This window comes from Falco punctatus (genome assembly GCF_963210335.1).
Source record: "Falco punctatus genome assembly, contig: scaffold_62, whole genome shotgun sequence".
Taxonomy (NCBI): domain Eukaryota; kingdom Metazoa; phylum Chordata; class Aves; order Falconiformes; family Falconidae; genus Falco; species Falco punctatus.
In genome coordinates, this window is record NW_027660231.1 from 440,892 (window position 1) to 578,226 (window position 137,335).

Sequence of the window (137,335 nt, forward strand, 5' to 3'; positions counted from 1 at the left end):
ACATCTTCAAGTTAAATATTAAGGTTAAGTCTTAGGGCTATTTCTTAAGTTTAAGTCTGAGGGTTATATCTGAGCGTTAATTATTAAGTTGAAGTCTTAGAGTTCATTCTCAGGGTTAAGTCTTCAAGTTATTTCTTAAGGTTGAGGCTTAGGGTTAAGTTTTAAGGTTAAGTCCGAATGTTACATCTTAAAGTTAAGTCTTAGGGTTAAATCTCAGTGTTAAGTCTCAAGGTTAGGTCTCAGGGTAGAAGTCGTAAGGTTGTGTCTTAATGTTCAGTCTTATTGTTAAGTCTTAAAAGTTATATTTTAGGGTTCAGTCTTAGGGTTAAATTTTAAGGTTAAGTCTTCAGGTTAAGTCTTAAGGTGAAGTCTTATGGCTTGAGTCTTAGGGTTAAGTCTAAAGTTTAATTCATAAGTTTAAGTCTTAGACTTAAGTCTTGGGGCTAAGTCTTAAATCTTAGGTTTAAGTCTCAGTGTTGAGTCTTAGGGATAAGTCTTTGAATTAAGTCTTCAAGTTTTGTCTTACGGTTTAACCTTAAGTTTAAATCATAGGGTTAAGTCTTAGGGTTAAGTATTGAGTGTAAATCTTAAGGTTACGCTTTAAGGTTAAGTCTTAATGGTACATCTTAAAGTTAAGTCTTAGCATTAAGACTTAGGGTTAAATCCCAGGGTTAAATTTCAAGGTAAAGTCTCAAGGTTAAGTCTCAGGGTTACGTGGTAAGGTTGTGTCTTAGGATTCAGTCTTAGGGTTAAGTTTTGAAGTTAAACTTGAGGTTAAGTCTTAGGGTTAAGTCTCAGGCTTATGTCTTAGGGATAAGTCTTAAGTTTAAACCTTAAGCTTAAGTCTTAGGGTTAAGCCTTAAGGTTAAGTGTCAGGGTTAATTCCTAAAGGTTAAGTCTTAAGTTTACATCTCATAGATTGAGCCTTAGGGTTAATTAAGTCTTAAGTTTACATCTCATAGATTGAGTCTTAGGGTTAAGTCTTCATCTTAAGTCTTAGGGTTAAGTCTTAGAGTACAATCTTGAGGATAAGTCTTATGGTTAAGTCTTAATGTTAAGTCTTAAGGTTGAGCCTTAAGGTTAAGTCTTCGGGTTAAGCCTTAGAGTTATGTCTTGGGGATAAGTCTTAGGGCTAAGTCTCAGGATTAAGTATCAAGGTTAAAGCTCAAGGATAAGTCTCAGGGCTACGTTTTAGGGTTAAGTCTTCAGGTTAAATCTTAGGTTTAGGTCTCAGTTTTCAGTTTTAGGGATAAGTCTTATGGATAAATTTCACGACTAAGTCTCAGGGTTGAGTCTTAAGGTTAAAACTTAACCTGAAGTCTTAGGGTTAAGTCTTATGGTTAAATCTTAATGTTAAATCGTAATTTTAAGTCTTAGCGTTCAGTCTAAAGTTTAAATCACAAGTTGAAGTCTTAGGGTTAACTCTTTAGAGTTACGTCTTGGGGATAAGTCTTAGGGTTAAGTCTTAACGTTTCAGTCCTAAGGTTAACTCTTAGGGTTAAATCTGTAAGGTCAACACTTAAGGTGAACACTTAGGGTTAAGTTTAGGGTTAAGCCTTAAGGTTACATCTTCAAGTTAAATATTAAGGTTAAGTCTTAGGGCTATTTCTTAAGTTTAAGTCTGAGGGTTATATCTGAGCGTTAATTATTAAGTTGAAGTCTTAGAGTTCATTCTCAGGGTTAAGTCTTCAAGTTACTTCTTAAGGTTGAGGCTTAGGGTTAAGTTTTAAGGTTAAGTCCGAATGTTACATCTTAAAGTTAAGTCTTAGGGTTAAATCTCAGTGTTAAGTCTCAAGGTTAGGTCTCAGGGTAGAAGTCGTAAGGTTGTGTCTTAATGTTCAGTCTTATTGTTAAGTCTTAAAAGTTATATTTTAGGGTTCAGTCTTAGGGTTAAATTTTAAGGTTAAGTCTTCAGGTTAAGTCTTAAGGTGAAGTCTTATGGCTTGAGTCTTAGGGTTAAGTCTAAAGTTTAATTCATAAGTTTAAGTCTTAGACTTAAGTCTTGGGGCTAAGTCTTAAATCTTAGGTTTAAGTCTCAGTGTTGAGTCTTAGGGATAAGTCTTTGAATTAAGTCTTCAAGTTTTGTCTTACGGTTTAACCTTAAGTTTAAATCATAGGGTTAAGTCTTAGGGTTAAGTATTGAGTGTAAATCTTAAGGTTACGCTTTAAGGTTAAGTCTTAATGGTACATCTTAAAGTTAAGTCTTAGCATTAAGACTTAGGGTTAAATCCCAGGGTTAAATTTCAAGGTAAAGTCTCAAGGTTAAGTCTCAGGGTTACGTGGTAAGGTTGTGTCTTAGGATTCAGTCTTAGGGTTAAGTTTTGAAGTTAAACTTGAGGTTAAGTCTTAGGGTTAAGTCTCAGGCTTATGTCTTAGGGATAAGTCTTAAGTTTAAACCTTAAGCTTAAGTCTTAGGGTTAAGCCTTAAGGTTAAGTGTCAGGGTTAATTCCTAAAGGTTAAGTCTTAAGTTTACATCTCATAGATTGAGCCTTAGGGTTAATTAAGTCTTAAGTTTACATCTCATAGATTGAGTCTTAGGGTTAAGTCTTCATCTTAAGTCTTAGGGTTAAGTCTTAGAGTACAATCTTGAGGATAAGTCTTATGGTTAAGTCTTAATGTTAAGTCTTAAGGTTGAGCCTTAAGGTTAAGTCTTAGGGTTAAGCCTTAGAGTTATGTCTTGGGGATAAGTCTTAGGGCTAAGTCTCAGGATTAAGTATCAAGGTTAAAGCTCAAGGATAAGTCTCAGGGCTACGTTTTAGGGTTAAGTCTTCAGGTTAAATCTTAGGTTTAGGTCTCAGTTTTCAGTTTTAGGGATAAGTCTTATGGATAAATTTCACGACTAAGTCTCAGGGTTGAGTCTTAAGGTTAAAACTTAACCTGAAGTCTTAGGGTTAAGTCTTATGGTTAAATCTTAATGTTAAATCGTAATTTTAAGTCTTAGCGTTCAGTCTAAAGTTTAAATCACAAGTTGAAGTCTTAGGGTTAACTCTTTAGAGTTACGTCTTGGGGATAAGTCTTAGGGTTAAGTCTTAACGTTTCAGTCCTAAGGTTAACTCTTAGGGTTAAATCTGTAAGGTCAACACTTAAGGTGAACTCTTAGGGTTAAGTTTAGGGTTAAGCCTTAAGGTTACATCTTCAAGTTAAATATTAAGGTTAAGTCTTAGGGCTATTTCTTAAGTTTAAGTCTGAGGGTTATATCTGAGCGTTAATTATTAAGTTGAAGTCTTAGAGTTCATTCTCAGGGTTAAGTCTTCAAGTTATTTCTTAAGGTTGAGGCTTAGGGTTAAGTTTTAAGGTTAAGTCCGAATGTTACATCTTAAAGTTAAGTCTTAGGGTTAAATCTCAGTGTTAAGTCTCAAGGTTAGGTCTCAGGGTAGAAGTCGTAAGGTTGTGTCTTAATGTTCAGTCTTATTGTTAAGTCTTAAAAGTTATATTTTAGGGTTCAGTCTTAGGGTTAAATTTTAAGGTTAAGTCTTCAGGTTAAGTCTTAAGGTGAAGTCTTATGGCTTGAGTCTTAGGGTTAAGTCTAAAGTTTAATTCATAAGTTTAAGTCTTAGACTTAAGTCTTGGGGCTAAGTCTTAAATCTTAGGTTTAAGTCTCAGTGTTGAGTCTTAGGGATAAGTCTTTGAATTAAGTCTTCAAGTTTTGTCTTACGGTTTAACCTTAAGTTTAAATCATAGGGTTAAGTCTTAGGGTTAAGTATTGAGTGTAAATCTTAAGGTTACGCTTTAAGGTTAAGTCTTAATGGTACATCTTAAAGTTAAGTCTTAGCATTAAGACTTAGGGTTAAATCCCAGGGTTAAATTTCAAGGTAAAGTCTCAAGGTTAAGTCTCAGGGTTACGTGGTAAGGTTGTGTCTTAGGATTCAGTCTTAGGGTTAAGTTTTGAAGTTAAACTTGAGGTTAAGTCTTAGGGTTAAGTCTCAGGCTTATGTCTTAGGGATAAGTCTTAAGTTTAAACCTTAAGCTTAAGTCTTAGGGTTAAGCCTTAAGGTTAAGTGTCAGGGTTAATTCCTAAAGGTTAAGTCTTAAGTTTACATCTCATAGATTGAGCCTTAGGGTTAATTAAGTCTTAAGTTTACATCTCATAGATTGAGTCTTAGGGTTAAGTCTTCATCTTAAGTCTTAGGGTTAAGTCTTAGAGTACAATCTTGAGGATAAGTCTTATGGTTAAGTCTTAATGTTAAGTCTTAAGGTTGAGCCTTAAGGTTAAGTCTTCGGGTTAAGCCTTAGAGTTATGTCTTGGGGATAAGTCTTAGGGCTAAGTCTCAGGATTAAGTATCAAGGTTAAAGCTCAAGGATAAGTCTCAGGGCTACGTTTTAGGGTTAAGTCTTCAGGTTAAATCTTAGGTTTAGGTCTCAGTTTTCAGTTTTAGGGATAAGTCTTATGGATAAATTTCACGACTAAGTCTCAGGGTTGAGTCTTAAGGTTAAAACTTAACCTGAAGTCTTAGGGTTAAGTCTTATGGTTAAATCTTAATGTTAAATCGTAATTTTAAGTCTTAGCGTTCAGTCTAAAGTTTAAATCACAAGTTGAAGTCTTAGGGTTAACTCTTTAGAGTTACGTCTTGGGGATAAGTCTTAGGGTTAAGTCTTAACGTTTCAGTCCTAAGGTTAACTCTTAGGGTTAAATCTGTAAGGTCAACACTTAAGGTGAACACTTAGGGTTAAGTTTAGGGTTAAGCCTTAAGGTTACATCTTCAAGTTAAATATTAAGGTTAAGTCTTAGGGCTATTTCTTAAGTTTAAGTCTGAGGGTTATATCTGAGCGTTAATTATTAAGTTGAAGTCTTAGAGTTCATTCTCAGGGTTAAGTCTTCAAGTTACTTCTTAAGGTTGAGGCTTAGGGTTAAGTTTTAAGGTTAAGTCCGAATGTTACATCTTAAAGTTAAGTCTTAGGGTTAAATCTCAGTGTTAAGTCTCAAGGTTAGGTCTCAGGGTAGAAGTCGTAAGGTTGTGTCTTAATGTTCAGTCTTATTGTTAAGTCTTAAAAGTTATATTTTAGGGTTCAGTCTTAGGGTTAAATTTTAAGGTTAAGTCTTCAGGTTAAGTCTTAAGGTGAAGTCTTATGGCTTGAGTCTTAGGGTTAAGTCTAAAGTTTAATTCATAAGTTTAAGTCTTAGACTTAAGTCTTGGGGCTAAGTCTTAAATCTTAGGTTTAAGTCTCAGTGTTGAGTCTTAGGGATAAGTCTTTGAATTAAGTCTTCAAGTTTTGTCTTACGGTTTAACCTTAAGTTTAAATCATAGGGTTAAGTCTTAGGGTTAAGTATTGAGTGTAAATCTTAAGGTTACGCTTTAAGGTTAAGTCTTAATGGTACATCTTAAAGTTAAGTCTTAGCATTAAGACTTAGGGTTAAATCCCAGGGTTAAATTTCAAGGTAAAGTCTCAAGGTTAAGTCTCAGGGTTACGTGGTAAGGTTGTGTCTTAGGATTCAGTCTTAGGGTTAAGTTTTGAAGTTAAACTTGAGGTTAAGTCTTAGGGTTAAGTCTCAGGCTTATGTCTTAGGGATAAGTCTTAAGTTTAAACCTTAAGCTTAAGTCTTAGGGTTAAGCCTTAAGGTTAAGTGTCAGGGTTAATTCCTAAAGGTTAAGTCTTAAGTTTACATCTCATAGATTGAGCCTTAGGGTTAATTAAGTCTTAAGTTTACATCTCATAGATTGAGTCTTAGGGTTAAGTCTTCATCTTAAGTCTTAGGGTTAAGTCTTAGAGTACAATCTTGAGGATAAGTCTTATGGTTAAGTCTTAATGTTAAGTCTTAAGGTTGAGCCTTAAGGTTAAGTCTTCGGGTTAAGCCTTAGAGTTATGTCTTGGGGATAAGTCTTAGGGCTAAGTCTCAGGATTAAGTATCAAGGTTAAAGCTCAAGGATAAGTCTCAGGGCTACGTTTTAGGGTTAAGTCTTCAGGTTAAATCTTAGGTTTAGGTCTCAGTTTTCAGTTTTAGGGATAAGTCTTATGGATAAATTTCACGACTAAGTCTCAGGGTTGAGTCTTAAGGTTAAAACTTAACCTGAAGTCTTAGGGTTAAGTCTTATGGTTAAATCTTAATGTTAAATCGTAATTTTAAGTCTTAGCGTTCAGTCTAAAGTTTAAATCACAAGTTGAAGTCTTAGGGTTAACTCTTTAGAGTTACGTCTTGGGGATAAGTCTTAGGGTTAAGTCTTAACGTTTCAGTCCTAAGGTTAACTCTTAGGGTTAAATCTGTAAGGTCAACACTTAAGGTGAACTCTTAGGGTTAAGTTTAGGGTTAAGCCTTAAGGTTACATCTTCAAGTTAAATATTAAGGTTAAGTCTTAGGGCTATTTCTTAAGTTTAAGTCTGAGGGTTATATCTGAGCGTTAATTATTAAGTTGAAGTCTTAGAGTTCATTCTCAGGGTTAAGTCTTCAAGTTATTTCTTAAGGTTGAGGCTTAGGGTTAAGTTTTAAGGTTAAGTCCGAATGTTACATCTTAAAGTTAAGTCTTAGGGTTAAAACTCAGTGTTAAGTCTCAAGGTTAGGTCTCAGGGTAGAAGTCGTAAGGTTGTGTCTTAATGTTCAGTCTTATTGTTAAGTCTTAAAAGTTATATTTTAGGGTTCAGTCTTAGGGTTAAATTTTAAGGTTAAGTCTTCAGGTTAAGTCTTAAGGTGAAGTCTTATGGCTTGAGTCTTAGGGTTAAGTCTAAAGTTTAATTCATAAGTTTAAGTCTTAGACTTAAGTCTTGGGGCTAAGTCTTAAATCTTAGGTTTAAGTCTCAGTGTTGAGTCTTAGGGATAAGTCTTTGAATTAAGTCTTCAAGTTTTGTCTTACGGTTTAACCTTAAGTTTAAATCATAGGGTTAAGTCTTAGGGTTAAGTATTGAGTGTAAATCTTAAGGTTACGCTTTAAGGTTAAGTCTTAATGGTACATCTTAAAGTTAAGTCTTAGCATTAAGACTTAGGGTTAAATCCCAGGGTTAAATTTCAAGGTAAAGTCTCAAGGTTAAGTCTCAGGGTTACGTGGTAAGGTTGTGTCTTAGGATTCAGTCTTAGGGTTAAGTTTTGAAGTTAAACTTGAGGTTAAGTCTTAGGGTTAAGTCTCAGGCTTATGTCTTAGGGATAAGTCTTAAGTTTAAACCTTAAGCTTAAGTCTTAGGGTTAAGCCTTAAGGTTAAGTGTCAGGGTTAATTCCTAAAGGTTAAGTCTTAAGTTTACATCTCATAGATTGAGCCTTAGGGTTAATTAAGTCTTAAGTTTACATCTCATAGATTGAGTCTTAGGGTTAAGTCTTCATCTTAAGTCTTAGGGTTAAGTCTTAGAGTACAATCTTGAGGATAAGTCTTATGGTTAAGTCTCAGGGTTAAGTCTTAATGTTAAGTCTTAAGGTTGAGCCTTAAGGTTAAGTCTTCGGGTTAAGCCTTAGAGTTATGTCTTGGGGATAAGTCTTAGGGCTAAGTCTCAGGATTAAGTATCAAGGTTAAAGCTCAAGGATAAGTCTCAGGGCTACGTTTTAGGGTTAAGTCTTCAGGTTAAATCTTAGGTTTAGGTCTCAGTTTTCAGTTTTAGGGATAAGTCTTATGGATAAATTTCACGACTAAGTCTCAGGGTTGAGTCTTAAGGTTAAAACTTAACCTGAAGTCTTAGGGTTAAGTCTTATGGTTAAATCTTAATGTTAAATCGTAATTTTAAGTCTTAGCGTTCAGTCTAAAGTTTAAATCACAAGTTGAAGTCTTAGGGTTAACTCTTTAGAGTTACGTCTTGGGGATAAGTCTTAGGGTTAAGTCTTAACGTTTCAGTCCTAAGGTTAACTCTTAGGGTTAAATCTGTAAGGTCAACACTTAAGGTGAACTCTTAGGGTTAAGTTTAGGGTTAAGCCTTAAGGTTACATCTTCAAGTTAAATATTAAGGTTAAGTCTTAGGGCTATTTCTTAAGTTTAAGTCTGAGGGTTATATCTGAGCGTTAATTATTAAGTTGAAGTCTTAGAGTTCATTCTCAGGGTTAAGTCTTCAAGTTACTTCTTAAGGTTGAGGCTTAGGGTTAAGTTTTAAGGTTAAGTCCGAATGTTACATCTTCAAGTTAAGTCTTAGGGTTAAATCTCAGTGTTAAGTCTCAAGGTTAGGTCTCAGGGTAGAAGTCGTAAGGTTGTGTCTTAATGTTCAGTCTTATTGTTAAGTCTTAAAAGTTATATTTTAGGGTTCAGTCTTAGGGTTAAATTTTAAGGTTAAGTCTTCAGGTTAAGTCTTAAGGTGAAGTCTTATGGCTTGAGTCTTAGGGTTAAGTCTAAAGTTTAATTCATAAGTTTAAGTCTTAGACTTAAGTCTTGGGGCTAAGTCTTAAATCTTAGGTTTAAGTCTCAGTGTTGAGTCTTAGGGATAAGTCTTTGAATTAAGTCTTCAAGTTTTGTCTTACGGTTTAACCTTAAGTTTAAATCATAGGGTTAAGTCTTAGGGTTAAGTATTGAGTGTAAATCTTAAGGTTACGCTTTAAGGTTAAGTCTTAATGGTACATCTTAAAGTTAAGTCTTAGCATTAAGACTTAGGGTTAAATCCCAGGGTTAAATTTCAAGGTAAAGTCTCAAGGTTAAGTCTCAGGGTTACGTGGTAAGGTTGTGTCTTAGGATTCAGTCTTAGGGTTAAGTTTTGAAGTTAAACTTGAGGTTAAGTCTTAGGGTTAAGTCTCAGGCTTATGTCTTAGGGATAAGTCTTAAGTTTAAACCTTAAGCTTAAGTCTTAGGGTTAAGCCTTAAGGTTAAGTGTCAGGGTTAATTCCTAAAGGTTAAGTCTTAAGTTTACATCTCATAGATTGAGCCTTAGGGTTAATTAAGTCTTAAGTTTACATCTCATAGATTGAGTCTTAGGGTTAAGTCTTCATCTTAAGTCTTAGGGTTAAGTCTTAGAGTACAATCTTGAGGATAAGTCTTATGGTTAAGTCTCAGGGTTAAGTCTTAATGTTAAGTCTTAAGGTTGAGCCTTAAGGTTAAGTCTTAGGGTTAAGCCTTAGAGTTATGTCTTGGGGATAAGTCTTAGGGCTAAGTCTCAGGATTAAGTATCAAGGTTAAAGCTCAAGGATAAGTCTCAGGGCTACGTTTTAGGGTTAAGTCTTCAGGTTAAATCTTAGGTTTAGGTCTCAGTTTTCAGTTTTAGGGATAAGTCTTATGGATAAATTTCACGACTAAGTCTCAGGGTTGAGTCTTAAGGTTAAAACTTAACCTGAAGTCTTAGGGTTAAGTCTTATGGTTAAATCTTAATGTTAAATCGTAATTTTAAGTCTTAGCGTTCAGTCTAAAGTTTAAATCACAAGTTGAAGTCTTAGGGTTAACTCTTTAGAGTTACGTCTTGGGGATAAGTCTTAGGGTTAAGTCTTAACGTTTCAGTCCTAAGGTTAACTCTTAGGGTTAAATCTGTAAGGTCAACACTTAAGGTGAACTCTTAGGGTTAAGTTTAGGGTTAAGCCTTAAGGTTACATCTTCAAGTTAAATATTAAGGTTAAGTCTTAGGGCTATTTCTTAAGTTTAAGTCTGAGGGTTATATCTGAGCGTTAATTATTAAGTTGAAGTCTTAGAGTTCATTCTCAGGGTTAAGTCTTCAAGTTACTTCTTAAGGTTGAGGCTTAGGGTTAAGTTTTAAGGTTAAGTCCGAATGTTACATCTTAAAGTTAAGTCTTAGGGTTAAATCTCAGTGTTAAGTCTCAAGGTTAGGTCTCAGGGTAGAAGTCGTAAGGTTGTGTCTTAATGTTCAGTCTTATTGTTAAGTCTTAAAAGTTATATTTTAGGGTTCAGTCTTAGGGTTAAATTTTAAGGTTAAGTCTTCAGGTTAAGTCTTAAGGTGAAGTCTTATGGCTTGAGTCTTAGGGTTAAGTCTAAAGTTTAATTCATAAGTTTAAGTCTTAGACTTAAGTCTTGGGGCTAAGTCTTAAATCTTAGGTTTAAGTCTCAGTGTTGAGTCTTAGGGATAAGTCTTTGAATTAAGTCTTCAAGTTTTGACTTAAGTTTTAACCATAAGTTTACGTCATAGGGTTAAGTCTTAGGGTTAAGTATTGAGTGTAAATCTTAAGGTTACGCTTTAAGGTTAAGTCTTAATGGTACATCTTAAAGTTAAGTCTTAGCATTAAGACTTAGGGTTAAATCCCAGGGTTAAATTTCAAGGTAAAGTCTCAAGGTTAAGTCTCAGGGTTACGTGGTAAGGTTGTGTCTTAGGATTCAGTCTTAGGGTTAAGTTTTGAAGTTAAACTTGAGGTTAAGTCTTAGGGTTAAGTCTCAGGCTTATGTCTTAGGGATAAGTCTTAAGTTTAAACCTTAAGCTTAAGTCTTAGGGTTAAGCCTTAAGGTTAAGTGTCAGGGTTAATTCCTAAAGGTTAAGTCTTAAGTTTACATCTCATAGATTGAGCCTTAGGGTTAATTAAGTCTTAAGTTTACATCTCATAGATTGAGTCTTAGGGTTAAGTCTTCATCTTAAGTCTTAGGGTTAAGTCTTAGAGTACAATCTTGAGGATAAGTCTTATGGTTAAGTCTCAGGGTTAAGTCTTAATGTTAAGTCTTAAGGTTGAGCCTTAAGGTTAAGTCTTCGGGTTAAGCCTTAGAGTTATGTCTTGGGGATAAGTCTTAGGGCTAAGTCTCAGGATTAAGTATCAAGGTTAAAGCTCAAGGATAAGTCTCAGGGCTACGTTTTAGGGTTAAGTCTTCAGGTTAAATCTTAGGTTTAGGTCTCAGTTTTCAGTTTTAGGGATAAGTCTTATGGATAAATTTCACGACTAAGTCTCAGGGTTGAGTCTTAAGGTTAAAACTTAACCTGAAGTCTTAGGGTTAAGTCTTATGGTTAAATCTTAATGTTAAATCGTAATTTTAAGTCTTAGCGTTCAGTCTAAAGTTTAAATCACAAGTTGAAGTCTTAGGGTTAACTCTTTAGAGTTACGTCTTGGGGATAAGTCTTAGGGTTAAGTCTTAACGTTTCAGTCCTAAGGTTAACTCTTAGGGTTAAATCTGTAAGGTCAACACTTAAGGTGAACTCTTAGGGTTAAGTTTAGGGTTAAGCCTTAAGGTTACATCTTCAAGTTAAATATTAAGGTTAAGTCTTAGGGCTATTTCTTAAGTTTAAGTCTGAGGGTTATATCTGAGCGTTAATTATTAAGTTGAAGTCTTAGAGTTCATTCTCAGGGTTAAGTCTTCAAGTTACTTCTTAAGGTTTAGGCTTAGGGTTAAGTTTTAAGGTTAAGTCCGAATGTTACATCTTCAAGTTAAGTCTTAGGGTTAAATCTCAGTGTTAAGTCTCAAGGTTAGGTCTCAGGGTAGAAGTCGTAAGGTTGTGTCTTAATGTTCAGTCTTATTGTTAAGTCTTAAAAGTTATATTTTAGGGTTCAGTCTTAGGGTTAAATTTTAAGGTTAAGTCTTCAGGTTAAGTCTTAAGGTGAAGTCTTATGGCTTGAGTCTTAGGGTTAAGTCTAAAGTTTAATTCATAAGTTTAAGTCTTAGACTTAAGTCTTGGGGCTAAGTCTTAAATCTTAGGTTTAAGTCTCAGTGTTGAGTCTTAGGGATAAGTCTTTGAATTAAGTCTTCAAGTTTTGTCTTACGGTTTAACCTTAAGTTTAAATCATAGGGTTAAGTCTTAGGGTTAAGTATTGAGTGTAAATCTTAAGGTTACGCTTTAAGGTTAAGTCTTAATGGTACATCTTAAAGTTAAGTCTTAGCATTAAGACTTAGGGTTAAATCCCAGGGTTAAATTTCAAGGTAAAGTCTCAAGGTTAAGTCTCAGGGTTACGTGGTAAGGTTGTGTCTTAGGATTCAGTCTTAGGGTTAAGTTTTGAAGTTAAACTTGAGGTTAAGTCTTAGGGTTAAGTCTCAGGCTTATGTCTTAGGGATAAGTCTTAAGTTTAAACCTTAAGCTTAAGTCTTAGGGTTAAGCCTTAAGGTTAAGTGTCAGGGTTAATTCCTAAAGGTTAAGTCTTAAGTTTACATCTCATAGATTGAGCCTTAGGGTTAATTAAGTCTTAAGTTTACATCTCATAGATTGAGTCTTAGGGTTAAGTCTTCATCTTAAGTCTTAGGGTTAAGTCTTAGAGTACAATCTTGAGGATAAGTCTTATGGTTAAGTCTCAGGGTTAAGTCTTAATGTTAAGTCTTAAGGTTGAGCCTTAAGGTTAAGTCTTAGGGTTAAGCCTTAGAGTTATGTCTTGGGGATAAGTCTTAGGGCTAAGTCTCAGGATTAAGTATCAAGGTTAAAGCTCAAGGATAAGTCTCAGGGCTACGTTTTAGGGTTAAGTCTTCAGGTTAAATCTTAGGTTTAGGTCTCAGTTTTCAGTTTTAGGGATAAGTCTTATGGATAAATTTCACGACTAAGTCTCAGGGTTGAGTCTTAAGGTTAAAACTTAACCTGAAGTCTTAGGGTTAAGTCTTATGGTTAAATCTTAATGTTAAATCGTAATTTTAAGTCTTAGCGTTCAGTCTAAAGTTTAAATCACAAGTTGAAGTCTTAGGGTTAACTCTTTAGAGTTACGTCTTGGGGATAAGTCTTAGGGTTAAGTCTTAACGTTTCAGTCCTAAGGTTAACTCTTAGGGTTAAATCTGTAAGGTCAACACTTAAGGTGAACTCTTAGGGTTAAGTTTAGGGTTAAGCCTTAAGGTTACATCTTCAAGTTAAATATTAAGGTTAAGTCTTAGGGCTATTTCTTAAGTTTAAGTCTGAGGGTTATATCTGAGCGTTAATTATTAAGTTGAAGTCTTAGAGTTCATTCTCAGGGTTAAGTCTTCAAGTTACTTCTTAAGGTTGAGGCTTAGGGTTAAGTTTTAAGGTTAAGTCCGAATGTTACATCTTCAAGTTAAGTCTTAGGGTTAAATCTCAGTGTTAAGTCTCAAGGTTAGGTCTCAGGGTAGAAGTCGTAAGGTTGTGTCTTAATGTTCAGTCTTATTGTTAAGTCTTAAAAGTTATATTTTAGGGTTCAGTCTTAGGGTTAAATTTTAAGGTTAAGTCTTCAGGTTAAGTCTTAAGGTGAAGTCTTATGGCTTGAGTCTTAGGGTTAAGTCTAAAGTTTAATTCATAAGTTTAAGTCTTAGACTTAAGTCTTGGGGCTAAGTCTTAAATCTTAGGTTTAAGTCTCAGTGTTGAGTCTTAGGGATAAGTCTTTGAATTAAGTCTTCAAGTTTTGTCTTACGGTTTAACCTTAAGTTTAAATCATAGGGTTAAGTCTTAGGGTTAAGTATTGAGTGTAAATCTTAAGGTTACGCTTTAAGGTTAAGTCTTAATGGTACATCTTAAAGTTAAGTCTTAGCATTAAGACTTAGGGTTAAATCCCAGGGTTAAATTTCAAGGTAAAGTCTCAAGGTTAAGTCTCAGGGTTACGTGGTAAGGTTGTGTCTTAGGATTCAGTCTTAGGGTTAAGTTTTGAAGTTAAACTTGAGGTTAAGTCTTAGGGTTAAGTCTCAGGCTTATGTCTTAGGGATAAGTCTTAAGTTTAAACCTTAAGCTTAAGTCTTAGGGTTAAGCCTTAAGGTTAAGTGTCAGGGTTAATTCCTAAAGGTTAAGTCTTAAGTTTACATCTCATAGATTGAGCCTTAGGGTTAATTAAGTCTTAAGTTTACATCTCATAGATTGAGTCTTAGGGTTAAGTCTTCATCTTAAGTCTTAGGGTTAAGTCTTAGAGTACAATCTTGAGGATAAGTCTTATGGTTAAGTCTCAGGGTTAAGTCTTAATGTTAAGTCTTAAGGTTGAGCCTTAAGGTTAAGTCTTAGGGTTAAGCCTTAGAGTTATGTCTTGGGGATAAGTCTTAGGGCTAAGTCTCAGGATTAAGTATCAAGGTTAAAGCTCAAGGATAAGTCTCAGGGCTACGTTTTAGGGTTAAGTCTTCAGGTTAAATCTTAGGTTTAGGTCTCAGTTTTCAGTTTTAGGGATAAGTCTTATGGATAAATTTCACGACTAAGTCTCAGGGTTGAGTCTTAAGGTTAAAACTTAACCTGAAGTCTTAGGGTTAAGTCTTATGGTTAAATCTTAATGTTAAATCGTAATTTTAAGTCTTAGCGTTCAGTCTAAAGTTTAAATCACAAGTTGAAGTCTTAGGGTTAACTCTTTAGAGTTACGTCTTGGGGATAAGTCTTAGGGTTAAGTCTTAACGTTTCAGTCCTAAGGTTAACTCTTAGGGTTAAATCTGTAAGGTCAACACTTAAGGTGAACTCTTAGGGTTAAGTTTAGGGTTAAGCCTTAAGGTTACATCTTCAAGTTAAATATTAAGGTTAAGTCTTAGGGCTATTTCTTAAGTTTAAGTCTGAGGGTTATATCTGAGCGTTAATTATTAAGTTGAAGTCTTAGAGTTCATTCTCAGGGTTAAGTCTTCAAGTTACTTCTTAAGGTTGAGGCTTAGGGTTAAGTTTTAAGGTTAAGTCCGAATGTTACATCTTAAAGTTAAGTCTTAGGGTTAAATCTCAGTGTTAAGTCTCAAGGTTAGGTCTCAGGGTAGAAGTCGTAAGGTTGTGTCTTAATGTTCAGTCTTATTGTTAAGTCTTAAAAGTTATATTTTAGGGTTCAGTCTTAGGGTTAAATTTTAAGGTTAAGTCTTCAGGTTAAGTCTTAAGGTGAAGTCTTATGGCTTGAGTCTTAGGGTTAAGTCTAAAGTTTAATTCATAAGTTTAAGTCTTAGACTTAAGTCTTGGGGCTAAGTCTTAAATCTTAGGTTTAAGTCTCAGTGTTGAGTCTTAGGGATAAGTCTTTGAATTAAGTCTTCAAGTTTTGACTTAAGTTTTAACCATAAGTTTACGTCATAGGGTTAAGTCTTAGGGTTAAGTATTGAGTGTAAATCTTAAGGTTACGCTTTAAGGTTAAGTCTTAATGGTACATCTTAAAGTTAAGTCTTAGCATTAAGACTTAGGGTTAAATCCCAGGGTTAAATTTCAAGGTAAAGTCTCAAGGTTAAGTCTCAGGGTTACGTGGTAAGGTTGTGTCTTAGGATTCAGTCTTAGGGTTAAGTTTTGAAGTTAAACTTGAGGTTAAGTCTTAGGGTTAAGTCTCAGGCTTATGTCTTAGGGATAAGTCTTAAGTTTAAACCTTAAGCTTAAGTCTTAGGGTTAAGCCTTAAGGTTAAGTGTCAGGGTTAATTCCTAAAGGTTAAGTCTTAAGTTTACATCTCATAGATTGAGCCTTAGGGTTAATTAAGTCTTAAGTTTACATCTCATAGATTGAGTCTTAGGGTTAAGTCTTCATCTTAAGTCTTAGGGTTAAGTCTTAGAGTACAATCTTGAGGATAAGTCTTATGGTTAAGTCTCAGGGTTAAGTCTTAATGTTAAGTCTTAAGGTTGAGCCTTAAGGTTAAGTCTTCGGGTTAAGCCTTAGAGTTATGTCTTGGGGATAAGTCTTAGGGCTAAGTCTCAGGATTAAGTATCAAGGTTAAAGCTCAAGGATAAGTCTCAGGGCTACGTTTTAGGGTTAAGTCTTCAGGTTAAATCTTAGGTTTAGGTCTCAGTTTTCAGTTTTAGGGATAAGTCTTATGGATAAATTTCACGACTAAGTCTCAGGGTTGAGTCTTAAGGTTAAAACTTAACCTGAAGTCTTAGGGTTAAGTCTTATGGTTAAATCTTAATGTTAAATCGTAATTTTAAGTCTTAGCGTTCAGTCTAAAGTTTAAATCACAAGTTGAAGTCTTAGGGTTAACTCTTTAGAGTTACGTCTTGGGGATAAGTCTTAGGGTTAAGTCTTAACGTTTCAGTCCTAAGGTTAACTCTTAGGGTTAAATCTGTAAGGTCAACACTTAAGGTGAACTCTTAGGGTTAAGTTTAGGGTTAAGCCTTAAGGTTACATCTTCAAGTTAAATATTAAGGTTAAGTCTTAGGGCTATTTCTTAAGTTTAAGTCTGAGGGTTATATCTGAGCGTTAATTATTAAGTTGAAGTCTTAGAGTTCATTCTCAGGGTTAAGTCTTCAAGTTACTTCTTAAGGTTTAGGCTTAGGGTTAAGTTTTAAGGTTAAGTCCGAATGTTACATCTTCAAGTTAAGTCTTAGGGTTAAATCTCAGTGTTAAGTCTCAAGGTTAGGTCTCAGGGTAGAAGTCGTAAGGTTGTGTCTTAATGTTCAGTCTTATTGTTAAGTCTTAAAAGTTATATTTTAGGGTTCAGTCTTAGGGTTAAATTTTAAGGTTAAGTCTTCAGGTTAAGTCTTAAGGTGAAGTCTTATGGCTTGAGTCTTAGGGTTAAGTCTAAAGTTTAATTCATAAGTTTAAGTCTTAGACTTAAGTCTTGGGGCTAAGTCTTAAATCTTAGGTTTAAGTCTCAGTGTTGAGTCTTAGGGATAAGTCTTTGAATTAAGTCTTCAAGTTTTGTCTTACGGTTTAACCTTAAGTTTAAATCATAGGGTTAAGTCTTAGGGTTAAGTATTGAGTGTAAATCTTAAGGTTACGCTTTAAGGTTAAGTCTTAATGGTACATCTTAAAGTTAAGTCTTAGCATTAAGACTTAGGGTTAAATCCCAGGGTTAAATTTCAAGGTAAAGTCTCAAGGTTAAGTCTCAGGGTTACGTGGTAAGGTTGTGTCTTAGGATTCAGTCTTAGGGTTAAGTTTTGAAGTTAAACTTGAGGTTAAGTCTTAGGGTTAAGTCTCAGGCTTATGTCTTAGGGATAAGTCTTAAGTTTAAACCTTAAGCTTAAGTCTTAGGGTTAAGCCTTAAGGTTAAGTGTCAGGGTTAATTCCTAAAGGTTAAGTCTTAAGTTTACATCTCATAGATTGAGCCTTAGGGTTAATTAAGTCTTAAGTTTACATCTCATAGATTGAGTCTTAGGGTTAAGTCTTCATCTTAAGTCTTAGGGTTAAGTCTTAGAGTACAATCTTGAGGATAAGTCTTATGGTTAAGTCTCAGGGTTAAGTCTTAATGTTAAGTCTTAAGGTTGAGCCTTAAGGTTAAGTCTTAGGGTTAAGCCTTAGAGTTATGTCTTGGGGATAAGTCTTAGGGCTAAGTCTCAGGATTAAGTATCAAGGTTAAAGCTCAAGGATAAGTCTCAGGGCTACGTTTTAGGGTTAAGTCTTCAGGTTAAATCTTAGGTTTAGGTCTCAGTTTTCAGTTTTAGGGATAAGTCTTATGGATAAATTTCACGACTAAGTCTCAGGGTTGAGTCTTAAGGTTAAAACTTAACCTGAAGTCTTAGGGTTAAGTCTTATGGTTAAATCTTAATGTTAAATCGTAATTTTAAGTCTTAGCGTTCAGTCTAAAGTTTAAATCACAAGTTGAAGTCTTAGGGTTAACTCTTTAGAGTTACGTCTTGGGGATAAGTCTTAGGGTTAAGTCTTAACGTTTCAGTCCTAAGGTTAACTCTTAGGGTTAAATCTGTAAGGTCAACACTTAAGGTGAACTCTTAGGGTTAAGTTTAGGGTTAAGCCTTAAGGTTACATCTTCAAGTTAAATATTAAGGTTAAGTCTTAGGGCTATTTCTTAAGTTTAAGTCTGAGGGTTATATCTGAGCGTTAATTATTAAGTTGAAGTCTTAGAGTTCATTCTCAGGGTTAAGTCTTCAAGTTACTTCTTAAGGTTGAGGCTTAGGGTTAAGTTTTAAGGTTAAGTCCGAATGTTACATCTTCAAGTTAAGTCTTAGGGTTAAATCTCAGTGTTAAGTCTCAAGGTTAGGTCTCAGGGTAGAAGTCGTAAGGTTGTGTCTTAATGTTCAGTCTTATTGTTAAGTCTTAAAAGTTATATTTTAGGGTTCAGTCTTAGGGTTAAATTTTAAGGTTAAGTCTTCAGGTTAAGTCTTAAGGTGAAGTCTTATGGCTTGAGTCTTAGGGTTAAGTCTAAAGTTTAATTCATAAGTTTAAGTCTTAGACTTAAGTCTTGGGGCTAAGTCTTAAATCTTAGGTTTAAGTCTCAGTGTTGAGTCTTAGGGATAAGTCTTTGAATTAAGTCTTCAAGTTTTGTCTTAAGTTTTAACCATAAGTTTACGTCATAGGGTTAAGTCTTAGGGTTAAGTATTGAGTGTAAATCTTAAGGTTACGCTTTAAGGTTAAGTCTTAATGGTACATCTTAAAGTTAAGTCTTAGCATTAAGACTTAGGGTTAAATCCCAGGGTTAAATTTCAAGGTAAAGTCTCAAGGTTAAGTCTCAGGGTTACGTGGTAAGGTTGTGTCTTAGGATTCAGTCTTAGGGTTAAGTTTTGAAGTTAAACTTGAGGTTAAGTCTTAGGGTTAAGTCTCAGGCTTATGTCTTAGGGATAAGTCTTAAGTTTAAACCTTAAGCTTAAGTCTTAGGGTTAAGCCTTAAGGTTAAGTGTCAGGGTTAATTCCTAAAGGTTAAGTCTTAAGTTTACATCTCATAGATTGAGCCTTAGGGTTAATTAAGTCTTAAGTTTACATCTCATAGATTGAGTCTTAGGGTTAAGTCTTCATCTTAAGTCTTAGGGTTAAGTCTTAGAGTACAATCTTGAGGATAAGTCTTATGGTTAAGTCTCAGGGTTAAGTCTTAATGTTAAGTCTTAAGGTTGAGCCTTAAGGTTAAGTCTTCGGGTTAAGCCTTAGAGTTATGTCTTGGGGATAAGTCTTAGGGCTAAGTCTCAGGATTAAGTATCAAGGTTAAAGCTCAAGGATAAGTCTCAGGGCTACGTTTTAGGGTTAAGTCTTCAGGTTAAATCTTAGGTTTAGGTCTCAGTTTTCAGTTTTAGGGATAAGTCTTATGGATAAATTTCACGACTAAGTCTCAGGGTTGAGTCTTAAGGTTAAAACTTAACCTGAAGTCTTAGGGTTAAGTCTTATGGTTAAATCTTAATGTTAAATCGTAATTTTAAGTCTTAGCGTTCAGTCTAAAGTTTAAATCACAAGTTGAAGTCTTAGGGTTAACTCTTTAGAGTTACGTCTTGGGGATAAGTCTTAGGGTTAAGTCTTAACGTTTCAGTCCTAAGGTTAACTCTTAGGGTTAAATCTGTAAGGTCAACACTTAAGGTGAACTCTTAGGGTTAAGTTTAGGGTTAAGCCTTAAGGTTACATCTTCAAGTTAAATATTAAGGTTAAGTCTTAGGGCTATTTCTTAAGTTTAAGTCTGAGGGTTATATCTGAGCGTTAATTATTAAGTTGAAGTCTTAGAGTTCATTCTCAGGGTTAAGTCTTCAAGTTACTTCTTAAGGGTGAGGCTTAGGGTTAAGTTTTAAGGTTAAGTCCGAATGTTACATCTTCAAGTTAAGTCTTAGGGTTAAATCTCAGTGTTAAGTCTCAAGGTTAGGTCTCAGGGTAGAAGTCGTAAGGTTGTGTCTTAATGTTCAGTCTTATTGTTAAGTCTTAAAAGTTATATTTTAGGGTTCAGTCTTAGGGTTAAATTTTAAGGTTAAGTCTTCAGGTTAAGTCTTAAGGTGAAGTCTTATGGCTTGAGTCTTAGGGTTAAGTCTAAAGTTTAATTCATAAGTTTAAGTCTTAGACTTAAGTCTTGGGGCTAAGTCTTAAATCTTAGGTTTAAGTCTCAGTGTTGAGTCTTAGGGATAAGTCTTTGAATTAAGTCTTCAAGTTTTGTCTTAAGTTTTAACCATAAGTTTACGTCATAGGGTTAAGTCTTAGGGTTAAGTATTGAGTGTAAATCTTAAGGTTACGCTTTAAGGTTAAGTCTTAATGGTACATCTTAAAGTTAAGTCTTAGCATTAAGACTTAGGGTTAAATCCCAGGGTTAAATTTCAAGGTAAAGTCTCAAGGTTAAGTCTCAGGGTTACGTGGTAAGGTTGTGTCTTAGGATTCAGTCTTAGGGTTAAGTTTTGAAGTTAAACTTGAGGTTAAGTCTTAGGGTTAAGTCTCAGGCTTATGTCTTAGGGATAAGTCTTAAGTTTAAACCTTAAGCTTAAGTCTTAGGGTTAAGCCTTAAGGTTAAGTGTCAGGGTTAATTCCTAAAGGTTAAGTCTTAAGTTTACATCTCATAGATTGAGCCTTAGGGTTAATTAAGTCTTAAGTTTACATCTCATAGATTGAGTCTTAGGGTTAAGTCTTCATCTTAAGTCTTAGGGTTAAGTCTTAGAGTACAATCTTGAGGATAAGTCTTATGGTTAAGTCTCAGGGTTAAGTCTTAATGTTAAGTCTTAAGGTTGAGCCTTAAGGTTAAGTCTTCGGGTTAAGCCTTAGAGTTATGTCTTGGGGATAAGTCTTAGGGCTAAGTCTCAGGATTAAGTATCAAGGTTAAAGCTCAAGGATAAGTCTCAGGGCTACGTTTTAGGGTTAAGTCTTCAGGTTAAATCTTAGGTTTAGGTCTCAGTTTTCAGTTTTAGGGATAAGTCTTATGGATAAATTTCACGACTAAGTCTCAGGGTTGAGTCTTAAGGTTAAAACTTAACCTGAAGTCTTAGGGTTAAGTCTTATGGTTAAATCTTAATGTTAAATCGTAATTTTAAGTCTTAGCGTTCAGTCTAAAGTTTAAATCACAAGTTGAAGTCTTAGGGTTAACTCTTTAGAGTTACGTCTTGGGGATAAGTCTTAGGGTTAAGTCTTAACGTTTCAGTCCTAAGGTTAACTCTTAGGGTTAAATCTGTAAGGTCAACACTTAAGGTGAACTCTTAGGGTTAAGTTTAGGGTTAAGCCTTAAGGTTACATCTTCAAGTTAAATATTAAGGTTAAGTCTTAGGGCTATTTCTTAAGTTTAAGTCTGAGGGTTATATCTGAGCGTTAATTATTAAGTTGAAGTCTTAGAGTTCATTCTCAGGGTTAAGTCTTCAAGTTACTTCTTAAGGTTTAGGCTTAGGGTTAAGTTTTAAGGTTAAGTCCGAATGTTACATCTTCAAGTTAAGTCTTAGGGTTAAATCTCAGTGTTAAGTCTCAAGGTTAGGTCTCAGGGTAGAAGTCGTAAGGTTGTGTCTTAATGTTCAGTCTTATTGTTAAGTCTTAAAAGTTATATTTTAGGGTTCAGTCTTAGGGTTAAATTTTAAGGTTAAGTCTTCAGGTTAAGTCTTAAGGTGAAGTCTTATGGCTTGAGTCTTAGGGTTAAGTCTAAAGTTTAATTCATAAGTTTAAGTCTTAGACTTAAGTCTTGGGGCTAAGTCTTAAATCTTAGGTTTAAGTCTCAGTGTTGAGTCTTAGGGATAAGTCTTTGAATTAAGTCTTCAAGTTTTGTCTTACGGTTTAACCTTAAGTTTAAATCATAGGGTTAAGTCTTAGGGTTAAGTATTGAGTGTAAATCTTAAGGTTACGCTTTAAGGTTAAGTCTTAATGGTACATCTTAAAGTTAAGTCTTAGCATTAAGACTTAGGGTTAAATCCCAGGGTTAAATTTCAAGGTAAAGTCTCAAGGTTAAGTCTCAGGGTTACGTGGTAAGGTTGTGTCTTAGGATTCAGTCTTAGGGTTAAGTTTTGAAGTTAAACTTGAGGTTAAGTCTTAGGGTTAAGTCTCAGGCTTATGTCTTAGGGATAAGTCTTAAGTTTAAACCTTAAGCTTAAGTCTTAGGGTTAAGCCTTAAGGTTAAGTGTCAGGGTTAATTCCTAAAGGTTAAGTCTTAAGTTTACATCTCATAGATTGAGCCTTAGGGTTAATTAAGTCTTAAGTTTACATCTCATAGATTGAGTCTTAGGGTTAAGTCTTCATCTTAAGTCTTAGGGTTAAGTCTTAGAGTACAATCTTGAGGATAAGTCTTATGGTTAAGTCTCAGGGTTAAGTCTTAATGTTAAGTCTTAAGGTTGAGCCTTAAGGTTAAGTCTTAGGGTTAAGCCTTAGAGTTATGTCTTGGGGATAAGTCTTAGGGCTAAGTCTCAGGATTAAGTATCAAGGTTAAAGCTCAAGGATAAGTCTCAGGGCTACGTTTTAGGGTTAAGTCTTCAGGTTAAATCTTAGGTTTAGGTCTCAGTTTTCAGTTTTAGGGATAAGTCTTATGGATAAATTTCACGACTAAGTCTCAGGGTTGAGTCTTAAGGTTAAAACTTAACCTGAAGTCTTAGGGTTAAGTCTTATGGTTAAATCTTAATGTTAAATCGTAATTTTAAGTCTTAGCGTTCAGTCTAAAGTTTAAATCACAAGTTGAAGTCTTAGGGTTAACTCTTTAGAGTTACGTCTTGGGGATAAGTCTTAGGGTTAAGTCTTAACGTTTCAGTCCTAAGGTTAACTCTTAGGGTTAAATCTGTAAGGTCAACACTTAAGGTGAACTCTTAGGGTTAAGTTTAGGGTTAAGCCTTAAGGTTACATCTTCAAGTTAAATATTAAGGTTAAGTCTTAGGGCTATTTCTTAAGTTTAAGTCTGAGGGTTATATCTGAGCGTTAATTATTAAGTTGAAGTCTTAGAGTTCATTCTCAGGGTTAAGTCTTCAAGTTACTTCTTAAGGTTGAGGCTTAGGGTTAAGTTTTAAGGTTAAGTCCGAATGTTACATCTTCAAGTTAAGTCTTAGGGTTAAATCTCAGTGTTAAGTCTCAAGGTTAGGTCTCAGGGTAGAAGTCGTAAGGTTGTGTCTTAATGTTCAGTCTTATTGTTAAGTCTTAAAAGTTATATTTTAGGGTTCAGTCTTAGGGTTAAATTTTAAGGTTAAGTCTTCAGGTTAAGTCTTAAGGTGAAGTCTTATGGCTTGAGTCTTAGGGTTAAGTCTAAAGTTTAATTCATAAGTTTAAGTCTTAGACTTAAGTCTTGGGGCTAAGTCTTAAATCTTAGGTTTAAGTCTCAGTGTTGAGTCTTAGGGATAAGTCTTTGAATTAAGTCTTCAAGTTTTGTCTTACGGTTTAACCTTAAGTTTAAATCATAGGGTTAAGTCTTAGGGTTAAGTATTGAGTGTAAATCTTAAGGTTACGCTTTAAGGTTAAGTCTTAATGGTACATCTTAAAGTTAAGTCTTAGCATTAAGACTTAGGGTTAAATCCCAGGGTTAAATTTCAAGGTAAAGTCTCAAGGTTAAGTCTCAGGGTTACGTGGTAAGGTTGTGTCTTAGGATTCAGTCTTAGGGTTAAGTTTTGAAGTTAAACTTGAGGTTAAGTCTTAGGGTTAAGTCTCAGGCTTATGTCTTAGGGATAAGTCTTAAGTTTAAACCTTAAGCTTAAGTCTTAGGGTTAAGCCTTAAGGTTAAGTGTCAGGGTTAATTCCTAAAGGTTAAGTCTTAAGTTTACATCTCATAGATTGAGCCTTAGGGTTAATTAAGTCTTAAGTTTACATCTCATAGATTGAGTCTTAGGGTTAAGTCTTCATCTTAAGTCTTAGGGTTAAGTCTTAGAGTACAATCTTGAGGATAAGTCTTATGGTTAAGTCTCAGGGTTAAGTCTTAATGTTAAGTCTTAAGGTTGAGCCTTAAGGTTAAGTCTTAGGGTTAAGCCTTAGAGTTATGTCTTGGGGATAAGTCTTAGGGCTAAGTCTCAGGATTAAGTATCAAGGTTAAAGCTCAAGGATAAGTCTCAGGGCTACGTTTTAGGGTTAAGTCTTCAGGTTAAATCTTAGGTTTAGGTCTCAGTTTTCAGTTTTAGGGATAAGTCTTATGGATAAATTTCACGACTAAGTCTCAGGGTTGAGTCTTAAGGTTAAAACTTAACCTGAAGTCTTAGGGTTAAGTCTTATGGTTAAATCTTAATGTTAAATCGTAATTTTAAGTCTTAGCGTTCAGTCTAAAGTTTAAATCACAAGTTGAAGTCTTAGGGTTAACTCTTTAGAGTTACGTCTTGGGGATAAGTCTTAGGGTTAAGTCTTAACGTTTCAGTCCTAAGGTTAACTCTTAGGGTTAAATCTGTAAGGTCAACACTTAAGGTGAACTCTTAGGGTTAAGTTTAGGGTTAAGCCTTAAGGTTACATCTTCAAGTTAAATATTAAGGTTAAGTCTTAGGGCTATTTCTTAAGTTTAAGTCTGAGGGTTATATCTGAGCGTTAATTATTAAGTTGAAGTCTTAGAGTTCATTCTCAGGGTTAAGTCTTCAAGTTACTTCTTAAGGTTGAGGCTTAGGGTTAAGTTTTAAGGTTAAGTCCGAATGTTACATCTTAAAGTTAAGTCTTAGGGTTAAATCTCAGTGTTAAGTCTCAAGGTTAGGTCTCAGGGTAGAAGTCGTAAGGTTGTGTCTTAATGTTCAGTCTTATTGTTAAGTCTTAAAAGTTATATTTTAGGGTTCAGTCTTAGGGTTAAATTTTAAGGTTAAGTCTTCAGGTTAAGTCTTAAGGTGAAGTCTTATGGCTTGAGTCTTAGGGTTAAGTCTAAAGTTTAATTCATAAGTTTAAGTCTTAGACTTAAGTCTTGGGGCTAAGTCTTAAATCTTAGGTTTAAGTCTCAGTGTTGAGTCTTAGGGATAAGTCTTTGAATTAAGTCTTCAAGTTTTGACTTAAGTTTTAACCATAAGTTTACGTCATAGGGTTAAGTCTTAGGGTTAAGTATTGAGTGTAAATCTTAAGGTTACGCTTTAAGGTTAAGTCTTAATGGTACATCTTAAAGTTAAGTCTTAGCATTAAGACTTAGGGTTAAATCCCAGGGTTAAATTTCAAGGTAAAGTCTCAAGGTTAAGTCTCAGGGTTACGTGGTAAGGTTGTGTCTTAGGATTCAGTCTTAGGGTTAAGTTTTGAAGTTAAACTTGAGGTTAAGTCTTAGGGTTAAGTCTCAGGCTTATGTCTTAGGGATAAGTCTTAAGTTTAAACCTTAAGCTTAAGTCTTAGGGTTAAGCCTTAAGGTTAAGTGTCAGGGTTAATTCCTAAAGGTTAAGTCTTAAGTTTACATCTCATAGATTGAGCCTTAGGGTTAATTAAGTCTTAAGTTTACATCTCATAGATTGAGTCTTAGGGTTAAGTCTTCATCTTAAGTCTTAGGGTTAAGTCTTAGAGTACAATCTTGAGGATAAGTCTTATGGTTAAGTCTCAGGGTTAAGTCTTAATGTTAAGTCTTAAGGTTGAGCCTTAAGGTTAAGTCTTCGGGTTAAGCCTTAGAGTTATGTCTTGGGGATAAGTCTTAGGGCTAAGTCTCAGGATTAAGTATCAAGGTTAAAGCTCAAGGATAAGTCTCAGGGCTACGTTTTAGGGTTAAGTCTTCAGGTTAAATCTTAGGTTTAGGTCTCAGTTTTCAGTTTTAGGGATAAGTCTTATGGATAAATTTCACGACTAAGTCTCAGGGTTGAGTCTTAAGGTTAAAACTTAACCTGAAGTCTTAGGGTTAAGTCTTATGGTTAAATCTTAATGTTAAATCGTAATTTTAAGTCTTAGCGTTCAGTCTAAAGTTTAAATCACAAGTTGAAGTCTTAGGGTTAACTCTTTAGAGTTACGTCTTGGGGATAAGTCTTAGGGTTAAGTCTTAACGTTTCAGTCCTAAGGTTAACTCTTAGGGTTAAATCTGTAAGGTCAACACTTAAGGTGAACTCTTAGGGTTAAGTTTAGGGTTAAGCCTTAAGGTTACATCTTCAAGTTAAATATTAAGGTTAAGTCTTAGGGCTATTTCTTAAGTTTAAGTCTGAGGGTTATATCTGAGCGTTAATTATTAAGTTGAAGTCTTAGAGTTCATTCTCAGGGTTAAGTCTTCAAGTTACTTCTTAAGGTTTAGGCTTAGGGTTAAGTTTTAAGGTTAAGTCCGAATGTTACATCTTCAAGTTAAGTCTTAGGGTTAAATCTCAGTGTTAAGTCTCAAGGTTAGGTCTCAGGGTAGAAGTCGTAAGGTTGTGTCTTAATGTTCAGTCTTATTGTTAAGTCTTAAAAGTTATATTTTAGGGTTCAGTCTTAGGGTTAAATTTTAAGGTTAAGTCTTCAGGTTAAGTCTTAAGGTGAAGTCTTATGGCTTGAGTCTTAGGGTTAAGTCTAAAGTTTAATTCATAAGTTTAAGTCTTAGACTTAAGTCTTGGGGCTAAGTCTTAAATCTTAGGTTTAAGTCTCAGTGTTGAGTCTTAGGGATAAGTCTTTGAATTAAGTCTTCAAGTTTTGTCTTACGGTTTAACCTTAAGTTTAAATCATAGGGTTAAGTCTTAGGGTTAAGTATTGAGTGTAAATCTTAAGGTTACGCTTTAAGGTTAAGTCTTAATGGTACATCTTAAAGTTAAGTCTTAGCATTAAGACTTAGGGTTAAATCCCAGGGTTAAATTTCAAGGTAAAGTCTCAAGGTTAAGTCTCAGGGTTACGTGGTAAGGTTGTGTCTTAGGATTCAGTCTTAGGGTTAAGTTTTGAAGTTAAACTTGAGGTTAAGTCTTAGGGTTAAGTCTCAGGCTTATGTCTTAGGGATAAGTCTTAAGTTTAAACCTTAAGCTTAAGTCTTAGGGTTAAGCCTTAAGGTTAAGTGTCAGGGTTAATTCCTAAAGGTTAAGTCTTAAGTTTACATCTCATAGATTGAGCCTTAGGGTTAATTAAGTCTTAAGTTTACATCTCATAGATTGAGTCTTAGGGTTAAGTCTTCATCTTAAGTCTTAGGGTTAAGTCTTAGAGTACAATCTTGAGGATAAGTCTTATGGTTAAGTCTCAGGGTTAAGTCTTAATGTTAAGTCTTAAGGTTGAGCCTTAAGGTTAAGTCTTAGGGTTAAGCCTTAGAGTTATGTCTTGGGGATAAGTCTTAGGGCTAAGTCTCAGGATTAAGTATCAAGGTTAAAGCTCAAGGATAAGTCTCAGGGCTACGTTTTAGGGTTAAGTCTTCAGGTTAAATCTTAGGTTTAGGTCTCAGTTTTCAGTTTTAGGGATAAGTCTTATGGATAAATTTCACGACTAAGTCTCAGGGTTGAGTCTTAAGGTTAAAACTTAACCTGAAGTCTTAGGGTTAAGTCTTATGGTTAAATCTTAATGTTAAATCGTAATTTTAAGTCTTAGCGTTCAGTCTAAAGTTTAAATCACAAGTTGAAGTCTTAGGGTTAACTCTTTAGAGTTACGTCTTGGGGATAAGTCTTAGGGTTAAGTCTTAACGTTTCAGTCCTAAGGTTAACTCTTAGGGTTAAATCTGTAAGGTCAACACTTAAGGTGAACTCTTAGGGTTAAGTTTAGGGTTAAGCCTTAAGGTTACATCTTCAAGTTAAATATTAAGGTTAAGTCTTAGGGCTATTTCTTAAGTTTAAGTCTGAGGGTTATATCTGAGCGTTAATTATTAAGTTGAAGTCTTAGAGTTCATTCTCAGGGTTAAGTCTTCAAGTTACTTCTTAAGGTTGAGGCTTAGGGTTAAGTTTTAAGGTTAAGTCCGAATGTTACATCTTCAAGTTAAGTCTTAGGGTTAAATCTCAGTGTTAAGTCTCAAGGTTAGGTCTCAGGGTAGAAGTCGTAAGGTTGTGTCTTAATGTTCAGTCTTATTGTTAAGTCTTAAAAGTTATATTTTAGGGTTCAGTCTTAGGGTTAAATTTTAAGGTTAAGTCTTCAGGTTAAGTCTTAAGGTGAAGTCTTATGGCTTGAGTCTTAGGGTTAAGTCTAAAGTTTAATTCATAAGTTTAAGTCTTAGACTTAAGTCTTGGGGCTAAGTCTTAAATCTTAGGTTTAAGTCTCAGTGTTGAGTCTTAGGGATAAGTCTTTGAATTAAGTCTTCAAGTTTTGTCTTAAGTTTTAACCATAAGTTTACGTCATAGGGTTAAGTCTTAGGGTTAAGTATTGAGTGTAAATCTTAAGGTTACGCTTTAAGGTTAAGTCTTAATGGTACATCTTAAAGTTAAGTCTTAGCATTAAGACTTAGGGTTAAATCCCAGGGTTAAATTTCAAGGTAAAGTCTCAAGGTTAAGTCTCAGGGTTACGTGGTAAGGTTGTGTCTTAGGATTCAGTCTTAGGGTTAAGTTTTGAAGTTAAACTTGAGGTTAAGTCTTAGGGTTAAGTCTCAGGCTTATGTCTTAGGGATAAGTCTTAAGTTTAAACCTTAAGCTTAAGTCTTAGGGTTAAGCCTTAAGGTTAAGTGTCAGGGTTAATTCCTAAAGGTTAAGTCTTAAGTTTACATCTCATAGATTGAGCCTTAGGGTTAATTAAGTCTTAAGTTTACATCTCATAGATTGAGTCTTAGGGTTAAGTCTTCATCTTAAGTCTTAGGGTTAAGTCTTAGAGTACAATCTTGAGGATAAGTCTTATGGTTAAGTCTCAGGGTTAAGTCTTAATGTTAAGTCTTAAGGTTGAGCCTTAAGGTTAAGTCTTCGGGTTAAGCCTTAGAGTTATGTCTTGGGGATAAGTCTTAGGGCTAAGTCTCAGGATTAAGTATCAAGGTTAAAGCTCAAGGATAAGTCTCAGGGCTACGTTTTAGGGTTAAGTCTTCAGGTTAAATCTTAGGTTTAGGTCTCAGTTTTCAGTTTTAGGGATAAGTCTTATGGATAAATTTCACGACTAAGTCTCAGGGTTGAGTCTTAAGGTTAAAACTTAACCTGAAGTCTTAGGGTTAAGTCTTATGGTTAAATCTTAATGTTAAATCGTAATTTTAAGTCTTAGCGTTCAGTCTAAAGTTTAAATCACAAGTTGAAGTCTTAGGGTTAACTCTTTAGAGTTACGTCTTGGGGATAAGTCTTAGGGTTAAGTCTTAACGTTTCAGTCCTAAGGTTAACTCTTAGGGTTAAATCTGTAAGGTCAACACTTAAGGTGAACTCTTAGGGTTAAGTTTAGGGTTAAGCCTTAAGGTTACATCTTCAAGTTAAATATTAAGGTTAAGTCTTAGGGCTATTTCTTAAGTTTAAGTCTGAGGGTTATATCTGAGCGTTAATTATTAAGTTGAAGTCTTAGAGTTCATTCTCAGGGTTAAGTCTTCAAGTTACTTCTTAAGGGTGAGGCTTAGGGTTAAGTTTTAAGGTTAAGTCCGAATGTTACATCTTCAAGTTAAGTCTTAGGGTTAAATCTCAGTGTTAAGTCTCAAGGTTAGGTCTCAGGGTAGAAGTCGTAAGGTTGTGTCTTAATGTTCAGTCTTATTGTTAAGTCTTAAAAGTTATATTTTAGGGTTCAGTCTTAGGGTTAAATTTTAAGGTTAAGTCTTCAGGTTAAGTCTTAAGGTGAAGTCTTATGGCTTGAGTCTTAGGGTTAAGTCTAAAGTTTAATTCATAAGTTTAAGTCTTAGACTTAAGTCTTGGGGCTAAGTCTTAAATCTTAGGTTTAAGTCTCAGTGTTGAGTCTTAGGGATAAGTCTTTGAATTAAGTCTTCAAGTTTTGTCTTAAGTTTTAACCATAAGTTTACGTCATAGGGTTAAGTCTTAGGGTTAAGTATTGAGTGTAAATCTTAAGGTTACGCTTTAAGGTTAAGTCTTAATGGTACATCTTAAAGTTAAGTCTTAGCATTAAGACTTAGGGTTAAATCCCAGGGTTAAATTTCAAGGTAAAGTCTCAAGGTTAAGTCTCAGGGTTACGTGGTAAGGTTGTGTCTTAGGATTCAGTCTTAGGGTTAAGTTTTGAAGTTAAACTTGAGGTTAAGTCTTAGGGTTAAGTCTCAGGCTTATGTCTTAGGGATAAGTCTTAAGTTTAAACCTTAAGCTTAAGTCTTAGGGTTAAGCCTTAAGGTTAAGTGTCAGGGTTAATTCCTAAAGGTTAAGTCTTAAGTTTACATCTCATAGATTGAGCCTTAGGGTTAATTAAGTCTTAAGTTTACATCTCATAGATTGAGTCTTAGGGTTAAGTCTTCATCTTAAGTCTTAGGGTTAAGTCTTAGAGTACAATCTTGAGGATAAGTCTTATGGTTAAGTCTCAGGGTTAAGTCTTAATGTTAAGTCTTAAGGTTGAGCCTTAAGGTTAAGTCTTCGGGTTAAGCCTTAGAGTTATGTCTTGGGGATAAGTCTTAGGGCTAAGTCTCAGGATTAAGTATCAAGGTTAAAGCTCAAGGATAAGTCTCAGGGCTACGTTTTAGGGTTAAGTCTTCAGGTTAAATCTTAGGTTTAGGTCTCAGTTTTCAGTTTTAGGGATAAGTCTTATGGATAAATTTCACGACTAAGTCTCAGGGTTGAGTCTTAAGGTTAAAACTTAACCTGAAGTCTTAGGGTTAAGTCTTATGGTTAAATCTTAATGTTAAATCGTAATTTTAAGTCTTAGCGTTCAGTCTAAAGTTTAAATCACAAGTTGAAGTCTTAGGGTTAACTCTTTAGAGTTACGTCTTGGGGATAAGTCTTAGGGTTAAGTCTTAACGTTTCAGTCCTAAGGTTAACTCTTAGGGTTAAATCTGTAAGGTCAACACTTAAGGTGAACTCTTAGGGTTAAGTTTAGGGTTAAGCCTTAAGGTTACATCTTCAAGTTAAATATTAAGGTTAAGTCTTAGGGCTATTTCTTAAGTTTAAGTCTGAGGGTTATATCTGAGCATTAATTATTAAGTTGAAGTCTTAGAGTTCATTCTCAGGGTTAAGTCTTCAAGTTACTTCTTAAGGTTGAGGCTTAGGGTTAAGTTTTAAGGTTAAGTCCGAATGTTACATCTTAAAGTTAAGTCTTAGGGTTAAATCTCAGTGTTAAGTCTCAAGGTTAGGTCTCAGGGTAGAAGTCGTAAGGTTGTGTCTTAATGTTCAGTCTTATTGTTAAGTCTTAAAAGTTATATTTTAGGGTTCAGTCTTAGGGTTAAATTTTAAGGTTAAGTCTTCAGGTTAAGTCTTAAGGTGAAGTCTTATGGCTTGAGTCTTAGGGTTAAGTCTAAAGTTTAATTCATAAGTTTAAGTCTTAGACTTAAGTCTTGGGGCTAAGTCTTAAATCTTAGGTTTAAGTCTCAGTGTTGAGTCTTAGGGATAAGTCTTTGAATTAAGTCTTCAAGTTTTGTCTTAAGTTTTAACCATAAGTTTACGTCATAGGGTTAAGTCTTAGGGTTAAGTATTGAGTGTAAATCTTAAGGTTACGCTTTAAGGTTAAGTCTTAATGGTACATCTTAAAGTTAAGTCTTAGCATTAAGACTTAGGGTTAAATCCCAGGGTTAAATTTCAAGGTAAAGTCTCAAGGTTAAGTCTCAGGGTCACGTGGTCAAGTTGTGTCTTAGGATTCAGTCTTAGGGTTAAGTTTTGAAGTTAAACTTGAGGTTAAGTCTTACGGTTAAGTCTCAGGCTTATGTCTTAGGGATAAGTCTTAAGTTTAAACCTTAAGCTTAAGTCTTAGGGTTAAGCCTTAAGGTTAAGTGTCAGGGTTAATTCCTAAAGGTTAAGTCTTAAGTTTACATCTCATAGATTGAGCCTTAGGGTTAATTAAGTCTTAAGTTTACATCTCATAGATTGAGTCTTAGGGTTAAGTCTTCATCTTAAGTCTTAGGGTTAAGTCTTAGAGTACAATCTTGAGGATAAGTCTTATGGTTAAGTCTCAGGGTTAAGTCTTAATGTTAAGTCTTAAGGTTGAGCCTTAAGGTTAAGTCTTCGGGTTAAGCCTTAGAGTTATGTCTTGGGGATAAGTCTTAGGGCTAAGTCTCAGGATTAAGTATCAAGGTTAAAGCTCAAGGATAAGTCTCAGGGCTACGTTTTAGGGTTAAGTCTTCAGGTTAAATCTTAGGTTTAGGTCTCAGTTTTCAGTTTTAGGGATAAGTCTTATGGATAAATTTCACGACTAAGTCTCAGGGTTGAGTCTTAAGGTTAAAACTTAACCTGAAGTCTTAGGGTTAAGTCTTATGGTTAAATCTTAATGTTAAATCGTAATTTTAAGTCTTAGCGTTCAGTCTAAAGTTTAAATCACAAGTTGAAGTCTTAGGGTTAACTCTTTAGAGTTACGTCTTGGGGATAAGTCTTAGGGTTAAGTCTTAACGTTTCAGTCCTAAGGTTAACTCTTAGGGTTAAATCTGTAAGGTCAACACTTAAGGTGAACTCTTAGGGTTAAGTTTAGGGTTAAGCCTTAAGGTTACATCTTCAAGTTAAATATTAAGGTTAAGTCTTAGGGCTATTTCTTAAGTTTAAGTCTGAGGGTTATATCTGAGCGTTAATTATTAAGTTGAAGTCTTAGAGTTCATTCTCAGGGTTAAGTCTTCAAGTTACTTCTTAAGGTTGAGGCTTAGGGTTAAGTTTTAAGGTTAAGTCCGAATGTTACATCTTAAAGTTAAGTCTTAGGGTTAAATCTCAGTGTTAAGTCTCAAGGTTAGGTCTCAGGGTAGAAGTCGTAAGGTTGTGTCTTAATGTTCAGTCTTATTGTTAAGTCTTAAAAGTTATATTTTAGGGTTCAGTCTTAGGGTTAAATTTTAAGGTTAAGTCTTCAGGTTAAGTCTTAAGGTGAAGTCTTATGGCTTGAGTCTTAGGGTTAAGTCTAAAGTTTAATTCATAAGTTTAAGTCTTAGACTTAAGTCTTGGGGCTAAGTCTTAAATCTTAGGTTTAAGTCTCAGTGTTGAGTCTTAGGGATAAGTCTTTGAATTAAGTCTTCAAGTTTTGTCTTAAGTTTTAACCATAAGTTTACGTCATAGGGTTAAGTCTTAGGGTTAAGTATTGAGTGTAAATCTTAAGGTTACGCTTTAAGGTTAAGTCTTAATGGTACATCTTAAAGTTAAGTCTTAGCATTAAGACTTAGGGTTAAATCCCAGGGTTAAATTTCAAGGTAAAGTCTCAAGGTTAAGTCTCAGGGTCACGTGGTCAAGTTGTGTCTTAGGATTCAGTCTTAGGGTTAAGTTTTGAAGTTAAACTTGAGGTTAAGTCTTACGGTTAAGTCTCAGGCTTATGTCTTAGGGATAAGTCTTAAGTTTAAACCTTAAGCTTAAGTCTTAGGGTTAAGCCTTAAGGTTAAGTGTCAGGGTTAATTCCTAAAGGTTAAGTCTTAAGTTTACATCTCATAGATTGAGCCTTAGGGTTAATTAAGTCTTAAGTTTACATCTCATAGATTGAGTCTTAGGGTTAAGTCTTCATCTTAAGTCTTAGGGTTAAGTCTTAGAGTACAATCTTGAGGATAAGTCTTATGGTTAAGTCTCAGGGTTAAGTCTTAATGTTAAGTCTTAAGGTTGAGCCTTAAGGTTAAGTCTTCGGGTTAAGCCTTAGAGTTATGCCTTGGGGATAAGTCTTAGGGCTAAGTCTCAGGATTAAGTATCAAGGTTAAAGCTCAAGGATAAGTCTCAGGGCTACGTTTTAGGGTTAAGTCTTCAGGTTAAATCTTAGGTTTAGGTCTCAGTTTTCAGTTTTAGGGATAAGTCTTATGGATAAATTTCACGACTAAGTCTCAGGGTTGAGTCTTAAGGTTAAAACTTAACCTGAAGTCTTAGGGTTAAGTCTTATGGTTAAATCTTAATGTTAAATCGTAATTTTAAGTCTTAGCGTTCAGTCTAAAGTTTAAATCACAAGTTGAAGTCTTAGGGTTAACTCTTTAGAGTTACGTCTTGGGGATAAGTCTTAACGTTTCAGTCCTAAGGTTAACTCTTAGGGTTAAATCTGTAAGGTCAACACTTAAGGTGAACTCTTAGGGTTAAGTTTAGGGTTAAGCCTTAAGGTTACATCTTCAAGTTAAATATTAAGGTTAAGTCTTAGGGCTATTTCTTAAGTTTAAGTCTGAGGGTTATATCTGAGCGTTAATTATTAAGTTGAAGTCTTAGAGTTCATTCTCAGGGTTAAGTCTTCAAGTTACTTCTTAAGGTTGAGGCTTAGGGTTAAGTTTTAAGGTTAAGTCCGAATGTTACATCTTAAAGTTAAGTCTTAGGGTGAAATCTCAGTGTTAAGTCTCAAGGTTAGGTCTCAGGGTAGAAGTCGTAAGGTTGTGTCTTAATGTTCAGTCTTATTGTTAAGTCTTAAAAGTTATATTTTAGGGTTCAGTCTTAGGGTTAAATTTTAAGGTTAAGTCTTCAGGTTAAGTCTTAAGGTGAAGTCTTATGGCTTGAGTCTTAGGGTTAAGTCTAAAGTTTAATTCATAAGTTTAAGTCTTAGACTTAAGTCTTGGGGCTAAGTCTTAAATCTTAGGTTTAAGTCTCAGTGTTGAGTCTTAGGGATAAGTCTTTGAATTAAGTCTTCAAGTTTTGTCTTACGGTTTAACCTTAAGTTTAAATCATAGGGTTAAGTCTTAGGGTTAAGTATTGAGTGTAAATCTTAAGGTTACGCTTTAAGGTTAAGTCTTAATGGTACATCTTAAAGTTAAGTCTTAGCATTAAGACTTAGGGTTAAATCCCAGGGTTAAATTTCAAGGTAAAGTCTCAAGGTTAAGTCTCAGGGTTACGTGGTAAGGTTGTGTCTTAGGATTCAGTCTTAGGGTTAAGTTTTGAAGTTAAACTTGAGGTTAAGTCTTAGGGTTAAGTCTCAGGATTATGTCTTAGGGATAAGTCTTAAGTTTAAACCTTAAGCTTAAGTCTTAGGGTTAAGCCTTAAGGTTAAGTGTCAGGGTTAATTCCTAAAGGTTAAGTCTTAAGTTTACATCTCATAGATTGAGCCTTAGGGTTAATTAAGTCTTAAGTTTACATCTCATAGATTGAGTCTTAGGGTTAAGTCTTCATCTTAAGTCTTAGGGTTAAGTCTTAGAGTACAATCTTGAGGATAAGTCTTATGGTTAAGTCTCAGGGTTAAGTCTTAATGTTAAGTCTTAAGGTTGAGCCTTAAGGTTAAGTCTTCGGGTTAAGCCTTAGAGTTATGCCTTGGGGATAAGTCTTAGGGCTAAGTCTCAGGATTAAGTATCAAGGTTAAAGCTCAAGGATAAGTCTCAGGGCTACGTTTTAGGGTTAAGTCTTCAGGTTAAATCTTAGGTTTAGGTCTCAGTTTTCAGTTTTAGGGATAAGTCTTATGGATAAATTTCACGACTAAGTCTCAGGGTTGAGTCTTAAGGTTAAAACTTAACCTGAAGTCTTAGGGTTAAGTCTTATGGTTAAATCTTAATGTTAAATCGTAATTTTAAGTCTTAGCGTTCAGTCTAAAGTTTAAATCACAAGTTGAAGTCTTAGGGTTAACTCTTTAGAGTTACGTCTTGGGGATAAGTCTTAACGTTTCAGTCCTAAGGTTAACTCTTAGGGTTAAATCTGTAAGGTCAACACTTAAGGTGAACTCTTAGGGTTAAGTTTAGGGTTAAGCCTTAAGGTTACATCTTCAAGTTAAATATTAAGGTTAAGTCTTAGGGCTATTTCTTAAGTTTAAGTCTGAGGGTTATATCTGAGCGTTAATTATTAAGTTGAAGTCTTAGAGTTCATTCTCAGGGTTAAGTCTTCAAGTTACTTCTTAAGGTTGAGGCTTAGGGTTAAGTTTTAAGGTTAAGTCCGAATGTTACATCTTAAAGTTAAGTCTTAGGGTGAAATCTCAGTGTTAAGTCTCAAGGTTAGGTCTCAGGGTAGAAGTCGTAAGGTTGTGTCTTAATGTTCAGTCTTATTGTTAAGTCTTAAAAGTTATATTTTAGGGTTCAGTCTTAGGGTTAAATTTTAAGGTTAAGTCTTCAGGTTAAGTCTTAAGGTGAAGTCTTATGGCTTGAGTCTTAGGGTTAAGTCTAAAGTTTAATTCATAAGTTTAAGTCTTAGACTTAAGTCTTGGGGCTAAGTCTTAAATCTTAGGTTTAAGTCTCAGTGTTGAGTCTTAGGGATAAGTCTTTGAATTAAGTCTTCAAGTTTTGTCTTACGGTTTAACCTTAAGTTTAAATCATAGGGTTAAGTCTTAGGGTTAAGTATTGAGTGTAAATCTTAAGGTTACGCTTTAAGGTTAAGTCTTAATGGTACATCTTAAAGTTAAGTCTTAGCATTAAGACTTAGGGTTAAATCCCAGGGTTAAATTTCAAGGTAAAGTCTCAAGGTTAAGTCTCAGGGTTACGTGGTAAGGTTGTGTCTTAGGATTCAGTCTTAGGGTTAAGTTTTGAAGTTAAACTTGAGGTTAAGTCTTAGGGTTAAGTCTCAGGATTATGTCTTAGGGATAAGTCTTAAGTTTAAACCTTAAGCTTAAGTCTTAGGGTTAAGCCTTAAGGTTAAGTGTCAGGGTTAATTCCTAAAGGTTAAGTCTTAAGTTTACATCTCATAGATTGAGCCTTAGGGTTAATTAAGTCTTAAGTTTACATCTCATAGATTGAGTCTTAGGGTTAAGTCTTCATCTTAAGTCTTAGGGTTAAGTCTTAGAGTACAATCTTGAGGATAAGTCTTATGGTTAAGTCTCAGGGTTAAGTCTTAATGTTAAGTCTTAAGGTTGAGCCTTAAGGTTAAGTCTTCGGGTTAAGCCTTAGAGTTATGCCTTGGGGATAAGTCTTAGGGCTAAGTCTCAGGATTAAGTATCAAGGTTAAAGCTCAAGGATAAGTCTCAGGGCTACGTTTTAGGGTTAAGTCTTCAGGTTAAATCTTAGGTTTAGGTCTCAGTTTTCAGTTTTAGGGATAAGTCTTATGGATAAATTTCACGACTAAGTCTCAGGGTTGAGTCTTAAGGTTAAAACTTAACCTGAAGTCTTAGGGTTAAGTCTTATGGTTAAATCTTAATGTTAAATCGTAATTTTAAGTCTTAGCGTTCAGTCTAAAGTTTAAATCACAAGTTGAAGTCTTAGGGTTAACTCTTTAGAGTTACGTCTTGGGGATAAGTCTTAGGGTTAAGTCTTAACGTTTCAGTCCTAAGGTTAACTCTTAGGGTTAAATCTGTAAGGTCAACACTTAAGGTGAACTCTTAGGGTTAAGTTTAGGGTTAAGCCTTAAGGTTACATCTTCAAGTTAAATATTAAGGTTAAGTCTTAGGGCTATTTCTTAAGTTTAAGTCTGAGGGTTATATCTGAGCGTTAATTATTAAGTTGAAGTCTTAGAGTTCATTCTCAGGGTTAAGTCTTCAAGTTACTTCTTAAGGTTGAGACTTAGGGTTAAGTTTTAAGGTTAAGTCCGAATGTTACATCTTAAAGTTAAGTCTTAGGGTGAAATCTCAGTGTTAAGTCTCAAGGTTAGGTCTCAGGGTAGAAGTCGTAAGGTTGTGTCTTAATGTTCAGTCTTATTGTTAAGTCTTAAAAGTTATATTTTAGGGTTCAGTCTTAGGGTTAAATTTTAAGGTTAAGTCTTCAGGTTAAGTCTTAAGGTGAAGTCTTATGGCTTGAGTCTTAGGGTTAAGTCTAAAGTTTAATTCATAAGTTTAAGTCTTAGACTTAAGTCTTGGGGCTAAGTCTTAAATCTTAGGTTTAAGTCTCAGTGTTGAGTCTTAGGGATAAGTCTTTGAATTAAGTCTTCAAGTTTTGTCTTAAGGTTTAACCTTAAGTTTACGTCATAGGGTTAAGTATTGAGTGTAAATCTTAAGGTTACGCTTTAAGGTTAAGTCTTAATGGTACATCTTAAAGTTAAGTCTTAGCATTAAGACTTAGGGTTAAATCCCAGGGTTAAATTTCAAGGTAAAGTCTCAAGGTTAAGTCTCAGGGTTACGTGGTAAGGTTGTGTCTTAGGATTCAGTCTTAGGGTTAAGTTTTGAAGTTAAACTTGAGGTTAAGTCTTAGGGTTAAGTCTCAGGCTTATGTCTTAGGGATAAGTCTTAAGTTTAAACCTTAAGCTTAAGTCTTAGGGTTAAGCCTTAAGGTTAAGTGTCAGGGTTAATTCCTAAAGGTTAAGTCTTAAGTTTACATCTCATAGATTGAGCCTTAGGGTTAATTAAGTCTTAAGTTTACATCTCATAGATTGAGTCTTAGGGTTAAGTCTTCATCTTAAGTCTTAGGGTTAAGTCTTAGAGTACAATCTTGAGGATAAGTCTTATGGTTAAGTCTTAATGTTAAGTCTTAAGGTTGAGCCTTAAGGTTAAGTCTTCGGGTTAAGCCTTAGAGTTATGCCTTGGGGATAAGTCTTAGGGCTAAGTCTCAGGATTAAGTATCAAGGTTAAAGCTCAAGGATAAGTCTCAGGGCTACGTTTTAGGGTTAAGTCTTCAGGTTAAATCTTAGGTTTAGGTCTCAGTTTTCAGTTTTAGGGATAAGTCTTATGGATAAATTTCACGACTAAGTCTCAGGGTTGAGTCTTAAGGTTAAAACTTAACCTGAAGTCTTAGGGTTAAGTCTTATGGTTAAATCTTAATGTTAAATCGTAATTTTAAGTCTTAGCGTTCAGTCTAAAGTTTAAATCACAAGTTGAAGTCTTAGGGTTAACTCTTTAGAGTTACGTCTTGGGGATAAGTCTTAGGGTTAAGTCTTAACGTTTCAGTCCTAAGGTTAACTCTTAGGGTTAAATCTGTAAGGTCAACACTTAAGGTGAACTCTTAGGGTTAAGTTTAGGGTTAAGCCTTAAGGTTACATCTTCAAGTTAAATATTAAGGTTAAGTCTTAGGGCTATTTCTTAAGTTTAAGTCTGAGGGTTATATCTGAGCGTTAATTATTAAGTTGAAGTCTTAGAGTTCATTCTCAGGGTTAAGTCTTCAAGTTACTTCTTAAGGTTGAGACTTAGGGTTAAGTTTTAAGGTTAAGTCCGAATGTTACATCTTAAAGTTAAGTCTTAGGGTGAAATCTCAGTGTTAAGTCTCAAGGTTAGGTCTCAGGGTAGAAGTCGTAAGGTTGTGTCTTAATGTTCAGTCTTATTGTTAAGTCTTAAAAGTTATATTTTAGGGTTCAGTCTTAGGGTTAAATTTTAAGGTTAAGTCTTCAGGTTAAGTCTTAAGGTGAAGTCTTATGGCTTGAGTCTTAGGGTTAAGTCTAAAGTTTAATTCATAAGTTTAAGTCTTAGACTTAAGTCTTGGGGCTAAGTCTTAAATCTTAGGTTTAAGTCTCAGTGTTGAGTCTTAGGGATAAGTCTTTGAATTAAGTCTTCAAGTTTTGTCTTACGGTTTAACCTTAAGTTTAAATCATAGGGTTAAGTCTTAGGGTTAAGTATTGAGTGTAAATCTTAAGGTTACGCTTTAAGGTTAAGTCTTAATGGTACATCTTAAAGTTAAGTCTTAGCATTAAGACTTAGGGTTAAATCCCAGGGTTAAATTTCAAGGTAAAGTCTCAAGGTTAAGTCTCAGGGTTACGTGGTAAGGTTGTGTCTTAGGATTCAGTCTTAGGGTTAAGTTTTGAAGTTAAACTTGAGGTTAAGTCTTAGGGTTAAGTCTCAGGCTTATGTCTTAGGGATAAGTCTTAAGTTTAAACCTTAAGCTTAAGTCTTAGGGTTAAGCCTTAAGGTTAAGTGTCAGGGTTAATTCCTAAAGGTTAAGTCTTAAGTTTACATCTCATAGATTGAGCCTTAGGGTTAATTAAGTCTTAAGTTTACATCTCATAGATTGAGTCTTAGGGTTAAGTCTTCATCTTAAGTCTTAGGGTTAAGTCTTAGAGTACAATCTTGAGGATAAGTCTTATGGTTAAGTCTCAGGGTTAAGTCTTAATGTTAAGTCTTAAGGTTGAGCCTTAAGGTTAAGTCTTAGGGTTAAGCCTTAGAGTTATGTCTTGGGGATAAGTCTTAGGGCTAAGTCTCAGGATTAAGTATCAAGGTTAAAGCTCAAGGATAAGTCTCAGGGCTACGTTTTAGGGTTAAGTCTTCAGGTTAAATCTTAGGTTTAGGTCTCAGTTTTCAGTTTTAGGGATAAGTCTTATGGATAAATTTCACGACTAAGTCTCAGGGTTGAGTCTTAAGGTTAAAACTTAACCTGAAGTCTTAGGGTTAAGTCTTATGGTTAAATCTTAATGTTAAATCGTAATTTTAAGTCTTAGCGTTCAGTCTAAAGTTTAAATCACAAGTTGAAGTCTTAGGGTTAACTCTTTAGAGTTACGTCTTGGGGATAAGTCTTAGGGTTAAGTCTTAACGTTTCAGTCCTAAGGTTAACTCTTAGGGTTAAATCTGTAAGGTCAACACTTAAGGTGAACTCTTAGGGTTAAGTTTAGGGTTAAGCCTTAAGGTTACATCTTCAAGTTAAATATTAAGGTTAAGTCTTAGGGCTATTTCTTAAGTTTAAGTCTGAGGGTTATATCTGAGCGTTAATTATTAAGTTGAAGTCTTAGAGTTCATTCTCAGGGTTAAGTCTTCAAGTTACTTCTTAAGGTTGAGACTTAGGGTTAAGTTTTAAGGTTAAGTCCGAATGTTACATCTTAAAGTTAAGTCTTAGGGTGAAATCTCAGTGTTAAGTCTCAAGGTTAGGTCTCAGGGTAGAAGTCGTAAGGTTGTGTCTTAATGTTCAGTCTTATTGTTAAGTCTTAAAAGTTATATTTTAGGGTTCAGTCTTAGGGTTAAATTTTAAGGTTAAGTCTTCAGGTTAAGTCTTAAGGTGAAGTCTTATGGCTTGAGTCTTAGGGTTAAGTCTAAAGTTTAATTCATAAGTTTAAGTCTTAGACTTAAGTCTTGGGGCTAAGTCTTAAATCTTAGGTTTAAGTCTCAGTGTTGAGTCTTAGGGATAAGTCTTTGAATTAAGTCTTCAAGTTTTGTCTTAAGGTTTAACCTTAAGTTTAAATCATAGGGTTAAGTCTTAGGGTTAAGTATTGAGTGTAAATCTTAAGGTTACGCTTTAAGGTTAAGTCTTAATGGTACATCTTAAAGTTAAGTCTTAGCATTAAGACTTAGGGTTAAATCCCAGGGTTAAATTTCAAGGTAAAGTCTCAAGGTTAAGTCTCAGGGTTACGTGGTAAGGTTGTGTCTTAGGATTCAGTCTTAGGGTTAAGTTTTGAAGTTAAACTTGAGGTTAAGTCTTAGGGTTAAGTCTCAGGCTTATGTCTTAGGGATAAGTCTTAAGTTTAAACCTTAAGCTTAAGTCTTAGGGTTAAGCCTTAAGGTTAAGTGTCAGGGTTAATTCCTAAAGGTTAAGTCTTAAGTTTACATCTCATAGATTGAGCCTTAGGGTTAATTAAGTCTTAAGTTTACATCTCATAGATTGAGTCTTAGGGTTAAGTCTTCATCTTAAGTCTTAGGGTTAAGTCTTAGAGTACAATCTTGAGGATAAGTCTTATGGTTAAGTCTTAATGTTAAGTCTTAAGGTTGAGCCTTAAGGTTAAGTCTTCGGGTTAAGCCTTAGAGTTATGTCTTGGGGATAAGTCTTAGGGCTAAGTCTCAGGATTAAGTATCAAGGTTAAAGCTCAAGGATAAGTCTCAGGGCTACGTTTTAGGGTTAAGTCTTCAGGTTAAATCTTAGGTTTAGGTCTCAGTTTTCAGTTTTAGGGATAAGTCTTATGGATAAATTTCACGACTAAGTCTCAGGGTTGAGTCTTAAGGTTAAAACTTAACCTGAAGTCTTAGGGTTAAGTCTTATGGTTAAATCTTAATGTTAAATCGTAATTTTAAGTCTTAGCGTTCAGTCTAAAGTTTAAATCACAAGTTGAAGTCTTAGGGTTAACTCTTTAGAGTTACGTCTTGGGGATAAGTCTTAACGTTTCAGTCCTAAGGTTAACTCTTAGGGTTAAATCTGTAAGGTCAACACTTAAGGTGAACTCTTAGGGTTAAGTTTAGGGTTAAGCCTTAAGGTTACATCTTCAAGTTAAATATTAAGGTTAAGTCTTAGGGCTATTTCTTAAGTTTAAGTCTGAGGGTTATATCTGAGCGTTAATTATTAAGTTGAAGTCTTAGAGTTCATTCTCAGGGTTAAGTCTTCAAGTTACTTCTTAAGGTTGAGGCTTAGGGTTAAGTTTTAAGGTTAAGTCCGAATGTTACATCTTAAAGTTAAGTCTTAGGGTGAAATCTCAGTGTTAAGTCTCAAGGTTAGGTCTCAGGGTAGAAGTCGTAAGGTTGTGTCTTAATGTTCAGTCTTATTGTTAAGTCTTAAAAGTTATATTTTAGGGTTCAGTCTTAGGGTTAAATTTTAAGGTTAAGTCTTCAGGTTAAGTCTTAAGGTGAAGTCTTATGGCTTGAGTCTTAGGGTTAAGTCTAAAGTTTAATTCATAAGTTTAAGTCTTAGACTTAAGTCTTGGGGCTAAGTCTTAAATCTTAGGTTTAAGTCTCAGTGTTGAGTCTTAGGGATAAGTCTTTGAATTAAGTCTTCAAGTTTTGTCTTACGGTTTAACCTTAAGTTTAAATCATAGGGTTAAGTCTTAGGGTTAAGTATTGAGTGTAAATCTTAAGGTTACGCTTTAAGGTTAAGTCTTAATGGTACATCTTAAAGTTAAGTCTTAGCATTAAGACTTAGGGTTAAATCCCAGGGTTAAATTTCAAGGTAAAGTCTCAAGGTTAAGTCTCAGGGTTACGTGGTAAGGTTGTGTCTTAGGATTCAGTCTTAGGGTTAAGTTTTGAAGTTAAACTTGAGGTTAAGTCTTAGGGTTAAGTCTCAGGCTTATGTCTTAGGGATAAGTCTTAAGTTTAAACCTTAAGCTTAAGTCTTAGGGTTAAGCCTTAAGGTTAAGTGTCAGGGTTAATTCCTAAAGGTTAAGTCTTAAGTTTACATCTCATAGATTGAGCCTTAGGGTTAATTAAGTCTTAAGTTTACATCTCATAGATTGAGTCTTAGGGTTAAGTCTTCATCTTAAGTCTTAGGGTTAAGTCTTAGAGTACAATCTTGAGGATAAGTCTTATGGTTAAGTCTTAATGTTAAGTCTTAAGGTTGAGCCTTAAGGTTAAGTCTTCGGGTTAAGCCTTAGAGTTATGCCTTGGGGATAAGTCTTAGGGCTAAGTCTCAGGATTAAGTATCAAGGTTAAAGCTCAAGGATAAGTCTCAGGGCTACGTTTTAGGGTTAAGTCTTCAGGTTAAATCTTAGGTTTAGGTCTCAGTTTTCAGTTTTAGGGATAAGTCTTATGGATAAATTTCACGACTAAGTCTCAGGGTTGAGTCTTAAGGTTAAAACTTAACCTGAAGTCTTAGGGTTAAGTCTTATGGTTAAATCTTAATGTTAAATCGTAATTTTAAGTCTTAGCGTTCAGTCTAAAGTTTAAATCACAAGTTGAAGTCTTAGGGTTAACTCTTTAGAGTTACGTCTTGGGGATAAGTCTTAACGTTTCAGTCCTAAGGTTAACTCTTAGGGTTAAATCTGTAAGGTCAACACTTAAGGTGAACTCTTAGGGTTAAGTTTAGGGTTAAGCCTTAAGGTTACATCTTCAAGTTAAATATTAAGGTTAAGTCTTAGGGCTATTTCTTAAGTTTAAGTCTGAGGGTTATATCTGAGCGTTAATTATTAAGTTGAAGTCTTAGAGTTCATTCTCAGGGTTAAGTCTTCAAGTTACTTCTTAAGGTTGAGGCTTAGGGTTAAGTTTTAAGGTTAAGTCCGAATGTTACATCTTAAAGTTAAGTCTTAGGGTGAAATCTCAGTGTTAAGTCTCAAGGTTAGGTCTCAGGGTAGAAGTCGTAAGGTTGTGTCTTAATGTTCAGTCTTATTGTTAAGTCTTAAAAGTTATATTTTAGGGTTCAGTCTTAGGGTTAAATTTTAAGGTTAAGTCTTCAGGTTAAGTCTTAAGGTGAAGTCTTATGGCTTGAGTCTTAGGGTTAAGTCTAAAGTTTAATTCATAAGTTTAAGTCTTAGACTTAAGTCTTGGGGCTAAGTCTTAAATCTTAGGTTTAAGTCTCAGTGTTGAGTCTTAGGGATAAGTCTTTGAATTAAGTCTTCAAGTTTTGTCTTACGGTTTAACCTTAAGTTTAAATCATAGGGTTAAGTCTTAGGGTTAAGTATTGAGTGTAAATCTTAAGGTTACGCTTTAAGGTTAAGTCTTAATGGTACATCTTAAAGTTAAGTCTTAGCATTAAGACTTAGGGTTAAATCCCAGGGTTAAATTTCAAGGTAAAGTCTCAAGGTTAAGTCTCAGGGTTACGTGGTAAGGTTGTGTCTTAGGATTCAGTCTTAGGGTTAAGTTTTGAAGTTAAACTTGAGGTTAAGTCTTAGGGTTAAGTCTCAGGCTTATGTCTTAGGGATAAGTCTTAAGTTTAAACCTTAAGCTTAAGTCTTAGGGTTAAGCCTTAAGGTTAAGTGTCAGGGTTAATTCCTAAAGGTTAAGTCTTAAGTTTACATCTCATAGATTGAGCCTTAGGGTTAATTAAGTCTTAAGTTTACATCTCATAGATTGAGTCTTAGGGTTAAGTCTTCATCTTAAGTCTTAGGGTTAAGTCTTAGAGTACAATCTTGAGGATAAGTCTTATGGTTAAGTCTCAGGGTTAAGTCTTAATGTTAAGTCTTAAGGTTGAGCCTTAAGGTTAAGTCTTCGGGTTAAGCCTTAGAGTTATGTCTTGGGGATAAGTCTTAGGGCTAAGTCTCAGGATTAAGTATCAAGGTTAAAGCTCAAGGATAAGTCTCAGGGCTACGTTTTAGGGTTAAGTCTTCAGGTTAAATCTTAGGTTTAGGTCTCAGTTTTCAGTTTTAGGGATAAGTCTTATGGATAAATTTCACGACTAAGTCTCAGGGTTGAGTCTTAAGGTTAAAACTTAACCTGAAGTCTTAGGGTTAAGTCTTATGGTTAAATCTTAATGTTAAATCGTAATTTTAAGTCTTAGCGTTCAGTCTAAAGTTTAAATCACAAGTTGAAGTCTTAGGGTTAACTCTTTAGAGTTACGTCTTGGGGATAAGTCTTAGGGTTAAGTCTTAACGTTTCAGTCCTAAGGTTAACTCTTAGGGTTAAATCTGTAAGGTCAACACTTAAGGTGAACTCTTAGGGTTAAGTTTAGGGTTAAGCCTTAAGGTTACATCTTCAAGTTAAATATTAAGGTTAAGTCTTAGGGCTATTTCTTAAGTTTAAGTCTGAGGGTTATATCTGAGCGTTAATTATTAAGTTGAAGTCTTAGAGTTCATTCTCAGGGTTAAGTCTTCAAGTTACTTCTTAAGGTTGAGACTTAGGGTTAAGTTTTAAGGTTAAGTCCGAATGTTACATCTTAAAGTTAAGTCTTAGGGTGAAATCTCAGTGTTAAGTCTCAAGGTTAGGTCTCAGGGTAGAAGTCGTAAGGTTGTGTCTTAATGTTCAGTCTTATTGTTAAGTCTTAAAAGTTATATTTTAGGGTTCAGTCTTAGGGTTAAATTTTAAGGTTAAGTCTTCAGGTTAAGTCTTAAGGTGAAGTCTTATGGCTTGAGTCTTAGGGTTAAGTCTAAAGTTTAATTCATAAGTTTAAGTCTTAGACTTAAGTCTTGGGGCTAAGTCTTAAATCTTAGGTTTAAGTCTCAGTGTTGAGTCTTAGGGATAAGTCTTTGAATTAAGTCTTCAAGTTTTGTCTTAAGGTTTAACCTTAAGTTTACGTCATAGGGTTAAGTATTGAGTGTAAATCTTAAGGTTACGCTTTAAGGTTAAGTCTTAATGGTACATCTTAAAGTTAAGTCTTAGCATTAAGACTTAGGGTTAAATCCCAGGGTTAAATTTCAAGGTAAAGTCTCAAGGTTAAGTCTCAGGGTTACGTGGTAAGGTTGTGTCTTAGGATTCAGTCTTAGGGTTAAGTTTTGAAGTTAAACTTGAGGTTAAGTCTTAGGGTTAAGTCTCAGGCTTATGTCTTAGGGATAAGTCTTAAGTTTAAACCTTAAGCTTAAGTCTTAGGGTTAAGCCTTAAGGTTAAGTGTCAGGGTTAATTCCTAAAGGTTAAGTCTTAAGTTTACATCTCATAGATTGAGCCTTAGGGTTAATTAAGTCTTAAGTTTACATCTCATAGATTGAGTCTTAGGGTTAAGTCTTCATCTTAAGTCTTAGGGTTAAGTCTTAGAGTACAATCTTGAGGATAAGTCTTATGGTTAAGTCTTAATGTTAAGTCTTAAGGTTGAGCCTTAAGGTTAAGTCTTCGGGTTAAGCCTTAGAGTTATGTCTTGGGGATAAGTCTTAGGGCTAAGTCTCAGGATTAAGTATCAAGGTTAAAGCTCAAGGATAAGTCTCAGGGCTACGTTTTAGGGTTAAGTCTTCAGGTTAAATCTTAGGTTTAGGTCTCAGTTTTCAGTTTTAGGGATAAGTCTTATGGATAAATTTCACGACTAAGTCTCAGGGTTGAGTCTTAAGGTTAAAACTTAACCTGAAGTCTTAGGGTTAAGTCTTATGGTTAAATCTTAATGTTAAATCGTAATTTTAAGTCTTAGCGTTCAGTCTAAAGTTTAAATCACAAGTTGAAGTCTTAGGGTTAACTCTTTAGAGTTACGTCTTGGGGATAAGTCTTAACGTTTCAGTCCTAAGGTTAACTCTTAGGGTTAAATCTGTAAGGTCAACACTTAAGGTGAACTCTTAGGGTTAAGTTTAGGGTTAAGCCTTAAGGTTACATCTTCAAGTTAAATATTAAGGTTAAGTCTTAGGGCTATTTCTTAAGTTTAAGTCTGAGGGTTATATCTGAGCGTTAATTATTAAGTTGAAGTCTTAGAGTTCATTCTCAGGGTTAAGTCTTCAAGTTACTTCTTAAGGTTGAGGCTTAGGGTTAAGTTTTAAGGTTAAGTCCGAATGTTACATCTTAAAGTTAAGTCTTAGGGTGAAATCTCAGTGTTAAGTCTCAAGGTTAGGTCTCAGGGTAGAAGTCGTAAGGTTGTGTCTTAATGTTCAGTCTTATTGTTAAGTCTTAAAAGTTATATTTTAGGGTTCAGTCTTAGGGTTAAATTTTAAGGTTAAGTCTTCAGGTTAAGTCTTAAGGTGAAGTCTTATGGCTTGAGTCTTAGGGTTAAGTCTAAAGTTTAATTCATAAGTTTAAGTCTTAGACTTAAGTCTTGGGGCTAAGTCTTAAATCTTAGGTTTAAGTCTCAGTGTTGAGTCTTAGGGATAAGTCTTTGAATTAAGTCTTCAAGTTTTGTCTTACGGTTTAACCTTAAGTTTAAATCATAGGGTTAAGTCTTAGGGTTAAGTATTGAGTGTAAATCTTAAGGTTACGCTTTAAGGTTAAGTCTTAATGGTACATCTTAAAGTTAAGTCTTAGCATTAAGACTTAGGGTTAAATCCCAGGGTTAAATTTCAAGGTAAAGTCTCAAGGTTAAGTCTCAGGGTTACGTGGTAAGGTTGTGTCTTAGGATTCAGTCTTAGGGTTAAGTTTTGAAGTTAAACTTGAGGTTAAGTCTTAGGGTTAAGTCTCAGGCTTATGTCTTAGGGATAAGTCTTAAGTTTAAACCTTAAGCTTAAGTCTTAGGGTTAAGCCTTAAGGTTAAGTGTCAGGGTTAATTCCTAAAGGTTAAGTCTTAAGTTTACATCTCATAGATTGAGCCTTAGGGTTAATTAAGTCTTAAGTTTACATCTCATAGATTGAGTCTTAGGGTTAAGTCTTCATCTTAAGTCTTAGGGTTAAGTCTTAGAGTACAATCTTGAGGATAAGTCTTATGGTTAAGTCTCAGGGTTAAGTCTTAATGTTAAGTCTTAAGGTTGAGCCTTAAGGTTAAGTCTTCGGGTTAAGCCTTAGAGTTATGCCTTGGGGATAAGTCTTAGGGCTAAGTCTCAGGATTAAGTATCAAGGTTAAAGCTCAAGGATAAGTCTCAGGGCTACGTTTTAGGGTTAAGTCTTCAGGTTAAATCTTAGGTTTAGGTCTCAGTTTTCAGTTTTAGGGATAAGTCTTATGGATAAATTTCACGACTAAGTCTCAGGGTTGAGTCTTAAGGTTAAAACTTAACCTGAAGTCTTAGGGTTAAGTCTTATGGTTAAATCTTAATGTTAAATCGTAATTTTAAGTCTTAGCGTTCAGTCTAAAGTTTAAATCACAAGTTGAAGTCTTAGGGTTAACTCTTTAGAGTTACGTCTTGGGGATAAGTCTTAGGGTTAAGTCTTAACGTTTCAGTCCTAAGGTTAACTCTTAGGGTTAAATCTGTAAGGTCAACACTTAAGGTGAACTCTTAGGGTTAAGTTTAGGGTTAAGCCTTAAGGTTACATCTTCAAGTTAAATATTAAGGTTAAGTCTTAGGGCTATTTCTTAAGTTTAAGTCTGAGGGTTATATCTGAGCGTTAATTATTAAGTTGAAGTCTTAGAGTTCATTCTCAGGGTTAAGTCTTCAAGTTACTTCTTAAGGTTGAGACTTAGGGTTAAGTTTTAAGGTTAAGTCCGAATGTTACATCTTAAAGTTAAGTCTTAGGGTGAAATCTCAGTGTTAAGTCTCAAGGTTAGGTCTCAGGGTAGAAGTCGTAAGGTTGTGTCTTAATGTTCAGTCTTATTGTTAAGTCTTAAAAGTTATATTTTAGGGTTCAGTCTTAGGGTTAAATTTTAAGGTTAAGTCTTCCGGTTAAGTCTTAAGGTGAAGTCTTATGGCTTGAGTCTTAGGGTTAAGTCTAAAGTTTAATTCATAAGTTTAAGTCTTAGACTTAAGTCTTGGGGCTAAGTCTTAAATCTTAGGTTTAAGTCTCAGTGTTGAGTCTTAGGGATAAGTCTTTGAATTAAGTCTTCAAGTTTTGTCTTACGGTTTAACCTTAAGTTTAAATCATAGGGTTAAGTCTTAGGGTTAAGTATTGAGTGTAAATCTTAAGGTTACGCTTTAAGGTTAAGTCTTAATGGTACATCTTAAAGTTAAGTCTTAGCATTAAGACTTAGGGTTAAATCCCAGGGTTAAATTTCAAGGTAAAGTCTCAAGGTTAAGTCTCAGGGTTACGTGGTAAGGTTGTGTCTTAGGATTCAGTCTTAGGGTTAAGTTTTGAAGTTAAACTTGAGGTTAAGTCTTAGGGTTAAGTCTCAGGCTTATGTCTTAGGGATAAGTCTTAAGTTTAAACCTTAAGCTTAAGTCTTAGGGTTAAGCCTTAAGGTTAAGTGTCAGGGTTAATTCCTAAAGGTTAAGTCTTAAGTTTACATCTCATAGATTGAGCCTTAGGGTTAATTAAGTCTTAAGTTTACATCTCATAGATTGAGTCTTAGGGTTAAGTCTTCATCTTAAGTCTTAGGGTTAAGTCTTAGAGTACAATCTTGAGGATAAGTCTTATGGTTAAGTCTTAATGTTAAGTCTTAAGGTTGAGCCTTAAGGTTAAGTCTTCGGGTTAAGCCTTAGAGTTATGTCTTGGGGATAAGTCTTAGGGCTAAGTCTCAGGATTAAGTATCAAGGTTAAAGCTCAAGGATAAGTCTCAGGGCTACGTTTTAGGGTTAAGTCTTCAGGTTAAATCTTAGGTTTAGGTCTCAGTTTTCAGTTTTAGGGATAAGTCTTATGGATAAATTTCACGACTAAGTCTCAGGGTTGAGTCTTAAGGTTAAAACTTAACCTGAAGTCTTAGGGTTAAGTCTTATGGTTAAATCTTAATGTTAAATCGTAATTTTAAGTCTTAGCGTTCAGTCTAAAGTTTAAATCACAAGTTGAAGTCTTAGGGTTAACTCTTTAGAGTTACGTCTTGGGGATAAGTCTTAGGGTTAAGTCTTAACGTTTCAGTCCTAAGGTTAACTCTTAGGGTTAAATCTGTAAGGTCAACACTTAAGGTGAACTCTTAGGGTTAAGTTTAGGGTTAAGCCTTAAGGTTACATCTTCAAGTTAAATATTAAGGTTAAGTCTTAGGGTTATTTCTTAAGTTTAAGTCTGAGGGTTATATCTGAGCGTTAATTATTAAGTTGAAGTCTTAGAGTTCATTCTCAGGGTTAAGTCTTCAAGTTACTTCTTAAGGTTGAGGCTTAGGGTTAAGTTTTAAGGTTAAGTCCGAATGTTACATCTTCAAGTTAAGTCTTAGGGTTAAATCTCAGTGTTAAGTCTCAAGGTTAGGTCTCAGGGTAGAAGTCGTAAGGTTGTGTCTTAATGTTCAGTCTTATTGTTAAGTCTTAAAAGTTATATTTTAGGGTTCAGTCTTAGGGTTAAATTTTAAGGTTAAGTCTTCAGGTTAAGTCTTAAGGTGAAGTCTTATGGCTTGAGTCTTAGGGTTAAGTCTAAAGTTTAATTCATAAGTTTAGGTCTTAGACTTAAGTCTTGGGGCTAAGTCTTAGGGTTAAGTCTTAAATCTTAGGTTTACGTCTCAGTGTTGAGTCTTAGGGATAAGTCTTTGAATTAAGTCTTCAAGTTTTGTCTTACGGTTTAACCTTAAGTTTAAATCATAGGGTTAAGTCTTAGGGTTAAGTATTGAGTGTAAATCTTAATTTACGCTTTAAGGTTAAGTCTTAATGGTACATCTTAAAGTTAAGTCTTAGCATTAAGACTTAGGGTTAAATCCCAGGGTTAAATTTCAAGGTAAAGTCTCAAGGTTAAGTCTCAGGGTTACGTGGTAAGGTTGTGTCTTAGGATTCAGTCTTAGGGTTAAGTTTTGAAGTTAAACTTGAGGTTAAGTCTTAGGGTTAAGTCTCAGGCTTATGTCTTAGGGATAAGTCTTAAGTTTAAACCTTAAGCTTAAGTCTTAGGGTTAAGCCTTAAGGTTAAGTGTCAGGGTTAATTCCTAAAGGTTAAGTCTTAAGTTTACATCTCATAGATTGAGCCTTAGGGTTAATTAAGTCTTAAGTTTACATCTCATAGATTGAGTCTTAGGGTTAAGTCTTCATCTTAAGTCTTAGGGTTAAGTCTTAGAGTACAATCTTGAGGATAAGTCTTATGGTTAAGTCTCAGGGTTAAGTCTTAATGTTAAGTCTTAAGGTTGAGCCTTAAGGTTAAGTCTTCGGGTTAAGCCTTAGAGTTATGTCTTGGGGATAAGTCTTAGGGCTAAGTCTCAGGATTAAGTATCAAGGTTAAAGCTCAAGGATAAGTCTCAGGGCTACGTTTTAGGGTTAAGTCTTCAGGTTAAATCTTAGGTTTAGGTCTCAGTTTTCAGTTTTAGGGATAAGTCTTATGGATAAATTTCACGACTAAGTCTCAGGGTTGAGTCTTAAGGTTAAAACTTAACCTGAAGTCTTAGGGTTAAGTCTTATGGTTAAATCTTAATGTTAAATCGTAATTTTAAGTCTTAGCGTTCAGTCTAAAGTTTAAATCACAAGTTGAAGTCTTAGGGTTAACTCTTTAGAGTTACGTCTTGGGGATAAGTCTTAGGGTTAAGTCTTAACGTTTCAGTCCTAAGGTTAACTCTTAGGGTTAAATCTGTAAGGTCAACACTTAAGGTGAACTCTTAGGGTTAAGTTTAGGGTTAAGCCTTAAGGTTACATCTTCAAGTTAAATATTAAGGTTAAGTCTTAGGGCTATTTCTTAAGTTTAAGTCTGAGGGTTATATCTGAGCGTTAATTATTAAGTTGAAGTCTTAGAGTTCATTCTCAGGGTTAAGTCTTCAAGTTACTTCTTAAGGTTGAGGCTTAGGGTTAAGTTTTAAGGTTAAGTCCGAATGTTACATCTTAAAGTTAAGTCTTAGGGTTAAATCTCAGTGTTAAGTCTCAAGGTTAGGTCTCAGGGTAGAAGTCGTAAGGTTGTGTCTTAATGTTCAGTCTTATTGTTAAGTCTTAAAAGTTATATTTTAGGGTTCAGTCTTAGGGTTAAATTTTAAGGTTAAGTCTTAAGGTGAAGTCTTATGGCTTGAGTCTTAGGGTTAAGTCTAAAGTTTAATTCATAAGTTTAAGTCTTAGGCTTAAGTCTTAGGGTTAAGTCTTAAATCTTAGGTTTAAGTCTCAGTGTTGAGTCTTAGGGATAAGTCTTTGAATTAAGTCTTCAAGTTTTGTCTTACGGTTTAACCTTAAGTTTAAATCATAGGGTTAAGTCTTAGGGTTAAGTATTGAGTGTAAATCTTAAGGTTACGCTTTAAGGTTAAGTCTTAATGGTACATCTTAAAGTTAAGTCTTAGCATTAAGACTTAGGGTTAAATCCCAGGGTTAAATTTCAAGGTAAAGTCTCAAGGTTAAGTCTCAGGGTTACGTGGTAAGGTTGTGTCTTAGGATTCAGTCTTAGGGTTAAGTTTTGAAGTTAAACTTGAGGTTAAGTCTTACGGTTAAGTCTCAGGCTTATGTCTTAGGGATAAGTCTTAAGTTTAAACCTTAAGCTTAAGTCTTAGGGTTAAGCCTTAAGGTTAAGTGTCAGGGTTAATTCCTAAAGGTTAAGTCTTAAGTTTACATCTCATAGATTGAGCCTTAGGGTTAATTAAGTCTTAAGTTTACATCTCATAGATTGAGTCTTAGGGTTAAGTCTTCATCTTAAGTCTTAGGGTTAAGTCTTAGAGTACAATCTTGAGGATAAGTCTTATGGTTAAGTCTTAATGTTAAGTCTTAAGGTTGAGCCTTAAGGTTAAGTCTTCGGGTTAAGCCTTAGAGTTATGTCTTGGGGATAAGTCTTAGGGCTAAGTCTCAGGATTAAGTATCAAGGTTAAAGCTCAAGGATAAGTCTCAGGGCTACGTTTTAGGGTTAAGTCTTCAGGTTAAATCTTAGGTTTAGGTCTCAGTTTTCAGTTTTAGGGATAAGTCTTATGGATAAATTTCACGACTAAGTCTCAGGGTTGAGTCTTAAGGTTAAAACTTAACCTGAAGTCTTAGGGTTAAGTCTTATGGTTAAATCTTAATGTTAAATCGTAATTTTAAGTCTTAGCGTTCAGTCTAAAGTTTAAATCACAAGTTGAAGTCTTAGGGTTAACTCTTTAGAGTTACGTCTTGGGGATAAGTCTTAGGGTTAAGTCTTAACGTTTCAGTCCTAAGGTTAACTCTTAGGGTTAAATCTGTAAGGTCAACACTTAAGGTGAACTCTTAGGGTTAAGTTTAGGGTTAAGCCTTAAGGTTACATCTTCAAGTTAAATATTAAGGTTAAGTCTTAGGGCTATTTCTTAAGTTTAAGTCTGAGGGTTATATCTGAGCGTTAATTATTAAGTTGAAGTCTTAGAGTTCATTCTCAGGGTTAAGTCTTCAAGTTACTTCTTAAGGTTGAGGCTTAGGGTTAAGTTTTAAGGTTAAGTCCGAATGTTACATCTTAAAGTTAAGTCTTAGGGTGAAATCTCAGTGTTAAGTCTCAAGGTTAGGTCTCAGGGTAGAAGTCGTAAGGTTGTGTCTTAATGTTCAGTCTTATTGTTAAGTCTTAAAAGTTATATTTTAGGGTTCAGTCTTAGGGTTAAATTTTAAGGTTAAGTCTTCAGGTTAAGTCTTAAGGTGAAGTCTTATGGCTTGAGTCTTAGGGTTAAGTCTAAAGTTTAATTCATAAGTTTAAGTCTTAGGCTTAAGTCTTAGGGTTAAGTCTTAAATCTTAGGTTTAAGTCTCAGTGTTGAGTCTTAGGGATAAGTCTTTGAATTAAGTCTTCAAGTTTTGTCTTACGGTTTAACCTTAAGTTTAAATCATAGGGTTAAGTCTTAGGGTTAAGTATTGAGTGTAAATCTTAAGGTTACGCTTTAAGGTTAAGTCTTAATGGTACATCTTAAAGTTAAGTCTTAGCATTAAGACTTAGGGTTAAATCCCAGGGTTAAATTTCAAGGTAAAGTCTCAAGGTTAAGTCTCAGGGTTACGTGGTAAGGTTGTGTCTTAGGATTCAGTCTTAGGGTTAAGTTTTGAAGTTAAACTTGAGGTTAAGTCTTACGGTTAAGTCTCAGGCTTATGTCTTAGGGATAAGTCTTAAGTTTAAACCTTAAGCTTAAGTCTTAGGGTTAAGCCTTAAGGTTAAGTGTCAGGGTTAATTCCTAAAGGTTAAGTCTTAAGTTTACATCTCATAGATTGAGCCTTAGGGTTAATTAAGTCTTAAGTTTACATCTCATAGATTGAGTCTTAGGGTTAAGTCTTCATCTTAAGTCTTAGGGTTAAGTCTTAGAGTACAATCTTGAGGATAAGTCTTATGGTTAAGTCTTAATGTTAAGTCTTAAGGTTGAGCCTTAAGGTTAAGTCTTCGGGTTAAGCCTTAGAGTTATGTCTTGGGGATAAGTCTTAGGGCTAAGTCTCAGGATTAAGTATCAAGGTTAAAGCTCAAGGATAAGTCTCAGGGCTACGTTTTAGGGTTAAGTCTTCAGGTTAAATCTTAGGTTTAGGTCTCAGTTTTCAGTTTTAGGGATAAGTCTTATGGATAAATTTCACGACTAAGTCTCAGGGTTGAGTCTTAAGGTTAAAACTTAACCTGAAGTCTTAGGGTTAAGTCTTATGGTTAAATCTTAATGTTAAATCGTAATTTTAAGTCTTAGCGTTCAGTCTAAAGTTTAAATCACAAGTTGAAGTCTTAGGGTTAACTCTTTAGAGTTACGTCTTGGGGATAAGTCTTAGGGTTAAGTCTTAACGTTTCAGTCCTAAGGTTAACTCTTAGGGTTAAATCTGTAAGGTCAACACTTAAGGTGAACTCTTAGGGTTAAGTTTAGGGTTAAGCCTTAAGGTTACATCTTCAAGTTAAATATTAAGGTTAAGTCTTAGGGTTATTTCTTAAGTTTAAGTCTGAGGGTTATATCTGAGCGTTAATTATTAAGTTGAAGTCTTAGAGTTCATTCTCAGGGTTAAGTCTTCAAGTTACTTCTTAAGGTTGAGACTTAGGGTTAAGTTTTAAGGTTAAGTCCGAATGTTACATCTTAAAGTTAAGTCTTAGGGTGAAATCTCAGTGTTAAGTCTCAAGGTTAGGTCTCAGGGTAGAAGTCGTAAGGTTGTGTCTTAATGTTCAGTCTTATTGTTAAGTCTTAAAAGTTATATTTTAGGGTTCAGTCTTAGGGTTAAATTTTAAGGTTAAGTCTTCAGGTTAAGTCTTAAGGTGAAGTCTTATGGCTTGAGTCTTAGGGTTAAGTCTAAAGTTTAATTCATAAGTTTAAGTCTTAGACTTAAGTCTTGGGGCTAAGTCTTAAATCTTAGGTTTAAGTCTCAGTGTTGAGTCTTAGGGATAAGTCTTTGAATTAAGTCTTCAAGTTTTGTCTTACGGTTTAACCTTAAGTTTAAATCATAGGGTTAAGTCTTAGGGTTAAGTATTGAGTGTAAATCTTAAGGTTACGCTTTAAGGTTAAGTCTTAATGGTACATCTTAAAGTTAAGTCTTAGCATTAAGACTTAGGGTTAAATCCCAGGGTTAAATTTCAAGGTAAAGTCTCAAGGTTAAGTCTCAGGGTTACGTGGTAAGGTTGTGTCTTAGGATTCAGTCTTAGGGTTAAGTTTTGAAGTTAAACTTGAGGTTAAGTCTTAGGGTTAAGTCTCAGGCTTATGTCTTAGGGATAAGTCTTAAGTTTAAACCTTAAGCTTAAGTCTTAGGGTTAAGCCTTAAGGTTAAGTGTCAGGGTTAATTCCTAAAGGTTAAGTCTTAAGTTTACATCTCATAGATTGAGCCTTAGGGTTAATTAAGTCTTAAGTTTACATCTCATAGATTGAGTCTTAGGGTTAAGTCTTCATCTTAAGTCTTAGGGTTAAGTCTTAGAGTACAATCTTGAGGATAAGTCTTATGGTTAAGTCTTAATGTTAAGTCTTAAGGTTGAGCCTTAAGGTTAAGTCTTCGGGTTAAGCCTTAGAGTTATGTCTTGGGGATAAGTCTTAGGGCTAAGTCTCAGGATTAAGTATCAAGGTTAAAGCTCAAGGATAAGTCTCAGGGCTACGTTTTAGGGTTAAGTCTTCAGGTTAAATCTTAGGTTTAGGTCTCAGTTTTCAGTTTTAGGGATAAGTCTTATGGATAAATTTCACGACTAAGTCTCAGGGTTGAGTCTTAAGGTTAAAACTTAACCTGAAGTCTTAGGGTTAAGTCTTATGGTTAAATCTTAATGTTAAATCGTAATTTTAAGTCTTAGCGTTCAGTCTAAAGTTTAAATCACAAGTTGAAGTCTTAGGGTTAACTCTTTAGAGTTACGTCTTGGGGATAAGTCTTAACGTTTCAGTCCTAAGGTTAACTCTTAGGGTTAAATCTGTAAGGTCAACACTTAAGGTGAACTCTTAGGGTTAAGTTTAGGGTTAAGCCTTAAGGTTACATCTTCAAGTTAAATATTAAGGTTAAGTCTTAGGGCTATTTCTTAAGTTTAAGTCTGAGGGTTATATCTGAGCGTTAATTATTAAGTTGAAGTCTTAGAGTTCATTCTCAGGGTTAAGTCTTCAAGTTACTTCTTAAGGTTGAGGCTTAGGGTTAAGTTTTAAGGTTAAGTCCGAATGTTACATCTTAAAGTTAAGTCTTAGGGTGAAATCTCAGTGTTAAGTCTCAAGGTTAGGTCTCAGGGTAGAAGTCGTAAGGTTGTGTCTTAATGTTCAGTCTTATTGTTAAGTCTTAAAAGTTATATTTTAGGGTTCAGTCTTAGGGTTAAATTTTAAGGTTAAGTCTTCAGGTTAAGTCTTAAGGTGAAGTCTTATGGCTTGAGTCTTAGGGTTAAGTCTAAAGTTTAATTCATAAGTTTAAGTCTTAGACTTAAGTCTTGGGGCTAAGTCTTAAATCTTAGGTTTAAGTCTCAGTGTTGAGTCTTAGGGATAAGTCTTTGAATTAAGTCTTCAAGTTTTGTCTTAAGGTTTAACCTTAAGTTTAAATCATAGGGTTAAGTCTTAGGGTTAAGTATTGTAGTGTAAATCTTAAGGTTACGCTTTAAGGTTAAGTCTTAATGGTACATCTTAAAGTTAAGTCTTAGCATTAAGACTTAGGGTTAAATCCCAGGGTTAAATTTCAAGGTAAAGTCTCAAGGTTAAGTCTCAGGGTTACGTGGTAAGGTTGTGTCTTAGGATTCAGTCTTAGGGTTAAGTTTTGAAGTTAAACTTGAGGTTAAGTCTTAGGGTTAAGTCTCAGGCTTATGTCTTAGGGATAAGTCTTAAGTTTAAACCTTAAGCTTAAGTCTTAGGGTTAAGCCTTAAGGTTAAGTGTCAGGGTTAATTCCTAAAGGTTAAGTCTTAAGTTTACATCTCATAGATTGAGCCTTAGGGTTAATTAAGTCTTAAGTTTACATCTCATAGATTGAGTCTTAGGGTTAAGTCTTCATCTTAAGTCTTAGGGTTAAGTCTTAGAGTACAATCTTGAGGATAAGTCTTATGGTTAAGTCTCAGGGTTAAGTCTTAAGGTTGAGCCTTAAGGTTAAGTCTTCGGGTTAAGCCTTAGAGTTATGTCTTGGGGATAAGTCTTAGGGCTAAGTCTCAGGATTAAGTATCAAGGTTAAAGCTCAAGGATAAGTCTCAGGGCTACGTTTTAGGGTTAAGTCTTCAGGTTAAATCTTAGGTTTAGGTCTCAGTTTTCAGTTTTAGGGATAAGTCTTATGGATAAATTTCACGACTAAGTCTCAGGGTTGAGTCTTAAGGTTAAAACTTAACCTGAAGTCTTAGGGTTAAGTCTTATGGTTAAATCTTAATGTTAAATCGTAATTTTAAGTCTTAGCGTTCAGTCTAAAGTTTAAATCACAAGTTGAAGTCTTAGGGTTAACTCTTTAGAGTTACGTCTTGGGGATAAGTCTTAGGGTTAAGTCTTAACGTTTCAGTCCTAAGGTTAACTCTTAGGGTTAAATCTGTAAGGTCAACACTTAAGGTGAACTCTTAGGGTTAAGTTTAGGGTTAAGCCTTAAGGTTACATCTTCAAGTTAAATATTAAGGTTAAGTCTTAGGGTTATTTCTTAAGTTTAAGTCTGAGGGTTATATCTGAGCGTTAATTATTAAGTTGAAGTCTTAGAGTTCATTCTCAGGGTTAAGTCTTCAAGTTACTTCTTAAGGGTGAGGCTTAGGGTTAAGTTTTAAGGTTAAGTCCGAATGTTACATCTTAAAGTTAAGTCTTAGGGTTAAATCTCAGTGTTAAGTCTCAAGGTTAGGTCTCAGGGTAGAAGTCGTAAGGTTGTGTCTTAATGTTCAGTCTTATTGTTAAGTCTTAAAAGTTATATTTTAGGGTTCAGTCTTAGGGTTAAATTTTAAGGTTAAGTCTTCAGGTTAAGTCTTAAGGTGAAGTCTTATGGCTTGAGTCTTAGGGTTAAGTCTAAAGTTTAATTCATAAGTTTAAGTCTTAGACTTAAGTCTTGGGGCTAAGTCTTAAATCTTAGGTTTAAGTCTCAGTGTTGAGTCTTAGGGATAAGTCTTTGAATTAAGTCTTCAAGTTTTGTCTTACGGTTTAACCTTAAGTTTAAATCATAGGGTTAAGTCTTAGGGTTAAGTATTGAGTGTAAATCTTAAGGTTACGCTTTAAGGTTAAGTCTTAATGGTACATCTTAAAGTTAAGTCTTAGCATTAAGACTTAGGGTTAAATCCCAGGGTTAAATTTCAAGGTAAAGTCTCAAGGTTAAGTCTCAGGGTCACGTGGTCAAGTTGTGTCTTAGGATTCAGTCTTAGGGTTAAGTTTTGAAGTTAAACTTGAGGTTAAGTCTTAGGGTTAAGTCTCAGGCTTATGTCTTAGGGATAAGTCTTAAGTTTAAACCTTAAGCTTAAGTCTTAGGGTTAAGCCTTAAGGTTAAGTGTCAGGGTTAATTCCTAAAGGTTAAGTCTTAAGTTTACATCTCATAGATTGAGCCTTAGGGTTAATTAAGTCTTAAGTTTACATCTCATAGATTGAGTCTTAGGGTTAAGTCTTCATCTTAAGTCTTAGGGTTAAGTCTTAGAGTACAATCTTGAGGATAAGTCTTATGGTTAAGTCTCAGGGTTAAGTCTTAATGTTAAGTCTTAAGGTTGAGCCTTAAGGTTAAGTCTTAGGGTTAAGCCTTAGAGTTATGCCTTGGGGATAAGTCTTAGGGCTAAGTCTCAGGATTAAGTATCAAGGTTAAAGCTCAAGGATAAGTCTCAGGGCTACGTTTTAGGGTTAAGTCTTCAGGTTAAATCTTAGGTTTAGGTCTCAGTTTTCAGTTTTAGGGATAAGTCTTATGGATAAATTTCACGACTAAGTCTCAGGGTTGGGTCTTAAGGTTAAAACTTAACCTGAAGTCTTAGGGTTAAGTCTTATGGTTAAATCTTAATGTTAAATCGTAATTTTAAGTCTTAGCGTTCAGTCTAAAGTTTAAATCACAAGTTGAAGTCTTAGGGTTAACTCTTTAGAGTTACGTCTTGGGGATAAGTCTTAGGGTTAAGTCTTAACGTTTCAGTCCTAAGGTTAACTCTTAGGGTTAAATCTGTAAGGTCAACACTTAAGGTGAACTCTTAGGGTTAAGTTTAGGGTTAAGCCTTAAGGTTACATCTTCAAGTTAAATATTAAGGTTAAGTCTTAGGGTTATTTCTTAAGTTTAAGTCTGAGGGTTATATCTGAGCGTTAATTATTAAGTTGAAGTCTTAGAGTTCATTCTCAGGGTTAAGTCTTCAAGTTACTTCTTAAGGTTGAGGCTTAGGGTTAAGTTTTAAGGTTAAGTCCGAATGTTACATCTTAAAGTTAAGTCTTAGGGTGAAATCTCAGTGTTAAGTCTCAAGGTTAGGTCTCAGGGTAGAAGTCGTAAGGTTGTGTCTTAATGTTCAGTCTTATTGTTAAGTCTTAAAAGTTATATTTTAGGGTTCAGTCTTAGGGTTAAATTTTAAGGTTAAGTCTTCAGGTTAAGTCTTAAGGTGAAGTCTTATGGCTTGAGTCTTAGGGTTAAGTCTAAAGTTTAATTCATAAGTTTAAGTCTTAGACTTAAGTCTTGGGGCTAAGTCTTAAATCTTAGGTTTAAGTCTCAGTGTTGAGTCTTAGGGATAAGTCTTTGAATTAAGTCTTCAAGTTTTGTCTTAAGGTTTAACCTTAAGTTTAAATCATAGGGTTAAGTCTTAGGGTTAAGTATTGTAGTGTAAATCTTAAGGTTACGCTTTAAGGTTAAGTCTTAATGGTACATCTTAAAGTTAAGTCTTAGCATTAAGACTTAGGGTTAAATCCCAGGGTTAAATTTCAAGGTAAAGTCTCAAGGTTAAGTCTCAGGGTTACGTGGTAAGGTTGTGTCTTAGGATTCAGTCTTAGGGTTAAGTTTTGAAGTTAAACTTGAGGTTAAGTCTTAGGGTTAAGTCTCAGGCTTATGTCTTAGGGATAAGTCTTAAGTTTAAACCTTAAGCTTAAGTCTTAGGGTTAAGCCTTAAGGTTAAGTGTCAGGGTTAATTCCTAAAGGTTAAGTCTTAAGTTTACATCTCATAGATTGAGCCTTAGGGTTAATTAAGTCTTAAGTTTACATCTCATAGATTGAGTCTTAGGGTTAAGTCTTCATCTTAAGTCTTAGGGTTAAGTCTTAGAGTACAATCTTGAGGATAAGTCTTATGGTTAAGTCTCAGGGTTAAGTCTTAAGGTTGAGCCTTAAGGTTAAGTCTTCGGGTTAAGCCTTAGAGTTATGTCTTGGGGATAAGTCTTAGGGCTAAGTCTCAGGATTAAGTATCAAGGTTAAAGCTCAAGGATAAGTCTCAGGGCTACGTTTTAGGGTTAAGTCTTCAGGTTAAATCTTAGGTTTAGGTCTCAGTTTTCAGTTTTAGGGATAAGTCTTATGGATAAATTTCACGACTAAGTCTCAGGGTTGAGTCTTAAGGTTAAAACTTAACCTGAAGTCTTAGGGTTAAGTCTTATGGTTAAATCTTAATGTTAAATCGTAATTTTAAGTCTTAGCGTTCAGTCTAAAGTTTAAATCACAAGTTGAAGTCTTAGGGTTAACTCTTTAGAGTTACGTCTTGGGGATAAGTCTTAGGGTTAAGTCTTAACGTTTCAGTCCTAAGGTTAACTCTTAGGGTTAAATCTGTAAGGTCAACACTTAAGGTGAACTCTTAGGGTTAAGTTTAGGGTTAAGCCTTAAGGTTACATCTTCAAGTTAAATATTAAGGTTAAGTCTTAGGGCTATTTCTTAAGTTTAAGTCTGAGGGTTATATCTGAGCGTTAATTATTAAGTTGAAGTCTTAGAGTTCATTCTCAGGGTTAAGTCTTCAAGTTACTTCTTAAGGTTGAGGCTTAGGGTTAAGTTTTAAGGTTAAGTCCGAATGTTACATCTTAAAGTTAAGTCTTAGGGTGAAATCTCAGTGTTAAGTCTCAAGGTTAGGTCTCAGGGTAGAAGTCGTAAGGTTGTGTCTTAATGTTCAGTCTTATTGTTAAGTCTTAAAAGTTATATTTTAGGGTTCAGTCTTAGGGTTAAATTTTAAGGTTAAGTCTTCAGGTTAAGTCTTAAGGTGAAGTCTTATGGCTTGAGTCTTAGGGTTAAGTCTAAAGTTTAATTCATAAGTTTAAGTCTTAGGCTTAAGTCTTAGGGTTAAGTCTTAAATCTTAGGTTTAAGTCTCAGTGTTGAGTCTTAGGGATAAGTCTTTGAATTAAGTCTTCAAGTTTTGTCTTACGGTTTAACCTTAAGTTTAAATCATAGGGTTAAGTCTTAGGGTTAAGTATTGAGTGTAAATCTTAAGGTTACGCTTTAAGGTTAAGTCTTAATGGTACATCTTAAAGTTAAGTCTTAGCATTAAGACTTAGGGTTAAATCCCAGGGTTAAATTTCAAGGTAAAGTCTCAAGGTTAAGTCTCAGGGTTACGTGGTAAGGTTGTGTCTTAGGATTCAGTCTTAGGGTTAAGTTTTGAAGTTAAACTTGAGGTTAAGTCTTACGGTTAAGTCTCAGGCTTATGTCTTAGGGATAAGTCTTAAGTTTAAACCTTAAGCTTAAGTCTTAGGGTTAAGCCTTAAGGTTAAGTGTCAGGGTTAATTCCTAAAGGTTAAGTCTTAAGTTTACATCTCATAGATTGAGCCTTAGGGTTAATTAAGTCTTAAGTTTACATCTCATAGATTGAGTCTTAGGGTTAAGTCTTCATCTTAAGTCTTAGGGTTAAGTCTTAGAGTACAATCTTGAGGATAAGTCTTATGGTTAAGTCTTAATGTTAAGTCTTAAGGTTGAGCCTTAAGGTTAAGTCTTCGGGTTAAGCCTTAGAGTTATGTCTTGGGGATAAGTCTTAGGGCTAAGTCTCAGGATTAAGTATCAAGGTTAAAGCTCAAGGATAAGTCTCAGGGCTACGTTTTAGGGTTAAGTCTTCAGGTTAAATCTTAGGTTTAGGTCTCAGTTTTCAGTTTTAGGGATAAGTCTTATGGATAAATTTCACGACTAAGTCTCAGGGTTGAGTCTTAAGGTTAAAACTTAACCTGAAGTCTTAGGGTTAAGTCTTATGGTTAAATCTTAATGTTAAATCGTAATTTTAAGTCTTAGCGTTCAGTCTAAAGTTTAAATCACAAGTTGAAGTCTTAGGGTTAACTCTTTAGAGTTACGTCTTGGGGATAAGTCTTAGGGTTAAGTCTTAACGTTTCAGTCCTAAGGTTAACTCTTAGGGTTAAATCTGTAAGGTCAACACTTAAGGTGAACTCTTAGGGTTAAGTTTAGGGTTAAGCCTTAAGGTTACATCTTCAAGTTAAATATTAAGGTTAAGTCTTAGGGTTATTTCTTAAGTTTAAGTCTGAGGGTTATATCTGAGCGTTAATTATTAAGTTGAAGTCTTAGAGTTCATTCTCAGGGTTAAGTCTTCAAGTTACTTCTTAAGGTTGAGACTTAGGGTTAAGTTTTAAGGTTAAGTCCGAATGTTACATCTTAAAGTTAAGTCTTAGGGTGAAATCTCAGTGTTAAGTCTCAAGGTTAGGTCTCAGGGTAGAAGTCGTAAGGTTGTGTCTTAATGTTCAGTCTTATTGTTAAGTCTTAAAAGTTATATTTTAGGGTTCAGTCTTAGGGTTAAATTTTAAGGTTAAGTCTTCAGGTTAAGTCTTAAGGTGAAGTCTTATGGCTTGAGTCTTAGGGTTAAGTCTAAAGTTTAATTCATAAGTTTAAGTCTTAGACTTAAGTCTTGGGGCTAAGTCTTAAATCTTAGGTTTAAGTCTCAGTGTTGAGTCTTAGGGATAAGTCTTTGAATTAAGTCTTCAAGTTTTGTCTTACGGTTTAACCTTAAGTTTAAATCATAGGGTTAAGTCTTAGGGTTAAGTATTGAGTGTAAATCTTAAGGTTACGCTTTAAGGTTAAGTCTTAATGGTACATCTTAAAGTTAAGTCTTAGCATTAAGACTTAGGGTTAAATCCCAGGGTTAAATTTCAAGGTAAAGTCTCAAGGTTAAGTCTCAGGGTTACGTGGTAAGGTTGTGTCTTAGGATTCAGTCTTAGGGTTAAGTTTTGAAGTTAAACTTGAGGTTAAGTCTTAGGGTTAAGTCTCAGGCTTATGTCTTAGGGATAAGTCTTAAGTTTAAACCTTAAGCTTAAGTCTTAGGGTTAAGCCTTAAGGTTAAGTGTCAGGGTTAATTCCTAAAGGTTAAGTCTTAAGTTTACATCTCATAGATTGAGCCTTAGGGTTAATTAAGTCTTAAGTTTACATCTCATAGATTGAGTCTTAGGGTTAAGTCTTCATCTTAAGTCTTAGGGTTAAGTCTTAGAGTACAATCTTGAGGATAAGTCTTATGGTTAAGTCTTAATGTTAAGTCTTAAGGTTGAGCCTTAAGGTTAAGTCTTCGGGTTAAGCCTTAGAGTTATGTCTTGGGGATAAGTCTTAGGGCTAAGTCTCAGGATTAAGTATCAAGGTTAAAGCTCAAGGATAAGTCTCAGGGCTACGTTTTAGGGTTAAGTCTTCAGGTTAAATCTTAGGTTTAGGTCTCAGTTTTCAGTTTTAGGGATAAGTCTTATGGATAAATTTCACGACTAAGTCTCAGGGTTGAGTCTTAAGGTTAAAACTTAACCTGAAGTCTTAGGGTTAAGTCTTATGGTTAAATCTTAATGTTAAATCGTAATTTTAAGTCTTAGCGTTCAGTCTAAAGTTTAAATCACAAGTTGAAGTCTTAGGGTTAACTCTTTAGAGTTACGTCTTGGGGATAAGTCTTAACGTTTCAGTCCTAAGGTTAACTCTTAGGGTTAAATCTGTAAGGTCAACACTTAAGGTGAACTCTTAGGGTTAAGTTTAGGGTTAAGCCTTAAGGTTACATCTTCAAGTTAAATATTAAGGTTAAGTCTTAGGGCTATTTCTTAAGTTTAAGTCTGAGGGTTATATCTGAGCGTTAATTATTAAGTTGAAGTCTTAGAGTTCATTCTCAGGGTTAAGTCTTCAAGTTACTTCTTAAGGTTGAGGCTTAGGGTTAAGTTTTAAGGTTAAGTCCGAATGTTACATCTTAAAGTTAAGTCTTAGGGTGAAATCTCAGTGTTAAGTCTCAAGGTTAGGTCTCAGGGTAGAAGTCGTAAGGTTGTGTCTTAATGTTCAGTCTTATTGTTAAGTCTTAAAAGTTATATTTTAGGGTTCAGTCTTAGGGTTAAATTTTAAGGTTAAGTCTTCAGGTTAAGTCTTAAGGTGAAGTCTTATGGCTTGAGTCTTAGGGTTAAGTCTAAAGTTTAATTCATAAGTTTAAGTCTTAGACTTAAGTCTTGGGGCTAAGTCTTAAATCTTAGGTTTAAGTCTCAGTGTTGAGTCTTAGGGATAAGTCTTTGAATTAAGTCTTCAAGTTTTGTCTTAAGGTTTAACCTTAAGTTTACGTCATAGGGTTAAGTCTTAGGGTTAAGTATTGAGTGTAAATCTTAAGGTTACGCTTTAAGGTTAAGTCTTAATGGTACATCTTAAAGTTAAGTCTTAGCATTAAGACTTAGGGTTAAATCCCAGGGTTAAATTTCAAGGTAAAGTCTCAAGGTTAAGTCTCAGGGTTACGTGTTAAGGTTGTGTCTTAGGATTCAGTCTTAGGGTTAAGTTTTGAAGTTAAACTTGAGGTTAAGTCTTAGGGTTAAGTCTCAGGCTTATGTCTTAGGGATAAGTCTTAAGTTTAAACCTTAAGCTTAAGTCTTAGGGTTAAGCCTTAAGGTTAAGTGTCAGGGTTAATTCCTAAAGGTTAAGTCTTAAGTTTACATCTCATAGATTGAGCCTTAGGGTTAATTAAGTCTTAAGTTTACATCTCATAGATTGAGTCTTAGGGTTAAGTCTTCATCTTAAGTCTTAGGGTTAAGTCTTAGAGTACAATCTTGAGGATAAGTCTTATGGTTAAGTCTTAATGTTAAGTCTTAAGGTTGAGCCTTAAGGTTAAGTCTTCGGGTTAAGCCTTAGAGTTATGTCTTGGGGATAAGTCTTAGGGCTAAGTCTCAGGATTAAGTATCAAGGTTAAAGCTCAAGGATAAGTCTCAGGGCTACGTTTTAGGGTTAAGTCTTCAGGTTAAATCTTAGGTTTAGGTCTCAGTTTTCAGTTTTAGGGATAAGTCTTATGGATAAATTTCACGACTAAGTCTCAGGGTTGAGTCTTAAGGTTAAAACTTAACCTGAAGTCTTAGGGTTAAGTCTTATGGTTAAATCTTAATGTTAAATCGTAATTTTAAGTCTTAGCGTTCAGTCTAAAGTTTAAATCACAAGTTGAAGTCTTAGGGTTAACTCTTTAGAGTTACGTCTTGGGGATAAGTCTTAGGGTTAAGTCTTAACGTTTCAGTCCTAAGGTTAACTCTTAGGGTTAAATCTGTAAGGTCAACACTTAAGGTGAACTCTTAGGGTTAAGTTTAGGGTTAAGCCTTAAGGTTACATCTTCAAGTTAAATATTAAGGTTAAGTCTTAGGGTTATTTCTTAAGTTTAAGTCTGAGGGTTATATCTGAGCGTTAATTATTAAGTTGAAGTCTTAGAGTTCATTCTCAGGGTTAAGTCTTCAAGTTACTTCTTAAGGTTGAGACTTAGGGTTAAGTTTTAAGGTTAAGTCCGAATGTTACATCTTAAAGTTAAGTCTTAGGGTGAAATCTCAGTGTTAAGTCTCAAGGTTAGGTCTCAGGGTAGAAGTCGTAAGGTTGTGTCTTAATGTTCAGTCTTATTGTTAAGTCTTAAAAGTTATATTTTAGGGTTCAGTCTTAGGGTTAAATTTTAAGGTTAAGTCTACGGGTTAAGTCTTAAGGTGAAGTCTTATGGCTTGAGTCTTAGGGTTAAGTCTAAAGTTTAATTCATAACTTGAAGTCTTAGACTTAAGTCTTGGGGCTAAGTCTTAGGGTTAAGTCTTAAATCTTAGGTTTAAGTCTCAGTGTTGAGTCTTAGGGATAAGTCTTTGAATTAAGTCTTCAAGTTTTGTCTTAAGGTTTAACCTTAAGTTTACGTCATAGGGTTAAGTCTTAGGGTTAAGTATTGAGTGTAAATCTTAAGGTTACGCTTTAAGGTTAAGTCTTAATGGTACATCTTAAAGTTAAGTCTTAGCATTAAGACTTAGGGTTAAATCCCAGGGTTAAATTTCAAGGTAAAGTCTCAAGGTTAAGTCTCAGGGTTACGTGTTAAGGTTGTGTCTTAGGATTCAGTCTTAGGGTTAAGTTTTGAAGTTAAACTTGAGGTTAAGTCTTAGGGTTAAGTCTCAGGCTTATGTCTTAGGGATAAGTCTTAAGTTTAAACCTTAAGCTTAAGTCTTAGGGTTAAGCCTTAAGGTTAAGTGTCAGGGTTAATTCCTAAAGGTTAAGTCTTAAGTTTACATCTCATAGATTGAGCCTTAGGGTTAATTAAGTCTTAAGTTTACATCTCATAGATTGAGTCTTAGGGTTAAGTCTTCATCTTAAGTCTTAGGGTTAAGTCTTAGAGTACAATCTTGAGGATAAGTCTTATGGTTAAGTCTTAATGTTAAGTCTTAAGGTTGAGCCTTAAGGTTAAGTCTTCGGGTTAAGCCTTAGAGTTATGCCTTGGGGATAAGTCTTAGGGCTAAGTCTCAGGATTAAGTATCAAGGTTAAAGCTCAAGGATAAGTCTCAGGGCTACGTTTTAGGGTTAAGTCTTCAGGTTAAATCTTAGGTTTAGGTCTCAGTTTTCAGTTTTAGGGATAAGTCTTATGGATAAATTTCACGACTAAGTCTCAGGGTTGAGTCTTAAGGTTAAAACTTAACCTGAAGTCTTAGGGTTAAGTCTTATGGTTAAATCTTAATGTTAAATCGTAATTTTAAGTCTTAGCGTTCAGTCTAAAGTTTAAATCACAAGTTGAAGTCTTAGGGTTAACTCTTTAGAGTTACGTCTTGGGGATAAGTCTTAGGGTTAAGTCTTAACGTTTCAGTCCTAAGGTTAACTCTTAGGGTTAAATCTGTAAGGTCAACACTTAAGGTGAACTCTTAGGGTTAAGTTTAGGGTTAAGCCTTAAGGTTACATCTTCAAGTTAAATATTAAGGTTAAGTCTTAGGGTTATTTCTTAAGTTTAAGTCTGAGGGTTATATCTGAGCGTTAATTATTAAGTTGAAGTCTTAGAGTTCATTCTCAGGGTTAAGTCTTCAAGTTACTTCTTAAGGTTGAGGCTTAGGGTTAGGTTTTAAGGTTAAGTCCGAATGTTACATCTTAAAGTTAAGTCTTAGGGTTAAATCTCAGTGTTAAGTCTCAAGGTTAGGTCTCAGGGTAGAAGTCGTAAGGTTGTGTCTTAATGTTCAGTCTTATTGTTAAGTCTTAAAAGTTATATTTTAGGGTTCAGTCTTAGGGTTAAATTTTAAGGTTAAGTCTTCAGGTTAAGTCTTAAGGTGAAGTCTTATGGCTTGAGTCTTAGGGTTAAGTCTAAAGTTTAATTCATAAGTTTAAGTCTTAGACTTAAGTCTTGGGGCTAAGTCTTAGGGTTAAGTCTTAAATCTTAGGTTTACGTCTCAGTGTTGAGTCTTAGGGATAAGTCTTTGAATTAAGTCTTCAAGTTTTGTCTTACGGTTTAACCTTAAGTTTAAATCATAGGGTTAAGTCTTAGGGTTAAGTATTGAGTGTAAATCTTAAGGTTACGCTTTAAGGTTAAGTCTTAATGGTACATCTTAAAGTTAAGTCTTAGCATTAAGACTTAGGGTTAAATCCCAGGGTTAAATTTCAAGGTAAAGTCTCAAGGTTAAGTCTCAGGGTTACGTGGTAAGGTTGTGTCTTAGGATTCAGTCTTAGGGTTAAGTTTTGAAGTTAAACTTGAGGTTAAGTCTTAGGGTTAAGTCTCAGGCTTATGTCTTAGGGATAAGTCTTAAGTTTAAACCTTAAGCTTAAGTCTTAGGGTTAAGCCTTAAGGTTAAGTGTCAGGGTTAATTCCTAAAGGTTAAGTCTTAAGTTTACATCTCATAGATTGAGCCTTAGGGTTAATTAAGTCTTAAGTTTACATCTCATAGATTGAGTCTTAGGGTTAAGTCTTCATCTTAAGTCTTAGGGTTAAGTCTTAGAGTACAATCTTGAGGATAAGTCTTATGGTTAAGTCTCAGGGTTAAGTCTTAATGTTAAGTCTTAAGGTTGAGCCTTAAGGTTAAGTCTTCGGGTTAAGCCTTAGAGTTATGTCTTGGGGATAAGTCTTAGGGCTAAGTCTCAGGATTAAGTATCAAGGTTAAAGCTCAAGGATAAGTCTCAGGGCTACGTTTTAGGGTTAAGTCTTCAGGTTAAATCTTAGGTTTAGGTCTCAGTTTTCAGTTTTAGGGATAAGTCTTATGGATAAATTTCACGACTAAGTCTCAGGGTTGAGTCTTAAGGTTAAAACTTAACCTGAAGTCTTAGGGTTAAGTCTTATGGTTAAATCTTAATGTTAAATCGTAATTTTAAGTCTTAGCGTTCAGTCTAAAGTTTAAATCACAAGTTGAAGTCTTAGGGTTAACTCTTTAGAGTTACGTCTTGGGGATAAGTCTTAGGGTTAAGTCTTAACGTTTCAGTCCTAAGGTTAACTCTTAGGGTTAAATCTGTAAGGTCAACACTTAAGGTGAACTCTTAGGGTTAAGTTTAGGGTTAAGCCTTAAGGTTACATCTTCAAGTTAAATATTAAGGTTAAGTCTTAGGGCTATTTCTTAAGTTTAAGTCTGAGGGTTATATCTGAGCGTTAATTATTAAGTTGAAGTCTTAGAGTTCATTCTCAGGGTTAAGTCTTCAAGTTACTTCTTAAGGTTGAGACTTAGGGTTAAGTTTTAAGGTTAAGTCCGAATGTTACATCTTAAAGTTAAGTCTTAGGGTGAAATCTCAGTGTTAAGTCTCAAGGTTAGGTCTCAGGGTAGAAGTCGTAAGGTTGTGTCTTAATGTTCAGTCTTATTGTTAAGTCTTAAAAGTTATATTTTAGGGTTCAGTCTTAGGGTTAAATTTTAAGGTTAAGTCTTCAGGTTAAGTCTTAAGGTGAAGTCTTATGGCTTGAGTCTTAGGGTTAAGTCTAAAGTTTAATTCATAAGTTTAAGTCTTAGACTTAAGTCTTGGGGCTAAGTCTTAAATCTTAGGTTTAAGTCTCAGTGTTGAGTCTTAGGGATAAGTCTTTGAATTAAGTCTTCAAGTTTTGTCTTAAGGTTTAACCTTAAGTTTAAATCATAGGGTTAAGTCTTAGGGTTAAGTATTGTAGTGTAAATCTTAAGGTTACGCTTTAAGGTTAAGTCTTAATGGTACATCTTAAAGTTAAGTCTTAGCATTAAGACTTAGGGTTAAATCCCAGGGTTAAATTTCAAGGTAAAGTCTCAAGGTTAAGTCTCAGGGTTACGTGGTAAGGTTGTGTCTTAGGATTCAGTCTTAGGGTTAAGTTTTGAAGTTAAACTTGAGGTTAAGTCTTAGGGTTAAGTCTCAGGCTTATGTCTTAGGGATAAGTCTTAAGTTTAAACCTTAAGCTTAAGTCTTAGGGTTAAGCCTTAAGGTTAAGTGTCAGGGTTAATTCCTAAAGGTTAAGTCTTAAGTTTACATCTCATAGATTGAGCCTTAGGGTTAATTAAGTCTTAAGTTTACATCTCATAGATTGAGTCTTAGGGTTAAGTCTTCATCTTAAGTCTTAGGGTTAAGTCTTAGAGTACAATCTTGAGGATAAGTCTTATGGTTAAGTCTTAATGTTAAGTCTTAAGGTTGAGCCTTAAGGTTAAGTCTTAGGGTTAAGCCTTAGAGTTATGTCTTGGGGATAAGTCTTAGGGCTAAGTCTCAGGATTAAGTATCAAGGTTAAAGCTCAAGGATAAGTCTCAGGGCTACGTTTTAGGGTTAAGTCTTCAGGTTAAATCTTAGGTTTAGGTCTCAGTTTTCAGTTTTAGGGATAAGTCTTATGGATAAATTTCACGACTAAGTCTCAGGGTTGAGTCTTAAGGTTAAAACTTAACCTGAAGTCTTAGGGTTAAGTCTTATGGTTAAATCTTAATGTTAAATCGTAATTTTAAGTCTTAGCGTTCAGTCTAAAGTTTAAATCACAAGTTGAAGTCTTAGGGTTAACTCTTTAGAGTTACGTCTTGGGGATAAGTCTTAACGTTTCAGTCCTAAGGTTAACTCTTAGGGTTAAATCTGTAAGGTCAACACTTAAGGTGAACTCTTAGGGTTAAGTTTAGGGTTAAGCCTTAAGGTTACATCTTCAAGTTAAATATTAAGGTTAAGTCTTAGGGTTATTTCTTAAGTTTAAGTCTGAGGGTTATATCTGAGCGTTAATTATTAAGTTGAAGTCTTAGAGTTCATTCTCAGGGTTAAGTCTTCAAGTTACTTCTTAAGGTTGAGGCTTAGGGTTAAGTTTTAAGGTTAAGTCCGAATGTTACATCTTAAAGTTAAGTCTTAGGGTGAAATCTCAGTGTTAAGTCTCAAGGTTAGGTCTCAGGGTAGAAGTCGTAAGGTTGTGTCTTAATGTTCAGTCTTATTGTTAAGTCTTAAAAGTTATATTTTAGGGTTCAGTCTTAGGGTTAAATTTTAAGGTTAAGTCTTCAGGTTAAGTCTTAAGGTGAAGTCTTATGGCTTGAGTCTTAGGGTTAAGTCTAAAGTTTAATTCATAAGTTTAAGTCTTAGACTTAAGTCTTGGGGCTAAGTCTTAAATCTTAGGTTTAAGTCTCAGTGTTGAGTCTTAGGGATAAGTCTTTGAATTAAGTCTTCAAGTTTTGTCTTACGGTTTAACCTTAAGTTTAAATCATAGGGTTAAGTCTTAGGGTTAAGTATTGAGTGTAAATCTTAAGGTTACGCTTTAAGGTTAAGTCTTAATGGTACATCTTAAAGTTAAGTCTTAGCATTAAGACTTAGGGTTAAATCCCAGGGTTAAATTTCAAGGTAAAGTCTCAAGGTTAAGTCTCAGGGTCACGTGGTCAAGTTGTGTCTTAGGATTCAGTCTTAGGGTTAAGTTTTGAAGTTAAACTTGAGGTTAAGTCTTAGGGTTAAGTCTCAGGCTTATGTCTTAGGGATAAGTCTTAAGTTTAAACCTTAAGCTTAAGTCTTAGGGTTAAGCCTTAAGGTTAAGTGTCAGGGTTAATTCCTAAAGGTTAAGTCTTAAGTTTACATCTCATAGATTGAGCCTTAGGGTTAATTAAGTCTTAAGTTTACATCTCATAGATTGAGTCTTAGGGTTAAGTCTTCATCTTAAGTCTTAGGGTTAAGTCTTAGAGTACAATCTTGAGGATAAGTCTTATGGTTAAGTCTCAGGGTTAAGTCTTAATGTTAAGTCTTAAGGTTGAGCCTTAAGGTTAAGTCTTAGGGTTAAGCCTTAGAGTTATGCCTTGGGGATAAGTCTTAGGGCTAAGTCTCAGGATTAAGTATCAAGGTTAAAGCTCAAGGATAAGTCTCAGGGCTACGTTTTAGGGTTAAGTCTTCAGGTTAAATCTTAGGTTTAGGTCTCAGTTTTCAGTTTTAGGGATAAGTCTTATGGATAAATTTCACGACTAAGTCTCAGGGTTGGGTCTTAAGGTTAAAACTTAACCTGAAGTCTTAGGGTTAAGTCTTATGGTTAAATCTTAATGTTAAATCGTAATTTTAAGTCTTAGCGTTCAGTCTAAAGTTTAAATCACAAGTTGAAGTCTTAGGGTTAACTCTTTAGAGTTACGTCTTGGGGATAAGTCTTAGGGTTAAGTCTTAACGTTTCAGTCCTAAGGTTAACTCTTAGGGTTAAATCTGTAAGGTCAACACTTAAGGTGAACTCTTAGGGTTAAGTTTAGGGTTAAGCCTTAAGGTTACATCTTCAAGTTAAATATTAAGGTTAAGTCTTAGGGTTATTTCTTAAGTTTAAGTCTGAGGGTTATATCTGAGCGTTAATTATTAAGTTGAAGTCTTAGAGTTCATTCTCAGGGTTAAGTCTTCAAGTTACTTCTTAAGGTTGAGGCTTAGGGTTAAGTTTTAAGGTTAAGTCCGAATGTTACATCTTAAAGTTAAGTCTTAGGGTGAAATCTCAGTGTTAAGTCTCAAGGTTAGGTCTCAGGGTAGAAGTCGTAAGGTTGTGTCTTAATGTTCAGTCTTATTGTTAAGTCTTAAAAGTTATATTTTAGGGTTCAGTCTTAGGGTTAAATTTTAAGGTTAAGTCTTCAGGTTAAGTCTTAAGGTGAAGTCTTATGGCTTGAGTCTTAGGGTTAAGTCTAAAGTTTAATTCATAAGTTTAAGTCTTAGACTTAAGTCTTGGGGCTAAGTCTTAAATCTTAGGTTTAAGTCTCAGTGTTGAGTCTTAGGGATAAGTCTTTGAATTAAGTCTTCAAGTTTTGTCTTAAGGTTTAACCTTAAGTTTAAATCATAGGGTTAAGTCTTAGGGTTAAGTATTGTAGTGTAAATCTTAAGGTTACGCTTTAAGGTTAAGTCTTAATGGTACATCTTAAAGTTAAGTCTTAGCATTAAGACTTAGGGTTAAATCCCAGGGTTAAATTTCAAGGTAAAGTCTCAAGGTTAAGTCTCAGGGTTACGTGGTAAGGTTGTGTCTTAGGATTCAGTCTTAGGGTTAAGTTTTGAAGTTAAACTTGAGGTTAAGTCTTAGGGTTAAGTCTCAGGCTTATGTCTTAGGGATAAGTCTTAAGTTTAAACCTTAAGCTTAAGTCTTAGGGTTAAGCCTTAAGGTTAAGTGTCAGGGTTAATTCCTAAAGGTTAAGTCTTAAGTTTACATCTCATAGATTGAGCCTTAGGGTTAATTAAGTCTTAAGTTTACATCTCATAGATTGAGTCTTAGGGTTAAGTCTTCATCTTAAGTCTTAGGGTTAAGTCTTAGAGTACAATCTTGAGGATAAGTCTTATGGTTAAGTCTCAGGGTTAAGTCTTAAGGTTGAGCCTTAAGGTTAAGTCTTCGGGTTAAGCCTTAGAGTTATGTCTTGGGGATAAGTCTTAGGGCTAAGTCTCAGGATTAAGTATCAAGGTTAAAGCTCAAGGATAAGTCTCAGGGCTACGTTTTAGGGTTAAGTCTTCAGGTTAAATCTTAGGTTTAGGTCTCAGTTTTCAGTTTTAGGGATAAGTCTTATGGATAAATTTCACGACTAAGTCTCAGGGTTGAGTCTTAAGGTTAAAACTTAACCTGAAGTCTTAGGGTTAAGTCTTATGGTTAAATCTTAATGTTAAATCGTAATTTTAAGTCTTAGCGTTCAGTCTAAAGTTTAAATCACAAGTTGAAGTCTTAGGGTTAACTCTTTAGAGTTACGTCTTGGGGATAAGTCTTAGGGTTAAGTCTTAACGTTTCAGTCCTAAGGTTAACTCTTAGGGTTAAATCTGTAAGGTCAACACTTAAGGTGAACTCTTAGGGTTAAGTTTAGGGTTAAGCCTTAAGGTTACATCTTCAAGTTAAATATTAAGGTTAAGTCTTAGGGTTATTTCTTAAGTTTAAGTCTGAGGGTTATATCTGAGCGTTAATTATTAAGTTGAAGTCTTAGAGTTCATTCTCAGGGTTAAGTCTTCAAGTTACTTCTTAAGGGTGAGGCTTAGGGTTAAGTTTTAAGGTTAAGTCCGAATGTTACATCTTAAAGTTAAGTCTTAGGGTGAAATCTCAGTGTTAAGTCTCAAGGTTAGGTCTCAGGGTAGAAGTCGTAAGGTTGTGTCTTAATGTTCAGTCTTATTGTTAAGTCTTAAAAGTTATATTTTAGGGTTCAGTCTTAGGGTTAAATTTTAAGGTTAAGTCTTCAGGTTAAGTCTTAAGGTGAAGTCTTATGGCTTGAGTCTTAGGGTTAAGTCTAAAGTTTAATTCATAAGTTTAAGTCTTAGACTTAAGTCTTGGGGCTAAGTCTTAAATCTTAGGTTTAAGTCTCAGTGTTGAGTCTTAGGGATAAGTCTTTGAATTAAGTCTTCAAGTTTTGTCTTACGGTTTAACCTTAAGTTTAAATCATAGGGTTAAGTCTTAGGGTTAAGTATTGAGTGTAAATCTTAAGGTTACGCTTTAAGGTTAAGTCTTAATGGTACATCTTAAAGTTAAGTCTTAGCATTAAGACTTAGGGTTAAATCCCAGGGTTAAATTTCAAGGTAAAGTCTCAAGGTTAAGTCTCAGGGTCACGTGGTCAAGTTGTGTCTTAGGATTCAGTCTTAGGGTTAAGTTTTGAAGTTAAACTTGAGGTTAAGTCTTAGGGTTAAGTCTCAGGCTTATGTCTTAGGGATAAGTCTTAAGTTTAAACCTTAAGCTTAAGTCTTAGGGTTAAGCCTTAAGGTTAAGTGTCAGGGTTAATTCCTAAAGGTTAAGTCTTAAGTTTACATCTCATAGATTGAGCCTTAGGGTTAATTAAGTCTTAAGTTTACATCTCATAGATTGAGTCTTAGGGTTAAGTCTTCATCTTAAGTCTTAGGGTTAAGTCTTAGAGTACAATCTTGAGGATAAGTCTTATGGTTAAGTCTCAGGGTTAAGTCTTAATGTTAAGTCTTAAGGTTGAGCCTTAAGGTTAAGTCTTCGGGTTAAGCCTTAGAGTTATGTCTTGGGGATAAGTCTTAGGGCTAAGTCTCAGGATTAAGTATCAAGGTTAAAGCTCAAGGATAAGTCTCAGGGCTACGTTTTAGGGTTAAGTCTTCAGGTTAAATCTTAGGTTTAGGTCTCAGTTTTCAGTTTTAGGGATAAGTCTTATGGATAAATTTCACGACTAAGTCTCAGGGTTGGGTCTTAAGGTTAAAACTTAACCTGAAGTCTTAGGGTTAAGTCTTATGGTTAAATCTTAATGTTAAATCGTAATTTTAAGTCTTAGCGTTCAGTCTAAAGTTTAAATCACAAGTTGAAGTCTTAGGGTTAACTCTTTAGAGTTACGTCTTGGGGATAAGTCTTAGGGTTAAGTCTTAACGTTTCAGTCCTAAGGTTAACTCTTAGGGTTAAATCTGTAAGGTCAACACTTAAGGTGAACTCTTAGGGTTAAGTTTAGGGTTAAGCCTTAAGGTTACATCTTCAAGTTAAATATTAAGGTTAAGTCTTAGGGCTATTTCTTAAGTTTAAGTCTGAGGGTTATATCTGAGCGTTAATTATTAAGTTGAAGTCTTAGAGTTCATTCTCAGGGTTAAGTCTTCAAGTTACTTCTTAAGGTTGAGACTTAGGGTTAAGTTTTAAGGTTAAGTCCGAATGTTACATCTTAAAGTTAAGTCTTAGGGTGAAATCTCAGTGTTAAGTCTCAAGGTTAGGTCTCAGGGTAGAAGTCGTAAGGTTGTGTCTTAATGTTCAGTCTTATTGTTAAGTCTTAAAAGTTATATTTTAGGGTTCAGTCTTAGGGTTAAATTTTAAGGTTAAGTCTTCAGGTTAAGTCTTAAGGTGAAGTCTTATGGCTTGAGTCTTAGGGTTAAGTCTAAAGTTTAATTCATAAGTTTAAGTCTTAGACTTAAGTCTTGGGGCTAAGTCTTAAATCTTAGGTTTAAGTCTCAGTGTTGAGTCTTAGGGATAAGTCTTTGAATTAAGTCTTCAAGTTTTGTCTTAAGGTTTAACCTTAAGTTTAAATCATAGGGTTAAGTCTTAGGGTTAAGTATTGTAGTGTAAATCTTAAGGTTACGCTTTAAGGTTAAGTCTTAATGGTACATCTTAAAGTTAAGTCTTAGCATTAAGACTTAGGGTTAAATCCCAGGGTTAAATTTCAAGGTAAAGTCTCAAGGTTAAGTCTCAGGGTTACGTGGTAAGGTTGTGTCTTAGGATTCAGTCTTAGGGTTAAGTTTTGAAGTTAAACTTGAGGTTAAGTCTTAGGGTTAAGTCTCAGGCTTATGTCTTAGGGATAAGTCTTAAGTTTAAACCTTAAGCTTAAGTCTTAGGGTTAAGCCTTAAGGTTAAGTGTCAGGGTTAATTCCTAAAGGTTAAGTCTTAAGTTTACATCTCATAGATTGAGCCTTAGGGTTAATTAAGTCTTAAGTTTACATCTCATAGATTGAGTCTTAGGGTTAAGTCTTCATCTTAAGTCTTAGGGTTAAGTCTTAGAGTACAATCTTGAGGATAAGTCTTATGGTTAAGTCTCAGGGTTAAGTCTTAAGGTTGAGCCTTAAGGTTAAGTCTTCGGGTTAAGCCTTAGAGTTATGTCTTGGGGATAAGTCTTAGGGCTAAGTCTCAGGATTAAGTATCAAGGTTAAAGCTCAAGGATAAGTCTCAGGGCTACGTTTTAGGGTTAAGTCTTCAGGTTAAATCTTAGGTTTAGGTCTCAGTTTTCAGTTTTAGGGATAAGTCTTATGGATAAATTTCACGACTAAGTCTCAGGGTTGAGTCTTAAGGTTAAAACTTAACCTGAAGTCTTAGGGTTAAGTCTTATGGTTAAATCTTAATGTTAAATCGTAATTTTAAGTCTTAGCGTTCAGTCTAAAGTTTAAATCACAAGTTGAAGTCTTAGGGTTAACTCTTTAGAGTTACGTCTTGGGGATAAGTCTTAGGGTTAAGTCTTAACGTTTCAGTCCTAAGGTTAACTCTTAGGGTTAAATCTGTAAGGTCAACACTTAAGGTGAACTCTTAGGGTTAAGTTTAGGGTTAAGCCTTAAGGTTACATCTTCAAGTTAAATATTAAGGTTAAGTCTTAGGGTTATTTCTTAAGTTTAAGTCTGAGGGTTATATCTGAGCGTTAATTATTAAGTTGAAGTCTTAGAGTTCATTCTCAGGGTTAAGTCTTCAAGTTACTTCTTAAGGGTGAGGCTTAGGGTTAAGTTTTAAGGTTAAGTCCGAATGTTACATCTTAAAGTTAAGTCTTAGGGTGAAATCTCAGTGTTAAGTCTCAAGGTTAGGTCTCAGGGTAGAAGTCGTAAGGTTGTGTCTTAATGTTCAGTCTTATTGTTAAGTCTTAAAAGTTATATTTTAGGGTTCAGTCTTAGGGTTAAATTTTAAGGTTAAGTCTTCAGGTTAAGTCTTAAGGTGAAGTCTTATGGCTTGAGTCTTAGGGTTAAGTCTAAAGTTTAATTCATAAGTTTAAGTCTTAGACTTAAGTCTTGGGGCTAAGTCTTAAATCTTAGGTTTAAGTCTCAGTGTTGAGTCTTAGGGATAAGTCTTTGAATTAAGTCTTCAAGTTTTGTCTTACGGTTTAACCTTAAGTTTAAATCATAGGGTTAAGTCTTAGGGTTAAGTATTGAGTGTAAATCTTAAGGTTACGCTTTAAGGTTAAGTCTTAATGGTACATCTTAAAGTTAAGTCTTAGCATTAAGACTTAGGGTTAAATCCCAGGGTTAAATTTCAAGGTAAAGTCTCAAGGTTAAGTCTCAGGGTCACGTGGTCAAGTTGTGTCTTAGGATTCAGTCTTAGGGTTAAGTTTTGAAGTTAAACTTGAGGTTAAGTCTTAGGGTTAAGTCTCAGGCTTATGTCTTAGGGATAAGTCTTAAGTTTAAACCTTAAGCTTAAGTCTTAGGGTTAAGCCTTAAGGTTAAGTGTCAGGGTTAATTCCTAAAGGTTAAGTCTTAAGTTTACATCTCATAGATTGAGCCTTAGGGTTAATTAAGTCTTAAGTTTACATCTCATAGATTGAGTCTTAGGGTTAAGTCTTCATCTTAAGTCTTAGGGTTAAGTCTTAGAGTACAATCTTGAGGATAAGTCTTATGGTTAAGTCTCAGGGTTAAGTCTTAATGTTAAGTCTTAAGGTTGAGCCTTAAGGTTAAGTCTTAGGGTTAAGCCTTAGAGTTATGCCTTGGGGATAAGTCTTAGGGCTAAGTCTCAGGATTAAGTATCAAGGTTAAAGCTCAAGGATAAGTCTCAGGGCTACGTTTTAGGGTTAAGTCTTCAGGTTAAATCTTAGGTTTAGGTCTCAGTTTTCAGTTTTAGGGATAAGTCTTATGGATAAATTTCACGACTAAGTCTCAGGGTTGGGTCTTAAGGTTAAAACTTAACCTGAAGTCTTAGGGTTAAGTCTTATGGTTAAATCTTAATGTTAAATCGTAATTTTAAGTCTTAGCGTTCAGTCTAAAGTTTAAATCACAAGTTGAAGTCTTAGGGTTAACTCTTTAGAGTTACGTCTTGGGGATAAGTCTTAGGGTTAAGTCTTAACGTTTCAGTCCTAAGGTTAACTCTTAGGGTTAAATCTGTAAGGTCAACACTTAAGGTGAACTCTTAGGGTTAAGTTTAGGGTTAAGCCTTAAGGTTACATCTTCAAGTTAAATATTAAGGTTAAGTCTTAGGGTTATTTCTTAAGTTTAAGTCTGAGGGTTATATCTGAGCGTTAATTATTAAGTTGAAGTCTTAGAGTTCATTCTCAGGGTTAAGTCTTCAAGTTACTTCTTAAGGTTGAGGCTTAGGGTTAAGTTTTAAGGTTAAGTCCGAATGTTACATCTTAAAGTTAAGTCTTAGGGTGAAATCTCAGTGTTAAGTCTCAAGGTTAGGTCTCAGGGTAGAAGTCGTAAGGTTGTGTCTTAATGTTCAGTCTTATTGTTAAGTCTTAAAAGTTATATTTTAGGGTTCAGTCTTAGGGTTAAATTTTAAGGTTAAGTCTTCAGGTTAAGTCTTAAGGTGAAGTCTTATGGCTTGAGTCTTAGGGTTAAGTCTAAAGTTTAATTCATAAGTTTAAGTCTTAGACTTAAGTCTTGGGGCTAAGTCTTAAATCTTAGGTTTAAGTCTCAGTGTTGAGTCTTAGGGATAAGTCTTTGAATTAAGTCTTCAAGTTTTGTCTTAAGGTTTAACCTTAAGTTTAAATCATAGGGTTAAGTCTTAGGGTTAAGTATTGTAGTGTAAATCTTAAGGTTACGCTTTAAGGTTAAGTCTTAATGGTACATCTTAAAGTTAAGTCTTAGCATTAAGACTTAGGGTTAAATCCCAGGGTTAAATTTCAAGGTAAAGTCTCAAGGTTAAGTCTCAGGGTTACGTGGTAAGGTTGTGTCTTAGGATTCAGTCTTAGGGTTAAGTTTTGAAGTTAAACTTGAGGTTAAGTCTTAGGGTTAAGTCTCAGGCTTATGTCTTAGGGATAAGTCTTAAGTTTAAACCTTAAGCTTAAGTCTTAGGGTTAAGCCTTAAGGTTAAGTGTCAGGGTTAATTCCTAAAGGTTAAGTCTTAAGTTTACATCTCATAGATTGAGCCTTAGGGTTAATTAAGTCTTAAGTTTACATCTCATAGATTGAGTCTTAGGGTTAAGTCTTCATCTTAAGTCTTAGGGTTAAGTCTTAGAGTACAATCTTGAGGATAAGTCTTATGGTTAAGTCTCAGGGTTAAGTCTTAAGGTTGAGCCTTAAGGTTAAGTCTTCGGGTTAAGCCTTAGAGTTATGTCTTGGGGATAAGTCTTAGGGCTAAGTCTCAGGATTAAGTATCAAGGTTAAAGCTCAAGGATAAGTCTCAGGGCTACGTTTTAGGGTTAAGTCTTCAGGTTAAATCTTAGGTTTAGGTCTCAGTTTTCAGTTTTAGGGATAAGTCTTATGGATAAATTTCACGACTAAGTCTCAGGGTTGAGTCTTAAGGTTAAAACTTAACCTGAAGTCTTAGGGTTAAGTCTTATGGTTAAATCTTAATGTTAAATCGTAATTTTAAGTCTTAGCGTTCAGTCTAAAGTTTAAATCACAAGTTGAAGTCTTAGGGTTAACTCTTTAGAGTTACGTCTTGGGGATAAGTCTTAGGGTTAAGTCTTAACGTTTCAGTCCTAAGGTTAACTCTTAGGGTTAAATCTGTAAGGTCAACACTTAAGGTGAACTCTTAGGGTTAAGTTTAGGGTTAAGCCTTAAGGTTACATCTTCAAGTTAAATATTAAGGTTAAGTCTTAGGGTTATTTCTTAAGTTTAAGTCTGAGGGTTATATCTGAGCGTTAATTATTAAGTTGAAGTCTTAGAGTTCATTCTCAGGGTTAAGTCTTCAAGTTACTTCTTAAGGGTGAGGCTTAGGGTTAAGTTTTAAGGTTAAGTCCGAATGTTACATCTTAAAGTTAAGTCTTAGGGTGAAATCTCAGTGTTAAGTCTCAAGGTTAGGTCTCAGGGTAGAAGTCGTAAGGTTGTGTCTTAATGTTCAGTCTTATTGTTAAGTCTTAAAAGTTATATTTTAGGGTTCAGTCTTAGGGTTAAATTTTAAGGTTAAGTCTTCAGGTTAAGTCTTAAGGTGAAGTCTTATGGCTTGAGTCTTAGGGTTAAGTCTAAAGTTTAATTCATAAGTTTAAGTCTTAGACTTAAGTCTTGGGGCTAAGTCTTAAATCTTAGGTTTAAGTCTCAGTGTTGAGTCTTAGGGATAAGTCTTTGAATTAAGTCTTCAAGTTTTGTCTTACGGTTTAACCTTAAGTTTAAATCATAGGGTTAAGTCTTAGGGTTAAGTATTGAGTGTAAATCTTAAGGTTACGCTTTAAGGTTAAGTCTTAATGGTACATCTTAAAGTTAAGTCTTAGCATTAAGACTTAGGGTTAAATCCCAGGGTTAAATTTCAAGGTAAAGTCTCAAGGTTAAGTCTCAGGGTCACGTGGTCAAGTTGTGTCTTAGGATTCAGTCTTAGGGTTAAGTTTTGAAGTTAAACTTGAGGTTAAGTCTTAGGGTTAAGTCTCAGGCTTATGTCTTAGGGATAAGTCTTAAGTTTAAACCTTAAGCTTAAGTCTTAGGGTTAAGCCTTAAGGTTAAGTGTCAGGGTTAATTCCTAAAGGTTAAGTCTTAAGTTTACATCTCATAGATTGAGCCTTAGGGTTAATTAAGTCTTAAGTTTACATCTCATAGATTGAGTCTTAGGGTTAAGTCTTCATCTTAAGTCTTAGGGTTAAGTCTTAGAGTACAATCTTGAGGATAAGTCTTATGGTTAAGTCTCAGGGTTAAGTCTTAATGTTAAGTCTTAAGGTTGAGCCTTAAGGTTAAGTCTTCGGGTTAAGCCTTAGAGTTATGTCTTGGGGATAAGTCTTAGGGCTAAGTCTCAGGATTAAGTATCAAGGTTAAAGCTCAAGGATAAGTCTCAGGGCTACGTTTTAGGGTTAAGTCTTCAGGTTAAATCTTAGGTTTAGGTCTCAGTTTTCAGTTTTAGGGATAAGTCTTATGGATAAATTTCACGACTAAGTCTCAGGGTTGGGTCTTAAGGTTAAAACTTAACCTGAAGTCTTAGGGTTAAGTCTTATGGTTAAATCTTAATGTTAAATCGTAATTTTAAGTCTTAGCGTTCAGTCTAAAGTTTAAATCACAAGTTGAAGTCTTAGGGTTAACTCTTTAGAGTTACGTCTTGGGGATAAGTCTTAGGGTTAAGTCTTAACGTTTCAGTCCTAAGGTTAACTCTTAGGGTTAAATCTGTAAGGTCAACACTTAAGGTGAACTCTTAGGGTTAAGTTTAGGGTTAAGCCTTAAGGTTACATCTTCAAGTTAAATATTAAGGTTAAGTCTTAGGGCTATTTCTTAAGTTTAAGTCTGAGGGTTATATCTGAGCGTTAATTATTAAGTTGAAGTCTTAGAGTTCATTCTCAGGGTTAAGTCTTCAAGTTACTTCTTAAGGTTGAGACTTAGGGTTAAGTTTTAAGGTTAAGTCCGAATGTTACATCTTAAAGTTAAGTCTTAGGGTGAAATCTCAGTGTTAAGTCTCAAGGTTAGGTCTCAGGGTAGAAGTCGTAAGGTTGTGTCTTAATGTTCAGTCTTATTGTTAAGTCTTAAAAGTTATATTTTAGGGTTCAGTCTTAGGGTTAAATTTTAAGGTTAAGTCTTCAGGTTAAGTCTTAAGGTGAAGTCTTATGGCTTGAGTCTTAGGGTTAAGTCTAAAGTTTAATTCATAAGTTTAAGTCTTAGACTTAAGTCTTGGGGCTAAGTCTTAAATCTTAGGTTTAAGTCTCAGTGTTGAGTCTTAGGGATAAGTCTTTGAATTAAGTCTTCAAGTTTTGTCTTACGGTTTAACCTTAAGTTTAAATCATAGGGTTAAGTCTTAGGGTTAAGTATTGAGTGTAAATCTTAAGGTTACGCTTTAAGGTTAAGTCTTAATGGTACATCTTAAAGTTAAGTCTTAGCATTAAGACTTAGGGTTAAATCCCAGGGTTAAATTTCAAGGTAAAGTCTCAAGGTTAAGTCTCAGGGTCACGTGGTCAAGTTGTGTCTTAGGATTCAGTCTTAGGGTTAAGTTTTGAAGTTAAACTTGAGGTTAAGTCTTAGGGTTAAGTCTCAGGCTTATGTCTTAGGGATAAGTCTTAAGTTTAAACCTTAAGCTTAAGTCTTAGGGTTAAGCCTTAAGGTTAAGTGTCAGGGTTAATTCCTAAAGGTTAAGTCTTAAGTTTACATCTCATAGATTGAGCCTTAGGGTTAATTAAGTCTTAAGTTTACATCTCATAGATTGAGTCTTAGGGTTAAGTCTTCATCTTAAGTCTTAGGGTTAAGTCTTAGAGTACAATCTTGAGGATAAGTCTTATGGTTAAGTCTCAGGGTTAAGTCTTAATGTTAAGTCTTAAGGTTGAGCCTTAAGGTTAAGTCTTCGGGTTAAGCCTTAGAGTTATGTCTTGGGGATAAGTCTTAGGGCTAAGTCTCAGGATTAAGTATCAAGGTTAAAGCTCAAGGATAAGTCTCAGGGCTACGTTTTAGGGTTAAGTCTTCAGGTTAAATCTTAGGTTTAGGTCTCAGTTTTCAGTTTTAGGGATAAGTCTTATGGATAAATTTCACGACTAAGTCTCAGGGTTGGGTCTTAAGGTTAAAACTTAACCTGAAGTCTTAGGGTTAAGTCTTATGGTTAAATCTTAATGTTAAATCGTAATTTTAAGTCTTAGCGTTCAGTCTAAAGTTTAAATCACAAGTTGAAGTCTTAGGGTTAACTCTTTAGAGTTACGTCTTGGGGATAAGTCTTAGGGTTAAGTCTTAACGTTTCAGTCCTAAGGTTAACTCTTAGGGTTAAATCTGTAAGGTCAACACTTAAGGTGAACTCTTAGGGTTAAGTTTAGGGTTAAGCCTTAAGGTTACATCTTCAAGTTAAATATTAAGGTTAAGTCTTAGGGCTATTTCTTAAGTTTAAGTCTGAGGGTTATATCTGAGCGTTAATTATTAAGTTGAAGTCTTAGAGTTCATTCTCAGGGTTAAGTCTTCAAGTTACTTCTTAAGGTTGAGACTTAGGGTTAAGTTTTAAGGTTAAGTCCGAATGTTACATCTTAAAGTTAAGTCTTAGGGTGAAATCTCAGTGTTAAGTCTCAAGGTTAGGTCTCAGGGTAGAAGTCGTAAGGTTGTGTCTTAATGTTCAGTCTTATTGTTAAGTCTTAAAAGTTATATTTTAGGGTTCAGTCTTAGGGTTAAATTTTAAGGTTAAGTCTTCAGGTTAAGTCTTAAGGTGAAGTCTTATGGCTTGAGTCTTAGGGTTAAGTCTAAAGTTTAATTCATAAGTTTAAGTCTTAGACTTAAGTCTTGGGGCTAAGTCTTAAATCTTAGGTTTAAGTCTCAGTGTTGAGTCTTAGGGATAAGTCTTTGAATTAAGTCTTCAAGTTTTGTCTTAAGGTTTAACCTTAAGTTTAAATCATAGGGTTAAGTCTTAGGGTTAAGTATTGTAGTGTAAATCTTAAGGTTACGCTTTAAGGTTAAGTCTTAATGGTACATCTTAAAGTTAAGTCTTAGCATTAAGACTTAGGGTTAAATCCCAGGGTTAAATTTCAAGGTAAAGTCTCAAGGTTAAGTCTCAGGGTTACGTGGTAAGGTTGTGTCTTAGGATTCAGTCTTAGGGTTAAGTTTTGAAGTTAAACTTGAGGTTAAGTCTTAGGGTTAAGTCTCAGGCTTATGTCTTAGGGATAAGTCTTAAGTTTAAACCTTAAGCTTAAGTCTTAGGGTTAAGCCTTAAGGTTAAGTGTCAGGGTTAATTCCTAAAGGTTAAGTCTTAAGTTTACATCTCATAGATTGAGCCTTAGGGTTAATTAAGTCTTAAGTTTACATCTCATAGATTGAGTCTTAGGGTTAAGTCTTCATCTTAAGTCTTAGGGTTAAGTCTTAGAGTACAATCTTGAGGATAAGTCTTATGGTTAAGTCTCAGGGTTAAGTCTTAAGGTTGAGCCTTAAGGTTAAGTCTTCGGGTTAAGCCTTAGAGTTATGTCTTGGGGATAAGTCTTAGGGCTAAGTCTCAGGATTAAGTATCAAGGTTAAAGCTCAAGGATAAGTCTCAGGGCTACGTTTTAGGGTTAAGTCTTCAGGTTAAATCTTAGGTTTAGGTCTCAGTTTTCAGTTTTAGGGATAAGTCTTATGGATAAATTTCACGACTAAGTCTCAGGGTTGAGTCTTAAGGTTAAAACTTAACCTGAAGTCTTAGGGTTAAGTCTTATGGTTAAATCTTAATGTTAAATCGTAATTTTAAGTCTTAGCGTTCAGTCTAAAGTTTAAATCACAAGTTGAAGTCTTAGGGTTAACTCTTTAGAGTTACGTCTTGGGGATAAGTCTTAGGGTTAAGTCTTAACGTTTCAGTCCTAAGGTTAACTCTTAGGGTTAAATCTGTAAGGTCAACACTTAAGGTGAACTCTTAGGGTTAAGTTTAGGGTTAAGCCTTAAGGTTACATCTTCAAGTTAAATATTAAGGTTAAGTCTTAGGGTTATTTCTTAAGTTTAAGTCTGAGGGTTATATCTGAGCGTTAATTATTAAGTTGAAGTCTTAGAGTTCATTCTCAGGGTTAAGTCTTCAAGTTACTTCTTAAGGGTGAGGCTTAGGGTTAAGTTTTAAGGTTAAGTCCGAATGTTACATCTTAAAGTTAAGTCTTAGGGTTAAATCTCAGTGTTAAGTCTCAAGGTTAGGTCTCAGGGTAGAAGTCGTAAGGTTGTGTCTTAATGTTCAGTCTTATTGTTAAGTCTTAAAAGTTATATTTTAGGGTTCAGTCTTAGGGTTAAATTTTAAGGTTAAGTCTTCAGGTTAAGTCTTAAGGTGAAGTCTTATGGCTTGAGTCTTAGGGTTAAGTCTAAAGTTTAATTCATAAGTTTAAGTCTTAGACTTAAGTCTTGGGGCTAAGTCTTAAATCTTAGGTTTAAGTCTCAGTGTTGAGTCTTAGGGATAAGTCTTTGAATTAAGTCTTCAAGTTTTGTCTTACGGTTTAACCTTAAGTTTAAATCATAGGGTTAAGTCTTAGGGTTAAGTATTGAGTGTAAATCTTAAGGTTACGCTTTAAGGTTAAGTCTTAATGGTACATCTTAAAGTTAAGTCTTAGCATTAAGACTTAGGGTTAAATCCCAGGGTTAAATTTCAAGGTAAAGTCTCAAGGTTAAGTCTCAGGGTCACGTGGTCAAGTTGTGTCTTAGGATTCAGTCTTAGGGTTAAGTTTTGAAGTTAAACTTGAGGTTAAGTCTTAGGGTTAAGTCTCAGGCTTATGTCTTAGGGATAAGTCTTAAGTTTAAACCTTAAGCTTAAGTCTTAGGGTTAAGCCTTAAGGTTAAGTGTCAGGGTTAATTCCTAAAGGTTAAGTCTTAAGTTTACATCTCATAGATTGAGCCTTAGGGTTAATTAAGTCTTAAGTTTACATCTCATAGATTGAGTCTTAGGGTTAAGTCTTCATCTTAAGTCTTAGGGTTAAGTCTTAGAGTACAATCTTGAGGATAAGTCTTATGGTTAAGTCTCAGGGTTAAGTCTTAATGTTAAGTCTTAAGGTTGAGCCTTAAGGTTAAGTCTTAGGGTTAAGCCTTAGAGTTATGCCTTGGGGATAAGTCTTAGGGCTAAGTCTCAGGATTAAGTATCAAGGTTAAAGCTCAAGGATAAGTCTCAGGGCTACGTTTTAGGGTTAAGTCTTCAGGTTAAATCTTAGGTTTAGGTCTCAGTTTTCAGTTTTAGGGATAAGTCTTATGGATAAATTTCACGACTAAGTCTCAGGGTTGGGTCTTAAGGTTAAAACTTAACCTGAAGTCTTAGGGTTAAGTCTTATGGTTAAATCTTAATGTTAAATCGTAATTTTAAGTCTTAGCGTTCAGTCTAAAGTTTAAATCACAAGTTGAAGTCTTAGGGTTAACTCTTTAGAGTTACGTCTTGGGGATAAGTCTTAGGGTTAAGTCTTAACGTTTCAGTCCTAAGGTTAACTCTTAGGGTTAAATCTGTAAGGTCAACACTTAAGGTGAACTCTTAGGGTTAAGTTTAGGGTTAAGCCTTAAGGTTACATCTTCAAGTTAAATATTAAGGTTAAGTCTTAGGGTTATTTCTTAAGTTTAAGTCTGAGGGTTATATCTGAGCGTTAATTATTAAGTTGAAGTCTTAGAGTTCATTCTCAGGGTTAAGTCTTCAAGTTACTTCTTAAGGTTGAGGCTTAGGGTTAAGTTTTAAGGTTAAGTCCGAATGTTACATCTTAAAGTTAAGTCTTAGGGTGAAATCTCAGTGTTAAGTCTCAAGGTTAGGTCTCAGGGTAGAAGTCGTAAGGTTGTGTCTTAATGTTCAGTCTTATTGTTAAGTCTTAAAAGTTATATTTTAGGGTTCAGTCTTAGGGTTAAATTTTAAGGTTAAGTCTTCAGGTTAAGTCTTAAGGTGAAGTCTTATGGCTTGAGTCTTAGGGTTAAGTCTAAAGTTTAATTCATAAGTTTAAGTCTTAGACTTAAGTCTTGGGGCTAAGTCTTAAATCTTAGGTTTAAGTCTCAGTGTTGAGTCTTAGGGATAAGTCTTTGAATTAAGTCTTCAAGTTTTGTCTTAAGGTTTAACCTTAAGTTTAAATCATAGGGTTAAGTCTTAGGGTTAAGTATTGTAGTGTAAATCTTAAGGTTACGCTTTAAGGTTAAGTCTTAATGGTACATCTTAAAGTTAAGTCTTAGCATTAAGACTTAGGGTTAAATCCCAGGGTTAAATTTCAAGGTAAAGTCTCAAGGTTAAGTCTCAGGGTTACGTGGTAAGGTTGTGTCTTAGGATTCAGTCTTAGGGTTAAGTTTTGAAGTTAAACTTGAGGTTAAGTCTTAGGGTTAAGTCTCAGGCTTATGTCTTAGGGATAAGTCTTAAGTTTAAACCTTAAGCTTAAGTCTTAGGGTTAAGCCTTAAGGTTAAGTGTCAGGGTTAATTCCTAAAGGTTAAGTCTTAAGTTTACATCTCATAGATTGAGCCTTAGGGTTAATTAAGTCTTAAGTTTACATCTCATAGATTGAGTCTTAGGGTTAAGTCTTCATCTTAAGTCTTAGGGTTAAGTCTTAGAGTACAATCTTGAGGATAAGTCTTATGGTTAAGTCTCAGGGTTAAGTCTTAAGGTTGAGCCTTAAGGTTAAGTCTTCGGGTTAAGCCTTAGAGTTATGTCTTGGGGATAAGTCTTAGGGCTAAGTCTCAGGATTAAGTATCAAGGTTAAAGCTCAAGGATAAGTCTCAGGGCTACGTTTTAGGGTTAAGTCTTCAGGTTAAATCTTAGGTTTAGGTCTCAGTTTTCAGTTTTAGGGATAAGTCTTATGGATAAATTTCACGACTAAGTCTCAGGGTTGAGTCTTAAGGTTAAAACTTAACCTGAAGTCTTAGGGTTAAGTCTTATGGTTAAATCTTAATGTTAAATCGTAATTTTAAGTCTTAGCGTTCAGTCTAAAGTTTAAATCACAAGTTGAAGTCTTAGGGTTAACTCTTTAGAGTTACGTCTTGGGGATAAGTCTTAGGGTTAAGTCTTAACGTTTCAGTCCTAAGGTTAACTCTTAGGGTTAAATCTGTAAGGTCAACACTTAAGGTGAACTCTTAGGGTTAAGTTTAGGGTTAAGCCTTAAGGTTACATCTTCAAGTTAAATATTAAGGTTAAGTCTTAGGGTTATTTCTTAAGTTTAAGTCTGAGGGTTATATCTGAGCGTTAATTATTAAGTTGAAGTCTTAGAGTTCATTCTCAGGGTTAAGTCTTCAAGTTACTTCTTAAGGGTGAGGCTTAGGGTTAAGTTTTAAGGTTAAGTCCGAATGTTACATCTTAAAGTTAAGTCTTAGGGTGAAATCTCAGTGTTAAGTCTCAAGGTTAGGTCTCAGGGTAGAAGTCGTAAGGTTGTGTCTTAATGTTCAGTCTTATTGTTAAGTCTTAAAAGTTATATTTTAGGGTTCAGTCTTAGGGTTAAATTTTAAGGTTAAGTCTTCAGGTTAAGTCTTAAGGTGAAGTCTTATGGCTTGAGTCTTAGGGTTAAGTCTAAAGTTTAATTCATAAGTTTAAGTCTTAGACTTAAGTCTTGGGGCTAAGTCTTAAATCTTAGGTTTAAGTCTCAGTGTTGAGTCTTAGGGATAAGTCTTTGAATTAAGTCTTCAAGTTTTGTCTTACGGTTTAACCTTAAGTTTAAATCATAGGGTTAAGTCTTAGGGTTAAGTATTGAGTGTAAATCTTAAGGTTACGCTTTAAGGTTAAGTCTTAATGGTACATCTTAAAGTTAAGTCTTAGCATTAAGACTTAGGGTTAAATCCCAGGGTTAAATTTCAAGGTAAAGTCTCAAGGTTAAGTCTCAGGGTCACGTGGTCAAGTTGTGTCTTAGGATTCAGTCTTAGGGTTAAGTTTTGAAGTTAAACTTGAGGTTAAGTCTTAGGGTTAAGTCTCAGGCTTATGTCTTAGGGATAAGTCTTAAGTTTAAACCTTAAGCTTAAGTCTTAGGGTTAAGCCTTAAGGTTAAGTGTCAGGGTTAATTCCTAAAGGTTAAGTCTTAAGTTTACATCTCATAGATTGAGCCTTAGGGTTAATTAAGTCTTAAGTTTACATCTCATAGATTGAGTCTTAGGGTTAAGTCTTCATCTTAAGTCTTAGGGTTAAGTCTTAGAGTACAATCTTGAGGATAAGTCTTATGGTTAAGTCTCAGGGTTAAGTCTTAATGTTAAGTCTTAAGGTTGAGCCTTAAGGTTAAGTCTTCGGGTTAAGCCTTAGAGTTATGTCTTGGGGATAAGTCTTAGGGCTAAGTCTCAGGATTAAGTATCAAGGTTAAAGCTCAAGGATAAGTCTCAGGGCTACGTTTTAGGGTTAAGTCTTCAGGTTAAATCTTAGGTTTAGGTCTCAGTTTTCAGTTTTAGGGATAAGTCTTATGGATAAATTTCACGACTAAGTCTCAGGGTTGGGTCTTAAGGTTAAAACTTAACCTGAAGTCTTAGGGTTAAGTCTTATGGTTAAATCTTAATGTTAAATCGTAATTTTAAGTCTTAGCGTTCAGTCTAAAGTTTAAATCACAAGTTGAAGTCTTAGGGTTAACTCTTTAGAGTTACGTCTTGGGGATAAGTCTTAGGGTTAAGTCTTAACGTTTCAGTCCTAAGGTTAACTCTTAGGGTTAAATCTGTAAGGTCAACACTTAAGGTGAACTCTTAGGGTTAAGTTTAGGGTTAAGCCTTAAGGTTACATCTTCAAGTTAAATATTAAGGTTAAGTCTTAGGGCTATTTCTTAAGTTTAAGTCTGAGGGTTATATCTGAGCGTTAATTATTAAGTTGAAGTCTTAGAGTTCATTCTCAGGGTTAAGTCTTCAAGTTACTTCTTAAGGTTGAGACTTAGGGTTAAGTTTTAAGGTTAAGTCCGAATGTTACATCTTAAAGTTAAGTCTTAGGGTGAAATCTCAGTGTTAAGTCTCAAGGTTAGGTCTCAGGGTAGAAGTCGTAAGGTTGTGTCTTAATGTTCAGTCTTATTGTTAAGTCTTAAAAGTTATATTTTAGGGTTCAGTCTTAGGGTTAAATTTTAAGGTTAAGTCTTCAGGTTAAGTCTTAAGGTGAAGTCTTATGGCTTGAGTCTTAGGGTTAAGTCTAAAGTTTAATTCATAAGTTTAAGTCTTAGACTTAAGTCTTGGGGCTAAGTCTTAAATCTTAGGTTTAAGTCTCAGTGTTGAGTCTTAGGGATAAGTCTTTGAATTAAGTCTTCAAGTTTTGTCTTAAGGTTTAACCTTAAGTTTAAATCATAGGGTTAAGTCTTAGGGTTAAGTATTGTAGTGTAAATCTTAAGGTTACGCTTTAAGGTTAAGTCTTAATGGTACATCTTAAAGTTAAGTCTTAGCATTAAGACTTAGGGTTAAATCCCAGGGTTAAATTTCAAGGTAAAGTCTCAAGGTTAAGTCTCAGGGTTACGTGGTAAGGTTGTGTCTTAGGATTCAGTCTTAGGGTTAAGTTTTGAAGTTAAACTTGAGGTTAAGTCTTAGGGTTAAGTCTCAGGCTTATGTCTTAGGGATAAGTCTTAAGTTTAAACCTTAAGCTTAAGTCTTAGGGTTAAGCCTTAAGGTTAAGTGTCAGGGTTAATTCCTAAAGGTTAAGTCTTAAGTTTACATCTCATAGATTGAGCCTTAGGGTTAATTAAGTCTTAAGTTTACATCTCATAGATTGAGTCTTAGGGTTAAGTCTTCATCTTAAGTCTTAGGGTTAAGTCTTAGAGTACAATCTTGAGGATAAGTCTTATGGTTAAGTCTCAGGGTTAAGTCTTAAGGTTGAGCCTTAAGGTTAAGTCTTCGGGTTAAGCCTTAGAGTTATGTCTTGGGGATAAGTCTTAGGGCTAAGTCTCAGGATTAAGTATCAAGGTTAAAGCTCAAGGATAAGTCTCAGGGCTACGTTTTAGGGTTAAGTCTTCAGGTTAAATCTTAGGTTTAGGTCTCAGTTTTCAGTTTTAGGGATAAGTCTTATGGATAAATTTCACGACTAAGTCTCAGGGTTGGGTCTTAAGGTTAAAACTTAACCTGAAGTCTTAGGGTTAAGTCTTATGGTTAAATCTTAATGTTAAATCGTAATTTTAAGTCTTAGCGTTCAGTCTAAAGTTTAAATCACAAGTTGAAGTCTTAGGGTTAACTCTTTAGAGTTACGTCTTGGGGATAAGTCTTAGGGTTAAGTCTTAACGTTTCAGTCCTAAGGTTAACTCTTAGGGTTAAATCTGTAAGGTCAACACTTAAGGTGAACTCTTAGGGTTAAGTTTAGGGTTAAGCCTTAAGGTTACATCTTCAAGTTAAATATTAAGGTTAAGTCTTAGGGCTATTTCTTAAGTTTAAGTCTGAGGGTTATATCTGAGCGTTAATTATTAAGTTGAAGTCTTAGAGTTCATTCTCAGGGTTAAGTCTTCAAGTTACTTCTTAAGGTTGAGACTTAGGGTTAAGTTTTAAGGTTAAGTCCGAATGTTACATCTTAAAGTTAAGTCTTAGGGTGAAATCTCAGTGTTAAGTCTCAAGGTTAGGTCTCAGGGTAGAAGTCGTAAGGTTGTGTCTTAATGTTCAGTCTTATTGTTAAGTCTTAAAAGTTATATTTTAGGGTTCAGTCTTAGGGTTAAATTTTAAGGTTAAGTCTTCAGGTTAAGTCTTAAGGTGAAGTCTTATGGCTTGAGTCTTAGGGTTAAGTCTAAAGTTTAATTCATAAGTTTAAGTCTTAGACTTAAGTCTTGGGGCTAAGTCTTAAATCTTAGGTTTAAGTCTCAGTGTTGAGTCTTAGGGATAAGTCTTTGAATTAAGTCTTCAAGTTTTGTCTTAAGGTTTAACCTTAAGTTTAAATCATAGGGTTAAGTCTTAGGGTTAAGTATTGTAGTGTAAATCTTAAGGTTACGCTTTAAGGTTAAGTCTTAATGGTACATCTTAAAGTTAAGTCTTAGCATTAAGACTTAGGGTTAAATCCCAGGGTTAAATTTCAAGGTAAAGTCTCAAGGTTAAGTCTCAGGGTTACGTGGTAAGGTTGTGTCTTAGGATTCAGTCTTAGGGTTAAGTTTTGAAGTTAAACTTGAGGTTAAGTCTTAGGGTTAAGTCTCAGGCTTATGTCTTAGGGATAAGTCTTAAGTTTAAACCTTAAGCTTAAGTCTTAGGGTTAAGCCTTAAGGTTAAGTGTCAGGGTTAATTCCTAAAGGTTAAGTCTTAAGTTTACATCTCATAGATTGAGCCTTAGGGTTAATTAAGTCTTAAGTTTACATCTCATAGATTGAGTCTTAGGGTTAAGTCTTCATCTTAAGTCTTAGGGTTAAGTCTTAGAGTACAATCTTGAGGATAAGTCTTATGGTTAAGTCTTAATGTTAAGTCTTAAGGTTGAGCCTTAAGGTTAAGTCTTCGGGTTAAGCCTTAGAGTTATGCCTTGGGGATAAGTCTTAGGGCTAAGTCTCAGGATTAAGTATCAAGGTTAAAGCTCAAGGATAAGTCTCAGGGCTACGTTTTAGGGTTAAGTCTTCAGGTTAAATCTTAGGTTTAGGTCTCAGTTTTCAGTTTTAGGGATAAGTCTTATGGATAAATTTCACGACTAAGTCTCAGGGTTGAGTCTTAAGGTTAAAACTTAACCTGAAGTCTTAGGGTTAAGTCTTATGGTTAAATCTTAATGTTAAATCGTAATTTTAAGTCTTAGCGTTCAGTCTAAAGTTTAAATCACAAGTTGAAGTCTTAGGGTTAACTCTTTAGAGTTACGTCTTGGGGATAAGTCTTAGGGTTAAGTCTTAACGTTTCAGTCCTAAGGTTAACTCTTAGGGTTAAATCTGTAAGGTCAACACTTAAGGTGAACTCTTAGGGTTAAGTTTAGGGTTAAGCCTTAAGGTTACATCTTCAAGTTAAATATTAAGGTTAAGTCTTAGGGTTATTTCTTAAGTTTAAGTCTGAGGGTTATATCTGAGCGTTAATTATTAAGTTGAAGTCTTAGAGTTCATTCTCAGGGTTAAGTCTTCAAGTTACTTCTTAAGGTTGAGGCTTAGGGTTAGGTTTTAAGGTTAAGTCCGAATGTTACATCTTAAAGTTAAGTCTTAGGGTTAAATCTCAGTGTTAAGTCTCAAGGTTAGGTCTCAGGGTAGAAGTCGTAAGGTTGTGTCTTAATGTTCAGTCTTATTGTTAAGTCTTAAAAGTTATATTTTAGGGTTCAGTCTTAGGGTTAAATTTTAAGGTTAAGTCTTCAGGTTAAGTCTTAAGGTGAAGTCTTATGGCTTGAGTCTTAGGGTTAAGTCTAAAGTTTAATTCATAAGTTTAAGTCTTAGACTTAAGTCTTGGGGCTAAGTCTTAGGGTTAAGTCTTAAATCTTAGGTTTACGTCTCAGTGTTGAGTCTTAGGGATAAGTCTTTGAATTAAGTCTTCAAGTTTTGTCTTACGGTTTAACCTTAAGTTTAAATCATAGGGTTAAGTCTTAGGGTTAAGTATTGAGTGTAAATCTTAAGGTTACGCTTTAAGGTTAAGTCTTAATGGTACATCTTAAAGTTAAGTCTTAGCATTAAGACTTAGGGTTAAATCCCAGGGTTAAATTTCAAGGTAAAGTCTCAAGGTTAAGTCTCAGGGTTACGTGGTAAGGTTGTGTCTTAGGATTCAGTCTTAGGGTTAAGTTTTGAAGTTAAACTTGAGGTTAAGTCTTAGGGTTAAGTCTCAGGCTTATGTCTTAGGGATAAGTCTTAAGTTTAAACCTTAAGCTTAAGTCTTAGGGTTAAGCCTTAAGGTTAAGTGTCAGGGTTAATTCCTAAAGGTTAAGTCTTAAGTTTACATCTCATAGATTGAGCCTTAGGGTTAATTAAGTCTTAAGTTTACATCTCATAGATTGAGTCTTAGGGTTAAGTCTTCATCTTAAGTCTTAGGGTTAAGTCTTAGAGTACAATCTTGAGGATAAGTCTTATGGTTAAGTCTCAGGGTTAAGTCTTAATGTTAAGTCTTAAGGTTGAGCCTTAAGGTTAAGTCTTCGGGTTAAGCCTTAGAGTTATGTCTTGGGGATAAGTCTTAGGGCTAAGTCTCAGGATTAAGTATCAAGGTTAAAGCTCAAGGATAAGTCTCAGGGCTACGTTTTAGGGTTAAGTCTTCAGGTTAAATCTTAGGTTTAGGTCTCAGTTTTCAGTTTTAGGGATAAGTCTTATGGATAAATTTCACGACTAAGTCTCAGGGTTGAGTCTTAAGGTTAAAACTTAACCTGAAGTCTTAGGGTTAAGTCTTATGGTTAAATCTTAATGTTAAATCGTAATTTTAAGTCTTAGCGTTCAGTCTAAAGTTTAAATCACAAGTTGAAGTCTTAGGGTTAACTCTTTAGAGTTACGTCTTGGGGATAAGTCTTAGGGTTAAGTCTTAACGTTTCAGTCCTAAGGTTAACTCTTAGGGTTAAATCTGTAAGGTCAACACTTAAGGTGAACTCTTAGGGTTAAGTTTAGGGTTAAGCCTTAAGGTTACATCTTCAAGTTAAATATTAAGGTTAAGTCTTAGGGCTATTTCTTAAGTTTAAGTCTGAGGGTTATATCTGAGCGTTAATTATTAAGTTGAAGTCTTAGAGTTCATTCTCAGGGTTAAGTCTTCAAGTTACTTCTTAAGGTTGAGGCTTAGGGTTAAGTTTTAAGGTTAAGTCCGAATGTTACATCTTAAAGTTAAGTCTTAGGGTTAAATCTCAGTGTTAAGTCTCAAGGTTAGGTCTCAGGGTAGAAGTCGTAAGGTTGTGTCTTAATGTTCAGTCTTATTGTTAAGTCTTAAAAGTTATATTTTAGGGTTCAGTCTTAGGGTTAAATTTTAAGGTTAAGTCTTCAGGTTAAGTCTTAAGGTGAAGTCTTATGGCTTGAGTCTTAGGGTTAAGTCTAAAGTTTAATTCATAAGTTTAAGTCTTAGACTTAAGTCTTGGGGCTAAGTCTTAAATCTTAGGTTTAAGTCTCAGTGTTGAGTCTTAGGGATAAGTCTTTGAATTAAGTCTTCAAGTTTTGTCTTAAGGTTTAACCTTAAGTTTAAATCATAGGGTTAAGTCTTAGGGTTAAGTATTGTAGTGTAAATCTTAAGGTTACGCTTTAAGGTTAAGTCTTAATGGTACATCTTAAAGTTAAGTCTTAGCATTAAGACTTAGGGTTAAATCCCAGGGTTAAATTTCAAGGTAAAGTCTCAAGGTTAAGTCTCAGGGTTACGTGGTAAGGTTGTGTCTTAGGATTCAGTCTTAGGGTTAAGTTTTGAAGTTAAACTTGAGGTTAAGTGTTAGGGTTAAGTCTCAGGCTTATGTCTTAGGGATAAGTCTTAAGTTTAAACCTTAAGCTTAAGTCTTAGGGTTAAGCCTTAAGGTTAAGTGTCAGGGTTAATTCCTAAAGGTTAAGTCTTAAGTTTACATCTCATAGATTGAGCCTTAGGGTTAATTAAGTCTTAAGTTTACATCTCATAGATTGAGTCTTAGGGTTAAGTCTTCATCTTAAGTCTTAGGGTTAAGTCTTAGAGTACAATCTTGAGGATAAGTCTTATGGTTAAGTCTCAGGGTTAAGTCTTAATGTTAAGTCTTAAGGTTGAGCCTTAAGGTTAAGTCTTAGGGTTAAGCCTTAGAGTTATGTCTTGGGGATAAGTCTTAGGGCTAAGTCTCAGGATTAAGTATCAAGGTTAAAGCTCAAGGATAAGTCTCAGGGCTACGTTTTAGGGTTAAGTCTTCAGGTTAAATCTTAGGTTTAGGTCTCAGTTTTCAGTTTTAGGGATAAGTCTTATGGATAAATTTCACGACTAAGTCTCAGGGTTGAGTCTTAAGGTTAAAACTTAACCTGAAGTCTTAGGGTTAAGTCTTATGGTTAAATCTTAATGTTAAATCGTAATTTTAAGTCTTAGCGTTCAGTCTAAAGTTTAAATCACAAGTTGAAGTCTTAGGGTTAACTCTTTAGAGTTACGTCTTGGGGATAAGTCTTAACGTTTCAGTCCTAAGGTTAACTCTTAGGGTTAAATCTGTAAGGTCAACACTTAAGGTTAACTCTATAGGGTTAAGTTTAGGGTTAAGCCTTAAGGTTACATCTTCAAGTTAAATATTAAGGTTAAGTCTTAGGGTTATTTCTTAAGTTTAAGTCTGAGGGTTATATCTGAGCGTTAATTATTAAGTTGAAGTCTTAGAGTTCATTCTCAGGGTTAAGTCTTCAAGTTACTTCTTAAGGTTGAGGCTTAGGGTTAAGTTTTAAGGTTAAGTCCGAATGTTACATCTTAAAGTTAAGTCTTAGGGTTAAATCTCAGTGTTAAGTCTCAAGGTTAGGTCTCAGGGTAGAAGTCGTAAGGTTGTGTCTTAATGTTCAGTCTTATTGTTAAGTCTTAAAAGTTATATTTTAGGGTTCAGTCTTAGGGTTAAATTTTAAGGTTAAGTCTTCGGGTTAAGTCTTAAGGTGAAGTCTTATGGCTTGAGTCTTAGGGTTAAGTCTAAAGTTTAATTCATAAGTTTAAGTCTTAGACTTAAGTCTTGGGGCTAAGTCTTAAATCTTAGGTTTAAGTCTCAGTGTTGAGTCTTAGGGATAAGTCTTTGAATTAAGTCTTCAAGTTTTGTCTTACGGTTTAACCTTAAGTTTAAATCATAGGGTTAAGTCTTAGGGTTAAGTATTGAGTGTAAATCTTAAGGTTACGCTTTAAGGTTAAGTCTTAATGGTACATCTTAAAGTTAAGTCTTAGCATTAAGACTTAGGGTTAAATCCCAGGGTTAAATTTCAAGGTAAAGTCTCAAGGTTAAGTCTCAGGGTTACGTGGTAAGGTTGTGTCTTAGGATTCAGTCTTAGGGTTAAGTTTTGAAGTTAAACTTGAGGTTAAGTCTTAGGGTTAAGTCTCAGGATTATGTCTTAGGGATAAGTCTTAAGTTTAAACCTTAAGCTTAAGTCTTAGGGTTAAGCCTTAAGGTTAAGTGTCAGGGTTAATTCCTAAAGGTTAAGTCTTAAGTTTACATCTCATAGATTGAGCCTTAGGGTTAATTAAGTCTTAAGTTTACATCTCATAGATTGAGTCTTAGGGTTAAGTCTTCATCTTAAGTCTTAGGGTTAAGTCTTAGAGTACAATCTTGAGGATAAGTCTTATGGTTAAGTCTCAGGGTTAAGTCTTAATGTTAAGTCTTAAGGTTGAGCCTTAAGGTTAAGTCTTAGGGTTAAGCCTTAGAGTTATGTCTTGGGGATAAGTCTTAGGGCTAAGTCTCAGGATTAAGTATCAAGGTTAAAGCTCAAGGATAAGTCTCAGGGCTACGTTTTAGGGTTAAGTCTTCAGGTTAAATCTTAGGTTTAGGTCTCAGTTTTCAGTTTTAGGGATAAGTCTTATGGATAAATTTCACGACTAAGTCTCAGGGTTGAGTCTTAAGGTTAAAACTTAACCTGAAGTCTTAGGGTTAAGTCTTATGGTTAAATCTTAATGTTAAATCGTAATTTTAAGTCTTAGCGTTCAGTCTAAAGTTTAAATCACAAGTTGAAGTCTTAGGGTTAACTCTTTAGAGTTACGTCTTGGGGATAAGTCTTAGGGTTAAGTCTTAACGTTTCAGTCCTAAGGTTAACTCTTAGGGTTAAATCTGTAAGGTCAACACTTAAGGTGAACTCTTAGGGTTAAGTTTAGGGTTAAGCCTTAAGGTTACATCTTCAAGTTAAATATTAAGGTTAAGTCTTAGGGTTATTTCTTAAGTTTAAGTCTGAGGGTTATATCTGAGCGTTAATTATTAAGTTGAAGTCTTAGAGTTCATTCTCAGGGTTAAGTCTTCAAGTTACTTCTTAAGGTTGAGGCTTAGGGTTAAGTTTTAAGGTTAAGTCCGAATGTTACATCTTAAAGTTAAGTCTTAGGGTGAAATCTCAGTGTTAAGTCTCAAGGTTAGGTCTCAGGGTAGAAGTCGTAAGGTTGTGTCTTAATGTTCAGTCTTATTGTTAAGTCTTAAAAGTTATATTTTAGGGTTCAGTCTTAGGGTTAAATTTTAAGGTTAAGTCTTCAGGTTAAGTCTTAAGGTGAAGTCTTATGGCTTGAGTCTTAGGGTTAAGTCTAAAGTTTAATTCATAAGTTTAAGTCTTAGACTTAAGTCTTGGGGCTAAGTCTTAAATCTTAGGTTTAAGTCTCAGTGTTGAGTCTTAGGGATAAGTCTTTGAATTAAGTCTTCAAGTTTTGTCTTAAGGTTTAACCTTAAGTTTAAATCATAGGGTTAAGTCTTAGGGTTAAGTATTGAGTGTAAATCTTAAGGTTACGCTTTAAGGTTAAGTCTTAATGGTACATCTTAAAGTTAAGTCTTAGCATTAAGACTTAGGGTTAAATCCCAGGGTTAAATTTCAAGGTAAAGTCTCAAGGTTAAGTCTCAGGGTTACGTGGTAAGGTTGTGTCTTAGGATTCAGTCTTAGGGTTAAGTTTTGAAGTTAAACTTGAGGTTAAGTCTTAGGGTTAAGTCTCAGGATTATGTCTTAGGGATAAGTCTTAAGTTTAAACCTTAAGCTTAAGTCTTAGGGTTAAGCCTTAAGGTTAAGTGTCAGGGTTAATTCCTAAAGGTTAAGTCTTAAGTTTACATCTCATAGATTGAGCCTTAGGGTTAATTAAGTCTTAAGTTTACATCTCATAGATTGAGTCTTAGGGTTAAGTCTTCATCTTAAGTCTTAGGGTTAAGTCTTAGAGTACAATCTTGAGGATAAGTCTTATGGTTAAGTCTCAGGGTTAAGTCTTAATGTTAAGTCTTAAGGTTGAGCCTTAAGGTTAAGTCTTAGGGTTAAGCCTTAGAGTTATGTCTTGGGGATAAGTCTTAGGGCTAAGTCTCAGGATTAAGTATCAAGGTTAAAGCTCAAGGATAAGTCTCAGGGCTACGTTTTAGGGTTAAGTCTTCAGGTTAAATCTTAGGTTTAGGTCTCAGTTTTCAGTTTTAGGGATAAGTCTTATGGATAAATTTCACGACTAAGTCTCAGGGTTGAGTCTTAAGGTTAAAACTTAACCTGAAGTCTTAGGGTTAAGTCTTATGGTTAAATCTTAATGTTAAATCGTAATTTTAAGTCTTAGCGTTCAGTCTAAAGTTTAAATCACAAGTTGAAGTCTTAGGGTTAACTCTTTAGAGTTACGTCTTGGGGATAAGTCTTAGGGTTAAGTCTTAACGTTTCAGTCCTAAGGTTAACTCTTAGGGTTAAATCTGTAAGGTCAACACTTAAGGTGAACTCTTAGGGTTAAGTTTAGGGTTAAGCCTTAAGGTTACATCTTCAAGTTAAATATTAAGGTTAAGTCTTAGGGTTATTTCTTAAGTTTAAGTCTGAGGGTTATATCTGAGCGTTAATTATTAAGTTGAAGTCTTAGAGTTCATTCTCAGGGTTAAGTCTTCAAGTTACTTCTTAAGGGTGAGGCTTAGGGTTAAGTTTTAAGGTTAAGTCCGAATGTTACATCTTAAAGTTAAGTCTTAGGGTTAAATCTCAGTGTTAAGTCTCAAGGTTAGGTCTCAGGGTAGAAGTCGTAAGGTTGTGTCTTAATGTTCAGTCTTATTGTTAAGTCTTAAAAGTTATATTTTAGGGTTCAGTCTTAGGGTTAAATTTTAAGGTTAAGTCTTCAGGTTAAGTCTTAAGGTGAAGTCTTATGGCTTGAGTCTTAGGGTTAAGTCTAAAGTTTAATTCATAAGTTTAAGTCTTAGACTTAAGTCTTGGGGCTAAGTCTTAGGGTTAAGTCTTAAATCTTAGGTTTACGTCTCAGTGTTGAGTCTTAGGGATAAGTCTTTGAATTAAGTCTTCAAGTTTTGTCTTACGGTTTAACCTTAAGTTTAAATCATAGGGTTAAGTCTTAGGGTTAAGTATTGAGTGTAAATCTTAAGGTTACGCTTTAAGGTTAAGTCTTAATGGTACATCTTAAAGTTAAGTCTTAGCATTAAGACTTAGGGTTAAATCCCAGGGTTAAATTTCAAGGTAAAGTCTCAAGGTTAAGTCTCAGGGTTACGTGGTAAGGTTGTGTCTTAGGATTCAGTCTTAGGGTTAAGTTTTGAAGTTAAACTTGAGGTTAAGTCTTAGGGTTAAGTCTCAGGATTATGTCTTAGGGATAAGTCTTAAGTTTAAACCTTAAGCTTAAGTCTTAGGGTTAAGCCTTAAGGTTAAGTGTCAGGGTTAATTCCTAAAGGTTAAGTCTTAAGTTTACATCTCATAGATTGAGCCTTAGGGTTAATTAAGTCTTAAGTTTACATCTCATAGATTGAGTCTTAGGGTTAAGTCTTCATCTTAAGTCTTAGGGTTAAGTCTTAGAGTACAATCTTGAGGATAAGTCTTATGGTTAAGTCTCAGGGTTAAGTCTTAATGTTAAGTCTTAAGGTTGAGCCTTAAGGTTAAGTCTTCGGGTTAAGCCTTAGAGTTATGTCTTGGGGATAAGTCTTAGGGCTAAGTCTCAGGATTAAGTATCAAGGTTAAAGCTCAAGGATAAGTCTCAGGGCTACGTTTTAGGGTTAAGTCTTCAGGTTAAATCTTAGGTTTAGGTCTCAGTTTTCAGTTTTAGGGATAAGTCTTATGGATAAATTTCACGACTAAGTCTCAGGGTTGAGTCTTAAGGTTAAAACTTAACCTGAAGTCTTAGGGTTAAGTCTTATGGTTAAATCTTAATGTTAAATCGTAATTTTAAGTCTTAGCGTTCAGTCTAAAGTTTAAATCACAAGTTGAAGTCTTAGGGTTAACTCTTTAGAGTTACGTCTTGGGGATAAGTCTTAGGGTTAAGTCTTAACGTTTCAGTCCTAAGGTTAACTCTTAGGGTTAAATCTGTAAGGTCAACACTTAAGGTGAACTCTTAGGGTTAAGTTTAGGGTTAAGCCTTAAGGTTACATCTTCAAGTTAAATATTAAGGTTAAGTCTTAGGGTTATTTCTTAAGTTTAAGTCTGAGGGTTATATCTGAGCGTTAATTATTAAGTTGAAGTCTTAGAGTTCATTCTCAGGGTTAAGTCTTCAAGTTACTTCTTAAGGTTGAGGCTTAGGGTTAAGTTTTAAGGTTAAGTCCGAATGTTACATCTTAAAGTTAAGTCTTAGGGTTAAATCTCAGTGTTAAGTCTCAAGGTTAGGTCTCAGGGTAGAAGTCGTAAGGTTGTGTCTTAATGTTCAGTCTTATTGTTAAGTCTTAAAAGTTATATTTTAGGGTTCAGTCTTAGGGTTAAATTTTAAGGTTAAGTCTTCAGGTTAAGTCTTAAGGTGAAGTCTTATGGCTTGAGTCTTAGGGTTAAGTCTAAAGTTTAATTCATAAGTTTAAGTCTTAGACTTAAGTCTTGGGGCTAAGTCTTAAATCTTAGGTTTAAGTCTCAGTGTTGAGTCTTAGGGATAAGTCTTTGAATTAAGTCTTCAAGTTTTGTCTTACGGTTTAACCTTAAGTTTAAATCATAGGGTTAAGTCTTAGGGTTAAGTATTGAGTGTAAATCTTAAGGTTACGCTTTAAGGTTAAGTCTTAATGGTACATCTTAAAGTTAAGTCTTAGCATTAAGACTTAGGGTTAAATCCCAGGGTTAAATTTCAAGGTAAAGTCTCAAGGTTAAGTCTCAGGGTCACGTGGTCAAGTTGTGTCTTAGGATTCAGTCTTAGGGTTAAGTTTTGAAGTTAAACTTGAGGTTAAGTCTTAGGGTTAAGTCTCAGGCTTATGTCTTAGGGATAAGTCTTAAGTTTAAACCTTAAGCTTAAGTCTTAGGGTTAAGCCTTAAGGTTAAGTGTCAGGGTTAATTCCTAAAGGTTAAGTCTTAAGTTTACATCTCATAGATTGAGCCTTAGGGTTAATTAAGTCTTAAGTTTACATCTCATAGATTGAGTCTTAGGGTTAAGTCTTCATCTTAAGTCTTAGGGTTAAGTCTTAGAGTACAATCTTGAGGATAAGTCTTATGGTTAAGTCTCAGGGTTAAGTCTTAATGTTAAGTCTTAAGGTTGAGCCTTAAGGTTAAGTCTTAGGGTTAAGCCTTAGAGTTATGTCTTGGGGATAAGTCTTAGGGCTAAGTCTCAGGATTAAGTATCAAGGTTAAAGCTCAAGGATAAGTCTCAGGGCTACGTTTTAGGGTTAAGTCTTCAGGTTAAATCTTAGGTTTAGGTCTCAGTTTTCAGTTTTAGGGATAAGTCTTATGGATAAATTTCACGACTAAGTCTCAGGGTTGAGTCTTAAGGTTAAAACTTAACCTGAAGTCTTAGGGTTAAGTCTTATGGTTAAATCTTAATGTTAAATCGTAATTTTAAGTCTTAGCGTTCAGTCTAAAGTTTAAATCACAAGTTGAAGTCTTAGGGTTAACTCTTTAGAGTTACGTCTTGGGGATAAGTCTTAGGGTTAAGTCTTAACGTTTCAGTCCTAAGGTTAACTCTTAGGGTTAAATCTGTAAGGTCAACACTTAAGGTGAACTCTTAGGGTTAAGTTTAGGGTTAAGCCTTAAGGTTACATCTTCAAGTTAAATATTAAGGTTAAGTCTTAGGGCTATTTCTTAAGTTTAAGTCTGAGGGTTATATCTGAGCGTTAATTATTAAGTTGAAGTCTTAGAGTTCATTCTCAGGGTTAAGTCTTCAAGTTACTTCTTAAGGTTGAGGCTTAGGGTTAAGTTTTAAGGTTAAGTCCGAATGTTACATCTTAAAGTTAAGTCTTAGGGTTAAATCTCAGTGTTAAGTCTCAAGGTTAGGTCTCAGGGTAGAAGTCGTAAGGTTGTGTCTTAATGTTCAGTCTTATTGTTAAGTCTTAAAAGTTATATTTTAGGGTTCAGTCTTAGGGTTAAATTTTAAGGTTAAGTCTTCAGGTTAAGTCTTAAGGTGAAGTCTTATGGCTTGAGTCTTAGGGTTAAGTCTAAAGTTTAATTCATAAGTTTAAGTCTTAGACTTAAGTCTTGGGGCTAAGTCTTAAATCTTAGGTTTAAGTCTCAGTGTTGAGTCTTAGGGATAAGTCTTTGAATTAAGTCTTCAAGTTTTGTCTTAAAGTTTAACCTTAAGTTTAAATCATAGGGTTAAGTCTTAGGGTTAAGTATTGAGTGTAAATCTTAAGGTTACGCTTTAAGGTTAAGTCTTAATGGTACATCTTAAAGTTAAGTCTTAGCATTAAGACTTAGGGTTAAATCCCAGGGTTAAATTTCAAGGTAAAGTCTCAAGGTTAAGTCTCAGGGTTACGTGGTAAGGTTGTGTCTTAGGATTCAGTCTTAGGGTTAAGTTTTGAAGTTAAACTTGAGGTTAAGTCTTAGGGTTAAGTCTCAGGATTATGTCTTAGGGATAAGTCTTAAGTTTAAACCTTAAGCTTAAGTCTTAGGGTTAAGCCTTAAGGTTAAGTGTCAGGGTTAATTCCTAAAGGTTAAGTCTTAAGTTTACATCTCATAGATTGAGCCTTAGGGTTAATTAAGTCTTAAGTTTACATCTCATAGATTGAGTCTTAGGGTTAAGTCTTCATCTTAAGTCTTAGGGTTAAGTCTTAGAGTACAATCTTGAGGATAAGTCTTATGGTTAAGTCTCAGGGTTAAGTCTTAATGTTAAGTCTTAAGGTTGAGCCTTAAGGTTAAGTCTTAGGGTTAAGCCTTAGAGTTATGTCTTGGGGATAAGTCTTAGGGCTAAGTCTCAGGATTAAGTATCAAGGTTAAAGCTCAAGGATAAGTCTCAGGGCTACGTTTTAGGGTTAAGTCTTCAGGTTAAATCTTAGGTTTAGGTCTCAGTTTTCAGTTTTAGGGATAAGTCTTATGGATAAATTTCACGACTAAGTCTCAGGGTTGAGTCTTAAGGTTAAAACTTAACCTGAAGTCTTAGGGTTAAGTCTTATGGTTAAATCTTAATGTTAAATCGTAATTTTAAGTCTTAGCGTTCAGTCTAAAGTTTAAATCACAAGTTGAAGTCTTAGGGTTAACTCTTTAGAGTTACGTCTTGGGGATAAGTCTTAGGGTTAAGTCTTAACGTTTCAGTCCTAAGGTTAACTCTTAGGGTTAAATCTGTAAGGTCAACACTTAAGGTTAACTCTTAGGGTTAAGTTTAGGGTTAAGCCTTAAGGTTACATCTTCAAGTTAAATATTAAGGTTAAGTCTTAGGGTTATTTCTTAAGTTTAAGTCTGAGGGTTATATCTGAGCGTTAATTATTAAGTTGAAGTCTTAGAGTTCATTCTCAGGGTTAAGTCTTCAAGTTACTTCTTAAGGTTGAGGCTTAGGGTTAAGTTTTAAGGTTAAGTCCGAATGTTACATCTTAAAGTTAAGTCTTAGGGTTAAATCTCAGTGTTAAGTCTCAAGGTTAGGTCTCAGGGTAGAAGTCGTAAGGTTGTGTCTTAATGTTCAGTCTTATTGTTAAGTCTTAAAAGTTATATTTTAGGGTTCAGTCTTAGGGTTAAATTTTAAGGTTAAGTCTTCAGGTTAAGTCTTAAGGTGAAGTCTTATGGCTTGAGTCTTAGGGTTAAGTCTAAAGTTTAATTCATAAGTTTAAGTCTTAGACTTAAGTCTTGGGGCTAAGTCTTAGGGTTAAGTCTTAAATCTTAGGTTTACGTCTCAGTGTTGAGTCTTAGGGATAAGTCTTTGAATTAAGTCTTCAAGTTTTGTCTTACGGTTTAACCTTAAGTTTAAATCATAGGGTTAAGTCTTAGGGTTAAGTATTGAGTGTAAATCTTAAGGTTACGCTTTAAGGTTAAGTCTTAATGGTACATCTTAAAGTTAAGTCTTAGCATTAAGACTTAGGGTTAAATCCCAGGGTTAAATTTCAAGGTAAAGTCTCAAGATTAAGTCTCAGGGTTACGTGGTAAGGTTGTGTCTTAGGATTCAGTCTTAGGGTTAAGTTTTGAAGTTAAACTTGAGGTTAAGTCTTAGGGTTAAGTCTCAGGCTTATGTCTTAGGGATAAGTCTTAAGTTTAAACCTTAAGCTTAAGTCTTAGGGTTAAGCCTTAAGGTTAAGTGTCAGGGTTAATTCCTAAAGGTTAAGTCTTAAGTTTACATCTCATAGATTGAGCCTTAGGGTTAATTAAGTCTTAAGTTTACATCTCATAGATTGAGTCTTAGGGTTAAGTCTTCATCTTAAGTCTTAGGGTTAAGTCTTAGAGTACAATCTTGAGGATAAGTCTTATGGTTAAGTCTCAGGGTTAAGTCTTAATGTTAAGTCTTAAGGTTGAGCCTTAAGGTTAAGTCTTCGGGTTAAGCCTTAGAGTTATGTCTTGGGGATAAGTCTTAGGGCTAAGTCTCAGGATTAAGTATCAAGGTTAAAGCTCAAGGATAAGTCTCAGGGCTACGTTTTAGGGTTAAGTCTTCAGGTTAAATCTTAGGTTTAGGTCTCAGTTTTCAGTTTTAGGGATAAGTCTTATGGATAAATTTCACGACTAAGTCTCAGGGTTGAGTCTTAAGGTTAAAACTTAACCTGAAGTCTTAGGGTTAAGTCTTATGGTTAAATCTTAATGTTAAATCGTAATTTTAAGTCTTAGCGTTCAGTCTAAAGTTTAAATCACAAGTTGAAGTCTTAGGGTTAACTCTTTAGAGTTACGTCTTGGGGATAAGTCTTAGGGTTAAGTCTTAACGTTTCAGTCCTAAGGTTAACTCTTAGGGTTAAATCTGTAAGGTCAACACTTAAGGTGAACTCTTAGGGTTAAGTTTAGGGTTAAGCCTTAAGGTTACATCTTCAAGTTAAATATTAAGGTTAAGTCTTAGGGTTATTTCTTAAGTTTAAGTCTGAGGGTTATATCTGAGCGTTAATTATTAAGTTGAAGTCTTAGAGTTCATTCTCAGGGTTAAGTCTTCAAGTTACTTCTTAAGGGTGAGGCTTAGGGTTAAGTTTTAAGGTTAAGTCCGAATGTTACATCTTAAAGTTAAGTCTTAGGGTTAAATCTCAGTGTTAAGTCTCAAGGTTAGGTCTCAGGGTAGAAGTCGTAAGGTTGTGTCTTAATGTTCAGTCTTATTGTTAAGTCTTAAAAGTTATATTTTAGGGTTCAGTCTTAGGGTTAAATTTTAAGGTTAAGTCTTCAGGTTAAGTCTTAAGGTGAAGTCTTATGGCTTGAGTCTTAGGGTTAAGTCTAAAGTTTAATTCATAAGTTTAAGTCTTAGACTTAAGTCTTGGGGCTAAGTCTTAGGGTTAAGTCTTAAATCTTAGGTTTACGTCTCAGTGTTGAGTCTTAGGGATAAGTCTTTGAATTAAGTCTTCAAGTTTTGTCTTACGGTTTAACCTTAAGTTTAAATCATAGGGTTAAGTCTTAGGGTTAAGTATTGAGTGTAAATCTTAAGGTTACGCTTTAAGGTTAAGTCTTAATGGTACATCTTAAAGTTAAGTCTTAGCATTAAGACTTAGGGTTAAATCCCAGGGTTAAATTTCAAGGTAAAGTCTCAAGGTTAAGTCTCAGGGTTACGTGGTAAGGTTGTGTCTTAGGATTCAGTCTTAGGGTTAAGTTTTGAAGTTAAACTTGAGGTTAAGTCTTAGGGTTAAGTCTCAGGATTATGTCTTAGGGATAAGTCTTAAGTTTAAACCTTAAGCTTAAGTCTTAGGGTTAAGCCTTAAGGTTAAGTGTCAGGGTTAATTCCTAAAGGTTAAGTCTTAAGTTTACATCTCATAGATTGAGCCTTAGGGTTAATTAAGTCTTAAGTTTACATCTCATAGATTGAGTCTTAGGGTTAAGTCTTCATCTTAAGTCTTAGGGTTAAGTCTTAGAGTACAATCTTGAGGATAAGTCTTATGGTTAAGTCTCAGGGTTAAGTCTTAATGTTAAGTCTTAAGGTTGAGCCTTAAGGTTAAGTCTTCGGGTTAAGCCTTAGAGTTATGTCTTGGGGATAAGTCTTAGGGCTAAGTCTCAGGATTAAGTATCAAGGTTAAAGCTCAAGGATAAGTCTCAGGGCTACGTTTTAGGGTTAAGTCTTCAGGTTAAATCTTAGGTTTAGGTCTCAGTTTTCAGTTTTAGGGATAAGTCTTATGGATAAATTTCACGACTAAGTCTCAGGGTTGAGTCTTAAGGTTAAAACTTAACCTGAAGTCTTAGGGTTAAGTCTTATGGTTAAATCTTAATGTTAAATCGTAATTTTAAGTCTTAGCGTTCAGTCTAAAGTTTAAATCACAAGTTGAAGTCTTAGGGTTAACTCTTTAGAGTTACGTCTTGGGGATAAGTCTTAGGGTTAAGTCTTAACGTTTCAGTCCTAAGGTTAACTCTTAGGGTTAAATCTGTAAGGTCAACACTTAAGGTTAACTCTTAGGGTTAAGTTTAGGGTTAAGCCTTAAGGTTACATCTTCAAGTTAAATATTAAGGTTAAGTCTTAGGGTTATTTCTTAAGTTTAAGTCTGAGGGTTATATCTGAGCGTTAATTATTAAGTTGAAGTCTTAGAGTTCATTCTCAGGGTTAAGTCTTCAAGTTACTTCTTAAGGTTGAGGCTTAGGGTTAAGTTTTAAGGTTAAGTCCGAATGTTACATCTTAAAGTTAAGTCTTAGGGTTAAATCTCAGTGTTAAGTCTCAAGGTTAGGTCTCAGGGTAGAAGTCGTAAGGTTGTGTCTTAATGTTCAGTCTTATTGTTAAGTCTTAAAAGTTATATTTTAGGGTTCAGTCTTAGGGTTAAATTTTAAGGTTAAGTCTTCAGGTTAAGTCTTAAGGTGAAGTCTTATGGCTTGAGTCTTAGGGTTAAGTCTAAAGTTTAATTCATAAGTTTAAGTCTTAGACTTAAGTCTTGGGGCTAAGTCTTAGGGTTAAGTCTTAAATCTTAGGTTTACGTCTCAGTGTTGAGTCTTAGGGATAAGTCTTTGAATTAAGTCTTCAAGTTTTGTCTTACGGTTTAACCTTAAGTTTAAATCATAGGGTTAAGTCTTAGGGTTAAGTATTGAGTGTAAATCTTAAGGTTACGCTTTAAGGTTAAGTCTTAATGGTACATCTTAAAGTTAAGTCTTAGCATTAAGACTTAGGGTTAAATCCCAGGGTTAAATTTCAAGGTAAAGTCTCAAGATTAAGTCTCAGGGTTACGTGGTAAGGTTGTGTCTTAGGATTCAGTCTTAGGGTTAAGTTTTGAAGTTAAACTTGAGGTTAAGTCTTAGGGTTAAGTCTCAGGATTATGTCTTAGGGATAAGTCTTAAGTTTAAACCTTAAGCTTAAGTCTTAGGGTTAAGCCTTAAGGTTAAGTGTCAGGGTTAATTCCTAAAGGTTAAGTCTTAAGTTTACATCTCATAGATTGAGCCTTAGGGTTAATTAAGTCTTAAGTTTACATCTCATAGATTGAGTCTTAGGGTTAAGTCTTCATCTTAAGTCTTAGGGTTAAGTCTTAGAGTACAATCTTGAGGATAAGTCTTATGGTTAAGTCTCAGGGTTAAGTCTTAATGTTAAGTCTTAAGGTTGAGCCTTAAGGTTAAGTCTTAGGGTTAAGCCTTAGAGTTATGTCTTGGGGATAAGTCTTAGGGCTAAGTCTCAGGATTAAGTATCAAGGTTAAAGCTCAAGGATAAGTCTCAGGGCTACGTTTTAGGGTTAAGTCTTCAGGTTAAATCTTAGGTTTAGGTCTCAGTTTTCAGTTTTAGGGATAAGTCTTATGGATAAATTTCACGACTAAGTCTCAGGGTTGAGTCTTAAGGTTAAAACTTAACCTGAAGTCTTAGGGTTAAGTCTTATGGTTAAATCTTAATGTTAAATCGTAATTTTAAGTCTTAGCGTTCAGTCTAAAGTTTAAATCACAAGTTGAAGTCTTAGGGTTAACTCTTTAGAGTTACGTCTTGGGGATAAGTCTTAGGGTTAAGTCTTAACGTTTCAGTCCTAAGGTTAACTCTTAGGGTTAAATCTGTAAGGTCAACACTTAAGGTTAACTCTTAGGGTTAAGTTTAGGGTTAAGCCTTAAGGTTACATCTTCAAGTTAAATATTAAGGTTAAGTCTTAGGGTTATTTCTTAAGTTTAAGTCTGAGGGTTATATCTGAGCGTTAATTATTAAGTTGAAGTCTTAGAGTTCATTCTCAGGGTTAAGTCTTCAAGTTACTTCTTAAGGTTGAGGCTTAGGGTTAAGTTTTAAGGTTAAGTCCGAATGTTACATCTTAAAGTTAAGTCTTAGGGTTAAATCTCAGTGTTAAGTCTCAAGGTTAGGTCTCAGGGTAGAAGTCGTAAGGTTGTGTCTTAATGTTCAGTCTTATTGTTAAGTCTTAAAAGTTATATTTTAGGGTTCAGTCTTAGGGTTAAATTTTAAGGTTAAGTCTTCAGGTTAAGTCTTAAGGTGAAGTCTTATGGCTTGAGTCTTAGGGTTAAGTCTGAAGTTTAATTCATAAGTTTAAGTCTTAGGCTTAAGTCTTGGGGCTAAGTCTTAGGGTTAAGTCTTAAATCTTAGGTTTACGTCTCAGTGTTGAGTCTTAGGGATAAGTCTTTGAATTAAGTCTTCAAGTTTTGTCTTACGGTTTAACCTTAAGTTTAAATCATAGGGTTAAGTCTTAGGGTTAAGTATTGAGTGTAAATCTTAAGGTTACGCTTTAAGGTTAAGTCTTAATGGTACATCTTAAAGTTAAGTCTTAGCATTAAGACTTAGGGTTAAATCCCAGGGTTAAATTTCAAGGTAAAGTCTCAAGGTTAAGTCTCAGGGTTACGTGGTAAGGTTGTGTCTTAGGATTCAGTCTTAGGGTTAAGTTTTGAAGTTAAACTTGAGGTTAAGTCTTAGGGTTAAGTCTCAGGATTATGTCTTAGGGATAAGTCTTAAGTTTAAACCTTAAGCTTAAGTCTTAGGGTTAAGCCTTAAGGTTAAGTGTCAGGGTTAATTCCTAAAGGTTAAGTCTTAAGTTTACATCTCATAGATTGAGCCTTAGGTTTAATTAAGTCTTAAGTTTACATCTCATAGATTGAGTCTTAGGGTTAAGTCTTCATCTTAAGTCTTAGGGTTAAGTCTTAGAGTACAATCTTGAGGATAAGTCTTATGGTTAAGTCTCAGGGTTAAGTCTTAATGTTAAGTCTTAAGGTTGAGCCTTAAGGTTAAGTCTTCGGGTTAAGCCTTAGAGTTATGTCTTGGGGATAAGTCTTAGGGCTAAGTCTCAGGATTAAGTATCAAGGTTAAAGCTCAAGGATAAGTCTCAGGGCTACGTTTTAGGGTTAAGTCTTCAGGTTAAATCTTAGGTTTAGGTCTCAGTTTTCAGTTTTAGGGATAAGTCTTATGGATAAATTTCACGACTAAGTCTCAGGGTTGAGTCTTAAGGTTAAAACTTAACCTGAAGTCTTAGGGTTAAGTCTTATGGTTAAATCTTAATGTTAAATCGTAATTTTAAGTCTTAGCGTTCAGTCTAAAGTTTAAATCACAAGTTGAAGTCTTAGGGTTAACTCTTTAGAGTTACGTCTTGGGGATAAGTCTTAGGGTTAAGTCTTAACGTTTCAGTCCTAAGGTTAACTCTTAGGGTTAAATCTGTAAGGTCAACACTTAAGGTGAACTCTTAGGGTTAAGTTTAGGGTTAAGCCTTAAGGTTACATCTTCAAGTTAAATATTAAGGTTAAGTCTTAGGGCTATTTCTTAAGTTTAAGTCTGAGGGTTATATCTGAGCGTTAATTATTAAGTTGAAGTCTTAGAGTTCATTCTCAGGGTTAAGTCTTCAAGTTATTTCTTAAGGTTGAGGCTTAGGGTTAAGTTTTAAGGTTAAGTCCGAATGTTACATCTTAAAGTTAAGTCTTAGGGTGAAATCTCAGTGTTAAGTCTCAAGGTTAGGTCTCAGGGTAGAAGTCGTAAGGTTGTGTCTTAATGTTCAGTCTTATTGTTAAGTCTTAAAAGTTATATTTTAGGGTTCAGTCTTAGGGTTAAATTTTAAGGTTAAGTCTTCAGGTTAAGTCTTAAGGTGAAGTCTTATGGCTTGAGTCTTAGGGTTAAGTCTAAAGTTTAATTCATAAGTTTAAGTCTTAGACTTAAGTCTTGGGGCTAAGTCTTAAATCTTAGGTTTAAGTCTCAGTGTTGAGTCTTAGGGATAAGTCTTTGAATTAAGTCTTCAAGTTTTGTCTTACGGTTTAACCTTAAGTTTAAATCATAGGGTTAAGTCTTAGGGTTAAGTATTGAGTGTAAATCTTAAGGTTACGCTTTAAGGTTAAGTCTTAATGGTACATCTTAAAGTTAAGTCTTAGCATTAAGACTTAGGGTTAAATCCCAGGGTTAAATTTCAAGGTAAAGTCTCAAGGTTAAGTCTCAGGGTTACGTGGTCAAGTTGTGTCTTAGGATTCAGTCTTAGGGTTAAGTTTTGAAGTTAAACTTGAGGTTAAGTCTTAGGGTTAAGTCTCAGGCTTATGTCTTAGGGATAAGTCTTAAGTTTAAACCTTAAGCTTAAGTCTTAGGGTTAAGCCTTAAGGTTAAGTGTCAGGGTTAATTCCTAAAGGTTAAGTCTTAAGTTTACATCTCATAGATTGAGCCTTAGGGTTAATTAAGTCTTAAGTTTACATCTCATAGATTGAGTCTTAGGGTTAAGTCTTCATCTTAAGTCTTAGGGTTAAGTCTTAGAGTACAATCTTGAGGATAAGTCTTATGGTTAAGTCTCAGGGTTAAGTCTTAATGTTAAGTCTTAAGGTTGAGCCTTAAGGTTAAGTCTTAGGGTTAAGCCTTAGAGTTATGTCTTGGGGATAAGTCTTAGGGCTAAGTCTCAGGATTAAGTATCAAGGTTAAAGCTCAAGGATAAGTCTCAGGGCTACGTTTTAGGGTTAAGTCTTCAGGTTAAATCTTAGGTTTAGGTCTCAGTTTTCAGTTTTAGGGATAAGTCTTATGGATAAATTTCACGACTAAGTCTCAGGGTTGAGTCTTAAGGTTAAAACTTAACCTGAAGTCTTAGGGTTAAGTCTTATGGTTAAATCTTAATGTTAAATCGTAATTTTAAGTCTTAGCGTTCAGTCTAAAGTTTAAATCACAAGTTGAAGTCTTAGGGTTAACTCTTTAGAGTTACGTCTTGGGGATAAGTCTTAGGGTTAAGTCTTAACGTTTCAGTCCTAAGGTTAACTCTTAGGGTTAAATCTGTAAGGTCAACACTTAAGGTTAACTCTTAGGGTTAAGTTTAGGGTTAAGCCTTAAGGTTACATCTTCAAGTTAAATATTAAGGTTAAGTCTTAGGGTTATTTCTTAAGTTTAAGTCTGAGGGTTATATCTGAGCGTTAATTATTAAGTTGAAGTCTTAGAGTTCATTCTCAGGGTTAAGTCTTCAAGTTACTTCTTAAGGTTGAGGCTTAGGGTTAAGTTTTAAGGTTAAGTCCGAATGTTACATCTTAAAGTTAAGTCTTAGGGTTAAATCTCAGTGTTAAGTCTCAAGGTTAGGTCTCAGGGTAGAAGTCGTAAGGTTGTGTCTTAATGTTCAGTCTTATTGTTAAGTCTTAAAAGTTATATTTTAGGGTTCAGTCTTAGGGTTAAATTTTAAGGTTAAGTCTTCAGGTTAAGTCTTAAGGTGAAGTCTTATGGCTTGAGTCTTAGGGTTAAGTCTGAAGTTTAATTCATAAGTTTAAGTCTTAGGCTTAAGTCTTGGGGCTAAGTCTTAGGGTTAAGTCTTAAATCTTAGGTTTACGTCTCAGTGTTGAGTCTTAGGGATAAGTCTTTGAATTAAGTCTTCAAGTTTTGTCTTACGGTTTAACCTTAAGTTTAAATCATAGGGTTAAGTCTTAGGGTTAAGTATTGAGTGTAAATCTTAAGGTTACGCTTTAAGGTTAAGTCTTAATGGTACATCTTAAAGTTAAGTCTTAGCATTAAGACTTAGGGTTAAATCCCAGGGTTAAATTTCAAGGTAAAGTCTCAAGGTTAAGTCTCAGGGTTACGTGGTAAGGTTGTGTCTTAGGATTCAGTCTTAGGGTTAAGTTTTGAAGTTAAACTTGAGGTTAAGTCTTAGGGTTAAGTCTCAGGATTATGTCTTAGGGATAAGTCTTAAGTTTAAACCTTAAGCTTAAGTCTTAGGGTTAAGCCTTAAGGTTAAGTGTCAGGGTTAATTCCTAAAGGTTAAGTCTTAAGTTTACATCTCATAGATTGAGCCTTAGGTTTAATTAAGTCTTAAGTTTACATCTCATAGATTGAGTCTTAGGGTTAAGTCTTCATCTTAAGTCTTAGGGTTAAGTCTTAGAGTACAATCTTGAGGATAAGTCTTATGGTTAAGTCTCAGGGTTAAGTCTTAATGTTAAGTCTTAAGGTTGAGCCTTAAGGTTAAGTCTTCGGGTTAAGCCTTAGAGTTATGTCTTGGGGATAAGTCTTAGGGCTAAGTCTCAGGATTAAGTATCAAGGTTAAAGCTCAAGGATAAGTCTCAGGGCTACGTTTTAGGGTTAAGTCTTCAGGTTAAATCTTAGGTTTAGGTCTCAGTTTTCAGTTTTAGGGATAAGTCTTATGGATAAATTTCACGACTAAGTCTCAGGGTTGAGTCTTAAGGTTAAAACTTAACCTGAAGTCTTAGGGTTAAGTCTTATGGTTAAATCTTAATGTTAAATCGTAATTTTAAGTCTTAGCGTTCAGTCTAAAGTTTAAATCACAAGTTGAAGTCTTAGGGTTAACTCTTTAGAGTTACGTCTTGGGGATAAGTCTTAGGGTTAAGTCTTAACGTTTCAGTCCTAAGGTTAACTCTTAGGGTTAAATCTGTAAGGTCAACACTTAAGGTGAACTCTTAGGGTTAAGTTTAGGGTTAAGCCTTAAGGTTACATCTTCAAGTTAAATATTAAGGTTAAGTCTTAGGGCTATTTCTTAAGTTTAAGTCTGAGGGTTATATCTGAGCGTTAATTATTAAGTTGAAGTCTTAGAGTTCATTCTCAGGGTTAAGTCTTCAAGTTATTTCTTAAGGTTGAGGCTTAGGGTTAAGTTTTAAGGTTAAGTCCGAATGTTACATCTTAAAGTTAAGTCTTAGGGTGAAATCTCAGTGTTAAGTCTCAAGGTTAGGTCTCAGGGTAGAAGTCGTAAGGTTGTGTCTTAATGTTCAGTCTTATTGTTAAGTCTTAAAAGTTATATTTTAGGGTTCAGTCTTAGGGTTAAATTTTAAGGTTAAGTCTTCAGGTTAAGTCTTAAGGTGAAGTCTTATGGCTTGAGTCTTAGGGTTAAGTCTAAAGTTTAATTCATAAGTTTAAGTCTTAGACTTAAGTCTTGGGGCTAAGTCTTAAATCTTAGGTTTAAGTCTCAGTGTTGAGTCTTAGGGATAAGTCTTTGAATTAAGTCTTCAAGTTTTGTCTTACGGTTTAACCTTAAGTTTAAATCATAGGGTTAAGTCTTAGGGTTAAGTATTGAGTGTAAATCTTAAGGTTACGCTTTAAGGTTAAGTCTTAATGGTACATCTTAAAGTTAAGTCTTAGCATTAAGACTTAGGGTTAAATCCCAGGGTTAAATTTCAAGGTAAAGTCTCAAGGTTAAGTCTCAGGGTTACGTGGTCAAGTTGTGTCTTAGGATTCAGTCTTAGGGTTAAGTTTTGAAGTTAAACTTGAGGTTAAGTCTTAGGGTTAAGTCTCAGGCTTATGTCTTAGGGATAAGTCTTAAGTTTAAACCTTAAGCTTAAGTCTTAGGGTTAAGCCTTAAGGTTAAGTGTCAGGGTTAATTCCTAAAGGTTAAGTCTTAAGTTTACATCTCATAGATTGAGCCTTAGGGTTAATTAAGTCTTAAGTTTACATCTCATAGATTGAGTCTTAGGGTTAAGTCTTCATCTTAAGTCTTAGGGTTAAGTCTTAGAGTACAATCTTGAGGATAAGTCTTATGGTTAAGTCTCAGGGTTAAGTCTTAATGTTAAGTCTTAAGGTTGAGCCTTAAGGTTAAGTCTTAGGGTTAAGCCTTAGAGTTATGTCTTGGGGATAAGTCTTAGGGCTAAGTCTCAGGATTAAGTATCAAGGTTAAAGCTCAAGGATAAGTCTCAGGGCTACGTTTTAGGGTTAAGTCTTCAGGTTAAATCTTAGGTTTAGGTCTCAGTTTTCAGTTTTAGGGATAAGTCTTATGGATAAATTTCACGACTAAGTCTCAGGGTTGAGTCTTAAGGTTAAAACTTAACCTGAAGTCTTAGGGTTAAGTCTTATGGTTAAATCTTAATGTTAAATCGTAATTTTAAGTCTTAGCGTTCAGTCTAAAGTTTAAATCACAAGTTGAAGTCTTAGGGTTAACTCTTTAGAGTTACGTCTTGGGGATAAGTCTTAGGGTTAAGTCTTAACGTTTCAGTCCTAAGGTTAACTCTTAGGGTTAAATCTGTAAGGTCAACACTTAAGGTGAACTCTTAGGGTTAAGTTTAGGGTTAAGCCTTAAGGTTACATCTTCAAGTTAAATATTAAGGTTAAGTCTTAGGGTTATTTCTTAAGTTTAAGTCTGAGGGTTATATCTGAGCGTTAATTATTAAGTTGAAGTCTTAGAGTTCATTCTCAGGGTTAAGTCTTCAAGTTACTTCTTAAGGTTGAGGCTTAGGGTTAAGTTTTAAGGTTAAGTCCGAATGTTACATCTTAAAGTTAAGTCTTAGGGTTAAATCTCAGTGTTAAGTCTCAAGGTTAGGTCTCAGGGTAGAAGTCGTAAGGTTGTGTCTTAATGTTCAGTCTTATTGTTAAGTCTTAAAAGTTATATTTTAGGGTTCAGTCTTAGGGTTAAATTTTAAGGTTAAGTCTTCAGGTTAAGTCTTAAGGTGAAGTCTTATGGCTTGAGTCTTAGGGTTAAGTCTAAAGTTTAATTCATAAGTTTAAGTCTTAGACTTAAGTCTTGGGGCTAAGTCTTAAATCTTAGGTTTAAGTCTCAGTGTTGAGTCTTAGGGATAAGTCTTTGAATTAAGTCTTCAAGTTTTGTCTTACGGTTTAACCTTAAGTTTAAATCATAGGGTTAAGTCTTAGGGTTAAGTATTGAGTGTAAATCTTAAGGTTACGCTTTAAGGTTAAGTCTTAATGGTACATCTTAAAGTTAAGTCTTAGCATTAAGACTTAGGGTTAAATCCCAGGGTTAAATTTCAAGGTAAAGTCTCAAGGTTAAGTCTCAGGGTTACGTGGTAAGGTTGTGTCTTAGGATTCAGTCTTAGGGTTAAGTTTTGAAGTTAAACTTGAGGTTAAGTCTTAGGGTTAAGTCTCAGGCTTATGTCTTAGGGATAAGTCTTAAGTTTAAACCTTAAGCTTAAGTCTTAGGGTTAAGCCTTAAGGTTAAGTGTCAGGGTTAATTCCTAAAGGTTAAGTCTTAAGTTTACATCTCATAGATTGAGCCTTAGGGTTAATTAAGTCTTAAGTTTACATCTCATAGATTGAGTCTTAGGGTTAAGTCTTCATCTTAAGTCTTAGGGTTAAGTCTTAGAGTACAATCTTGAGGATAAGTCTTATGGTTAAGTCTCAGGGTTAAGTCTTAATGTTAAGTCTTAAGGTTGAGCCTTAAGGTTAAGTCTTAGGGTTAAGCCTTAGAGTTATGTCTTGGGGATAAGTCTTAGGGCTAAGTCTCAGGATTAAGTATCAAGGTTAAAGCTCAAGGATAAGTCTCAGGGCTACGTTTTAGGGTTAAGTCTTCAGGTTAAATCTTAGGTTTAGGTCTCAGTTTTCAGTTTTAGGGATAAGTCTTATGGATAAATTTCACGACTAAGTCTCAGGGTTGAGTCTTAAGGTTAAAACTTAACCTGAAGTCTTAGGGTTAAGTCTTATGGTTAAATCTTAATGTTAAATCGTAATTTTAAGTCTTAGCGTTCAGTCTAAAGTTTAAATCACAAGTTGAAGTCTTAGGGTTAACTCTTTAGAGTTACGTCTTGGGGATAAGTCTTAGGGTTAAGTCTTAACGTTTCAGTCCTAAGGTTAACTCTTAGGGTTAAATCTGTAAGGTCAACACTTAAGGTGAACTCTTAGGGTTAAGTTTAGGGTTAAGCCTTAAGGTTACATCTTCAAGTTAAATATTAAGGTTAAGTCTTAGGGTTATTTCTTAAGTTTAAGTCTGAGGGTTATATCTGAGCGTTAATTATTAAGTTGAAGTCTTAGAGTTCATTCTCAGGGTTAAGTCTTCAAGTTACTTCTTAAGGTTGAGGCTTAGGGTTAAGTTTTAAGGTTAAGTCCGAATGTTACATCTTAAAGTTAAGTCTTAGGGTTAAATCTCAGTGTTAAGTCTCAAGGTTAGGTCTCAGGGTAGAAGTCGTAAGGTTGTGTCTTAATGTTCAGTCTTATTGTTAAGTCTTAAAAGTTATATTTTAGGGTTCAGTCTTAGGGTTAAATTTTAAGGTTAAGTCTTCAGGTTAAGTCTTAAGGTGAAGTCTTATGGCTTGAGTCTTAGGGTTAAGTCTGAAGTTTAATTCATAAGTTTAAGTCTTAGGCTTAAGTCTTGGGGCTAAGTCTTAGGGTTAAGTCTTAAATCTTAGGTTTACGTCTCAGTGTTGAGTCTTAGGGATAAGTCTTTGAATTAAGTCTTCAAGTTTTGTCTTACGGTTTAACCTTAAGTTTAAATCATAGGGTTAAGTCTTAGGGTTAAGTATTGAGTGTAAATCTTAAGGTTACGCTTTAAGGTTAAGTCTTAATGGTACATCTTAAAGTTAAGTCTTAGCATTAAGACTTAGGGTTAAATCCCAGGGTTAAATTTCAAGGTAAAGTCTCAAGGTTAAGTCTCAGGGTTACGTGGTAAGGTTGTGTCTTAGGATTCAGTCTTAGGGTTAAGTTTTGAAGTTAAACTTGAGGTTAAGTCTTAGGGTTAAGTCTCAGGATTATGTCTTAGGGATAAGTCTTAAGTTTAAACCTTAAGCTTAAGTCTTAGGGTTAAGCCTTAAGGTTAAGTGTCAGGGTTAATTCCTAAAGGTTAAGTCTTAAGTTTACATCTCATAGATTGAGCCTTAGGTTTAATTAAGTCTTAAGTTTACATCTCATAGATTGAGTCTTAGGGTTAAGTCTTCATCTTAAGTCTTAGGGTTAAGTCTTAGAGTACAATCTTGAGGATAAGTCTTATGGTTAAGTCTCAGGGTTAAGTCTTAATGTTAAGTCTTAAGGTTGAGCCTTAAGGTTAAGTCTTCGGGTTAAGCCTTAGAGTTATGTCTTGGGGATAAGTCTTAGGGCTAAGTCTCAGGATTAAGTATCAAGGTTAAAGCTCAAGGATAAGTCTCAGGGCTACGTTTTAGGGTTAAGTCTTCAGGTTAAATCTTAGGTTTAGGTCTCAGTTTTCAGTTTTAGGGATAAGTCTTATGGATAAATTTCACGACTAAGTCTCAGGGTTGAGTCTTAAGGTTAAAACTTAACCTGAAGTCTTAGGGTTAAGTCTTATGGTTAAATCTTAATGTTAAATCGTAATTTTAAGTCTTAGCGTTCAGTCTAAAGTTTAAATCACAAGTTGAAGTCTTAGGGTTAACTCTTTAGAGTTACGTCTTGGGGATAAGTCTTAGGGTTAAGTCTTAACGTTTCAGTCCTAAGGTTAACTCTTAGGGTTAAATCTGTAAGGTCAACACTTAAGGTGAACTCTTAGGGTTAAGTTTAGGGTTAAGCCTTAAGGTTACATCTTCAAGTTAAATATTAAGGTTAAGTCTTAGGGCTATTTCTTAAGTTTAAGTCTGAGGGTTATATCTGAGCGTTAATTATTAAGTTGAAGTCTTAGAGTTCATTCTCAGGGTTAAGTCTTCAAGTTATTTCTTAAGGTTGAGGCTTAGGGTTAAGTTTTAAGGTTAAGTCCGAATGTTACATCTTAAAGTTAAGTCTTAGGGTGAAATCTCAGTGTTAAGTCTCAAGGTTAGGTCTCAGGGTAGAAGTCGTAAGGTTGTGTCTTAATGTTCAGTCTTATTGTTAAGTCTTAAAAGTTATATTTTAGGGTTCAGTCTTAGGGTTAAATTTTAAGGTTAAGTCTTCAGGTTAAGTCTTAAGGTGAAGTCTTATGGCTTGAGTCTTAGGGTTAAGTCTAAAGTTTAATTCATAAGTTTAAGTCTTAGACTTAAGTCTTGGGGCTAAGTCTTAAATCTTAGGTTTAAGTCTCAGTGTTGAGTCTTAGGGATAAGTCTTTGAATTAAGTCTTCAAGTTTTGTCTTACGGTTTAACCTTAAGTTTAAATCATAGGGTTAAGTCTTAGGGTTAAGTATTGAGTGTAAATCTTAAGGTTACGCTTTAAGGTTAAGTCTTAATGGTACATCTTAAAGTTAAGTCTTAGCATTAAGACTTAGGGTTAAATCCCAGGGTTAAATTTCAAGGTAAAGTCTCAAGGTTAAGTCTCAGGGTTACGTGGTAAGGTTGTGTCTTAGGATTCAGTCTTAGGGTTAAGTTTTGAAGTTAAACTTGAGGTTAAGTCTTAGGGTTAAGTCTCAGGCTTATGTCTTAGGGATAAGTCTTAAGTTTAAACCTTAAGCTTAAGTCTTAGGGTTAAGCCTTAAGGTTAAGTGTCAGGGTTAATTCCTAAAGGTTAAGTCTTAAGTTTACATCTCATAGATTGAGCCTTAGGGTTAATTAAGTCTTAAGTTTACATCTCATAGATTGAGTCTTAGGGTTAAGTCTTCATCTTAAGTCTTAGGGTTAAGTCTTAGAGTACAATCTTGAGGATAAGTCTTATGGTTAAGTCTCAGGGTTAAGTCTTAATGTTAAGTCTTAAGGTTGAGCCTTAAGGTTAAGTCTTAGGGTTAAGCCTTAGAGTTATGTCTTGGGGATAAGTCTTAGGGCTAAGTCTCAGGATTAAGTATCAAGGTTAAAGCTCAAGGATAAGTCTCAGGGCTACGTTTTAGGGTTAAGTCTTCAGGTTAAATCTTAGGTTTAGGTCTCAGTTTTCAGTTTTAGGGATAAGTCTTATGGATAAATTTCACGACTAAGTCTCAGGGTTGAGTCTTAAGGTTAAAACTTAACCTGAAGTCTTAGGGTTAAGTCTTATGGTTAAATCTTAATGTTAAATCGTAATTTTAAGTCTTAGCGTTCAGTCTAAAGTTTAAATCACAAGTTGAAGTCTTAGGGTTAACTCTTTAGAGTTACGTCTTGGGGATAAGTCTTAACGTTTCAGTCCTAAGGTTAACTCTTAGGGTTAAATCTGTAAGGTCAACACTTAATGTGAACTCTTAGGGTTAAGTTTAGGGTTAAGCCTTAAGGTTACATCTTCAAGTTAAATATTAAGGTTAAGTCTTAGGGTTATTTCTTAAGTTTAAGTCTGAGGGTTATATCTGAGCGTTAATTATTAAGTTGAAGTCTTAGAGTTCATTCTCAGGGTTAAGTCTTCAAGTTACTTCTTAAGGTTGAGGCTTAGGGTTAAGTTTTAAGGTTAAGTCCGAATGTTACATCTTAAAGTTAAGTCTTAGGGTTAAATCTCAGTGTTAAGTCTCAAGGTTAGGTCTCAGGGTAGAAGTCGTAAGGTTGTGTCTTAATGTTCAGTCTTATTGTTAAGTCTTAAAAGTTATATTTTAGGGTTCAGTCTTAGGGTTAAATTTTAAGGTTAAGTCTTCAGGTTAAGTCTTAAGGTGAAGTCTTATGGCTTGAGTCTTAGGGTTAAGTCTAAAGTTTAATTCATAAGTTTAAGTCTTAGACTTAAGTCTTGGGGCTAAGTCTTAAATCTTAGGTTTAAGTCTCAGTGTTGAGTCTTAGGGATAAGTCTTTGAATTAAGTCTTCAAGTTTTGTCTTACGGTTTAACCTTAAGTTTAAATCATAGGGTTAAGTCTTAGGGTTAAGTATTGAGTGTAAATCTTAAGGTTACGCTTTAAGGTTAAGTCTTAATGGTACATCTTAAAGTTAAGTCTTAGCATTAAGACTTAGGGTTAAATCCCAGGGTTAAATTTCAAGGTAAAGTCTCAAGGTTAAGTCTCAGGGTCACGTGGTCAAGTTGTGTCTTAGGATTCAGTCTTAGGGTTAAGTTTTGAAGTTAAACTTGAGGTTACGTCTTAGGGTTAAGTCTCAGGCTTATGTCTTAGGGATAAGTCTTAAGTTTAAACCTTAAGCTTAAGTCTTAGGGTTAAGCCTTAAGGTTAAGTGTCAGGGTTAATTCCTAAAGGTTAAGTCTTAAGTTTACATCTCATAGATTGAGCCTTAGGGTTAATTAAGTCTTAAGTTTACATCTCATAGATTGAGTCTTAGGGTTAAGTCTTCATCTTAAGTCTTAGGGTTAAGTCTTAGAGTACAATCTTGAGGATAAGTCTTATGGTTAAGTCTCAGGGTTAAGTCTTAATGTTAAGTCTTAAGGTTGAGCCTTAAGGTTAAGTCTTAGGGTTAAGCCTTAGAGTTATGTCTTGGGGATAAGTCTTAGGGCTAAGTCTCAGGATTAAGTATCAAGGTTAAAGCTCAAGGATAAGTCTCAGGGCTACGTTTTAGGGTTAAGTCTTCAGGTTAAATCTTAGGTTTAGGTCTCAGTTTTCAGTTTTAGGGATAAGTCTTATGGATAAATTTCACGACTAAGTCTCAGGGTTGAGTCTTAAGGTTAAAACTTAACCTGAAGTCTTAGGGTTAAGTCTTATGGTTAAATCTTAATGTTAAATCGTAATTTTAAGTCTTAGCGTTCAGTCTAAAGTTTAAATCACAAGTTGAAGTCTTAGGGTTAACTCTTTAGAGTTACGTCTTGGGGATAAGTCTTAGGGTTAAGTCTTAACGTTTCAGTCCTAAGGTTAACTCTTAGGGTTAAATCTGTAAGGTCAACACTTAAGGTGAACTCTTAGGGTTAAGTTTAGGGTTAAGCCTTAAGGTTACATCTTCAAGTTAAATATTAAGGTTAAGTCTTAGGGTTATTTCTTAAGTTTAAGTCTGAGGGTTATATCTGAGCGTTAATTATTAAGTTGAAGTCTTAGAGTTCATTCTCAGGGTTAAGTCTTCAAGTTATTTCTTAAGGTTGAGGCTTAGGGTTAAGTTTTAAGGTTAAGTCCGAATGTTACATCTTAAAGTTAAGTCTTAGGGTGAAATCTCAGTGTTAAGTCTCAAGGTTAGGTCTCAGGGTAGAAGTCGTAAGGTTGTGTCTTAATGTTCAGTCTTATTGTTAAGTCTTAAAAGTTATATTTTAGGGTTCAGTCTTAGGGTTAAATTTTAAGGTTAAGTCTTCAGGTTAAGTCTTAAGGTGAAGTCTTATGGCTTGAGTCTTAGGGTTAAGTCTAAAGTTTAATTCATAAGTTTAAGTCTTAGACTTAAGTCTTGGGGCTAAGTCTTAAATCTTAGGTTTAAGTCTCAGTGTTGAGTCTTAGGGATAAGTCTTTGAATTAAGTCTTCAAGTTTTGTCTTACGGTTTAACCTTAAGTTTAAATCATAGGGTTAAGTCTTAGGGTTAAGTATTGAGTGTAAATCTTAAGGTTACGCTTTAAGGTTAAGTCTTAATGGTACATCTTAAAGTTAAGTCTTAGCATTAAGACTTAGGGTTAAATCCCAGGGTTAAATTTCAAGGTAAAGTCTCAAGGTTAAGTCTCAGGGTTACGTGGTAAGGTTGTGTCTTAGGATTCAGTCTTAGGGTTAAGTTTTGAAGTTAAACTTGAGGTTAAGTCTTAGGGTTAAGTCTCAGGCTTATGTCTTAGGGATAAGTCTTAAGTTTAAACCTTAAGCTTAAGTCTTAGGGTTAAGCCTTAAGGTTAAGTGTCAGGGTTAATTCCTAAAGGTTAAGTCTTAAGTTTACATCTCATAGATTGAGCCTTAGGGTTAATTAAGTCTTAAGTTTACATCTCATAGATTGAGTCTTAGGGTTAAGTCTTCATCTTAAGTCTTAGGGTTAAGTCTTAGAGTACAATCTTGAGGATAAGTCTTATGGTTAAGTCTCAGGGTTAAGTCTTAATGTTAAGTCTTAAGGTTGAGCCTTAAGGTTAAGTCTTAGGGTTAAGCCTTAGAGTTATGTCTTGGGGATAAGTCTTAGGGCTAAGTCTCAGGATTAAGTATCAAGGTTAAAGCTCAAGGATAAGTCTCAGGGCTACGTTTTAGGGTTAAGTCTTCAGGTTAAATCTTAGGTTTAGGTCTCAGTTTTCAGTTTTAGGGATAAGTCTTATGGATAAATTTCACGACTAAGTCTCAGGGTTGAGTCTTAAGGTTAAAACTTAACCTGAAGTCTTAGGGTTAAGTCTTATGGTTAAATCTTAATGTTAAATCGTAATTTTAAGTCTTAGCGTTCAGTCTAAAGTTTAAATCACAAGTTGAAGTCTTAGGGTTAACTCTTTAGAGTTACGTCTTGGGGATAAGTCTTAACGTTTCAGTCCTAAGGTTAACTCTTAGGGTTAAATCTGTAAGGTCAACACTTAAGGTGAACTCTTAGGGTTAAGTTTAGGGTTAAGCCTTAAGGTTACATCTTCAAGTTAAATATTAAGGTTAAGTCTTAGGGTTATTTCTTAAGTTTAAGTCTGAGGGTTATATCTGAGCGTTAATTATTAAGTTGAAGTCTTAGAGTTCATTCTCAGGGTTAAGTCTTCACGTTACTTCTTAAGGTTGAGGCTTAGGGTTAAGTTTTAAGGTTAAGTCCGAATGTTACATCTTAAAGTTAAGTCTTAGGGTTAAATCTCAGTGTTAAGTCTCAAGGTTAGGTCTCAGGGTAGAAGTCGTAAGGTTGTGTCTTAATGTTCAGTCTTATTGTTAAGTCTTAAAAGTTATATTTTAGGGTTCAGTCTTAGGGTTAAATTTTAAGGTTAAGTCTTCAGGTTAAGTCTTAAGGTGAAGTCTTATGGCTTGAGTCTTAGGGTTAAGTCTAAAGTTTAATTCATAAGTTTAAGTCTTAGGCTTAAGTCTTGGGGCTAAGTCTTAAATCTTAGGTTTAAGTCTCAGTGTTGAGTCTTAGGGATAAGTCTTTGAATTAAGTCTTCAAGTTTTGTCTTACGGTTTAACCTTAAGTTTAAATCATAGGGTTAAGTCTTAGGGTTAAGTATTGAGTGTAAATCTTAAGGTTACGCTTTAAGGTTAAGTCTTAATGGTACATCTTAAAGTTAAGTCTTAGCATTAAGACTTAGGGTTAAATCCCAGGGTTAAATTTCAAGGTAAAGTCTCAAGGTTAAGTCTCAGGGTCACGTGGTCAAGTTGTGTCTTAGGATTCAGTCTTAGGGTTAAGTTTTGAAGTTAAACTTGAGGTTACGACTTAGGGTTAAGTCTCAGGCTTATGTCTTAGGGATAAGTCTTAAGTTTAAACCTTAAGCTTAAGTCTTAGGGTTAAGCCTTAAGGTTAAGTGTCAGGGTTAATTCCTAAAGGTTAAGTCTTAAGTTTACATCTCATAGATTGAGCCTTAGGGTTAATTAAGTCTTAAGTTTACATCTCATAGATTGAGTCTTAGGGTTAAGTCTTCATCTTAAGTCTTAGGGTTAAGTCTTAGAGTACAATCTTGAGGATAAGTCTTATGGTTAAGTCTCAGGGTTAAGTCTTAATGTTAAGTCTTAAGGTTGAGCCTTAAGGTTAAGTCTTAGGGTTAAGCCTTAGAGTTATGTCTTGGGGATAAGTCTTAGGGCTAAGTCTCAGGATTAAGTATCAAGGTTAAAGCTCAAGGATAAGTCTCAGGGCTACGTTTTAGGGTTAAGTCTTCAGGTTAAATCTTAGGTTTAGGTCTCAGTTTTCAGTTTTAGGGATAAGTCTTATGGATAAATTTCACGACTAAGTCTCAGGGTTGAGTCTTAAGGTTAAAACTTAACCTGAAGTCTTAGGGTTAAGTCTTATGGTTAAATCTTAATGTTAAATCGTAATTTTAAGTCTTAGCGTTCAGTCTAAAGTTTAAATCACAAGTTGAAGTCTTAGGGTTAACTCTTTAGAGTTACGTCTTGGGGATAAGTCTTAGGGTTAAGTCTTAACGTTTCAGTCCTAAGGTTAACTCTTAGGGTTAAATCTGTAAGGTCAACACTTAAGGTGAACTCTTAGGGTTAAGTTTAGGGTTAAGCCTTAAGGTTACATCTTCAAGTTAAATATTAAGGTTAAGTCTTAGGGCTATTTCTTAAGTTTAAGTCTGAGGGTTATATCTGAGCGTTAATTATTAAGTTGAAGTCTTAGAGTTCATTCTCAGGGTTAAGTCTTCAAGTTACTTCTTAAGGTTGAGGCTTAGGGTTAAGTTTTAAGGTTAAGTCCGAATGTTACATCTTAAAGTTAAGTCTTAGGGTGAAATCTCAGTGTTAAGTCTCAAGGTTAGGTCTCAGGGTAGAAGTCGTAAGGTTGTGTCTTAATGTTCAGTCTTATTGTTAAGTCTTAAAAGTTATATTTTAGGGTTCAGTCTTAGGGTTAAATTTTAAGGTTAAGTCTTCAGGTTAAGTCTTAAGGTGAAGTCTTATGGCTTGAGTCTTAGGGTTAAGTCTAAAGTTTAATTCATAAGTTTAAGTCTTAGACTTAAGTCTTGGGGCTAAGTCTTAAATCTTAGGTTTAAGTCTCAGTGTTGAGTCTTAGGGATAAGTCTTTGAATTAAGTCTTCAAGTTTTGTCTTAAGGTTTAACCTTAAGTTTAAATCATAGGGTTAAGTCTTAGGGTTAAGTATTGAGTGTAAATCTTAAGGTTACGCTTTAAGGTTAAGTCTTAATGGTACATCTTAAAGTTAAGTCTTAGCATTAAGACTTAGGGTTAAATCCCAGGGTTAAATTTCAAGGTAAAGTCTCAAGGTTAAGTCTCAGGGTTACGTGGTAAGGTTGTGTCTTAGGATTCAGTCTTAGGGTTAAGTTTTGAAGTTAAACTTGAGGTTAAGTCTTAGGGTTAAGTCTCAGGATTATGTCTTAGGGATAAGTCTTAAGTTTAAACCTTAAGCTTAAGTCTTAGGGTTAAGCCTTAAGGTTAAGTGTCAGGGTTAATTCCTAAAGGTTAAGTCTTAAGTTTACATCTCATAGATTGAGCCTTAGGGTTAATTAAGTCTTAAGTTTACATCTCATAGATTGAGTCTTAGGGTTAAGTCTTCATCTTAAGTCTTAGGGTTAAGTCTTAGAGTACAATCTTGAGGATAAGTCTTATGGTTAAGTCTCAGGGTTAAGTCTTAATGTTAAGTCTTAAGGTTGAGCCTTAAGGTTAAGTCTTAGGGTTAAGCCTTAGAGTTATGTCTTGGGGATAAGTCTTAGGGCTAAGTCTCAGGATTAAGTATCAAGGTTAAAGCTCAAGGATAAGTCTCAGGGCTACGTTTTAGGGTTAAGTCTTCAGGTTAAATCTTAGGTTTAGGTCTCAGTTTTCAGTTTTAGGGATAAGTCTTATGGATAAATTTCACGACTAAGTCTCAGGGTTGAGTCTTAAGGTTAAAACTTAACCTGAAGTCTTAGGGTTAAGTCTTATGGTTAAATCTTAATGTTAAATCGTAATTTTAAGTCTTAGCGTTCAGTCTAAAGTTTAAATCACAAGTTGAAGTCTTAGGGTTAACTCTTTAGAGTTACGTCTTGGGGATAAGTCTTAGGGTTAAGTCTTAACGTTTCAGTCCTAAGGTTAACTCTTAGGGTTAAATCTGTAAGGTCAACACTTAAGGTGAACTCTTAGGGTTAAGTTTAGGGTTAAGCCTTAAGGTTACATCTTCAAGTTAAATATTAAGGTTAAGTCTTAGGGCTATTTCTTAAGTTTAAGTCTGAGGGTTATATCTGAGCGTTAATTATTAAGTTGAAGTCTTAGAGTTCATTCTCAGGGTTAAGTCTTCAAGTTACTTCTTAAGGTTGAGGCTTAGGGTTAAGTTTTAAGGTTAAGTCCGAATGTTACATCTTAAAGTTAAGTCTTAGGGTGAAATCTCAGTGTTAAGTCTCAAGGTTAGGTCTCAGGGTAGAAGTCGTAAGGTTGTGTCTTAATGTTCAGTCTTATTGTTAAGTCTTAAAAGTTATATTTTAGGGTTCAGTCTTAGGGTTAAATTTTAAGGTTAAGTCTTCAGGTTAAGTCTTAAGGTGAAGTCTTATGGCTTGAGTCTTAGGGTTAAGTCTAAAGTTTAATTCATAAGTTTAAGTCTTAGACTTAAGTCTTGGGGCTAAGTCTTAAATCTTAGGTTTAAGTCTCAGTGTTGAGTCTTAGGGATAAGTCTTTGAATTAAGTCTTCAAGTTTTGTCTTAAGGTTTAACCTTAAGTTTAAATCATAGGGTTAAGTCTTAGGGTTAAGTATTGAGTGTAAATCTTAAGGTTACGCTTTAAGGTTAAGTCTTAATGGTACATCTTAAAGTTAAGTCTTAGCATTAAGACTTAGGGTTAAATCCCAGGGTTAAATTTCAAGGTAAAGTCTCAAGGTTAAGTCTCAGGGTTACGTGGTAAGGTTGTGTCTTAGGATTCAGTCTTAGGGTTAAGTTTTGAAGTTAAACTTGAGGTTAAGTCTTAGGGTTAAGTCTCAGGATTATGTCTTAGGGATAAGTCTTAAGTTTAAACCTTAAGCTTAAGTCTTAGGGTTAAGCCTTAAGGTTAAGTGTCAGGGTTAATTCCTAAAGGTTAAGTCTTAAGTTTACATCTCATAGATTGAGCCTTAGGGTTAATTAAGTCTTAAGTTTACATCTCATAGATTGAGTCTTAGGGTTAAGTCTTCATCTTAAGTCTTAGGGTTAAGTCTTAGAGTACAATCTTGAGGATAAGTCTTATGGTTAAGTCTCAGGGTTAAGTCTTAATGTTAAGTCTTAAGGTTGAGCCTTAAGGTTAAGTCTTAGGGTTAAGCCTTAGAGTTATGTCTTGGGGATAAGTCTTAGGGCTAAGTCTCAGGATTAAGTATCAAGGTTAAAGCTCAAGGATAAGTCTCAGGGCTACGTTTTAGGGTTAAGTCTTCAGGTTAAATCTTAGGTTTAGGTCTCAGTTTTCAGTTTTAGGGATAAGTCTTATGGATAAATTTCACGACTAAGTCTCAGGGTTGAGTCTTAAGGTTAAAACTTAACCTGAAGTCTTAGGGTTAAGTCTTATGGTTAAATCTTAATGTTAAATCGTAATTTTAAGTCTTAGCGTTCAGTCTAAAGTTTAAATCACAAGTTGAAGTCTTAGGGTTAACTCTTTAGAGTTACGTCTTGGGGATAAGTCTTAACGTTTCAGTCCTAAGGTTAACTCTTAGGGTTAAATCTGTAAGGTCAACACTTAAGGTTAACTCTTAGGGTTAAGTTTAGGGTTAAGCCTTAAGGTTACATCTTCAAGTTAAATATTAAGGTTAAGTCTTAGGGTTATTTCTTAAGTTTAAGTCTGAGGGTTATATCTGAGCGTTAATTATTAAGTTGAAGTCTTAGAGTTCATTCTCAGGGTTAAGTCTTCAAGTTACTTCTTAAGGTTGAGGCTTAGGGTTAAGTTTTAAGGTTAAGTCCGAATGTTACATCTTAAAGTTAAGTCTTAGGGTTAAATCTCAGTGTTAAGTCTCAAGGTTAGGTCTCAGGGTAGAAGTCGTAAGGTTGTGTCTTAATGTTCAGTCTTATTGTTAAGTCTTAAAAGTTATATTTTAGGGTTCAGTCTTAGGGTTAAATTTTAAGGTTAAGTCTTCAGGTTAAGTCTTCAGGTGAAGTCTTATGGCTTGAGTCTTAGGGTTAAGTCTAAAGTTTAATTCATAAGTTTAAGTCTTAGACTTAAGTCTTGGGGCTAAGTCTTAGGGTTAAGTCTTAAATCTTAGGTTTACGTCTCAGTGTTGAGTCTTAGGGATAAGTCTTTGAATTAAGTCTTCAAGTTTTGTCTTACGGTTTAACCTTAAGTTTAAATCATAGGGTTAAGTCTTAGGGTTAAGTATTGAGTGTAAATCTTAAGGTTACGCTTTAAGGTTAAGTCTTAATGGTACATCTTAAAGTTAAGTCTTAGCATTAAGACTTAGGGTTAAATCCCAGGGTTAAATTTCAAGGTAAAGTCTCAAGGTTAAGTCTCAGGGTTACGTGGTAAGGTTGTGTCTTAGGATTCAGTCTTAGGGTTAAGTTTTGAAGTTAAACTTGAGGTTAAGTCTTAGGGTTAAGTCTCAGGCTTATGTCTTAGGGATAAGTCTTAAGTTTAAACCTTAAGCTTAAGTCTTAGGGTTAAGCCTTAAGGTTAAGTGTCAGGGTTAATTCCTAAAGGTTAAGTCTTAAGTTTACATCTCATAGATTGAGCCTTAGGGTTAATTAAGTCTTAAGTTTACATCTCATAGATTGAGTCTTAGGGTTAAGTCTTCATCTTAAGTCTTAGGGTTAAGTCTTAGAGTACAATCTTGAGGATAAGTCTTATGGTTAAGTCTTAATGTTAAGTCTTAAGGTTGAGCCTTAAGGTTAAGTCTTCGGGTTAAGCCTTAGAGTTATGTCTTGGGGATAAGTCTTAGGGCTAAGTCTCAGGATTAAGTATCAAGGTTAAAGCTCAAGGATAAGTCTCAGGGCTACGTTTTAGGGTTAAGTCTTCAGGTTAAATCTTAGGTTTAGGTCTCAGTTTTCAGTTTTAGGGATAAGTCTTATGGATAAATTTCACGACTAAGTCTCAGGGTTGAGTCTTAAGGTTAAAACTTAACCTGAAGTCTTAGGGTTAAGTCTTATGGTTAAATCTTAATGTTAAATCGTAATTTTAAGTCTTAGCGTTCAGTCTAAAGTTTAAATCACAAGTTGAAGTCTTAGGGTTAACTCTTTAGAGTTACGTCTTGGGGATAAGTCTTAACGTTTCAGTCCTAAGGTTAACTCTTAGGGTTAAATCTGTAAGGTCAACACTTAAGGTGAACTCTTAGGGTTAAGTTTAGGGTTAAGCCTTAAGGTTACATCTTCAAGTTAAATATTAAGGTTAAGTCTTAGGGCTATTTCTTAAGTTTAAGTCTGAGGGTTATATCTGAGCGTTAATTATTAAGTTGAAGTCTTAGAGTTCATTCTCAGGGTTAAGTCTTCAAGTTACTTCTTAAGGTTGAGGCTTAGGGTTAAGTTTTAAGGTTAAGTCCGAATGTTACATCTTAAAGTTAAGTCTTAGGGTTAAATCTCAGTGTTAAGTCTCAAGGTTAGGTCTCAGGGTAGAAGTCGTAAGGTTGTGTCTTAATGTTCAGTCTTATTGTTAAGTCTTAAAAGTTATATTTTAGGGTTCAGTATTAGGGTTAAATTTTAAGGTTAAGTCTTCAGGTTAAGTCTTAAGGTGAAGTCTTATGGCTTGAGTCTTAGGGTTAAGTCTAAAGTTTAATTCATAAGTTTAAGTCTTAGGCTTAAGTCTTGGGGCTAAGTCTTAAATCTTAGGTTTAAGTCTCAGTGTTGAGTCTTAGGGATAAGTCTTTGAATTAAGTCTTCAAGTTTTGTCTTACGGTTTAACCTTAAGTTTAAATCATAGGGTTAAGTCTTAGGGTTAAGTATTGAGTGTAAATCTTAAGGTTACGCTTTAAGGTTAAGTCTTAATGGTACATCTTAAAGTTAAGTCTTAGCATTAAGACTTAGGGTTAAATCCCAGGGTTAAATTTCAAGGTAAAGTCTCAAGGTTAAGTCTCAGGGTTACGTGGTAAGGTTGTGTCTTAGGATTCAGTCTTAGGGTTAAGTTTTGAAGTTAAACTTGAGGTTAAGTCTTAGGGTTAAGTCTCAGGCTTATGTCTTAGGGATAAGTCTTAAGTTTAAACCTTAAGCTTAAGTCTTAGGGTTAAGCCTTAAGGTTAAGTGTCAGGGTTAATTCCTAAAGGTTAAGTCTTAAGTTTACATCTCATAGATTGAGCCTTAGGGTTAATTAAGTCTTAAGTTTACATCTCATAGATTGAGTCTTAGGGTTAAGTCTTCATCTTAAGTCTTAGGGTTAAGTCTTAGAGTACAATCTTGAGGATAAGTCTTATGGTTAAGTCTCAGGGTTAAGTCTTAATGTTAAGTCTTAAGGTTGAGCCTTAAGGGTAAGTCTTAGGGTTAAGCCTTAGAGTTATGCCTTGGGGATAAGTCTTAGGGCTAAGTCTCAGGATTAAGTATCAAGGTTAAAGCTCAAGGATAAGTCTCAGGGCTACGTTTTAGGGTTAAGTCTTCAGGTTAAATCTTAGGTTTAGGTCTCAGTTTTCAGTTTTAGGGATAAGTCTTATGGATAAATTTCACGACTAAGTCTCAGGGTTGAGTCTTAAGGTTAAAACTTAACCTGAAGTCTTAGGGTTAAGTCTTATGGTTAAATCTTAATGTTAAATCGTAATTTTAAGTCTTAGCGTTCAGTCTAAAGTTTAAATCACAAGTTGAAGTCTTAGGGTTAACTCTTTAGAGTTACGTCTTGGGGATAAGTCTTAGGGTTAAGTCTTAACGTTTCAGTCCTAAGGTTAACTCTTAGGGTTAAATCTGTAAGGTCAACACTTAAGGTGAACTCTTAGGGTTAAGTTTAGGGTTAAGCCTTAAGGTTACATCTTCAAGTTAAATATTAAGGTTAAGTCTTAGGGTTATTTCTTAAGTTTAAGTCTGAGGGTTATATCTGAGCGTTAATTATTAAGTTGAAGTCTTAGAGTTCATTCTCAGGGTTAAGTCTTCAAGTTACTTCTTAAGGTTGAGGCTTAGGGTTAAGTTTTAAGGTTAAGTCCGAATGTTACATCTTAAAGTTAAGTCTTAGGGTTAAATCTCAGTGTTAAGTCTCAAGGTTAGGTCTCAGGGTAGAAGTCGTAAGGTTGTGTCTTAATGTTCAGTCTTATTGTTAAGTCTTAAAAGTTATATTTTAGGGTTCAGTCTTAGGGTTAAATTTTAAGGTTAAGTCTTCAGGTTAAGTCTTAAGGTGAAGTCTTATGGCTTGAGTCTTAGGGTTAAGTCTAAAGTTTAATTCATAAGTTTAAGTCTTAGGCTTAAGTCTTGGGGCTAAGTCTTAAATCTTAGGTTTAAGTCTCAGTGTTGAGTCTTAGGGATAAGTCTTTGAATTAAGTCTTCAAGTTTTGTCTTAAGGTTTAACCTTAAGTTTAAATCATAGGGTTAAGTCTTAGGGTTAAGTATTGAGTGTAAATCTTAAGGTTACGCTTTAAGGTTAAGTCTTAATGGTACATCTTAAAGTTAAGTCTTAGCATTAAGACTTAGGGTTAAATCCCAGGGTTAAATTTCAAGGTAAAGTCTCAAGGTTAAGTCTCAGGGTCACGTGGTCAAGTTGTGTCTTAGGATTCAGTCTTAGGGTTAAGTTTTGAAGTTAAACTTGAGGTTAAGTCTTACGGTTAAGTCTCAGGCTTATGTCTTAGGGATAAGTCTTAAGTTTAAACCTTAAGCTTAAGTCTTAGGGTTAAGCCTTAAGGTTAAGTGTCAGGGTTAATTCCTAAAGGTTAAGTCTTAAGTTTACATCTCATAGATTGAGCCTTAGGGTTAATTAAGTCTTAAGTTTACATCTCATAGATTGAGTCTTAGGGTTAAGTCTTCATCTTAAGTCTTAGGGTTAAGTCTTAGAGTACAATCTTGAGGATAAGTCTTATGGTTAAGTCTCAGGGTTAAGTCTTAATGTTAAGTCTTAAGGTTGAGCCTTAAGGGTAAGTCTTAGGGTTAAGCCTTAGAGTTATGTCTTGGGGATAAGTCTTAGGGCTAAGTCTCAGGATTAAGTATCAAGGTTAAAGCTCAAGGATAAGTCTCAGGGCTACGTTTTAGGGTTAAGTCTTCAGGTTAAATCTTAGGTTTAGGTCTCAGTTTTCAGTTTTAGGGATAAGTCTTATGGATAAATTTCACGACTAAGTCTCAGGGTTGAGTCTTAAGGTTAAAACTTAACCTGAAGTCTTAGGGTTAAGTCTTATGGTTAAATCTTAATGTTAAATCGTAATTTTAAGTCTTAGCGTTCAGTCTAAAGTTTAAATCACAAGTTGAAGTCTTAGGGTTAACTCTTTAGAGTTACGTCTTGGGGATAAGTCTTAGGGTTAAGTCTTAACGTTTCAGTCCTAAGGTTAACTCTTAGGGTTAAATCTGTAAGGTCAACACTTAAGGTGAACTCTTAGGGTTAAGTTTAGGGTTAAGCCTTAAGGTTACATCTTCAAGTTAAATATTAAGGTTAAGTCTTAGGGTTATTTCTTAAGTTTAAGTCTGAGGGTTATATCTGAGCGTTAATTATTAAGTTGAAGTCTTAGAGTTCATTCTCAGGGTTAAGTCTTCAAGTTACTTCTTAAGGTTGAGACTTAGGGTTAAGTTTTAAGGTTAAGTCCGAATGTTACATCTTAAAGTTAAGTCTTAGGGTGAAATCTCAGTGTTAAGTCTCAAGGTTAGGTCTCAGGGTAGAAGTCGTAAGGTTGTGTCTTAATGTTCAGTCTTATTGTTAAGTCTTAAAAGTTATATTTTAGGGTTCAGTCTTAGGGTTAAATTTTAAGGTTAAGTCTTCAGGTTAAGTCTTAAGGTGAAGTCTTATGGCTTGAGTCTTAGGGTTAAGTCTAAAGTTTAATTCATAAGTTTAAGTCTTAGACTTAAGTCTTGGGGCTAAGTCTTAAATCTTAGGTTTAAGTCTCAGTGTTGAGTCTTAGGGATAAGTCTTTGAATTAAGTCTTCAAGTTTTGTCTTAAGGTTTAACCTTAAGTTTAAATCATAGGGTTAAGTCTTAGGGTTAAGTATTGAGTGTAAATCTTAATTTACGCTTTAAGGTTAAGTCTTAATGGTACATCTTAAAGTTAAGTCTTAGCATTAAGACTTAGGGTTAAATCCCAGGGTTAAATTTCAAGGTAAAGTCTCAAGGTTAAGTCTCAGGGTTACGTGGTAAGGTTGTGTCTTAGGATTCAGTCTTAGGGTTAAGTTTTGAAGTTAAACTTGAGGTTAAGTCTTAGGGTTAAGTCTCAGGATTATGTCTTAGGGATAAGTCTTAAGTTTAAACCTTAAGCTTAAGTCTTAGGGTTAAGCCTTAAGGTTAAGTGTCAGGGTTAATTCCTAAAGGTTAAGTCTTAAGTTTACATCTCATAGATTGAGCCTTAGGGTTAATTAAGTCTTAAGTTTACATCTCATAGATTGAGTCTTAGGGTTAAGTCTTCATCTTAAGTCTTAGGGTTAAGTCTTAGAGTACAATCTTGAGGATAAGTCTTATGGTTAAGTCTCAGGGTTAAGTCTTAATGTTAAGTCTTAAGGTTGAGCCTTAAGGTTAAGTCTTCGGGTTAAGCCTTAGAGTTATGTCTTGGGGATAAGTCTTAGGGCTAAGTCTCAGGATTAAGTATCAAGGTTAAAGCTCAAGGATAAGTCTCAGGGCTACGTTTTAGGGTTAAGTCTTCAGGTTAAATCTTAGGTTTAGGTCTCAGTTTTCAGTTTTAGGGATAAGTCTTATGGATAAATTTCACGACTAAGTCTCAGGGTTGAGTCTTAAGGTTAAAACTTAACCTGAAGTCTTAGGGTTAAGTCTTATGGTTAAATCTTAATGTTAAATCGTAATTTTAAGTCTTAGCGTTCAGTCTAAAGTTTAAATCACAAGTTGAAGTCTTAGGGTTAACTCTTTAGAGTTACGTCTTGGGGATAAGTCTTAGGGTTAAGTCTTAACGTTTCAGTCCTAAGGTTAACTCTTAGGGTTAAATCTGTAAGGTCAACACTTAAGGTTAACTCTTAGGGTTAAGTTTAGGGTTAAGCCTTAAGGTTACATCTTCAAGTTAAATATTAAGGTTAAGTCTTAGGGTTATTTCTTAAGTTTAAGTCTGAGGGTTATATCTGAGCGTTAATTATTAAGTTGAAGTCTTAGAGTTCATTCTCAGGGTTAAGTCTTCAAGTTACTTCTTAAGGGTGAGGCTTAGGGTTAAGTTTTAAGGTTAAGTCCGAATGTTACATCTTAAAGTTAAGTCTTAGGGTGAAATCTCAGTGTTAAGTCTCAAGGTTAGGTCTCAGGGTAGAAGTCGTAAGGTTGTGTCTTAATGTTCAGTCTTATTGTTAAGTCTTAAAAGTTATATTTTAGGGTTCAGTCTTAGGGTTAAATTTTAAGGTTAAGTCTTCAGGTTAAGTCTTAAGGTGAAGTCTTATGGCTTGAGTCTTAGGGTTAAGTCTAAAGTTTAATTCATAAGTTTAAGTCTTAGACTTAAGTCTTGGGGCTAAGTCTTAAATCTTAGGTTTAAGTCTCAGTGTTGAGTCTTAGGGATAAGTCTTTGAATTAAGTCTTCAAGTTTTGTCTTAAGGTTTAACCTTAAGTTTAAATCATAGGGTTAAGTCTTAGGGTTAAGTATTGAGTGTAAATCTTAAGGTTACGCTTTAAGGTTAAGTCTTAATGGTACATCTTAAAGTTAAGTCTTAGCATTAAGACTTAGGGTTAAATCCCAGGGTTAAATTTCAAGGTAAAGTCTCAAGGTTAAGTCTCAGGGTTACGTGGTAAGGTTGTGTCTTAGGATTCAGTCTTAGGGTTAAGTTTTGAAGTTAAACTTGAGGTTAAGTCTTAGGGTTAAGTCTCAGGATTATGTCTTAGGGATAAGTCTTAAGTTTAAACCTTAAGCTTAAGTCTTAGGGTTAAGCCTTAAGGTTAAGTGTCAGGGTTAATTCCTAAAGGTTAAGTCTTAAGTTTACATCTCATAGATTGAGCCTTAGGGTTAATTAAGTCTTAAGTTTACATCTCATAGATTGAGTCTTAGGGTTAAGTCTTCATCTTAAGTCTTAGGGTTAAGTCTTAGAGTACAATCTTGAGGATAAGTCTTATGGTTAAGTCTCAGGGTTAAGTCTTAATGTTAAGTCTTAAGGTTGAGCCTTAAGGTTAAGTCTTCGGGTTAAGCCTTAGAGTTATGTCTTGGGGATAAGTCTTAGGGCTAAGTCTCAGGATTAAGTATCAAGGTTAAAGCTCAAGGATAAGTCTCAGGGCTACGTTTTAGGGTTAAGTCTTCAGGTTAAATCTTAGGTTTAGGTCTCAGTTTTCAGTTTTAGGGATAAGTCTTATGGATAAATTTCACGACTAAGTCTCAGGGTTGAGTCTTAAGGTTAAAACTTAACCTGAAGTCTTAGGGTTAAGTCTTATGGTTAAATCTTAATGTTAAATCGTAATTTTAAGTCTTAGCGTTCAGTCTAAAGTTTAAATCACAAGTTGAAGTCTTAGGGTTAACTCTTTAGAGTTACGTCTTGGGGATAAGTCTTAACGTTTCAGTCCTAAGGTTAACTCTTAGGGTTAAATCTGTAAGGTCAACACTTAAGGTTAACTCTTAGGGTTAAGTTTAGGGTTAAGCCTTAAGGTTACATCTTCAAGTTAAATATTAAGGTTAAGTCTTAGGGTTATTTCTTAAGTTTAAGTCTGAGGGTTATATCTGAGCGTTAATTATTAAGTTGAAGTCTTAGAGTTCATTCTCAGGGTTAAGTCTTCAAGTTACTTCTTAAGGTTGAGGCTTAGGGTTAAGTTTTAAGGTTAAGTCCGAATGTTACATCTTAAAGTTAAGTCTTAGGGCTAAATCTCAGTGTTAAGTCTCAAGGTTAGGTCTCAGGGTAGAAGTCGTAAGGTTGTGTCTTAATGTTCAGTCTTATTGTTAAGTCTTAAAAGTTATATTTTAGGGTTCAGTCTTAGGGTTAAATTTTAAGGTTAAGTCTTCAGGTTAAGTCTTAAGGTGAAGTCTTATGGCTTGAGTCTTAGGGTTAAGTCTAAAGTTTAATTCATAAGTTTAAGTCTTAGACTTAAGTCTTGGGGCTAAGTCTTAAATCTTAGGTTTAAGTCTCAGTGTTGAGTCTTAGGGATAAGTCTTTGAATTAAGTCTTCAAGTTTTGTCTTACGGTTTAACCTTAAGTTTAAATCATAGGGTTAAGTCTTAGGGTTAAGTATTGAGTGTAAATCTTAATTTACGCTTTAAGGTTAAGTCTTAATGGTACATCTTAAAGTTAAGTCTTAGCATTAAGACTTAGGGTTAAATCCCAGGGTTAAATTTCAAGGTAAAGTCTCAAGGTTAAGTCTCAGGGTTACGTGGTAAGGTTGTGTCTTAGGATTCAGTCTTAGGGTTAAGTTTTGAAGTTAAACTTGAGGTTAAGTCTTAGGGTTAAGTCTCAGGATTATGTCTTAGGGATAAGTCTTAAGTTTAAACCTTAAGCTTAAGTCTTAGGGTTAAGCCTTAAGGTTAAGTGTCAGGGTTAATTCCTAAAGGTTAAGTCTTAAGTTTACATCTCATAGATTGAGCCTTAGGGTTAATTAAGTCTTAAGTTTACATCTCATAGATTGAGTCTTAGGGTTAAGTCTTCATCTTAAGTCTTAGGGTTAAGTCTTAGAGTACAATCTTGAGGATAAGTCTTATGGTTAAGTCTCAGGGTTAAGTCTTAATGTTAAGTCTTAAGGTTGAGCCTTAAGGTTAAGTCTTCGGGTTAAGCCTTAGAGTTATGTCTTGGGGATAAGTCTTAGGGCTAAGTCTCAGGATTAAGTATCAAGGTTAAAGCTCAAGGATAAGTCTCAGGGCTACGTTTTAGGGTTAAGTCTTCAGGTTAAATCTTAGGTTTAGGTCTCAGTTTTCAGTTTTAGGGATAAGTCTTATGGATAAATTTCACGACTAAGTCTCAGGGTTGAGTCTTAAGGTTAAAACTTAACCTGAAGTCTTAGGGTTAAGTCTTATGGTTAAATCTTAATGTTAAATCGTAATTTTAAGTCTTAGCGTTCAGTCTAAAGTTTAAATCACAAGTTGAAGTCTTAGGGTTAACTCTTTAGAGTTACGTCTTGGGGATAAGTCTTAGGGTTAAGTCTTAACGTTTCAGTCCTAAGGTTAACTCTTAGGGTTAAATCTGTAAGGTCAACACTTAAGGTGAACTCTTAGGGTTAAGTTTAGGGTTAAGCCTTAAGGTTACATCTTCAAGTTAAATATTAAGGTTAAGTCTTAGGGTTATTTCTTAAGTTTAAGTCTGAGGGTTATATCTGAGCGTTAATTATTAAGTTGAAGTCTTAGAGTTCATTCTCAGGGTTAAGTCTTCAAGTTACTTCTTAAGGTTGAGGCTTAGGGTTAAGTTTTAAGGTTAAGTCCGAATGTTACATCTTAAAGTTAAGTCTTAGGGTTAAATCTCAGTGTTAAAGTCTCAAGGTTAGGTCTCAGGGTAGAAGTCGTAAGGTTGTGTCTTAATGTTCAGTCTTATTGTTAAGTCTTAAAAGTTATATTTTAGGGTTCAGTCTTAGGGTTAAATTTTAAGGTTAAGTCTTCAGGTTAAGTCTTAAGGTGAAGTCTTATGGCTTGAGTCTTAGGGTTAAGTCTAAAGTTTAATTCATAAGTTTAAGTCTTAGACTTAAGTCTTGGGGCTAAGTCTTAAATCTTAGGTTTAAGTCTCAGTGTTGAGTCTTAGGGATAAGTCTTTGAATTAAGTCTTCAAGTTTTGTCTTAAGGTTTAACCTTAAGTTTAAATCATAGGGTTAAGTCTTAGGGTTAAGTATTGAGTGTAAATCTTAAGGTTACGCTTTAAGGTTAAGTCTTAATGGTACATCTTAAAGTTAAGTCTTAGCATTAAGACTTAGGGTTAAATCCCAGGGTTAAATTTCAAGGTAAAGTCTCAAGGTTAAGTCTCAGGGTTACGTGGTAAGGTTGTGTCTTAGGATTCAGTCTTAGGGTTAAGTTTTGAAGTTAAACTTGAGGTTAAGTCTTAGGGTTAAGTCTCAGGCTTATGTCTTAGGGATAAGTCTTAAGTTTAAACCTTAAGCTTAAGTCTTAGGGTTAAGCCTTAAGGTTAAGTGTCAGGGTTAATTCCTAAAGGTTAAGTCTTAAGTTTACATCTCATAGATTGAGCCTTAGGGTTAATTAAGTCTTAAGTTTACATCTCATAGATTGAGTCTTAGGGTTAAGTCTTCATCTTAAGTCTTAGGGTTAAGTCTTAGAGTACAATCTTGAGGATAAGTCTTATGGTTAAGTCTCAGGGTTAAGTCTTAATGTTAAGTCTTAAGGTTGAGCCTTAAGGTTAAGTCTTAGGGTTAAGCCTTAGAGTTATGCCTTGGGGATAAGTCTTAGGGCTAAGTCTCAGGATTAAGTATCAAGGTTAAAGCTCAAGGATAAGTCTCAGGGCTACGTTTTAGGGTTAAGTCTTCAGGTTAAATCTTAGGTTTAGGTCTCAGTTTTCAGTTTTAGGGATAAGTCTTATGGATAAATTTCACGACTAAGTCTCAGGGTTGAGTCTTAAGGTTAAAACTTAACCTGAAGTCTTAGGGTTAAGTCTTATGGTTAAATCTTAATGTTAAATCGTAATTTTAAGTCTTAGCGTTCAGTCTAAAGTTTAAATCACAAGTTGAAGTCTTAGGGTTAACTCTTTAGAGTTACGTCTTGGGGATAAGTCTTAACGTTTCAGTCCTAAGGTTAACTCTTAGGGTTAAATCTGTAAGGTCAACACTTAAGGTGAACTCTTAGGGTTAAGTTTAGGGTTAAGCCTTAAGGTTACATCTTCAAGTTAAATATTAAGGTTAAGTCTTAGGGTTATTTCTTAAGTTTAAGTCTGAGGGTTATATCTGAGCGTTAATTATTAAGTTGAAGTCTTAGAGTTCATTCTCAGGGTTAAGTCTTCAAGTTACTTCTTAAGGTTGAGGCTTAGGGTTAAGTTTTAAGGTTAAGTCCGAATGTTACATCTTAAAGTTAAGTCTTAGGGTTAAATCTCAGTGTTAAGTCTCAAGGTTAGGTCTCAGGGTAGAAGTCGTAAGGTTGTGTCTTAATGTTCAGTCTTATTGTTAAGTCTTAAAAGTTATATTTTAGGGTTCAGTCTTAGGGTTAAATTTTAAGGTTAAGTCTTCAGGTTAAGTCTTAAGGTGAAGTCTTATGGCTTGAGTCTTAGGGTTAAGTCTAAAGTTTAATTCATAAGTTTAAGTCTTAGACTTAAGTCTTGGGGCTAAGTCTTAAATCTTAGGTTTAAG